Genomic DNA, 144179 nt, shown 5'->3' on the forward strand with positions numbered 1-144179 from the left:
AACATCAAACTATAACGGCAGCCAACTTAAATTACAATAATCCAGTGTAAATAAAGTGGCCATGAGTAATACGTTTGGTGCAGCAGACACTTGTACTCAGTTTGAGAACATCACCATATTATGTTGAGTACAAGGAGATACAGAAAAACAACATTGACATTATAATTCCTTATCTCGTAAGAGGGAGGTCTACTGGCTACAGCCATGAAGGTTGAAGCTCTCTCCCTTTTGTATCTAATAATGGCTTTGTATTTTGCTAGTACTTTCTGAGCATCTACTACAGACTACAGCCCTATCTTGGGCTGCACCTGAATACAGCGCTCATGCTAGGTATCATGGCCATACAGCAGAAACATGGACTCCCTCTAGGTTTACAGATTAACTAGATGATACTCCCAGAGTCCTGGGAGTGTTCAAAGGACTTCCCCACATAATGCAGCCCCTGTCAAATTCCAAGGTCCTTCCCTACAAATTCCCCTGCATAATGCAGCCCCTGTCTGTGTATAGATTAAGCTCTGAATGTAGCTGACCTGCAGTTGTTTGTTGAACCCTATGACAGTAGAGCCTGGTGGGTATAGGCACTGATTCTGATAGGCTGCCTGGGTTCAAATTCCAGCTCCACTGCTTCCCAGATATAGGGCTTTGAGCAAGTTACTTAACTTCAGGTTTCTCACCTGCAAAATGGGGATAGTAATACGTACCTAAGAGACTGAATGTGAGTTAAGTGTAAAGCAGTTAGAATAACACCTAGTACAGAGTAAGTGCTGTGCAAGTATTAGCCACACTCTTATTATTGTTATTATTACTACTACTATTTATCATTTGGGACAAAGGCAGTTTCACTAGCAAGTGAGCTATTCTCTCAGATTACGCAATGCAAAGATGGTCTGGACTTAACAGATTGTTGAGAGAGAACAGGCAAGATTGCAGAGAAGACAGTAAAGGTATGTGGAGTGTTCTGAGTTCCTCAAGGCAAAGAAAAGGAGGAATGAGTTCTTCAAAACAGGGAAAATTTCAACTGAAGCTGACGGGGGCTTCCGTACATGAGAGGATCCTGGTAAGAAAAGGTACATACATAGATGGATAGCAGTGTTTTGCAGTGAAAAGGCATTCAAATAGCTGAATTACCTCAGATAAGTCATTAAAAATGCTATGCTTATTTTCCTTCATGGGCTCAACTTTTTTCCTTCATGGGTTTCCATATATTTGAAGTGTGTTACAGCTGATAAGAGGAGCTTGGGGATCTTTCGCATAAAAAGTACTCGATACAATTTGATGCACGTGTGAATGCATAAATTCATCTATACTCATATTTGAAGAGAAACAACCTTCTGGTGGGTTCTACATCTATTTTTCATTTCATTTTAGCATACACGTGTGATACAAACAGCTATACATTCCAAGATGGTGGCCATACAGAGATGAGTACGACAAAATCCGCACCATTAAGGAATTCACAGTCAAGAGGGAAAGGTAAAACCTTCACTAGTTAAACCCACTCACCAGAGGAAAAGTATAGGCTTGATAGAGAAAGGGTGCGTGTCAAACAAAAAGCTCTCTTCTACTTAATTCTCCTCATGGCAAGATGTGGAGGGCTGGTTGGGACTGAAAGAACAGGATATAGATAAGCCCTATCAAGTCAGCACTTACTGGGCACATGAGGTAAATAAACACTCTCATTTGACTCAGTACATCAACTCAGTGATCACTGGGCTTATCACTGCCTACATTTTATAGTGGAGAAACTGGCACTTCAGAAAGGGTGGATCTGTTGGCCCTCATCAGGTAGCTAGCAATGGGCAGAACCAGTGTCTGCTCCTTTCTGCTCCATCTAGAGCCCTTGGCATCCTCCCCTCTGTCCCCCTACTGTCACATCAGTGCAAGGTATAATCCTTCCCAGCCATGCCAGGTCATCTGGACAGCCTAGATCCAATACATTCAAGCTAAGTAATAAAACTATCACCTGATCAATAATTCTGAAAAAGAAGTTGTGGGGTGTAGGGAAGGACAAGACAACGGAAGGCTGGGAACTGACTATTGAGTCCCAATAAACACTTACTTGTACTCAATGATTTTCTTAAAACACCCGTGAGCAAATAGGTAAAACCCAGCCACCCACTTCTGATACTATCAAATTCTTGGTAAAAAAGTAGATAGGGGCTTCCCTGGTGGCGCAGTGGTTGAGAGCGCGCCTGACGATGCAGGGGACACAGGTTCGTGTCCCGGTCCGGGAGGATCCCACATGCCGTGGAGCAGCTGGGCCTGTGAGCCATGACCGCTGAGCACACGTCCGAAGCCTGTGCTCCACAACGGGAGAGGCCACAACAGTGAGAGGCCCACGTATTGCAAAAAAAAAAAAAAAAAAAAAAAGTAGATAGGACGTTTGGTGTATGGAAATGTCAAGCAGATACCTTAGTATTTTTGTCTTTGACACTCAGAAATTATCCTTGAAGTAAATGTTATATTCACATTCTAGGAGGAGAAGAAATCAATGAATTAGTCGGCAGTTTTCCTGCCAAACAATAGCCTAGTCATTCCAAACAGGAGAGAATTTCTGTTTTCTGGGTCAGACACACTCTCAGTACCAGGATGGTGCAATGTCCTTCCTAATCCTCCTCTCAGGTGCTAGCTCTATTTTTTCCTTAAGTTACATTCATTTGCTTCTTGGTTTTAGTGCATACCAAGCAATTAAGAAAGTCAACCATCCTAATATAGACTGAATTGTATATAGTCTTAATAAAGAAAGAAATGAGTTTATCATTAGAATAGATATTTATTTAATAATAAAAATTATAAGCATACAAAGTCAAGCCATGAAGGAGGTACAGAAGAAAGGGAGGTTATATTTGCGGTACGCGGGCCTCTCACTGTTGAGGCCTCTCCTGTTGCAGAGCACAGGCTCCGGACGCGCAGGCTCAGCGGCCATGGCTCACGGGCCCAGCCGCTCCGCGGCATGTGGGATCTTCCCGCACCGGGGCACGAACCCGTGTCCCGGCAGGCGGACTGTCAACCACTGCGCCACCAGGGAAGCTCTAAACCAATATCTTGATAATGATCACTATTCAGTTGATTGATGTATTAGGCTTTTACAGTGGGTTATTTAGATTTAAAAAATCCTTTCCAGAGTTAGGATTATTTTGACTAGCTCTTTTCATTGATTCAATCAACTGGTTAATCGACCAGACCTTTATTTCACATGGGACAGTTGAAACATAAATTTAAACCCTCCAAAGGCATGCCTTCCAGTCTCCATCCTAGTTGGCTGAAGGCTATTTTCCGACGCAGCCAGGCTGGGAGGAATTAGAAAGAGGTACTTCTATGTTCTGCTCACCATCGCTAGTGCTGCCTGAAACTCAAAGGAGCAAGTGAAGGCCCATAACTCAGATTTCTCTAACACTCTTCTTCTTAGGAGTGCAAACCAATATATGTTAATTAAACTAGATTCTCTCAGTATTTAAGCCATGCTTTTAGAGTACTACAGGCACATTCAGGCTTTTAAAGTACCCAGCAACCAGAACAGTGGCAGACACATCATTGGCACTGGGTAAATATTTGCTGAATAAACAGATAAATGAATGAATGAATTTACAAAAATTTAAAACCACAGTTTTAAACATTTCATTAGAAACACAAAAGCACACTTAGAATGTTTTATTTTCTAAAGCTTTTGTACAAAATGAATATGAATCCATTACACCTGCTGTCTTTAAGGAATCCTAATACGATATACAGAAAATAAATATAACCATTCTTTTCATTTTTCAAACTTCCCACAATGAAGTGAAGTGACTGGTCAGAGTAAATGCAGAGTAAATAGAAACGGAACCTGCCTCTTAGGTCAGAATTTCACAATCCACTTCTCCATGACTCATTAATTTGCAATTTGCTAAACTAGCAATATAAAAGCCTAAAGAAAATACAGAAAGAAAATAAAGGATTCATTTGACCTACCTCTGCGTTCTCTACTGAACATATATCATTGATTCTTGATTAGCTGAACTCAATTAGGCAATAAATAAATAAATCCCAGGTAATATGATTTTCATTTTAGTCAACTAATGAAGCTCTTCATCAACCTTTGACCAGAGTGGATAATTGTTAAATTGACTTCTTTGAGTTTTGTCTCCCAACTCCTAGGGTAATGGGGCAGAAAAAAAGAGAAATGGAGAAGGAAAGCAAAAGCCCAAATAGCCTACACACTGGATAATCATCCCGTTAATAATTATAATATGGGGTCCCTGGGGTTGGTCCTAAGAATGTCTCTGTGTTAGGCTGAAAAGTGGCCCCTGCAAGATATCCATGTCCTAATCAATGGGACCTGTGAATGTTACCTTATATGGGAAAAAAATGTTTTGCAGATGCGATTAAATTAAGGATCTTTAGATGGGGAGATTATCCTGGGTTATCCAGGTAGGCCCTAAATGCAGTCACACATAAGAGGGAGGCAGAAGGAGATTTAACACACAGAGGAGAAGGTGATGTGAAGACAGAGCAGAGAGATTTGAGGATGTTGACCTTGAGGATTGGAGTGAGGCAGCCACAAGCCAAGGAATGCCAGAGCCACTAAAACCTAAAAGAGTCCAGGAAGGCATTTTAGAACCTAGAGCCTCTGGAAGGAGAGAGCCCTGCTGACCCTTGATTTTAGCCCAATGATACTAATTTCAGACTTCTGGCCTCCAAAAGCATGAGAGAATATAGTTCTATTTTTACAAGCCACCAAGATTGTAGTAGTTCGTACAGTAGCCGTAGGAATCTCATACACACTCTATTTAGGATTCTAGTCAGCTTATGTATGTATCTATATTTCTGTGTGTGCCTATGTGAGAGAGAAGGGGATCCTTTAGCTTTGCTTGGTTATAATGGTAATAAAGACATTCAATTTACTAATCCCCCTGGCTCCCAACCACTGCAACCTTTAGAAATGTGGCTTCAAGGGACCATGGTCTTTTTGCAGTATCTGATAACTTTTCTATTGTGTAAGTTTCCTGTGTGAAGGTCACTCAGCAAATTAAAACTTTTTACAGTGATAATAAGTATGAATTTCTCCATCACCTAACACTAAAAGGAAATAGCTTACAAAATAAGAAACTCTTGTGACTTTAAAGTTCTTGTTTATTTCTAGGTCCTTTGAGGTGTGTGTGTGTGTGTGTGTGTTTGTATGTATGCTTACCCTGATCATATAATTCGCCTAAGTGCCACAGAGGATAAACAGATGTAAAACCTATTTATTGGCCTTAAGGTACATACAATATGGTGGGGTTGAAAAATCGATCAAAATAAAGCAAAATACAGCCATATGAGAAAAGCTATAAAATACGTGACTGCTTTCTTTTCTGAGATATTGTTACCTTGAGTTTTATTCTCTGTATTTCCAGTTTTCCACCCCTGTTTCAAACAAGGAGCTGGGCCCTAACTATTCCTTCTGGTACAGAGCCGACAGCAGTCCTGCCATTTGCATGGACCTGAGTTTATTGCACACATTATTGATATGGACTGAACGTTTATATCCACCCCCTCCAGAAATTCATATGTTGAAGTCCAACCCCTAATGTGATGGTGTTCAGAAGTGGGGCCTTGGGAGGTGATTAGATTTAGATATGGTCATGAGGGTGAGACCCTCGTGTTGGGATTAGTGCCCTCATAAGAAAAGGAAGAAACAGGAGACCTCTCTTGCTCGAAGCCCATGCACTGAGGAAAGGCCGCGTGAGGACACAGTGAGAAGGCAGCTGTCTTCCCCAGATCCCATACATTTTTTCAAGATGTGGCTAGAATCCCATCTCCTCTAAGAAGTCTTCCTAGACATTCCCAGTCCAAATTAATCTCCCCTTTCTACACACATTTTATATCTCTATTTTGCACTTACCCCTACTTGCCTGATAGGGTGTGAATGTCCAACAAGTGTCTTCTGCAGACCACGAATTCCTGAGGACTGGGCCAGTGGACGGTTGGCTGTGCCCCTGAGCCCTCTTTCCACCTCAGGTCCTACCACCCTCTCACCCCCTACCTTAGCACCTAGCAAAGTGGTCTTTTCCCTGGAGGGCTTTCAGTAATTGTTGAATTTAATCTAATCACAGAAAAGGCAGAGAGATAACTGAGATGAAGTCATCACAGCAGGCTTTTTGGATAAGACAGACCTTAGTCTGGCTGCTCCAGGAGAGGTGAGTTTGTTTTTCTGAAGCCCCTGGATTACACTTTGCAAACAGGGTAGCCCTCTGGACTCCTGGGAAAGGTAGATGAGTTCCCAATAAGCTTCCTTACTTAGAAGGAGTGATTCACCCCAGGAAAAAGCTGACTGAACAAGTTCTTTTCATACATGAAAAAAGAAAAAAACCTCTCATTAGGTTGAGCTTCAGCAATCCAGATTTTGAAATAGTAATAATACCCAACATTTGAATAGTGCTTTCCTGTTTAAAGAGCAGTTTTAAAAGCTATAGCATACTTAAAAGCTATTTCATCTTAATACAGTCTTTGGAGGTATGGATCAACCTCAAACAGATGAACAAATAAAATCAGAGAGGGTTAATAATTTGTCTCCAACCCAGGTCTTTTCATTTCTTCCTCCACTAAACCACACTTCACTGAAGGGCACCATCAAATCAGAGTTAAAGATCATTTAGCTGCAGACCCCTCTAATGCTTAGATTCCCTCTAAACCTTGAGTACAAAGTGGTATGGTTGAAATCATGCTTTATTAAGCAAATTAACACTGCAAAAAAGATTAAATAGAGATTCTTTTAATTACTTAAGTAAATAAACTTGAGAAGTTTGCACCTACACAAGCAAGACTGTAGTGAAATAAAAGTAAACCAGGAGTATTGGTGAGCTAATCATAAACCAGTGGTATTTAAGAATACTAATCAGTCAATGAGTTGTGATCATTACACTTCATCCTTGTTTATTTGCTAAAGCAAGTCCTCAAAGGACCTTTATCAGACACTACTTGATTAACCTGACTTAAGTTTATCTGTGCTTGAAAGCAAATAAAATTGTATTTCTGTAACTCAAACATCTTATTGACTTAGTTTGCTTTCTCATCCAATTAGTTTTACACAATGTGACACGGTTGTATTTTTTGCTAGACTTTGCTTTGAGACAACAGCGTATAGGTACCTGACTTTATCAGATAAAGTCGAAATCCTCCGCTTTCATAGAAAAATAAAGACCCTCTGCCCCATGCAACAGAACTGAACTGTATAATCACTTTCCTTGTCTAAAGAAAATTCAAGGGCTGAAACGTAACATGCCATGAATTATAAAAGAGCCAAATCTTGGTTTTATAAGATTTCAGGACAAAGCACAAAATGGCAAAGAGCACAGTAAAAGCTGAACTAAAAGCTCTGCTTCTGTGAAAGAGTTTTTTATGGAGGAGGAGATTTTAGTTTTTTAGAAATCTGTCTTTTCTGGAAGTTTTTGTGAAGCATAAAAATGAAACATAATTTGTTGTGTGAATTCACAAAAGGTATTTGAGCAGAAATGATAACTCTCTGTAGCCTTTCGTTCTCTGGTGCACCGTGGCCCCTCCCTGACCACAGATTGCTCTGCCAGCATTACAACAGGGCAATGATTAAAATCCAATTTTCTTGGAAGACTTCATTTCTATGCTGAGTATTAAGCTTTGTACACTTTGCACTCTGGGATAACTTTCGTTTTCTTGAAAAGAGACGTAAGTGTACTCCGCTTGCTTTGGGAAACGGTAAAGTCAGGTCTTAATTGTTATCACTTCTGTGGAAGGAAATACTCTTGCTTCTCCTTTTATATGAGATGAAAGAGAAAATGTAAAAATCTCCTTAGCTGTTGCCTGGAGTTTACCAGGCTGTTTGCCAGGGCTTTTTCCAATCATGGTAACAGACTTTGCATGAGCAAAGGTGAAAACTGGAGTAGCTCTGAGTAAATAACAGGCCAACCTTGAACCAACAAAAATATGTCAAGAGCTATCTCCCATGGATGCTTCATTAGTCTAGACGGCATAGAAATGTCCTGGACACAGAGGTAGATGCCATTATATGAGACCTCAGTCTGGGCCGTGACACTGTCTAATTCCCATCACTGACTACCGGAAAATCATCTTGTTATCCCCTAATCCCCAGGTTTCCCTACACATTATCCTTGCAGTACACTCTACCCCTGGGTCTCCTGCTTCCTGATCTCCAGTAGTTCAATACCCCAGACAAGGTGCCATCCCTTCTAAGCAAGTTCTTCTCATACTTGAATGTGCTTTCAAATCTCCAGGAGACTTGTCTTGGGTTTGAGCTCTTCTACATCTATTGATAAAGTAGAACTTAATTTCTGGATCCCCAGCCATAAAAGCAATAGTAACCAAACTTCAAACCCTGGACTTGTTCATTTGTTGTGTGGCATTGTAAAAATGCAGCATAGACATCTGATATAGCCTTTTTGGTGTTTGTAAAAAGACTAGCACTGATTGGGAAAATGTGACTGCAGCAATCACTTTACTTAGAAATTAATGGTGTATCTAAATCTCTACTGGCACCTGCACCCCTATGGTGGACATTGTGTGTCATTCTCTCAACTCCATCCCAGCCCTCATTCATTGTAGAAGAGCAATGAGGTTTGGAGAATTGATGTCTGTTTCAGAGAAGACCGTGATCAGTTTAAATCAGTTATGGTAATCCCACTCCCCTGGCTATTTACTGATTCAGGAACCCAGGCCCCAGGTGTCAGCTAGTGGTTAAGGGCTGGGTATGTGGCCTGATGAGGCCCAATCCGGCTAAAGGGAAGGACTGACAACACTCTGTAGCTCCAAACACAAACAGAGAATCGTGCAGCCTTATTTCCTCCAGGAAGCCACCCTGCAAACTTGAAGAGAACCAGCATAAAGCCGACACGACGGAGGGCAGAGTGAGAGATAGAAAGGACCCGGGACCTTGATGCTACCATGGAACTGCTGGGAACTCTGATGCCACTTTGAGTTAGGCTTTCTGTTCCTTAGCTGAAAGCATCCTAAGGGACAGATTCCCCACATCCCGTCTTCCTGTTATGGCAATCTACTCATTCAACAAAGATTTTCAGAGCATCTATTGTGTACCTGGCTCAGTTCTAAGTATTAAGGATACAACAACAAATTAGACACAAGTCCTGAGCTCAAGGAATTCCTGAGCTCATATTCTAGCAGAATAGACCAAAGTGTAACTCGATAATTACCATCCATCATGATAAGTGTAAGCAGAGGATTCAGGAAGAGCATGTCAGCTCTGGTTGAACTATTGTGACTGAGCAGATAGGCCTTAAATTGAGAGATGCTGGGTATTTGGGGCTTCAGAAGTATCAGATGAGGAGAAATCGATTCAATAGTGCCTAGGGAAGGTTCACCCACTGTAACACCAATCAATCCCGATTTCCCTCCAGTTATTGGGATGGGGGAGGAGGCCAGAGGCCAGTGGAAAATCTACTGGACTCCAATATATGTAGTCAGTCCCTCAGCCCCTGGGCTGTCCCATCACTCTCTCTCCCGAGTCACATTTTGGTCCTAAATTCAGCAATAGAATCCAAGTACCTATCACTTCTCATGGTCTCATGGGCACACAGATTATTATTTCACTCTGAAGTTCTTTAATTCCTGCTAAGAAATTGTCTTAAGCAGGAAATATATGTCTATGTTTAAGGGGCTGTGTGCAGATAGAAGAAACATGCTTTGAACTTCTAAAATCTTCGTAAACATAAAGAATACTTTTCACAAACACTTATTAATAATTCTTGATCACGGCACACATGAGAGATATTAGAAATCAAAACTACTGAAAAGGGCTTCCCTGGTGGCGCAGTGGTTGAGAGTCTGCCTGCTGATGCAGGGGACATGGGTTCATACCCCGGTCCAGGAAGATCCCACATGCCGCAGAGCGGCTGGGCCCGTGAGCCATGGCCACGGGGCCTGCGCATCCGGAGCCTGTGCTCCGCAACGGGAGAGGCCACAACAGTGAGAGGCCTGCGTACCGCAAAAAACAACAAACAAACAAACAAACAAACAAAACCTACTGAAAAGACACAGACTTAGGCACATGGATACATATACAGTGATTACAATGAGAACATTACATACTCATATTGAATGTTTTTTGAAAAACACTTTATGCATTGTAATAAGGAAAGGCTTAAAATGAAATTATTTCTCCGATGTCATGCAAACATAGAAAATAATTTCTATCTCTCTGGTTATGAGGTGAACCCTTCATGAACTCAGGGGACTTCATTAATTCCTTGGTTGTTCTCAGTATGTGAGTCTCTAGCCGACAAGAGCTTTATTATCAGATCGCTTCTCACCCTACTCGCCGTAACTTCCCAGAGTTTTGGGGCAAGAAGTAAGGATAACAAAGCTTCCTGCAACAAATATTTTTGGTTCTGAAAAGACTTGTTCCAGAATTCCTGTTTTTACTGACTTGAATTCTGACTCCCGAGAGATTTCATAATGATGTGAATTTTATCTGATTCAGAATATTTTCATATTGCATCTTTCCATGTACTCAGGATTTGTGGCAGATGAACAATTTTTAAAAAACACAGTTTTCCCAGTCATACTGTATTGTTCAGCCTGAAACATTTGCCTCATGTAGACACAGCTGGAATTATCTGACATCATTCTTTGCCTTAAGTAAACCAGAATATATATAAGAACATGAATTGTAAAAGTATCTTTGACTCAGAGCTGAATTCACATCATTGTTGATTAGAGCCTGACAATCTAAGATGACTGAGAAAGGAATAAGAATCTGTAATGTTAGTTACTTTTAATGTGACCACGAAACTTTATCCCCTCTAATCTTTATTAATACATCCACATTTTATGTTGTATTTTTCACATCTAATATAGCATCAGGAACACTTACTGTCAGAATGGAGGTTTTAACAGAGGTTTTGTTTTGAAAGCTGAGCTTTTGTCTTTAGGTCATGATTAACTCATTCATCTCTTGAAAATATGGTTAAATTTTTTTTCCCCTTTTTTTGGTTCACTGCATACACAGCTAGAAGATTCTGGGGAGTAATGCCTTTTGTGCTCCTCATACATGCATGGGTTGTTTAAGGTGAAAAGGAAGGAAGACAGAATGTTTTTTTCTTTTGGCCATTGAATTCATCTTCTCCAGCTACAGCTTTCAGAAGCCCTTTGAGCTACATGCGGAGAATCTCTGTGTAGTTTAAAGGTACCAGATGTTCCTTTAAACACGGGGCATGGTGACAGGGAGGCTGGTGTGACAGTACTGGATGTGCTGGTGATGAGCATCAGCCGCCTGGTTCCTGACTCTTCACCTGCTGCCTGGGTGTCCTTGGCTAAGTTACACGCATTCTCTGTGTCTTGGTACTAACTTCTTTGCTTTTACGTTTAAAAGGCACCTTGATATTGTAGGACAAAGCAGACATCAAAGGAGATGTGAACAGGGAGAAAAGATTTTCCTTGCTTATACCCCCTCTTAGAGATAAAGAACCTCTCTCTCGGCAGAAGAGGAGGTGAGTGTTGGGGGAGAAATCAAGAAGCTTAGAGGGGTGTCCACGTCCTGCCAGGAGGAAGTCTGAGAGCATAGGAAAAGGTTCCAGGAGATGCTCCCATGTGAAGTTTGGGGGATATGAGAGTAGAAAAGTCCCCTCCCCCACAGGTCCCCTGAGAAGCCCCAGAGTCTTTTGGCTGTAGGACGGTGAGGGACGGGGTAAGTGATTACGGGCCATCCCAAGATGCTGGCGTCTTCCAAATGAGGGATGGGGCTGCGGCTCATCTCAAAGGTCCCAGGGTCCCCACGTGGGAGGGAAACATTACCTGGTGCAAGAGTGAGAGAAAACAGCAATAAGGGAGCTGCTGCTGCTGAGCCTGCAAGGGCTTTAGAGTGGGAACAAGGATGAGGTGGGGCAGGAGGCTGCCGCCTGAGCAGATCCCCAGCACCAGAACCCAGGGGAACAGTCAGTGTCAGCAGGATGCCTAGGCGTATTAGTCAGGGTTCTCCACAGAAACAGAACCAGGAGGTGCATATTTATATCTGGAAAGAGATTTATTATAAGATATTGGCTCATGTGATTATGGAGGCTGAGAAGCCCCATGGTCTACCATCTGCAAGCTGGAGACCCAGGGAGGCTGGTGGTTTAGTTCAAAGGCCTGAGAACCAGAGAGCTGATAGTGTAGACTCCAGCCAGCGTCGCAAGGCCTGAGAACCAGGAGCGCTGTGGGCAGGAGACAACTGATCTTCCAGCTCCACAGTCAGGCAGAAGGAGAGCAGATCCTCCCTTCCTTCACCTTTTTGTTCTATGCAGGCCCCCAACAGATTGGGATGAGGGCCACTCACATTGGGGCAGAGGGCGGGGTGGTCAACATGCTTTATTCGTTCTACAAATTCAAATGCTAATCTCTCCTGAAACACCTCCATGGGCACATTAAGAAGTAATGTTTCACCAGATATCTGGGCATCCCGTGATCCAGCCAAGTTAACACATCAAATTTACAATCCCTCGAGGTCTTTGTTTAAGGGAGAGCCTCTCAGTCTTGGGGGTCTCTAAGGAGAGACATAAGAGGCATCACTATGTTTTAAAGCTACCCACGTGATTTCAATGTGGAATCAAGGTTGGGAATTGATGACTCAGTTTGCACACTCTTGCTATTTACTCAAAGTGGGGTCCACAGGCCGCAGCACCAGCATCACCTGGACATATGTTAGAAACGTGGAGTCTCAGGCCCTGTCCCAGAGCTTATATGTCAGGGTCAACGATTTCAAAAGAACCTCACGGAGCTCGCACACACATCAAAGTTACAGAAGGCTGCCGTTCACGGTCAGGGCTGAGAGCCGGATGAGCTGACGTTGGCCTGCAGTCCCTCAGGTCATAGAGGGTCCCTATGGGGCTGAGACCAGTGATTTTCAGCCATGTGGAATATTTAAAAATACAGATGCCTGGGCTCCACCCCGACCCTTTGATATCAGAGTATCTATCAATATATGTGGGGTCTGGGCTTTCCCATATTTCAAAAGCGACTTGGTTGATGGTAATGAGCAGCCAGGGTTGAGAACTGCTGACTTAGATCAAGAAGCTGACAGCTCCCTCCCTACAGACAGACGCCTCCAGGAGAGAAGGGCAGGGGAACAGTGAGAAGAGGATTTCAACAAGTCACTGAAACAGACTGAGTTCATGTAGAAGCCACTGGATTAAGTGTCTGCATAAGACAGAACGGGGCTTAGAGATGGAACACAACACTGAGTTTTACAAAGATAAAGATACATTTTTGGAAGCCTGAGTCTGTGACTGTGAAATTACTCCATATATAAAATGCTATTACAGGGCTTCCCTGGTGGCGCAGTGGTTGAGAGTCCGCCTGCCGATGTAGGGGACACGGGTTCGTGCCCCAGTTTGGGAAGATCCCACATGCCACGGAGCAGCTGGGCCCGTGAGCCATGGCCGCTGAGCCTGCGCGTCCGGAGCCTGTGCTCCGCGACGGGAGAGGCCGCAACGAGAGGCCCACATACCGCAAAAAAAAAAAAAAAAAAAATGCTATCACAGTGCCTACACTCAGTAAATGGTTATTATTTTAAAGTCGCTAATACATGACCACTATACCTTCTTTTAGTTTCTGAATATGAAGATTAGTATCTTGCAACAATTGTAGAAATGATATCTCTTTACTATCTCCTCTGCCTCATTCTCTCTTATAAATAAACTGCCATTAGATGTATATCTGATTTTCTCCTTCTATTCTCCATGACTCTCATTAATCTTTCATATTTTTCATCTCCTTGTCTCTCCGTGCTGCATTTTGAGTAATTTCTTCAAATCCATTTTCCTGTTCACTAGATTCTTTCTTAAATTGGGCCTATTCTGTTGTTAGTAAGTCCTTTAAGCTTTCCTTTTTAATTAATATATTTTTACTAATAAAGTGAATAGTTTTCCTTTCCCTACCTCCATTATTTTTATTGTCTCTTATTTATATTTTTAATTTCTCTTTTATAGCTTCAAACCATTAAATAATACTTAATTTTTAGTCTCTGTCCAACATCTAAAATTTTTGCGGCTTTGATTTTGCTGTGTGTTATTTCTAATGGCTCTTGCATTGGTGGCTTATTTCTTTGTAATATGCGTGCGTGTGTGTGTGTGTGTGTGTGTACGTGTGTGTTTGTGCATGTATATGTGACTGTAGGTTCATGCTTCGTTTGTAGAATTTCTTTGAGGATTGATATATAATTCCTTTTAGCTTATCCAGCAAGGATTTGTGTTGGCTTTCTCTAGGCTATTGTGGGCATTACAGACCCATGATACTTTAACTTACTCGCTTGAGGTTTGGACAGCAAATCTTCAGAAGAGTCAGCTTTCGGCTGTAAATGTTTGGAGTCAAATTGTTTTCCCTGCCACCCAGCTACCTTTTTCCTTTCTGTCTCAATCTGTGAAGCAGGATTATTTCTGGTAGACCTTTACAATGAGAGTCTTTGGCATCCCAGCTTTCTGCAGTGTCTCTTATTAGATTCCCACCTTGGGTGGGCCCTTGTCTTTGTCTTTTTGTTCCTGCACCCCACGCAGCTGTCAGAGCAGAAACTTCAGGTGGCCAGGGTCGGCCCCTGTTCCCAGGGTGAAAGCCAGCTTCTGTGCTTGCTTCCATCTCCACTTTCTTGCTCTCACTTGACGTTTGGCCTCTGTGGATGCCTTTCTTTATTGCCAGTTCAATGATGCATTTTCTTTTCTTTTTTGCAATACGCGGGCCTTTCACTGTTGTGGCCTCTCCTGTTGCGGAGCACAGGCTCCGGACGCGCAGGCTCAGCGGCCATGGCTCACAGGCCCAGCCGCTCCGTGGCATGTGGGATCCTCCTGGACCAGGGCACGAACCTGTGCCCCCTGCATCGGCAGGCGGACTCTCAACCACTGCGCCACCAGGGAAGCCTGATGCATTTTCAATGATTGTTAATTGTTAAAAACCTTACCCAGCATTTTTAGTTGTTTCAGAGGAAAGGTTAACCATAGTACCTTATCTATAATATTGCCAGAAACAGAAGAACCTCCTAGTAATTTCTGTCCTAGCAAATTGTTTGCAGGTTTTCAAGGCTCAAGAAGGGAAGATGGAAAATGAAGACACATTTTAGAGCAGTGAGCCTTGTTCAGAGAACTGACATTTAAACTTACATTCCTTGCCACCATTATTTGAAGTGTCACCGAGACTGAAGTGGACAAAATTTTGTGAAGTTCTTGCCTTTTTGAAGAATGTTGGTCATTTAAATTTCTGCAAAAATGGCCGATATCTCCATGAGCTAGAGGGCCAAATGAAAGTATAAGCAATAATCCTATCTTGATGCTGATTTAGATGTTGACAGAAAGCTGAGTGTGAAATTCTGTTGCATATCATGAGGATGAAAAAACCACTTAACTTTGCTGAAGTCTCTAATGAAAATTTGAAAAGCCATCTAATAGAGGACAGTCATAGCACTCACCAAAAATAATTGCTTCAATAGAGATAATCTTATTAGACTACTGTCATGCCAAGGTATTTTTTAAGTTCCTTAGTTTCTTGGGCCCAAATATGACAATTTAAAGGTTTTCCATCTCAATTACTCAAATAGCCATAGAGAGGTCTACGGCAGTGTGTGAAATAGTACATGCATCTGCATGAAGAGATGAGAACTATAGGTTTCTCAAGCAAGGTAAAACACGTTCCAGACCTGCATTAGGTAACAAGCTACAGGTGTCTGCATAAAATAAATGAATCATCCCACTTGAAAGCATACTTTTTTTTGACTCATGCTATGGTGGAGATTTTCAATGACTGGAATTTTTGACAAGAGTTGTTACGCAGGTTTAACTTTTTTTCCCCAGTTTTAAAAATTATCAATCATATTTAGAAAATAAGGGTAAAGGATACATTTGCTTTAAACCTGATTTGACAAACACCAACTGGACTGGCCTCTTCAAAGCAGGCAAAAGGCAAAGAAGCAGGAAGCAACTGGTTAGAAATAACAAACCCATTCCAGGAGTGTTTGCCTGACAAGCCTGGACCGTGGCCCAGGTACACACTGACCCTGCCCTGACTCTATTCCACTCACCTGCTCTTGGCATCCTTGATGTAGTGTTCAATGCTGGCCCATCCTCCTGTGAGGTGCCTCTGCGATGGCTCTACCCAACTTGGTGTATAATGGGGTGCCCCCCCAAAGTGTTCCATTGCTGCACTGTCCTCAGGGGAAACAGTTGATGTGGGCTCTGCCAATAAAACAAAAAAAATTATCTACATTAGCCATGAAATTATGTAATTTCCTTTGATGTTCTGAATTCCTAAACATTCTTATCTGATTTTATGATAAGATTTGATAGCATAAATACTTTCTTTGAAGACTTTTCAGCCAGTGTAAATGAAGGACAAGTTAAGTTTTGACTGTAAGGAACAGGCAAAAGCAATTTCCAGTGTAATTTTCCCCTTTGCAAATGGAATGAATCTTACTGAAGCCCACGCTGCCCCTTTGCTCACATTTGTTCTTTTAAAAAAAATTTTGGTGAAATATACATAACAAAATATATGCTTTTAACCATTTTTAAGTGTACAATTCACTGCATTAAGTACATTAACATGGTTGTGCAAGCATCATGTCTATCCAGCTCCAGAACCCTTTCGTCATCCCAGACTGAAACTCTGTACCCATTAAAACATACCTTCCCATTACCCACTTCCCCAGGCCCTGGTAACCATCATTCTGCCTTCTGTCTCTATGAGTTTGACTACTCTAGGTATCCCATATAAATGCAATCATATAATATTTGTCCTTTAGTGCTTGGCTTCTTTCCCTAAGCATAATGTCTTCAAGGTTCGTCTATGTTGCAGCATGTGTCAGAATTTCATTCCTTTTTAAGACTGAATAATATTCCATTGTATGTATGTATATTTTGTTTACCCATTCATCTGTTGATGGATATTTGGTTAATTCTACCTTTTGAGAAAATAAGAATAACACTGTTACAAACATTGGTCCAAATATCTGAGTCCCTCCTTTCAATTTTTTTGGGTAAATGCCCAGAAGTGGTATTGGATCATAAAGTAGTTGTATGTTTCATTTTTTGAGGAACTACCATATTGTTTTCCACAGCAGCTGCATTCCCATCAGCAATGCATAAGGGTACCAGTTTCTCCAAATCCTCACCATAGTTATGACTCTTTTTTTAATACAATAGTCATTTTAATGGATATAAAGTGATATCTCATTATGGTTTGGATTTGCATTTTCCTGATGATTAGTGATGTTGTGGCCCCATATGTATTTGTTTATGATGTGTCTCTGCGTCTGTCTTTTTTTTTTTTTAGAGTTCCTTCTACAATGATTTTATTATAAATATGTTTTTTTGGAATAAACAAATATTGCATTCAAGACTATTGGTAAACTTGTTCTAAAGTATCAAAAGAGGAAAAAAATGGAACCAGGAACCACTTAGAAGTAGAGATAGATAGCAAAGACACCTGTATACCATGCTAAATGCCTTTCCCCCAAGAAGGGGGAACCATTAACAGGAGGTTAACAGTGAATATCACATCTCCCATTAGCCTACTAATTAAAGTAAGCTTTGGGTTTGGTAATTTGCACTTGTTCTGTGAACTGAACTGCTTCTCTCCATAGTACTAAGAAGTAGAAGACACTCAGTCTTCAGATCCCAGCATGAACAACAAAGATCTTGACTTTTAACTTTTTGTTCTGGGACAAAACTGTTCGCTACTCTCAGAGCAGTCCACTCACCAGGGGGTGCTTTTGACTTGGGGAGCAGGTAGAGCTCAATGCTCTCCTGTTTCTTTCCAGGAGGATTTGATGCACCTCACTTATGCTTTGACAGATTCAAGGAGGCAACTCAGCTTATAGACACACCATTCTATTCCTTTATTTATTTAAATTAAAAACTTTTAAAAATATTGGAGTATAGTTGATTTACAATGCTGTGTTAGTTTCAGATGTACAGCAAGGTGACTCAGTTATACATATACATATATTCATTCTTTTTCAGATTCTTTTCCTATATGGGTTATTACAGAATATTGAGCAGAGTTGCCTATGCTATACAGTAATTCCTAAAGAAAACAATGTACCAGCCATTTCCTGCCCTTTGTTCTTTCTCTTTAAGCAGGGTCATTAGGGTGAGCCTTCACAGGGCTCAGCCAGCAGAAAAGACAGTGAGGAGGGCTGACCAGCTTCTGAGGACAGGCAGACAATCAACCCCAGAGTCCAACGCAAAGATGCACCTGTGTATCACTGTAGAGAAAAGAAGCCCTAATGTGTCCCAGGCAATATCGCACAGAGGAGACCGAACCACACAGCAGATCTGTGACAAGGACAAATGCCTGCATTTAGGCTGTGCTCGGGAAAACTGATGAGTTGCAGTACAACGGTGGAGCTGGAGAAATCACTTATTAGTGGAAGATGTGCAAAGCTGGTTAAAAATAGTTTTAGATGTCCAGGGAACCAGAATTTGGGCGGGAGCTTGACAGTTGCCACATGGCAGCTCTTTAGAAGTTGCTTTCAAAGATTTGCTGCAGAAAAGAGACTTCTTTCCTATGGCAAGTTAGCTCAAGGATAAATTTCTATCCAGAAATATGATTTGTATTTACCCGAAGACAACCCTTACTAAGCAATTAGATTCTCTTTTGTAGGAGTTTCAGCCAGACTAGAAGCTGCCTAACACAATACACAGTTCACAATTTTAAAATAAATTACTATCTGAATTAACACCATGTTTTAAAATAAGTGAAGTTTCAAAATGGATTAAAAACCTAAATGTAAGATGGGATACTATAAAACTCTTAGGGGAAAACATAGGCAGAACACTCTTTGACATAAATTGCAGCAATATCTTTTTGGATCCACCTCCTAAAGTAAGGAAAATAAAAACAATAATAAACAAATGGGACCTAATTAAACTTAAAAGCTTTTGCACAGAAAAGGAAACCATAAACAAAATGAAAAGAACCTATAGAATGGGAGAAAATATTTGCAAATGATGTGACTGACAAGGGATTAATCTCCAAAATATACACACAGCTCATGCAGCTCAATATAAAAAAAAAACAAACCAGTCAAAAAATAGGCAGAAGATCTGAATACATGTTTCTCCAAAGAAGACATACAGATAACCAAAAAGCACATGAAAAGATGCTCAACGCTGCTAACTATTATGGAACTGCAAATCAAAACTACAATGAGGTATCACCTCACACCAGTCAGAATGGCCATCATCAAAAAATGTACGAACAATACATGCTGGAGAGGGTGTGGAAAAGGGAACCCCCCTACCCTGTTGGTGGGAATGTAAATTGGTGCGCCCACTATGGAGAACGGTATGGAGGTTTCCTAAAAAACTAAAAATAGAGCTACCATATGATTTAGCAATCCCACTCCTGGGCATATATCTGGAGAAAACCATAATTCAAAAAGATACATGTACCCCAATGTTCATTGTAGCACTATTTATAAGACATGGAAGCAACCTAAATGTCAATCAACAGAGGAATGGATAAAGAAGATATGGTATATATATACAATGAAATATCACTCAGCCATAAAAAAGAATGAAGTAATGCCATTTGCAGCAACATGGGTGGACCTAGAGATTATCGTGCTAAGTGAAGTCAGACTGAGAAAGACAAATATCATATGATATTACTTATATGTGGAATCTATGATGCAATGAACTTATTTACAAAACAGAAACAGACCCACAGACTTAGAAGACAAACTTACAGTTACCAAAGGGGAAATGTGGTGGGGACGGATAAATTAGGAAGTTGGGATTGACATATACACACTACAACATCTAAAATAATCAACAAGAACCTATGATATAGCACAGGGAACTCTACTCAATACTCTGTAATAACCTATGTGGGAAAAGAATCTGAAAAAGAATAGATATATGTATATGTATAACTGAATCACTTTGCTGTACACCTGAAACCAATACAACATTGTAAATCAACTATACTCCAATATAAAATAAAAATTTTTTAAAGTGAAGTTTAAGCCAGTAATATACACTAACACAAATTTCAATTTTTACTGTAATTAGTATATTGAAGGCAAATAGTGCTGCTAAGGAGTGTTTTGCTGTCTTGATAAGTTAAGTAGCCCATCTAAATCCTTATTCATATTTAATTTGTCTAAGCAATCTATTTCCTCATAGAGGTAAAGTAAAGGTAAAGTTCAGCACAGTTCTTGCGTGCATTAGCAGGATTTAAATTATTGAGATTTTACTGTGGAGACAATCACCACGCTGGGTTGAAATTTCTATTGTGAACATCTAATTATCCCAGTTACAAGGGTACTGCCTTTAGAATGTTAAATAACACTCACTTCATGGTTTCTTTTACATTTGTTCAGCAAAAGATTCAAAATCAACTCCATTATATTTGGGGTTTGAAGTTATATTTTAAACAATTCATGATTGACAATTTGCCCACCAGGCATCTTTTTTATCTTAAAGTTAGAGGTTTCCCTTGGACCACAAAAGCATCAAATGGTGTAAACAGTAATTAATCACTGTATGTGTCCCTCTTTCTTTCTTTTCTTTTTCTTTCTCCCTTTCTTCCTTCCTTCCTTCCCTCCTTCCACTTTCTTTCTTTCATTCCACTTGGCATTCTCAAATAGGAATAGTACCTTGTTTAGGATACTTTCTATAAATGTTGCTTTATTGAACATCCAGCCTAGATACCAGAATTTTGCTGGTAATTGCCAGTTTGGGTCATCTGGCTCAGATCTTAATTACACCTTGATTAGAGCGGATTCCCACTCTAAAACAACACAGAAATTTCTTAATTGTTTACAATGCAAAACCCACCATATAGCACACAGGATGGACATAGGGTGGTCCTGGTCCCTACTAACCATCCTCCACCATCAACAAGGTGAAAGCCTTTCCCAGGTGTGGCTGAAAGCAACGCCTCTGTCCTGGTTCTGGTCTTGGTCCTCTCTCCTTGTCTGCTCTTTCACGATCCATCCTAGCTCAATTATTTGTATATTGAGTTTCCTAGCTCAAACTATTCTCTTGGTTATCTGCAATAATATTTGTAAGAATTTTCTGTCTCTGTCTTTATTCCTCAAAGTTAAACTTTAAGAAAATGAGAGATTTCGCTAACTGGTTGTTATCCGACAAAGGCATGCAAATGCTGGGGTTACAGCCCCCAACCGTGTAAAACGTTTTAGCAATTGCCGATTGCACAGTATTTCCTCACTGCTGTGGAAACGGAGTGCTGGTGGATGGTTCTAGACTTCTCTGCCTTTCGCTGGGAAGGGCATCACTTTAGCAGAGGCTCCGCCTTTAAGCATGCCCACCTCCATCCACCTCCCATTACTTAGGAAATGCCTCCTAGTATATTTTCCCCCCAGATATCCATTTAGTGCATTCTTTTACCTCCTTTAAGTCTTTGTTCAAATCTTGTCTTTTCACTGAAGCTCCCCATTTAATGCTGCAACCCACCCTCCATATCTCCCCTTCCCTGTTTATCCTGCTTTGTTTTTTCTTTTATCCATAGCTCTTCCCTCCTTCTAAACTACTATAGCATCGGTTATATTCATTGTGCTCATTATCAAGTTCTTCTCTTACCCTGAAAAACATAAGCTCTGGGAGGGTGAGAATCCTCTATTTTATTCTTAGACATAGCTCAAGTGCCCAGGAGAGTCTGGCACATAGTAGGTGGTCAATAAATATTTCATTGAATGAATTTAATAAATGAAACGTAGCAAGTCATAATTGCTAATATTTCTGCATACTTTCTTGTATTTTGAGTGCTGCACTAAGTATTTTTTTAATGCATTATCTTGTTGGATTCTTCCAGCTACCCTATGAGGTTGGTGCATCATCATCATCATCGGCATCACTTTACCTGTGGTTAAAATTGAGCTTTAGAGAGAAAGTCATTTGTGAAAATTACTCGGCTAGTAAACAGTAGACCAGGGATCGGGGCCAGACATGCTTACACTGCATCTGTGGATTTTTTTTTTTTTTTTTTTTTTTTTTTTTGTGGTACGCGGACCTCTCACCATTGTGGTTTCTGCTGTTGCGGAGCACAGGCTCCGGGCGCGCAGGCTCCGGACGCGCAGGCTCAGTGGCCCTGGCTCGCGGGTCCAGCCGCTCTGCGGCATGTGGGATCCCCCTGGACCGGGGCACGAACCCGTGTCCCCCACATCGCCAAGCGGACTCTCAACCACTGCGCCACCAGGGAAGCCCTGCATCTGTCTTCTTAATCACTCTTCTATAACGACCTATATAACACGAACAGCTAGGTAATTTGCGGGACTCAGTGCAAAAGGAAACTTTAGGGTCTCTTGTTCAAGAACTGTTAGAATTTCAAGATTGCAGCAGCAGAGCACTGAACCAAGTGTGGGACCCGGTGTGGCTGCACAGGCTGCATGTTCCTGAAACCAGCACAGGCCTGACAAGCGCACATGCCTCACCTTAGCAGCCAAGAGGCAGGCACTACTCTTTTATCCCTCTATGCCCATTGCAGAGCGGGTGACATTCATTCTGTTACTGACCTTCCCGAGTCGGGCCCCAACAAGGGTCCACCTGCCCAGTGTCCTTTTTTTTTTTTTTTTTGCGGTACGCGGGCCTCTCACTCTTGTGGCCTCTCCTGTTGCGGAGCACAGGCTCTGCACGCGCAGGCTCAGCGGCCATGTCTCACGGGCCCAGCCGCTCCGTGGCATGTGGGATCTTCCCGGACTGGGGCACGAACCCGTGTCCCCTGCATCGGCAGGCGGCCTCTCAACCACTGCGCCACCAGGGAAGCCCCTGCCCAGTGTCCTTTGAGCCAAAGAATGAGACCGAGTTTGGTTCCGAAGTAAAGGAAAGCTTCACTCTCTGATCAAAGAATGGAGAGGTGCGTGCGCACGCGCCACAGCGCATGCTCTCCCCACAGGCAGTGGGCGGGGCTGCTTTAAAGGGATCTCGTCCGCAGGGAGGGGGCCGCAGCTGTGCTGCTCACGCTCCAGACGCGAGCGTCACGCGCGCAGCGTCTCTGCACACGGCCCGCCGCCGCCATCTTGAATCGCAGTGTCGTGTGCGGCTGTTGTACACCTTCCGTGAGCTGAGGTGTCCAGTGCAGACGGTCGGCGCTAGGAACTCGGGTGTGACGTGCAGGGTGCGAGGCCTCTGCTCGCGGCACCTTGTGAGCAAATGAAACTAAGCACAAAGGCAAAGAGAAGAATAGAAAAAAAGGTTAGACTTTATTACCCAGATTCTATTTTTACTTCCCAGGGATTGTTAACGGGCTTTGCTGGTGACAATTCCAGTTTTAAATTTAGAAGTGGAAGGAACATCAGAGATTGGTTTATTGCACTCATTTGACAGGTGGGGAAACGGAGTCTCACGGAGGTGCTGTTTATAAAGGAAAAGTCTTTCCTTATAAGCGCTTTAAAGGTAAAGCAGGTGTCACAGGCAGCCCCCTTGGTATTTAAAGAGACCAGAACAACCAAAAGGAGGCATTTTTTACTGTAATCAACAGAGTCAGAGTCATTGGTAAGATTTCAAATACTGATATTTGTCAGTGACATATTAAGAAAAAAAACTAAGGAGTGCCATCATCACAAGGGTATCCTTGTGATGATAGCACTCATTTTTCTGAAGAAAAGAGGTGGAGTATATCACAATTATAAGTATTATTTGTCTAGTGTATTTGGTAGAAAAAAAAAATTGAGCCTACAGATTCAGATGGTTGTCTCAGGTTGAAATATCCTCCCCTATGATCTTCCCTACCTGAGTCCCTCTCAGGTTTCAGGGTCTGGCTGAAATTATACCTCCTCTATCACACCTTCGTTTCAATTCAATCTTTGTTAAATGGTACTTTGCTCAAGGCACAATCTACAGATGTGGTATCTAAACTTTTTGGTCTCAGGACCTTAAAAATTATCGAGGAGCCTAAAAAGCCTTTGTTTATGTGGGTGAAATCAATATTGATTATTTTGGAAATTAAAACTGAGAATATTTTAAACACAGCACAACATAAGCACACACTCCGTTAGCCACCAGAGAGATGATGTCTTCACCCATCCTGTAGCCCCTTGGAAATGCCACTGTGTATGCAGGAGAAAATGAGTGTAAAAGGGGCAAGTGATATCTTAGTATTACTATAAAATATCATTTTTACATTTTTATCATATAAAATACATTAACCAAAATTGCCTTTTAATCATATTTAAGTATACAATTCAGTGGCATTAATTATATTTACAATATTTTACAACCATCAGCATTATCTATTTCCAAAACTTTTTCATCACTCCAAACAGAAATTCCGTAGCCATCAAGCAATAACTACCCATTCCCAACCCCCCAGCCCTTGATAACCTCTAAGCTACTTTCTGTCTCTATTAATTTGCCTACTCTAGGTATTTTATATATGTGGAATCACACAGTATTTGCCCTTTTGTGTCAGGCTTATGCCACTTACCATAATGTTTTCAAAGTGTATCTGTGTATCAGCACTTCATTCCTTTTTATGGCAGAATTATATCCTATTGAACATATAAAGCACATTCACCTGTTGGTGAATACTTGGATTGTTTCTATCTTTTGGCTGTTGTAAATAATGCTGCTGTGAATTTGACATACAAGTATCTATTTGAGTTCCTGTTTCCAATCCTTGGGGGTCTATGCTTAGGAGTGGAATTTCTGGGTCACATAGTAGTTGTATTTTAACCTTTTGAGAAACCACCAAACTGTTTCCACAGAGTCTGCGCCAGTTGCATTCCTACCAGCAGTGCATTAGGATTCCAATTTCTGCACATCCTCACCAACACTTATTTTCTGCTTTTTTTTATAATAGCCATCCTAGTGAGTGTGAAGTGGTATCTTGTGGTTTTGATTTGCATTTCCCTAGTGACAATGATGTTGAACATCTTTTCATGTGGAAAATAGTTTTGACCTTGCAGATTCCTACTCCAGACAGTACCAGGTCTTACAGTATTCCTGCCCTTTCCCAAACTCCCATAGTGTTTATACAATAAGTAATGTGATTGGCTTACACCTTTCTATTTCATGTAACACCTTTAAGACTACCTGCATGTGATGAGTGCATCCCAATATTCTTCATTAATTAATTGCTTACCCAAATTCATTCCTTCTTTTTTACAAAGAGAAATGCAAATTTATTTAGGATGATGATGTGCCCAGCTAAAAATATTCACCTCCTTAGGAGTCTCTTGCAGCTAGGAGTGACCATGTGACCCAGATTTCGTGGCATAATTGCTGTCTACAGGGAGGGACCTCTAGGAAAGTTTTTGTTTATATGATAAGGTATAGTTTCAGCTGGGCTATGCCCTTTCCCTTCTCTTTCGTTTTCTTCCAACTTGGAATGTAGACACCACTTCTGTATGTGGAGTACCCATCCTGCAACCCTTGGGATGAAAGCACACAGTAAGGATAGTGGAGCAAGAAACTAGGAGCCTGGGCCCTTGATGACTTCCTCAAGTGTCTGCTCTAGTCTGCTGACCCTTAGACTTTTGATTCAGTTTATAAAGCCCAATTTGGTTAAGCCTCTGTAGTTGGCTTTTTGTTACGTATAACCCAAAGGGATACTAACTGACGTGTGGAAGCATAAAAAGCCCTGACAGATGGGATTCTAGAACCAAGTGAACCTAAGGAGAGAAAAGGAGGCAGAGAAGAAAAGAAACTGGGTGTGTTGCGGAGTCAGCTGCAGGGCGAAGCATCTCTGTAGGTAAATGCAGGGTGGAGTAACGCTGCTTCTCGCCTCCCGTCTCACTTATTGCCTGGTCCTGATCATGCAACCACCTCCTGCACTGATAGGCTCCTCCAAGCTTCTTCCCTTAGAGGTGTGGGGCATGCTACTTGGATAGTCAGACTTCCTTGGAGAATAGTTTAAAACATCATGAATTTGAGGCTAGTTGACAAAGAAACACAATCCCCGGATCATTAGCTTAAGTGTTTGTCCATGCAGAATGTGGCTGCCCTAGAAGTGAGAAATGACCTTGGCTGCCCTTGAAGAGTAGGGAAGAAGATTGGGAATAAAAAAACACTTCTGATATTTTTTCAAACAATGAGGTTCTCAGAATACCTAGCTCCTTTAAATTTCTTGATTTATTGTGTAATAAAATGAATAGAAAATAAAAGGACTTTACTTTCATGAAAAATCTATTCTTATAATTTCTTAGATCCATGTAGCAAACTTTGGCTGCTTTGCTCATTAATTCTGTGGTGTGGATGAGTGTTGCCATGTATTTGCTTTCTTTTCAGGTCATTTAAGATTATTGATTGCTCCTTTTCTAGTGTAGAACTCAATTCTCTAAGGACTCGTTAGCAAAACATTTCCTACTCACACAGTGCCACTTAAAAATGATTATGCTCAGTGTCTTCAGCTTAAAGTTTCCCTTCTTGGCTTCCATATGCTAGCAGTTTGTACACCTCTCTTTTATGCTTTATTTTTTAGGGCCCATTCCAATATGTTCAGTCCTTTCAGTAACGTTCCCTCTGCCTTCTCTTGGTGGCAGAACAGCAACAGAGACAAGGACTACACCAGACGAGCTGCAGAGAAGTCTCTTCAATAACCAAAAGTTTCTGGGTGACATAAAATCACTGTAAGTAATCATGTATTGTCTTTTGGCTCAAAAGTAAAATGCTAAGTTACGCATTATTTGTTGCATAAATTTGCATATTGATATATACAATCCTAACGACTTTAATAGCATCACAGATTAGCAGAGACAGATGCACACAGACACACACAGGCTGACATTCAGAGACTCCCACCCAGAGACAAACCAAGCCTGAGAAAGAGGTGGGGATGGTTCCATGAGAGCAAGGAGGATTGGGAGGGCTCTAAAGGAAAAACAGGGCCTGGGAGGGCGGAAGTTACACACTGGCTCTCCCTCCCTGGCCAGCAGATCACTTTAAGTTACCAGTCCGAGATCCTCACTCTCATGTCCTCTCCTTTGATCTTTAGACTTGGCCCTGAGCAGAGTGTGGAGGGGGAGGAGAGATGACTTATAAAGACTTGGAGTGAATCAGAAGGTCCAGAAGTAGTCTGAGGCCCAAAGGGGAATTTAGACTTGTTTTAATAAAAGGAGAGGTGGGCTCTTACAGGGTGTTTTTTGTTTTCCTTTTGTTCTTTCTTCTAAGGCCTTGAGTAGCACATCCAAGGGCAGGACCAAACCTTAGCAACCTGCACAGCTAGAACACTTCGGCAATTTGCCAGCAATGATCAGGCCTTGAATTAAGATTCTGCACTGCATTAATTTGCAAACCAATTTTCTATGGAAAATACATATGTCATGAAGATATAGGTATTTACCATTGAGTAGTCTATTCTCTCCTAGGAACCCAGGTGTCTGGGAAACCTCATTAAACAATAGGACAAAGGTCGAAGATTTCCTTAAGGAATATCTTCCATGTGCTTCAAGAGGCTATGTGGCACCACCTCCACAATAATTATATACTTGCCAAGTGGCCTCAGTTCAATGCTGGAAATATATTCTCAAATTCTCACACACCGACTATGTCTCTCACAGTTGGTTATTCCAACCACTATTTGTTTTTTTGTGTGTTTACATTGGTCATTGCAAAATCAACAACTTTTAATTGCAATGCACGTCTTTCATTCCATAAACATTTACTGAGCTCTTGGTATAGGCTTGGCGCTACCACAGAGGTTAGGTATTGCAGTGGAGACAAAGATCAGTAAGACAGAGGGCCAGGCCCTGAAAAAGCTCACAGTAAAAAAAGGAGGATGGAGGTGCATGCCCAGAAACGTGGAGAAGTTGGAGAGGTCAGTAAGGGAGCGTAGGAAGAAATTACAGACAGAACCCCTCCCTGGTCATCTGAGCCCCCGAGCAGTGTTTCTGTAGTGTCCAGGCTGAGTGTGGACATGCTGCATGTGGCCCCACCAGGGCTGAGAGTTTGCAGACCATCTGTGCCACGGCCCGTTTGGTGGCCCACTCAGCAACAGCCCTGCAGTTCTCATGGTTGCCACAGTGGCCCCAGGCGCAATCCAGCCCAGGTAACCGCGCTGCAGACTCGGGGCACCATGACCCCGTGTCCTGCCATGCCTTGGGCCCCCCAGGGACAGCAGCTGGCAGACACTCCTGGCAGCTGCTGCTGCTGCTGCTCAGCAAGGAACAGTGTGGCTGACAGGGTCTTGGTGTTCCGGCTGGGTGTCAGGCCTGAGCCTCTGAGGTGGGAGAGCAGAGTTCAGGACATCGGGCCACCAGAGACCTCCCGGCCCTACATAATATCAATCGGTGAGAGCTCTTCCAGAGATCTCCGTCTCAGTGTTAAGACTCAGCTCCACCCAACGGCCAGCAAGCTCCAGTGCTGGATGCCCCATGCCAAACAACTAGCAAGACAGGAACACAACCCCACCCATCAGCAGAGAGGCTGCCTAAAATCATAATAGGTTCACAGACACCCCAAAACATATGACCACACCCAGCCCTGCCCACCAGAAAGACAAGATGCAGCCCCACCCACCAGAACACAGGCACCAGTCCCCTCCACCAGGAAGCCTACACAAGCCACTGAACCAACCTCAACCACTGGGGGCAAACACCAAAAACAATGGGAACTACAAATCTGCAGCCTGCAAAAAGGAGACCCCAAACACAGTAAGTTAAACAAAATGAGAAGACAGAGAAATATGCAGCAGATGAAGGAGCAAGGTAAAAACCCAGCAGACCAAACAAATGAAGAGGAATTAGGCAGTCTACCTGAAAAAGAATTCGGAGTAATGATAGTAAAGATGATCCAAAATCTTGGAAATAGTATGGAGAAAATACAAAAAAAATTTAACAAGGACCTAGAAGAACTAAAGAGCAAACAAACAATGATGAACAACACAATAAGTGAAACTAAAAATTCTCTAGAAGGAATCAATAGCAGAATAACTGAGGCAGAAGAATGGATAAGTGACCTGGAAGATAAAATAGTGGAAATAACTACCTCAGAGCAGAATAAAAAAAAAAGAATGGAAATAATTGAGGACAGTCTCAGAGACCTCTGGGACAACATTAAATGCACCAACATTCGAATTATAGGGGTCCCAGAAGAAGAAGAGAAAGGGTCTGAAAAAATATTTGAAGAGATTATAGTTGAAAACTTCCCTAACATGGGAAAGGAAATAGTCAATCAAGTCCAGGAAGTGCAGAGAGTCCCCTACAGGATAAATCCAAGGGGAAACATGCCAAGACACACACACACATATATATATATATTTTTTTTTCGAATTACAACGTGCATTTATTAACTTATAAGTAAGAGAAGCAGCAAAAAAAAAAAAAAAAAAGTAACACCTTACTTCCACAAGGCAAACATTTGGTTGCAGAGATCAAATGCCTCCTGAATAAAGATGTTATTAGTTTATTTATATAAAATTGTTATATAAATATGAATATATAAAATATATTCATAAATTAGTTTATTTATATAAAATTCCAAATCCCAAGTCTAGCAGGTGAAAACACAAATGAAAATACATAAATTTTCATCCTTTCATATCTCCAAAGAAAAGAGGGGTACAATTTGTTCTTTACAATATTGATTCTTTATGAAATTACAAATGGGCAAATGAGGCACTGCTTCTTTAAGCGTTATTATAATATATTTTAAAATCTAGCAAAAAAGATGCTTGAAATATATAAACTTTGCTCATTTATAGCTATATATCTATATATACTTAAATATCTAACATATACTTAAACATACAAATATAAATGAGTAATGTTTATAGCAAAAAAAAGGCTGTAAAACTGAAAATCCAGTACTACAGAGGGAACAGGAAAGTATATTTAAAGATATATTCTGACCCAGAGGAGCTAATATGTCCTATTTTATGTAAACTCTTCTAAAGTATTCATTGTAGATAGAAAACTGCTCAATCATTATAAGATACTAGATACCAAAACTACCAACATGCGCATGCACATGCGTGCGCCTGCAACACACACACACAAACACTCTAGATAAAGTCCCATTTTTATACTTACATTCAAAATCTCCTAAATAATGTATTTTTAAAGCCAAGACATATATTAATCAAACTATCAAAAATTAAATACAGAGAAAAAATATTAAATGCAGCAAGGGAAAAGCAACACATAATATACAAGGGAATCCCCATAAGGTTAACAGCTGATCTTTCAGCAGAAACTCTGCAAGCTAGAAGGGAGTGGCAGGACATATTTAAAGTGATGAAAGGGAAAAATCTACAACCAAGATTACTCTACCAAGCAAGGATCTCATTCAGATTCGACAGAGAAATTAAAAGGTTTATAGACAAGCAAAAGTTAAGAGAATTCAGCACCACCAAACCAGCTTTACAACAAATGCTAAAGGAACTTCTCTAGGCAGGAAGCACAAGAGAAGGAAGAGACGTACAACAACAAACCCAAAACAATTAAGAAAATGGTAATAGGAACATACATATCGATAATTACCTTAAATGTAAATGGATTAAATGCTCCCACCAAAAGACATAGACTGGCCGAATGGATACAAAAACAAGACCCGTATATATGCTGTCTACAAGAGACCCAATTCAGACCTAGGGACACATGCAGAATGAAAGTGAGGGGATGCAAAAAAATAGTCCATACAAATGGAAATCAAAAGAAAGCTGGAGTAGCAATTCTCATGTCAAACAAAATAGACTTTAAAATAAAGACTATTACAAGAGACAAAGAAGGACACTACATGACAATCAAAGGGTCAATCCAAGAAGAAGATACAACAATTGTAAATATTTATGCACCCAACATAGGAGAACCTCAATACATAAGGCAAATGCTAACAGCCATAAAAGAGGAAATCAACAGTAATGCAATAATAGTAGGGGACGTTAACACCCTACTTTCACCAATGGACAGATCATCCAAAATGAAAATAAATAAGGAAACACAAGCTTTAAATGACACATTAAACAAGATAGAATTAATTGATATTTATAGGACATTCCATCCAAAACAACAGAATACACTTTCTTCTCAAGTGCTCATGGAACATTCTCCAGGATAGATCATATCTTGGGTCACAAATCAAGCCTTGGTAAATTTAAGAAAATTGAAATTGTATCAAGTATCTTTTCAGACCACAGCACTATGAGACTAGATAACAATTACAGGAAAAAAACTGTAAAAAATACAAACACGTGGAGGCTAAACAATATGCTACTAAATAACCAAGAGATCACTGAAAAAATCAAAGAGGAAATAAAAAAATACCTGGAAACAAAAGACAATAAAAACACGATGACCCAAAACCTATGGGATGCAGCAAAAGCAGTTCTAAGACGGAAGTTTATAGCAATACAATCCTACCTCAAGAAACAAGAAAAATCTCAAATAAACAACCATTACATCGAAAGCAATTAGAGAAATAAGAACAAAAAAACCCCCAAAGTTAGCAGAAGGAAAGAAATCATAAAGATCAGGTCAGAAATAAATGAAAAAGAAATGAAGGAAATGATAGCAAAGACCAAGAAAACTAAAAGCTGGGTCTTTGAGAAGATAAACAAGATTGATAAATCATTAGCCAGACCCATCAAGAAAAAAAGGGAGACGACTCAGGTCAACAGGATTAGAAATGAAAAAGGAGAAGTAACAAGTGACACTGCAGAAATACAAAGGATCATGAGAGATTACTACAAGCAACTATATGCCAGTAAAATGGACAACCTGGAAGAAGTGGACAAATTCTTAGAAAAGCACAACCTTCTGAGACTGAACCAGGAAGAAGTAGAAAATATAAACCAATCAAAAGCACTGAAGTTGAAACTATGATTAAAAATCTTCCAACAAACAAAGCACAGGACCAGATGGCTTCACAGGCGAATTCTATCAAACATTTAGAGAAGAGCTAACACCTCTCCTTCTCAAACTCTTCCAAAATATAGCAGAAGGAGGAACACTCCCAAACTCATTCTACAAGGCCACTATCACCCTGATACCAAAACCAGAGAAAGATATCACAAAAAAAGAAAACTACAGGCCACTGTCACTGATGAATATAGATGCAAAAATCCTCAACAGAATACTAGCAAACAGAATCCAACAGCACATTAAAATGATCATACACCATGGTCAAGTGAGGTATATCCCAGGAATGCAAGGATTCTTTAATATATGCAAATCAGTCAATGTGATACACCATATTACCAAATTTAAGGATAAAAACCATATGATAATCTCAATAGATACAAAAAAAGCTTTCAACAAAATTCAACCCCCATTTATGATAAGAGCTCTCCAGAAAGTAGGCATAGAAGGAACCTACCTCAACACGATAAGGGCCATATATGACAAACCCATAGCCAACATCATTCTCAATGGTGAAAAACTGAAATCATTTCCTCTAAGATCAGGAACAAAACAAGGTTGCCCACTCTCACCACTAGTATTCAACATAGTTTTGGAAGTTTTAGCCACAGCAATCAGAGGAGAAAAAGAAATAAAAGGAATCCAAATTGGAAAAGAAGAAGTAACACTGTCACTCTTTGTAGATGACATGATACTGTACATAGAGAATCCTAAAGATGCTACCAGAAAACTACTAGAGCTAATCAGTGAATTTGATAAAGTAGCAGGATACAAAATTAATGCACAGAAATCTCTTGCGTTCCTATACACTAATGATGAAAAACCTGAAAGAGAAATTAAGGAAACACTCCCATTTACCATTGCAACAAAAAGAATAAAATACCTAGGAATAAACCTACCTAAGGGGACAAAAACCTGTATGCAGAAAACTATAAAACACTGATGAAAGAAATTAAAGATTATACAAACAGATAGAGAGATATACTGTGTTCTTGGATTGGAAGAATCAGCATTGTGAAAATGACTCTACTACCCAAAGCAATCTACAGATTCAGTGCAATCCCTATCAAACTACCAATGGCATTTTTCACAGAACTAGAACAAAAAATTTCACAATCTGTATGGAAACACAAAAGACCCCGAATAGCCAGAGCAATCTTGAGAAAGTAAAATGGAGCTGGAGGAATCAGGCTCCTGGATTTCAAACTATACTACAAATCTACAGTAAACAAGACAGTATGGTACTGGCACAAAAACAGAAATATAGATCAATGGAACAGGATAGAAAACCCAGAGGATAAACCCACACACATACGGTCACCTTATCTTTGTTAAAGGAGGCAAGAATGTACAATGGAGGAAAGACAGCTGCTTCAATAAGTGGTGCTGGGAAAACTGCTATAGCTTCATGTAAAGGAATGAAATTAGAACACTCCCTAACATCATACACAAAAATAAACTCAAAATGAATTAAAGACCTAAATGTAAGGCCAGACACTATAAAACTCTTAGAGGAAAACATAGGCAGACACTCTATGACATAAATCACAGCAAGATCCTTTTTGACCCACCTCCTAGAGAAATGGAAATAAAAACAAAAATAAACAAATGGGACCTAATGAAACTTAAAAGCTTTTGCACAGCAAAGGAAACCATAAATAAGATGCAAAGGCATCCCTCAGAATGGGAGAAAATATTTGCAAACAAAGCAACTGACAAAGGATTAATCTCCAAAATATACAAGCAGCTCATGCAGCTCAATATCAAAAAAACAAACAGCCCAATCCGAAAATTTGCAGAAGACCTAAACAGATATTTCTCCAAAGAAGATATACAGATTGCCAACAAACACATGAAAGGATGCTCAATATCACTAATCATTAGAGAAATGTAAATCAAAACTACAATGAGGTATCACCTCATACCCGTCAGAATGGCCATCATCAAAAAATCTACAAACAATAAATGCTGGAGAGGGTGTGGAGGAAAGGGAACTCTCTTGCACTGTTGGTGGGAATGTAAATTGGTACAGCCACTATGGAGAACAGTATGGAGGTTCCTTAAAAAACTAAAAATAGAACTACCATACGACCCAGCAATCTCACTACTGGGCATATACCCTGAGAAAACCATAATTCAAAAAGAGTCATGTACCACAATGTTCATTGCAGCTCTATTTACAATAGCCAGGACATTGAAGCAACCTAAGTGTCCATCGACAGATGAGTGGATAAAGAAGGTGTGGCACATATATACAATGGAATATTACTCAGCCGTAAAAAGAAATGAAAATGAGTTATTTGTAGTGAGGTGGATGGACCTAGAGTCTGTCATACAGAGTGAAGTAAGTTAGAAAGAGAAAAATAAATACCGTATGCTAACACATATATATGGAATCTAAAAAAAAAAAGTTGTGATAAACCTAGGGGCAGGACTGGAATAAAGACACAGATATAGAGAATGGACTTGAGGACACGGGAGGAGGAAGGGTAAGCTGGGACGAAGTGAGAGTAGCACTGACATATATACACTACCAAATCTTAAATAGACGCTAGTGGGAAGCAGCTGCATTGCACAGGGAGATCAGCTCAGTGTTTCCTGACCACCTAGATCGGTGGGATAGGGAGAGTGGGAGGGAGGCGCAAGAAGGCAGAGATATGGGGATATATGTATACATATAGCTGATTCACTTTGTTATACAGCAGAAACTAACACACCATTGTAAAGCAATTATGCTCCAATAAAGATGTTAAACAAACAAAAAAAGGAATACCCATGACTGTACCATAGTGGGGGAGAAATTACTTTGGAGAAATATTCAGAAAGTGCTATAAGGATTCAAGGATGAGACATTAAATCTGTTTGCTGAGCCGGAGGGAGGCTGGTTCACAGATGAGGTGGCATTTAAGCTCAAACAGAAGGAATGGGTATGATTTTAACAAGCAGAAATGTTCAGATGGGGTGGTAGGGAGGGAGTGGGGGAGAGAGAAGAGAGGGACAGCCAGGATGTAGCCCATGCTGAACACAGGAAGCAGTGTGGGGAACGCCCAGTGTTTTTTTCAGATGTGTGCCTCATGATTAGGCTTGATATTTAGAGGACACTGGGGACAGTAGTGGGGGACAGAGCGGGGAAGCCTGCTGGGGACTGAAGGGTGCACAGCCTTAGTACCAGGTTCTTCATTCTATGGACACAGGGCACTCCCAGCTATTTGCACAGTGGAGGGCTGTGATCTGTGGTTCTCATCATTACTTTGGTCTCGGTGTACACAATGAACCAGAGGTAGAGGGTGAGGAGGCCATTGTGGAGGTTGCTACAGGATTTCAGATCAGAAATAGTGAGGACCTGCCAGCATTAGGAAAGCAGTGGTGGAAATGAAAAACATGGAGGCGATGCAGGAGATATTGTGAAGATAGAATCTATAAGTCTTGGAAATGAGCTGGATGTATTAGGTAGACGAAGGATGAGTCGAAGATGACTAATAGAGGCTAATATTTATGGAGGCTGTGCTAAGCCCTTTACATGTATTAACTCATTTAATCCTTCTAACAACTCCATGAAGTAGATATTATTAGTATCCCCATTTTACAGATGAGAAAACTGAGGCATGGAGATGATATATCTTCTCCATAATTCCAACACATGTCTCACTAGCGTCCTTTCATCCTGCCTTCCATGGTGCTCTGCTCATCCCTACCCCACGCCTTTCACCATGTAGTTCCCCAGCTGGATGGTTTCTCCTCTCTCCTCTGTGCATTCAGTAAACACATGGCTGATTGAATTCCCCTCTTGTCCTGACTCACAGAAGCAAAAGAAAAGTAACCACTGTCCCTGGAAACAAATTTGTTTTTGTCACTGAATCAAAATAGGTAGTGCTTTTAAAAGGTGGCACAAAATTCTGCCATTGTATTCAGAGTCAATTAAAAAAAATTCCATAATGGCTTGGTATCATGTTGGTATCATGATTGGGTTTTCATTTTATTTATCACGTTGTTATGGTAAAACAAAACAAAACACATCCTGCCTGAATTATCTTCCATGTGTCAGTATAAAGGCGTTTTTCATATCAGTATACTTCCTGTTGCATAGATAGTTTTATAATCAATCTGATCTTAACTCAGTGGCATTGGTCTCTTGGACTTAGGGCTAAGTTTGAGCTGTTCTAGAGTAATTAAAGATTATCTTCCTTTCTCTAGAATGGCCCATGGGCTCTCACTAGCTCTATTCAGTTCTCAGGATTAGACTTTTGATTCGTCCTTTCTTTCTGTTTTCTTTTTCATACTGAAACTACAGCCCTGAAAATTGATTAGAATGCAGGTACTCTGAGGATAATCATAGTGTCACGTTCTTGAACAAATAGCATGCCAGCAGCTTTCAAAGTGACAAAATGCAGGTTTACTGTGCAATTACAGTTCTGTCCTCTGCAAGTAAGGAACAAATTTTGCCAAAAAACAAAACACTGACATTTTTTTTTAAATTAAAGAGTCTTTATGGCTTGCAGGCAACCTGTTTCATTGCCCTAAAAATTGGAATAGTCACTGTTATACCAGCTAACTGCTTCCACATATTACGAACAAGAAAAGAATTTGCAGAATCAGCTAAAAGGAATCATATGAGTGTGTGTGTGTGCACGTGTGAGTATGCTTATGAATATATATAAGATATTATGTGTGTATACGCGTATGTGTGTATGTGTGTTTTTATGCTTCTGTATAAATCTGAGCCCCAAATACTTATATTGTGACAGTGCTAAATGTCCCCTGCTACTGTGAGGTGAGTTATGGGAAAGCCTTTAGGCTGTGGAACAAAAGCCTTCATAATTTTACAAGGTGCCAATGAGGAAAGGCTCTCAGCTCTTCTAAAGGTAGTCTTCTTTTTCTTTTACCCCATATCACTATAAACCAGAGTTCCTGTCATTTACCACTCTGAATGATTTTTAATAAGAAACCAATGTTAAAGGGCTAATTATTTAAGCAAAACAAGGGTTGTGTTGGATGTTTTCATTTATCCCAAACATTTTGCTCTTTTTTCATCCAGAGGGTAGTTTCAGTGTTGGGTAAGTTCTTACTATCTTTTTCATTTACTTGGCATAGAAATAAAATGTTGATAAATACCTTCTGAGGGTGAGACACCAAGGGCAGGGAACTAGTTATTTAGTGCCAATAAGAAGCAGTATATATGGCTTCTTAATGGATTCATCCTGCCTTTTAGGCCCTGGTATAATTTTCTTTTAGAGCCATTGGTTCTACAACTTCATGTTGCCTCAGAATCACCTGGGAATTTTTGAAAAAACTCTCATGCCCAGAGATTCAGATTTAATTGGTCTGAGAGCATCCATATTGCTTAAAATTTCACCTGATGATTCTGATGATTGGAATCAGGGAGGATTGAAAACCACTATTCCAGACCCTAGACCATTGGTTTCAAAATCACATTAGGTTACCTGGAGAACTTTTAAAAATACTGATGCTGAGGCCCCATTTGAGACCAAATATTGGGTTGGCTAAAAGGTTCATTTGGTTTTTTCCGTAAGATGGCTCCAGTAGCATTTAGTTATTTTTAACTTCATTCGAAACAATTTTGTTAGATTGTATGCATCAGTTGTCATATCAGTATGCATTTAAAAAAAGACTTAACAAAATTGGTGAATTTTTGTGTAGCCATTTTAATATTGAAGATGGAAGAAAAAAGCAACATTTTTGGCGTATTATGCTTTAGTATTTCAAGAAAGGTAACAACACAACTGAAATGCAAAAAACAATTTGTGCAGTGTATGGAGAAGGTGCTGTGACTGATTGAACATGTCAGAAGTGGTTTGTGAAGTTTCATGCTGGAGATTCCTTGCTGGACGATGATGCTCCATGGTTGGGTAGACCAGCTGAAGTTAATAGCGATCAAATCTAAACATTAATTGAGAACCATCAACGTTATACCATGTGGGAGATAGCCGATACTCAAAATATCCAAATCAAGTGTTGAAAATCATTTGTACCAGCTTGGTTATGTTCATCACTTTGCTGTTTGGGTTCCACGTAAGTTAAGTGAAAAAAAAAACTTCTTGACAGTATTTCCTCATTCAATTCTCTACTTAAACGTGATGAAAATGTTCTGTTTTAAAAACAAATTGTGACGGGTAATGAAAAGTGGATATTGTACAATAATGTGGAATGGAAGAGATCGTGGGGCAAGCGAATGAACCACCGCCAACTACACCAAAGGCCGGTCTTCATCCAAACAAGGTGATGTTGTGTATATGGTGGGATTGGAAAGGAGTCCTCTGTAATGAGCTCCTTCCGGAAGACCAAATGGGTAATTCCAACAAGTACTGCTCCCAGTTAGAACAACTGAAAGCAGCATTCAACGAAAAGCATCCAGAATTAGTCAACAGAAAGCACATAATCTTCCGTCAGGATACCGCAAGACCACATGTTTCTTTGATGACCAGGCAAAAAAATGTTACACCTTGGCTGGGAAGTTCTGATTCATCCACTGTATTCACCAGACGTTGAATCTTTGGATTTCCATTTATTTTGGAAAATTTTTTTACAAAATTCTCTTAATGGAAAATTTCTTTACAAAATTCTCTTAATGGAAAAAATGTCAATTCCCCGGAAGACTGTACAAGGCATCTGGAACAGTTCTTTGCTCAAAAAGATAGAAAGTTTTGGGAAGATGGAATTATGAAGTTGCCTGAAAAATGGCAGAAGGTAGTGGAACAAAAGGGTGAATACGTTGTTCAATAAAGTTCTTGGTGAAAATGAAAAATGTATCTTTTATTTTTACTTAAAAACCAAAGGCACTTTTTGGCCAACCCAGTATATTAGAATATCTGGGATGGGGCCAACACTGTGGGTATTGATTAGAAGTTCCTCAGGTGGTTATAATGTATAGGCAAGATTGAAAACCATTAGTCCAGATTATGGGTTTATGCCAATCTACATGATGTGGACTTTACTAAAGCATCAGTAAGAAAGTACTGTAAAGCATTCTATTGCATGCCACACAGCATAGCTTCTTAAATATTCCTTTTCTTTTAACATCTTTGCTTTTCTCCAAAGTTCCTTTTGCTAAAGATTCATCTCTCTTCTCTCTCTCCCAGAAATCCTTCTCCCCCAGTAGCTTCTCAATCCACTTTTCCCCATAGCTGGGTCTTCTTTTTCTCTATACTGCTTCTCAAATCAAACTCAGCAAAACATTTTCTATTCCTCGCTCATATATCAGGAGCCTCAAGTTATCCTTCCAAAATTAGGGATAAATTATTTATGTATTATGTTTCAGAAAGCTATAAGGCCAGAAGGAAAATGGAACCCGTACATCAGGAGGGATAACTTGTAGATAGAGCTAAAAATACCCAGTGATGGAAGAGGATCGCTCATCCATGAAAACCCATTCATGACAAAGCACACGAGGGTGGAATTGGCTGTCTAAAAGATGCCTTTGTCATTCATTCTTTCCTTTCTGTTTCCACTGTCATCCTCACATCAGGCCCTCCTTATGTTTTCCTGGACAACTCTTAACATCTTTCTAGCTAGATTTCCATTCCCACACACCTTTGGGCCCTATTCCTATCGTTATGTTAATTAAGTAGTAATTCAGTGGGTTTTCCAGGTGCAATTTAACTTTAATAGTAATTCTTAAACTTCTTGTGGTCATAGATCCTTTTGAGGGTTTGATGAAAACTGGAGGTCCTTTTCTTGAACACAGATTCATATAATTTTGCATAGAATTCCAGAGACTTCTTGGAACCTACTATATCCCGTAGCCCATTGATAGACCTTGTTTACATTTTCGTTCCTAAGGATGGAATCTGAAAGTTAACATTTAGTCCAGAGTTTAAAAAACGGGAGCCTGTGGCCCTTTACAAAGTCCGTTGACAGGCTTCAGGAGGTCAGTGAATCTTCTAAAACCATATGTACTATGTTGTGTACTTGTGTATAGATTCCTCTTATTTTTTTCCAAACTGAGAAGTTTCATAGCATCCATCAGCTTCTCAAAAGGATCCATTATCCCAAAAAGGACCACTTAATGGAAGTAGAAGGGCAATTTTGAATTTGTCCAACATAAGAATGGCACAGAGGCCTGCGGGTATGTGTGTTATTCACTGGAACAGACTGTATTGCTAGTCCTACTGAAAAAAAATATTTTTTGGGGGGCAAAAGGGTCACAGAGCAATGGAGAGATCTAGAAATATTAATTCCCTCATTTGATAAATGTTGAAACCAAGGACCCTACTGGATAGTATGTTCCTCAAAATTACCCAGATAGTTCTGGAGCTAAGAAAAGTCCTTACAGAAATATACAGGCCATATCTTCTCTTATATTGACATCATCAACAAATCACATTAACAAAATTATGTCTATAATTGGTTCATTCCCTGTAAAAATGGTCATCAGACTATCAGCCTTATCTTACCCTACTCATAGATGATTGCTGAATGACTTAAAATTTTTTTTTCTTTAGAAATAAACATGCCTGTCTAGCCTGTTTCCAGGTGAAGCAAGGGCTCTGTTCTGCCATTGATATATCCATTATTGGCACATGTAAGGTCTTAGATTTTATAAATTTATTTATTTATTTTTGCTGTGTTGGGTCTTCGTTTCTTGAGGGCTTTCTCTAGTTGCGGCGAGCGGGGGCCACTCCTCATCGTGGTGCGCGGGCCTCTCACTGTCGCAGCCTCTCTTGTTGCGGAGCACGGGCTCCAGACGCGCAGGCTCAGTAGTTGTGGCTCACGGGCCTAGTTGCTCTGCGGCATGTGGGATCTTCCCAGACCAGGGCTCGAACCCGTCTCCCCTGCACTGGCAGGCAGATTCTCAACCACTGCACCACCAGGGAAGCCCGAGGTCTTAGATTTTAAATTAAAAAATTGAAAACATAGTTTCTTCAAGGCTACCTTCAATAGAAAGTACTAATTATTACCAAGGACAAGCAGAGCCTGTTGCCTTGTTTAAGAAGGAGATTTAACAAGAACCAACCTAATTTTACCAAGGAAACCCTAGGCCACCAGGAGCCACTAAATATTACCATAAAAATTCACTAACAAGAACTCTCAGTGAAATAGGGGTTCTAGTTCTTTTTTTTTGATCTTTTAGGGTTAATGAGAAAAAGGTCTCCCCACACCCCCCTCTTTTTTTCCCCACATTGGCCTTCCTTGTAATAAACAACATGCATTGGCAATGTAGCTAACAGGAGTGAGGAAAGGACTACCACCTGGGACCAGTACAAAGCGAACTACTACTCAGGAGCCTTGAACCCCAGGCCTGTCTCATTAACACCTGTTTGCAGCTGACGACCACCCTCACAAGAGGAAAGGAATAAAAAATATCATTGTGGTCAGACTGTGGCTAATATTAAAGCAATTTGAGAAGAGCCAAGTAATGATATGACACAGGGAGAAAAAATTGTTGGACTAAGAGCTGGCAGCAGTTTTTTTCCTGAAGGAGAAACATCTCTGTATTTAAAATCCACTGATGGTTCACTCTAGTTGTGGAGGTTGCTCTCCAGGTGTGACTGGGATGGGCTTGGGTGAGGTAAGGACAGCGCCTCTGCTTTGCAGGAGCTATGCCCACGAAGTGGGAGTGTCAGAGGGTGCACGTGGAGGAGAGGAAGGAAAGGTCAAACGGAGCCAGAGCCACATGGAGGGAGGTGTGGCCTGAATAGAAGAGAAGAAGGTGGGGAGGGGATTGACTGAAGGATTTTTGAGAATAAGGCTGCTCAGTATTCAGTTTTAAGCAATCAGTTGTGTAACAACCCTGCTCACTGCTTTTACTCCCTGTCCCTCAATTAGTCCTGAAGCTTCAATAAAAATTGACTACCAAATTGCCTTTTATAATAGTGTTTTGGGAAACTCACAAGGGCATGGAACTAGTCATATATTTATTCCTGTACTTTCTCCTTCCCTCCATTGAAGCAGGTAGCAGCCATTGCAATGATTGGACTCAGAAATTTGGGGATGACGATCAGTATAAAGTCAGTGGCTCTTCCTGTCTTTGGGTGAGCTTAAGCCATTAGAAATGAGTGAGGGAGAAGAGATAACAAAGGCCAACAGTGGGCTCACAGTTATAGAGGACCTGGGCCCCGCTTGTGGCAGGACCACAGCAAGTGGGGAAAAGACACAGTAGAATTGGGGGTGGGTGGATAAGAGCATGATGAATTTACCGTGAGAGGATTTGTCCAAATTAATCAGGCAGTTGATATTTAAGGCCTTGAGCCCTGGAGAAAGACTGGGCTGGAGACTGAGAATCATGACCGTATTGTTCAGTGTTTCTCAAACTATGATTCAAGGGCCATCTATGTAAAATGGTACCCTCTCCTTCCCCAGGTCCTCTGGAATTGGGACACCACATCATTGTTTTAATCCTGCTTCTCAGATGATTATCAAGCACACCGAAGTTTGATCACCATAGCTAGATGCTAATTGATGCAATGGGAGAGGGCTATAGAGTTCTGAGAAGATGACCAAAGGAAAGCGCTAAGGAGATGCCAAGTAGGAAAATGAATGAAATTATCCACTGGATTGGCAGTACACTGAGTAAAGACTGTTCAAGTTAGGTGGATGTGGGAGCGTGAAGTTTATGAGGATTACTTGCAGGCAGGCGTGTGTGTGTGTGTGTGTGAATTAGCCAGGCCATCTTACTGAGTTGGGACATGTGCTTTTTAGTCCTAAGGGTCATGTGGCCATCAGCAAGCTATTGCAGGTCTGCGCCATTCCAACTCCTTAAATCAACCTGCAATACTTTTGTAAAACATCACGAGAGTCTCAGAAAAGCAGCAGCTGGCCCTTGCATTCTGTTCCTGCCTTCTGATCCTTCAAGGCAACTGCATGGTTTTGACCCTTGACTTTGCCCTCTCACAGTCCTTTGAGACATGATTTCCTTCTGTATCTTTGACTTCATGCCTTGAATGGTGATAAGAGGCACCTGGCCATAGACTCCTGAGTGCATCGTGGGGACATCCTCTTATCTGACCTTTGGTTATAGGGGATTAGCCCCTTCCCTCTGGAGATCCCTTCATCTGGAAAATGATGGGTTGGACTAGGTCAGTGGCTTTCAAGTGGATTTTCATAAAGTTAAGCATCCTGCTAGAGGGTTTGGTTTCAAATGAAGCACTTCACTTACGTTTGTTTTGGATATTAGGAGTTCATCTATGTTTTCATTTAAAAACAATGGGAGGATTTATTGCTACAGTCAAACATGAAATCAGGCTAAGTGTCCAGAGTTTAGTTTTTACTTCCATGATTCTGAGATCAAGCCCAAACTAAAGGTTTTAGAAACACATTTTTCTCTCCCAATCCTGGGCCTAATTTTTAAAGTGTTCTCTTTTTACACTATGTTAGAAAATAAATTTTAGGGTTGTAGAATAATGATGATACTAGTCATTTTTAGACTTTAACCAAAACACATTCACTAGCTATTCCATTTTCTTGTGGTATAATATTTTTTATAAAGTAATTCTAACTTTTAAAATGACATAATTGCCAAAATTTTGGAAAAATATTTAAAAGAAAAATATATTGTCATTTGTGGTTCTACTACCACTTTTAGCAGTTGGAGATGCTTCCTTCCAGTATATGAGTGTGTAACATATGTGTATACAGTACATGCGTGTATACACATACACACCCACACACTAATTTAAAATGTATATATGCTTGGGACTTCCCTGGTGGCACAGTGGTTAAGAATCCGCCTGCCAGTGCAGGGGACACAGGTTCGAGCCCTGGTCGGGGAAGATCCCACATGCTGCAGAGCAGCTAAGCCCGTGCACCACAACTACTGAGCCTGTGCTCTACAGCCCACAAGCCACAGCTACTGAGCCCACGTGCCACAACTACTGAAGCCCGGGCACCTAGAGCCCCTGCTCTGCAACAAGAGAAGCCACTACAATAAGAAGCCAGTGCGCCCCAACAAAGAGTAGCTCCTGCTCGCCGCAATTAGAGAAAGCCCGCATACAGCAACGAAGACGCAGTGCAGCCAAAAATACATAAATAAATAAATTTATTTAAAAAAGATTTAAAAAATGTATATATGCTCTTGTATAACCCCTTTTTTCACTCTGTGATATAATCAGCACTTTCTCACACCATTAAATATTCTTTGCAAACATGATTTTTATTGACTGCAAAAGTTTGTATTTGGTAGGTCTTTGCTTTGTATGTGTCCTCTTATACTTATTTTTGAGGAGATCGAAAGGCCAGTTTTACAAAAGGACATGTTCCCTACTCATTTAGACTCAAGAAGCTTCTTTGTACACCCCGCATACATTCCTAATCCATTCATCTATCTTACTCATGAGCATAAGCTCAACCTTTTCTCCATATGCACAGAAAATGTTCTTTCTTTCGTAAGGTTCTCATCTGTTGGATTCCAAGCCTCTTCCTGTGTCACAGGAGTTAGAAAACTAAAAATGACATTTCCCAGGCTCCCTTGCAGCTAGTGTTCTAGATAGGAAACTGGCTCTGACAGTGAGCCTGGGATGAAGGTGGGAGGTCCTGCCATTGGAATGGGATTCTTGAATGCAGTGAGGATGGTGAGATCCCAGAATGACAGAGGCCTAGTTAACCATGAGAGCTAAGCTGGGTGTGGTCACTGCAACAGGCAGCAGGGCCAGATCAGTGATCAAAATGGTTTTCCCTTCAGAAATCTTTTGTCCTAGATAATGGATCATTCATCTCTAGTACTGAATTGTATGGGCAACCTTCTAAGGCCTGATTTATATAACTGATAAAACTTTAGGCCTGGTGACTGTTCACCAGAGGACACTCAGATCCCCACCACATTTCCCTATCTGAGCCAGTTCACAGACTCTAAACCCCTAAATGCAGGGGAGACTGCATTCCTTTAAAAAAAGGTCGCACAGCATTACCACCTATGTGTATTATAAATTTCTTAGCCTTCCCTAAAGAGTTCTGAATTGACCTACCAAGGTGCCTGTGCAATGGGGAAAGAGGGATACCAGATTTGGGGGCAATTCTGGTTATTGTCTTTGAGTAGAATCCCATGAGTGTGAGCTCATTACTTTTCTTCTTGCAGTAAAAAGAGTTCCTTGGTCAGAAGCAATGTTGTATGGGCACCACAAGCATCTCAGTATCCAGAGTTTCCTGGGGACCCTGACAACAGGTCCACTGGTCAGACTGGGTATTGTGGGATTTTAGTGACATAAGAGAGTTTTGATTAGATTTTGTCTCACACTAGACCCTGAGTTTATTTTTCTAGTTCCTGAATGCATAATCTGGCAATTGAAAAAATTTCCACATTTATTCTCTGACTCCTGGAATGAGGGCTACTATGGAAAGATGGGCTACATGGGAGCCCCGCTTCAAAGCAATACCACATCCTAGGAGGAGTTACAGAATTAATGACCATATCAAGGACCTGGAAAATGTGTGAGAATTGATTGCAATTGTCTCCCTATTTAACCTCCTCTATTTGGCCTGTGCAGGAGTGCTGGAGGTCTGGGAGAAGAGCTGGATTTTAGGAAACTTAACTGGTAGTGGCTCTAACTGCAGATGCTGTTACAGATGTAATCTGTTTTTATGGAGCAAATCAACACAGTCCCTGGAGCCTGATATGCAGATGTCAATCTGGCAAACACGCTTTTCCTAACCAATGAGTAGACACCACTCAATGCAGTTTGCTTTTATCCAGCAGCTACACATCATTACTGACATCCTGTTGGCTGCCTTAATCTATCTGTAGAGACCTTGATCACTTCATCATCCCATAGGGCATGGCTCTATTCCACTATATTGATTAGACCATGCTGATAGAGCAAAAAGTATCAAGTACCCGAGATATCTTGATAAAACACGTATGTGCCATAAGATGGGTGCTAAATCTCATGAGAATTCAGAGACCTCAGTGAATCTCAGTGAAGATTCTGGGGATTTGTGAGACATTCACGATATCCCCTTCAAAGTGAAAGACAATTTGCATCATGTTACATTCTCTGACATTAAGAAAGAGGCACATGCTCCAACCTATTGCCAAGTAACCCTTAAAGATGCTGGTCATGAGCATGGCCCAAAGCTAGAGAGGCTCTGTAACTGGTTCAAGTTGAAATTCAAGCAGCTCTTCTACTTGGGCATCATGGCCTAATGGTCCAAAGGTGGTCTTGCTTCTGAACAAAGAACTCATTTTACTGCAGAAGATAGGCAATAGGCACATACACGTGGGGTTCACTGGTCTTACTGTGAATCCTGTCACCCAGGAAAAGCTGACCTTAAAAATGGTAGGATGGGGCTTCCCTGGTGGCGCAGTGGTTGAGAGTCCACCTGCCGATGCAGGGGACACGGGTTCGTGCCCCGGTCCGGGAAGATCCCACATGCCGTGGAGCGGCTGGGCCTGTGAGCCATGGCCGCTGAGCCTGTGCGTCCGGAGCCTGTGCTCCGCAATGGGAGAGGCCACAGCAGTGAGAGGCCCCCATACCGCAAAAACAAAACAAAACAAAACAAAACAAAAAAGGTAGGATGGCATTTGGAAGATCCAACTATAGTGGTAGCTGCAAGACCAAAGCTTTTAAAATTTGGAGGGCTGTCTTACAAGATGTTCCATATACTTTGAACAAGCAATCGACATTTGGTGCTGATCCTCCCATAACCAGATTTCACGAGTGCAGAACGAAGGCATGGAAGTAGGAGAGTTATCTCTCACTATTTCACCTAACGAATGACCCATAACATTTTTGTTTCCCATATTTATCAGATGCCATTGGTGCCCTCTTATATCCCCTTGGCCTACTGTGGAGGTTCCTTGCAATAGCCACAAGGGCTGGAAATTAATGCTCCCAGAGTTCTGGATAAATAACTTGGCCTCCTCCCTCCTCAGTGGGATAATTCTGAGGTGTGTTCCACAGTCCCTTGACTGGTTTGCAGTGGGACTTGGGTTTTATGTCAGACCTAAAAAAATCTTCCTTCATTTTGCATATGTTTAAAACGTACTCTCATATTTTGTTCACATGCTATTACTGTTTCATTTCACTTTTACATCATTGATAGATGTAAAATTTTTATAGTGTAAGGTATTGTAGAAATATAATAAAAATTTCAGAGGACTATCCAGTTACCACAGCATCATTTATGAAGCAATCCATCATTTCCTCACTGATTTGAATTGCCACCTTTATCAGAGTCTAGATTCCTATATGGATTCTGGCTTACTTCTGTGCTTTATGGTCTGTTTGATTTGTTTGTCAGTTCACATGACAGTACTTTTAAAAATTATTGTAACTTTTTAATGTGTGACAATATCTGGAAAGACAGATGACTTTCAATACTCTGACTTTTCAGAATGTTCTTTGGCATTGTTATTTATTAGTTTTCCATATGTTTTTTTTTTGAATCATTTTGACTGGTTCCCTCCCAGAACACTAGTTGGTATTCTCTTTGGGTGTCAACTCAGATTCTTTTTCTTTTCTTTTGTCTTTTATTTGTATATAACTTACATATAGTAAATCCATTCCTTTTGGAAAAGATTCATGACACAACTGGAATAAGACAACTAGGTTCTTCACTTCTTAATTTTGCCAAATCTCTCTCTCTCTGCTGTAATTTTCTGTATTTTTGGTAAATAATAAAGGTCTAAGAAACTTAGAAATGTGTGGGGACAGATCACATATTAGAGCAGAAGAAGTTAGTAGCTCCGTCCTTTACCAGTTAGTTAGCCTTTCCCTCTCTTATCCTTAGTATTTACACTTATTAAATGGGGATAATAGTAATAACTTCTTAGCGCTATTGTGAAGTTAAAGGAGATGAAATCAATTAAATTAGTACAGAGACTCTGGGGAGATGACATTTATGGCTCTAATTCTTTATTTCTTCACATATTCAGATTCTTTCCTCTGTAAATCTGAGTGCCCTTCCTCCTGCTCTGTCCCTGGGTTCAACCATACAACTTACTTTGGCTAATAGGATGTTAGCAGACATGATGCAAGCAGAGGCTTGTAAAGCACCTGGACATTGGGACTTGCTCTGGTTCCTGCCTTCTGATAATACCATGAAATCATGCCTGGGCTGGCCTGCTAGAGGGTGAGAGACACCTGATCCAATTAACCTTATGACTCCAACTGAAGCTGACAACCAATCAGTCCCCAGACATGTAGGCCAAGCCCAGATGAGAAGAACCACCCAACTGAGCCCAGTCTAAATCACCAAGCTATAGACTGTTGAGCTAATGCTTATTGTTTTAAGCCACTGAGTTTTGGGGTAGTTTGTTTCTCAGCATTACTGTGTCAGTAATTAACTTATATAAAAAACTTGACACACAAGAAGTGCTGAAAAGTTGTTTACATAGTAGCCCTTTGGTGATCAAAATGTATATTTTTTTAAATCACAGAGGTAGTTTCCCATCTATCTACTCTTCCCTTCCTTTGTAGCTTACACTTTGAAGTTGCTGTCAAATTTAATATGCTTATTTAGCAAAGTAACATATTTCAAATTGCTTCTACACTGTATCTCGTCCTTTTAATGGCAAAACATTTTAGTTATATTTAGTCTACAGGGTGTTACATTTCATTTGGACCTCTGGGGGCATGTAAGAAAAATAGGGCACAGAGCCCTCCCTTCAATAACACAAATCCGAAGGATAAGAATGAATTTAATATGTGGTATAGAGAGAGGTGTTGAGAGGAAACTGGGGATTCAGTGAGTTGGAGTCAAGTAGGTTTAGTCTGTGATATTTTAAGCATGCTATTAAGACTTTCTTATGGAAAAAATAGGATAGAATAAATAAGTAACCCATCTATTTGTTTCACTTCTAAGGTGGCCTCACAGATTATGTTTGGGCTGTGAAATGAGAATATGACAAATGAGTGCTGTATCTTGACCCTCTTTTTTTGCCTCTTACTTTGGCAAATAGTTTCATGGGTTCTTACCTTGTGAAGCAGTCAGTGATGTCAGAGGTGAGTTGTAGAGTTTATATCATGTGTCTTGAAAGGATGGGATGGGTAGAAGCAGTGGAGTAACATCTGCTCTAACTTTGCTACGTCTGCTTCCATTTAGAACTCCCTAGAAGTTCTCGATTTTGTTTTTTCACCCAAGTGAAAGAAAAGGCCACCGAATTGTTAAATTTTACCCAACTTACAGGATGAATGGAGCTGACCCTGAACACAGGCCCTATGTTTCATTGGCTTTGAGAGAGAAGATCAGGCCCTGACTCTCCTCCCTTGGCTGCTGATTAAGAGCTGGTTCTGGTTTCTGGTCTGACCTTTAACTGTGAAGCCTGAATTACAGCTCCCTAATGAATGTATTCTCAGGGCTCTCTGCCCACTATTATTTCTTAACAGAGCATGTTCATAAGCAAAAGCAAAACCCTTGTGCCAGGAGCAATGCCAACTGACCCAATGGTTGTTTGAAGGTGGGGGGGAGGAAGAGCTCCCCCTTTTCCCCAGCAGTCCATGTTGCCCCTTGTTTCCTGACACATGTGTGTTGACCTTTCTCATTCATATCCATTACAGCCTGTACACTTCAACTTTATGTTCTGGAAAAATAAAAACGGTCCGTGTTTCTGGCCTGATGCACAGGGAGAAAGGCAGGGGTAATTCCAGGCTGGGGTAATTTAAGGACTGACTAAAAGGTCTGCATTCCTGACCAGAGCCTGGATTTCATAGACTCAAGAAGTATTTGTTCTGGAAGGAGCTTAAAATAATCTCTTCCGGATATTTTCAAATGACTTTTGTTCAGAAATCAGACAAAATCTTAGGTGAATAAATAAATAAATAAACAAACAAAATGGAGACAAACAGAATTGCTTTAGTTCAAAAGCAGGGTGGTGGGTGGTAGATAGGTGTAGATAAGAGCCTGGGGTCAGCGGGGACCAGAGTTAGAGAACAACAAACAAATGGTGCCCAGATTTCGTTTTTCAGAGATTCGGAGACATGAAATGATTGGTCTGCAAAGAGATAACATGTTTCCCCCACCATCTGAAAGTTGAACCTTTTAGAAGCCAAAGTGGTGTAAAGCGAAGAAGCAGTTACCTTAGGACGCATCTGGCTAACAGATGCTGAAAGTAAATGGAGATGAAGCACCGATGCTCATAGACACAGTTCAAAGCTATCGTGGCTTGATGCTGAGATGCTGAGCATGGGGAAGGAGCTTAGTGGTGCTGTTCCTGCTGGGGAGGTGGCAGGGGTGGGGTGGGGGCTGGTGTGCGCTGCCCCTGTAACGACTGCTGCAAAACCAATGCTGAAACTATTTTTGCTTTTCACTTGTTTTCCTAAATGCGAAAATACCCTTTGGATTTCTTTCCCTTAGCAAAAACAGGTGCTAATGTAAGTCTTTCGTAAAAGCGAAGTGGCGTAAAGTGAACTTTTGAAAATTGGGGGATACCTGTAGCAACAAGGGCATGATAGAACAGAAACTAGAACTTGAATATCCTGACTTTCTGTGCAGTGCACGTTCCATAATTCTAAAGAATGGATGGGAAATTTGGGTAAATGTGCATTATCAATGGGAGCATTTAAAGAGATACATAATTCTTCTGGAACATGACAACGCTATTGTGGAATCTGTGTCATTTGGCACACTATTTTATAAGAAAATTCCAGAACTTTTCTTTTTTTTAGTATGTTAATAATGAAAGTAATTTTTAAAAATGCAACTTAGAAATTAATAAAAAATTCCTTTGCCCCAATCCCAAGCTCCTCTCTGGAGATCACTGCCAACAGTTGGATCATCCAGGCATTTTTTTATAAACACACATCCACACTTATACCCACATACATGATTATGGTGTTTGTTGTTATTTACATAGAAATAGAAATTGCCTTGGAACTTTAAAAAACAAAGCAGGTAATATCTTTCCATGTGAGTACTCTCTCTCATTTTTCAGCTGCTTTGCACGTGTGGCTTGGATGTACCTTGATGCATTTATCCATTCCTCTGCTGGTGAACACTGAGATTGTTTCCAAGTCTTCATCGTTAGAATGCTACAATTAAGATTTTTGAACATACATGTTTTCCACTTTTGCACATATTTGTGCCAGATAGATCCTTGGAAGAGTTGCTGTGTCAAAAAGACACATATTTTCGATAAATGTTGTTGAATAACTACAAAGAACTGAGGCCACTTGACTGCCAATTTACATTGACAACCCGGCAGTGCTCTTTGCCAGCAATAACACTAAATATTAATCTTAATAACCTTGCCAATCTGATAAGCAGCAAGTTCGCACATCTTTGATTAGTGAGGTTAAGCTTATTATGTGCTTATTCATCATTTGTGTTTTTCTCTGAGGGTTTTTAATCTTTTTTCCCCATATAAATTAGGTTGTTTGCCGTTTGTTTATTGAGTGCTAGGAGCTTCTTACTGCAGTCTTCATGCTAACCTTTTGATTATGTATGTTGCAAGTATTCATATTTTCTCCAGGTCTGTTGTTTGTCACGTAATTGTGTTTAGGGAGTCTCTTGTCATATAGAGGTTTTAAATTATGAAGTCAAGTGTGCCAATCTTTTCCTTTATAAGGAAGCTCACATTTCTGATAGTCTTTCAATATAAATTATTAGTCCCCTAGTCACTCCTAGACTAACTGCAGCAGTGATACACTTTTCGTTGGAAATAAATCATTCTAAATTTAAAATGCAAATTCAAACTTGCTGCTGATGTCTTTGACTAACAAAAGCAATCTTTGGGCTTCCCTGGTGGCGCAGTGGTTGAGAGTCCGCCTGCCGATGCACGGGACATGGGTTCGTGCCCCGGTCTGGGAGGATCCCACATGCCGCGAAGTGGCTGGGCCCGTGAGCCATGGCTGCTGAGCCTGCGCGTCCGGAGCCTGTGCTTCGTAACAGGAGAGACCACAACAGTGAGAGGCCCGCGTACCGCAAAAAAAAAAAAAAAAAAAAGATAAAAGCAATCTTTACAAAGGAAAATAAAATTCTCCTCTTAAATTACATACAGGTCAGAGAAGTCTCTAGAAGGCCCAGATTAATGGCGAGGATTTCAATTTGGAAACTGTGACATGATTGGAAATCTCATGTTAAAAAGCGCAAGCAGAGTTATACAAATTTCTGTCTCTTAACAGGATGTTCATGTCTCTCAATACCTATTGTTTTTGTGAGCTCAATTCTTGCTCCTAGGAGTCAAGATATTATAGGTGATTGTTAACATATAAATGATCGTTAAGACTTTATAAGCAATTAACAACTTTGGATGAGCCTGTCAACTGTTTGAGGAAGTAGAACTCAAGAAGATTAAATTTGTTATATGATATAAAGCTGGGACAGGTTTATCTTTGCCGCTATGAAAAAGTTGAGGTCTTCACAGGAAATCACAGCCACGAAAGCCAGCACTGACTCTAAAAACACAGGGCACACAAAGGAGATGTGGGGGGAGGGGGGAGAGGTAGTAGGTGGTAGGGGAAAAGAGAAGGAAAAAATAGATTAAGACTGAGAAAAAGTCTAGAGAACTTCTTTTGCACTTACAGATGATGTTACATGGTTATTGTCTTATTTCTCTGCTACATTGTGAGGATCAATATCCCATCTCTAGTGACTGACATAAAATAAGTATTCAGAGACTACTTGCTGCTTATTTTCACATAAATTTTGCTTATGTAACCCCTGTATTACCATTCAGTGACAGTGGTAACCTTGGTTCTTTGTGGCTGGAACAATGATACCCACTGGGGTGATCAAAATTAACAATAAACTTTAGCCATTACTGTGCTCTGGTAGGTACTATACAACTGTTTGGTCTAAAAATGGAGTTGGAAGGAAGATTTGCTGTTTGTGCTTGGACCCCAATGCCCTTTTTAAAGCCTAATTCAGAGGTTTTGAGAAGCCAGTGAGGGCATTCTGTCCCAGTGGAACTTTATCAGTTATGACAGGGATCAGTGGGGACTCTCTCTCTCTCTCCATCTCATTGCCTCAAGACAGATGGAAATGAAGACTGTATCAGGACTAAAAATGTTGTCCAAAATCAGGGGTAATAAATAGGCAAACAAATAAGCAGCACCCATCACCATTCCTTTGCAGTGTATTCTAGAAGGATGCAGAGATACATAAATAAAGATATAAATATATATAATCAGCAAGCCTGGGCATTTAGAGTGCTTATGTGAAAAAGATCCAGAAAGCCGAAAAGGAATTCAGTAGGCAATAACAGCTCAGTGCTAAGCTGAAATTGATGTGGCAACTCCAGTGAGGGCATACTGTTTTGGAGCTTTTACTAGGGGGCCAGACTGCCTGGGTTAAAATTCTAACTCTGCCACTTGCCAGCTATGAGTGTGGGCACATAGTTTAACCTCAGAGGCCCTCATTTGTAGAAAGGAGATAGAGTAACATCCGCCCACAGTGATGCTCAGTGGACTAAGTGAGGGAATGTGGATCACACTCTTAGCACAGTGTTGGCTCATTTGCTGTCATTCCCTGCTTACTTTGAAAAGCTCAAGCTGTGTGAAGTTTGGGTTTGCATTTGGGTGCCCTGTTCCTGGTTTTCTGAAAAGAGTGGATCTGATTATAGATGTGTGCTTTAGAGCCAAAGATGTCTTGACTGTCAAAGAATCCTTTCTCCCCAGTAGAGCTCCCAATGAAGAAAGGTTCTTGGGTCCCTAACCTGCAGCTCTGAAGTAGGCACCTCAAAAGTCAGGTGTCTACAGGACACGAGGAAGGACACAGGAGGAAGAGAGGAGCCAATGATTCGTGCTCAGATGGGTTTCGTTTTGTGCCTCCTCGCTGCATAAGGCACTGCTGTGGTATAATTGAGCCCCATACCATTAGAGCTAAGTATTAAAAAAAATTTCCCTGATTTGTAGTCATTCAGGTCTGTCATCATGGCTTAAATATCCCAGAAAAGCAAGACAAAGGGGCAACAACCACAACCCCCAATTTAATGTCTTTTATCTAACAGTAGCTTGGTATACACAACTTTAAGAAAAATCAAAATTGTACAACAATTTAGAATGCAGAGAGCCTTACAGGAGGTTTTCTTGTATTACAAACATACTCCTTACAGAATTCCTTTAAGTAGCAAGTTATGGTAGCACATCAAAACAGTATTGACTTACCCAAATTTATTATTCATAGCTTTCTGTAGTATTCCTGGGTTTATGTGAAATTTTTCTTCATTTTTATTACTACAGAATAGCTCAAATTTCAAATCTTTTAACCTAGAATGAAATATGGCAAGGTTCATATGTAGTATATACTTACAGTGTTTTATATCCTCCTTTCCATGCCTGTGGACCAATTCCCAAATAAATAATGCGACGTACAGGCAAGGTTTCTGGTTACCTCTGACCCAACCCATTTGTACTCTCTGCGTGACTGACAGATTCATTGCCAAGTATCTCCAGCCCCTTGCAGACATGTCAAGAGAGATGGCTGTGATCACCTAATTAGAGTAGAATCAAGGCAGGGGAACCCACACTGGTCATCCAGGATTCCTGTGATCAGCTATTATCAGAGTCCCCAGGCTTTCTCTTCTGATGAAAATGTCAACCTCAGGAAAAAAACGTCTGCTACAGCTTCTCAAAACACAGAGGACAGAGAAATTTAGAGGAAGCTTTTTAAAAAATTTAAACCAGGATCGTCTGTTATGAGCATCAGTAAGGATCTTGCACAGGACTGTGAACTTTTACATTTGCTCTCCTTCACCTCTCTCACCTCTTCTCTCCCAAAGGTCATCCCAGTCAAACAATCACCAGCTCTGTTTCCACTGTTGCCACAGCCTCCCTATCAAACGTGTGAGCAGAATCCAGAAAATAGTTACGTAGATTTCAAAGTACAGCTACCTTGTCTTTTCCTACTACTAATGACATTAGTCTTCATCAGTAGACACTACTAAACTCATTTCTTTCTATTTTTTTCATTTCTCTCCCTTCTTATCTAAACCATTCTCCATCTGCACATGCAGTAGGTAACCCACATGCTGGCATATATCTGACTTACCTTATGATGGAGGATGTGGCATGAAACTGCAGCATCCTTTTTTCCTGGGTAGGAAAGTGTTCTGGACATACCACACCAGGTGAGATGTAGGTGAGGACCAGATTCTGGATGATTTTGAATATCAAACTAAGGAGTTTAAATTCTGTCATACAGGTCAATAATTCTTAACCCTGCTGCATGTTAAAATAACCTAAGGAGATATGAAAAAATATTGAGATGCTGATTATCATAGTCTGTTTGGGCTGATACAACAAAAATACCAAAACCTGGGTGACTTCAATAACAAACATTTATTTCCCACAGTTCTGAAGGCTGGGAAGTCCAAGGTCAAGGCACCAGTAGATTAGGTGTCTGGTAAGAGTTTCCTGGTTCATAAACAACCATCTTCTTTCTGTGTCCTCACATGGCAGAGGGGCAAGAGGGCTCTCTTAGGTCTCCTTTTTAAGGGCACTAATCCTGATCATTAGGACTTCACCCACATGACCTAATCACCTCCCAAAGGCTCTACCCTTTAATACCATCCCATTGGTGGTTAGGATTTCAACATATGAATTTTTGGGGGTGACACAAGCATTCAGTCTATAGCTCTGATTCAAGTGTCTGGCCACTAGTATTAAAAAATTCTCTCCAGGTGACTCTAATAAGGCAGTTAGAGCTGAGAACCACTATTAGAGGGACTGAGGAGCCATTGGTTGTTTTTGAGTAGTGGAGAAACATGGTAGAACTGATGCTCTAGGGAGCTGATGCCCAAGAGTCAGGGTGGCCTGAAGGAGGAGGCTGTTAGGAGTCTCTCTCAATTGTACAGTCATGAGGATGTGATAAAGGTCTGCACTGACATTTGTGTTCAATTTAAGCCTAAATTGTGGTGAAGAACACAGTTCTCTGAGTTTGTGACCACTATGTGCACCAGGGGAGGTCCTGCACCCTGCTTCCTAAACAGTGACCTACCTTCCTAACCTACATAGCACAGAAAACCAGGAGCCGGGAAACAACAAGCCTTGCAAATGATCCTTTCTCTACTTAGCAATGCTGATGTTATTTTCAGCAACTGCTAGTGATGCTTTGGGAAGAATAACTTGACCAATACCCTTAACTTTTCCAGTACAGACCCAACCTAATCATTAGTTTCCTCCCTCCAAATTCACTCTCAAGCTGAGTGCACAAAAGGAAAATTCCCGGCCAAGTGAAACAGAGTTAATTCCAAAGCCATGTCAGCCACTACCCATTCGTTATTTGTGCTGTTCATCAGATCAGAGGGTGCCCCACGATCCTCCAAGCACTAAGACTCATCCAGCAGCTTTCCAATGACAGCCCCAGAGGACTCCCGTGGGATTGACATGGAACAGTCACCAATTCAGAGAACTCATCCTTAAGATTCTGTTCCTCTGAAGCCAGTTCTAGTACCAGAACTGCACATGCCGAAAAATATCAATGTTTTTCTACCTATTGCACAGATAATCAAATCCAAAGTCTTTATCTCATTGTAAAAGGTCCTTAAAAATCTGGCCCTCCACCTCCTGCATTCTCTCTGGCCTCATCTTGGCATACTGCCCTCTCTCTACCCCTCCCCTGAAATCCACACTCCCAACTGAAGTAACTAATACTCTCTCTTTGGTTCATTTTTTTGGCCTGCCTAATTTCCATTCATTGTTTATGTCCCTGTTTAGCTATCATTTCTTTCAGGCAGCCTTCTCTGTTTCCCTAAAATTCGATCACATAACCCTCCTGGTGTTCCAATAGTATGCTGTGCTTTTGGGACCCTTGGGACATGAGCTTTTCCATGTTAACATGAGCTCGTGTCTCCTATGAGGGCAGGGACCATGTCTGTCTTTTCCATATTGTACCCTTGGTACCTAGCCGCATGCCTGGCTAATGGTAGACAACGATAAATATTTGTAGAATAAATGAATACAATATACTCTTATTAGTTTTGTTACAGCATCCCTAAGCACTCTGCAGGATTCATTGACTGAATTTAGGAGAAAGATACCTAAGTGGCATCATGTAAATTCATCTCAGAACTATTCTTCATTCTAGTGGAGATGGATTGTAGAAGTGATGAAATTGCTGCTTACTGGTGAAATTACTGTTCTCCAAAATAAATGGATTGACTAAGTATTGGGGAGACCTTTTCCTCTTGCATGAATAAGGCCTGTGGTGGTCAACGTGAGAGATGTAGACAGTGCAGAGTTCCTCATTTGAAATTCAAGAGCAAAAGAACATTAAGCAAAATTTCATCATGATTTTTGTGATATTAGCAACAGCCCAGAAATCTTGAGGGGAAAAAAGTCACACATAATAGCATTAAAAGGCAATGGGCTGGGTTTTTTTAAAAAATGGCAGAAAAATAATAGCGATGAAAAATGACCATGTTATACCAAATCCTTGGAGAATGGCCTTTATCATTCTTTACTACTGCTATAGGGCTCGTGCACGTACTTTTTAAACCTGACTAAAATATTTAGCTTTCCAGGGAGAAAGATTCTTTCATTTTCTTCCCTTACTGTACCAGAAGGGTGTGTGTTCACTGAAAACTGGATTAAAATGAAACATCAAACAGTGAGTTATACCTGCCTAGAACACTGTGGTCATTTGTCATTTATTAGAACGTCAACATTAACTATTTCAGAATTTTTAAATACCTATTATGAAATAAGGCATTCTTCCTGTGCAAAGGAAGTGCATTCTGATATGGAAAAATAAAAGGATACCTTTTATATTGATAGGAGAATGCAAAGATTTCTAATAAAATGAACTAAAAACTGATACGCAGTATTTAAGATGATTTATATCTACTTCTTTTTTTTTTTTTTTTTTTTTTTTTGCGGTACGCGGGCTTCTCACTGCCGTGGCCTCTCCCGTTGCAGAGCACAGGCTCCGGACGCGCAGGCTCAGCGGCCATGGCTCACGGGCCCAGCTGCTCCGCGGCATGTGGGATCTTCCCAGACTGGGGCACGAACCCGTGTCCCCTGCATCAGCAGGCGGACTCTCAACCACTGCGCCACCAGGGAAGCCCCTATATCTACTTCTATTATAGCGTGCACATTTTCAGATAAAGTTATTGCTTACACTCCCTCTTCTTGACTCTTTTAGAACATAAATAATAACATTAGACCATATACTTAATAAACACTAAATTATACATTCAGCTGCTGGAAATGGGAATCAATTTCTAAAATGCTCCAGCAATGTGACTTGACTATGAATACTTCCCTTAAGTAAACTATTTTGCTTTTTTTAAGCTTTGTGAGCTAATACTTTTAAAGGACACCTAGTCAAGGCCAAGATGTCTAACCCATTAGACCAGAATACTTGCATCCTATGCATGATTCATATGCCACGTTAGGACCTGCACAGAAAGCACCTCTGCAGTTACAAGATTTCAATTACATTGGACACAACTTCTGTACCCCTCTTTGCTGGGTGGTGTAAACATTCCTATCTGAGCTCGAAAGCAGTAACAGAATTGTGACTTGAGAGAGGAGTCAGGGCCAAAGGCTGGCTAGGCAGTTCAAAACCATCTGTCGAAGGGGCTAGGCAGAAATAAAGTATGAGGCCACCATGGGCAGAGAGAAACCAAGAGAACTGTGGAATGAGGAGCAGAGAGAGAACAAAGACCAGGCCTGGAAGAATTCTGGATTCAGAGTGTGATGGTGGCAGGGCTGTAGTATTAGAAGGATTGTTACATGGTCTGTAATTTTTCTTAAAACACTTCATCACAGAAAGGCTAATAGTTTTCACTATTGTGGTGTTGATATTTACCAAAAGAACCACACACGACCCAATTCACCTACAACATGGCATCGGCACAAGTTCATATGGCCTGGTTGATTCATTAAAGAGGCCGGACAGAACCTTCAACCATGCTTCTTGAAAGAGAAGTCTAGATAGACTCACTTTCTCACTTTATCATTTCCCATTAACTTAGAAAAATGTTTTTGTTGTGAACTAAACACAAAACCAGAGGAGTGTATACAAATATACAGTTCAATGAATTGCCATAAAGCACACACCCATGTAACCAGGAATAGAACTTCTCAGCCTCCCACAAGCCCACCTTATGCCAAACAAAGATGTCCACTACCCTAACCTTTATGGTAACCACTTCCTTCCTTTTCTGTATGGTTTTGCCACTTAAGATGACATCCCTGATAAACTGGAGTTTGGGGTTTTTTATAATAGTTTTATTGAGGTATAATTGATATACAAAGAACTGTACCTATTAAATGTGTACAATTTGATGAGTTTGGACTTATGCAAACACCTGTGATACCATAACTGTCACTGAAGTAATAGACCTATCAACCACCTCCCAGAGTTTCCTTCTGTCCCTTGTTTTTGTTCTTTGGTGGTAAGAACGCAAGATCCACCCTCTTAACAACTTTCGAAGTACATAATACTGTACTGTTAACTATAGATTCTATGTGGTACAGCAGATCTTTAGAACTTATTCGACTTAACGTAACTGAAACTTTATACCCCTTGAATAGCAACTCTCCATTTCCCCCAACCCCGCCCCGCTCTGGCAACCACCATTGTATTCTCTACTTCTATGAGTTTGACTATTTTAGATACCTCACATGAATGGAGTCATGCAGTATTTGTCCTTCTGTGTCTGGCTTATTTCACTTAGCATAACGTCCTCCAGGTTCATCTGTGTTGTCACAAATGGCTGTATTTCCTTCTACTTTAAGGCTGACTAATATTCCATTGTATGTATATACCACATTTTCTTTATCTAGTCATAAAACTAGAATTTAAATTTACCTCTTTTTTTCAACTTCATATAAATGGAAATCTGCAGTGTGCATTAGTTTGTGTCTGGCTTTTTGGATTATTTTGTTCAATGTTTTGTTTCTTAATTATATATATGTTAATTATGTATTTGTTTCTTAATTATATATTCTAGATATGAGTTAATTGTCAGTTATATGTATTTCAAATAATTATCTCACTCTGGCTTTTTTACTCTGTTAATAGTGACTTTTGGTAAGCACATATTCTTAGTTTTAAAGTATTAAAATTTATTTGTACTCTTTTATGTCTCATTTAAAAAAATTGGAGGGATTTTGATTTGACTTTGTAATACAAAGTTAATTCTGTAATACAGAATTTAAAGAGAATTAATGTATTTACAATAATTGTCTTTCAATCCTTCAACAAAATATACCTCTCTACTTATCTACATCTTTAATATCTCCCAATAACATTTTATAGTTTTTTTGAGTAGGGATCTTACACATCTTTTGAGTCCAAGGTAGCAGAAAAATGTAGAGTATTTGACACCTGGATAGCATCTATAACACTTTCTCTATGTGATAAGATTAGTTTTGGAAGCAATTACATAATTATCAGTAACAATAATTTTCCTTATTTGTTATTTCATTTTAAAATATACTAACAATTAAAAATAATAAAGTTAAATTTTAAAAATATTATTCAAACTCAATAAAAGAGTTCATGCATGAGGTAAAATTTTCCATTGCCAAGCAAAATTACACCTTGCAGTCTGCACTCTGTTTTATTGTTTTAAATTTTAAACACAAATAAAAACTCCAAAAGGTCACATGGAAAAACAGATTTGAAGTAACTCAAGTAACGAAGTAACTTCTATTTCTTTGTCTTTACTATCACAGGGCCATCACATTCTTTATTTTGAATCTACTGCTTAAATTGAGGAATAGGTAGTTTTCTAAGGGTAGGAAACACTGTGCCCAAAGTGAGCTCAAAAGATTCTTAGAAGGAATGGACTTGCTCTCAAAATGAAATACGTCTAGCTGAATATTCATGTAGAGTTCTTTATCTTTTTCTCATTGAGTTGTAGAAATTCTGTATGTATGCTGAGTATAGCACAGATCTTCTACTTGTTCCGTTGCCTTTAACTCTCAGTTGTGTCTTTTGAAGGACATACATTCCTATTTTTGATGAAGCCCAACTTAATCTTTTTTTACAATTATAATATTGGCATACAGTTTACTTTAATTAATAATCTACCTGGACTAGATTTTTGTCTATGACAGAGGTCATATTTTTTTCCCCATGTGGACCTCAACTGACCCAGCATTATTTATTTATTTATTTGTTTGTTTATTTATTTTTTTGCAGTACGCGGGCCTCTCACTGCTGTGGCCTCTCCCTTTGTGGAGCACAGGCTCCGGACGTGCAGGCTCAGCGGCCATGGCTCACGGGCCCAGCCGCTCCGTGGCATGTGGGATCTTCCCGGACCAGGGCACGAACCCGTGTCCCCTGCATTGGCAGGCGGACTCTCAACCACTGTGCCACCAGGGAACCCCCCCCCAGCATTATTTATTGAAAAGATCATCCTTTTTCCACTCTTGCACGGTGCCAGCTTTGTCAAAAATCAAATGACCTATACACATGAACTGTTTCAGGACTCTGTTCTGTTTTATTGGGTTGTCTACAATTGTAACAATTCCATGTTGTCTTTCATCATTTTATATTAAGTTTCGATGTCTGGTAGAGCAAGTTGTTCCACTTTGCTCTTCTTTGGGTTTTCCTTGACTGCTTGCAGCCCTCAACATTTATAAATAAATTTTAGAGTCAGTGTGTTAGTTTTTTGTATAAAACAAAAGGAAATCAAACAAGCCCTGTTAGGCTTTTGATTGGAATTGCTTTGAATCTTCTTTCTTTTCACGAATTTTCTTTCATGAAAAGAACAAGTGAAATTTTATCTCTAGATTTGGGAAGAAAGACATATATTTTATTTTTCCAGAATCCTGAGAGCTGTACAGCAATGATAGATAGAAATCAAATGATCTCATTTTATTTTTTTTTTTTATTTTATTTTTTTTTTTTTTTTTTTGCGGTATGCGGGCCTCTCACTGTTGTGGCCTCTCCCGCTGCGGAGCACAGGCTCCGGATGCGCAGGCCCAGCGGCCATGGCTCACGGGCCCAGCCGCTCTGCGGCACATGGGATCCTCCCAGACCGGGGCACGAACCCGTATCCCCTGCATCGGCAGGCGGACTCTCAACCACTGCGCCACCAGGGAGGCCCCTCATTTTAAATATTTATTTTTTAAGCAGAATAGTTTATTCCGCAGATAATATCTCAGTTTTGAAAGGTCTCTGGTAAGCTTCTTAAATAAATTGTTTTCCTAAAACAAAAAAGATTCTTTATTATCTAAACAGCTGGATGTTTCCTATTGCTTTGAACATGAGGGGAAACCAACAATTCAGGATCCATTAGGTCCAGTCTGGCTCCTGGACAGAGGAAAGAGGCTTTGTGTAATAATACACTTCTCAGTTTATATCCTTGTGAAAGATTATAAGGCAAATCATGTAATTTTATAAGTATTAATTATAATGTTTATTTAAACATTTTAAAAATAATGGTTGTATAATCAATCATTATGTGATTTAATTATGGTGCACAAGAATTACTGAATTGTCAGGAGAACTGGATGTGATTCTGGCAAGTCATGAACACTCTCCAGGCCTCCGTTCTCACCTGTAAGATGGGAGGGTTGAGATGATCTCTGAAATCCCTTCTAGAACCAACATGCTATTCTTCTACCTACCTTACATCTCCCTTCATAGTGCTAAAAACAACAGCACCATTATTATACCATGGATATATTTACCATTTGACTTCCAGCCTTTTATTGTTTCAAGAAAATTTTAATGTTTTGTATATTAAAAAATCTTTAAGGGAATTATCAGAAAGATCTTTACCAATATTGGAAAATCCATATACTATTTAAAAAAATCACAAAAAATGTAGCATAGTATAAATTTCCAGTTACAAAAATGAATAAGATCTGGTGATCTAAAAGTACAGCATGATGACTATAGTTAACAATCCTTTATTGTATTTTTGAAATTTGCTAAGAGAGTAGATCTTAAAACTTCTCACCACAAAAAAAAAAAAGGTAACTTGGTGAGGTGATGGATGTGTTAACTAACCTAATTGTGCTAATCATTTCTCTCTATATATAATATATATAGATATATAAATATATCTATATATATATTTATAAAATCTTCACATTGTACACAAACTTACACGATGGTATATGTCAGTTATATCTCAATAAGCCTGGCGGGGGGAAGAACGTAACATAATGTTGAAACTGAACAGATGGCTTTTATATAATAAGACATACATGTATTTAGTCTTGGGGATCACTTGAATAGAAATAAGGATTGGTGAAAATAAGAGGCATCCATGCTTAGACTCTCGTGAAATTAAGTGCACGTCAGTAAGACTGAAGTATCCCTAAAACTTTGACCTCCAACTCACTTTCCCCGCAGCTATTTTCTTCCAACTGGGAAGCATCACATATATTTAATAAGACCCAGTCCATCTCCCCAAATTATTTTTACTTCTCACTTTCTCTAGGTACTTGGACATGGATCCTATATTCTTTTAGCTTTTCATGCCCCCCAAGTCTGCTAATATATTAGTTATAAATATGGCAAAAGGCTATATTCTCAGCTAAATTATACAGGTCCTTGAGTACAAGGTCAAGAACAAGATCACTAACTCGATTGAAATGAAAATGTTAATTGAGTTACAGCTCTACACTTGGCATAGAAAGATGCAAAAAGGCGAACCAACCATCTCTAAATGTAATGAAAACCAGCTTTTTGTTATGGCCAAGACACTCTGACTTCATGTAAATGTCAGCTTGCTCATTAAAAGACCCACCCCACCGACCTTCCAGATATGTGTCCTAGTACAAGGTCATATCAACGAGGCTGATCTCTTAGCTGGCCAGGGACCTGGGGGTGTTTTGCTTCTAGGAAAACCATGGGGACCCCAACAAAGGAGGATGGGGGTGGGGACAGCAAGAATGGAGCCGCTGAGCATCAGTTTTCTCCTTTCCCCTAATTTTAAAGACAAATTACCAATTCTGAGTTGAGATGTTTTCTCCTAGAACTCTAATTAAATTTTTACAGTTGACTCCTGGCTATTGGGGTTCAGTATTTTTAGAACTGAGAAAAGAAACGTATGCCTTCTCTATCGGATTATAACATAAGACCAGAGGCGGCAGAAAGGGTGAACTTTACATCACTTTTTTTTTTTTTTGCTTTATAACAAATTTAATCAGTTATACATATACATATGTTCCCATATCCCCTCCCTTTTGCGTCTCCCTCCCACCCTCCCTATCCCACCCCTCCAGGCGGTCACAAAGCACCGAGCTGATCTCCCTGTGCTATGGGTCTGCTTCCCACTAGCTATCTACCTTACGTTTGGTAGTGTATATATGTCCATGCCGCTCTTTCACTTTGTCACAGCTTACCCTTCCCCCTCCCCATATCCTCAAGTCCATTCTCTAGTAGGTCTGTGTCTTTATTCCTGTCTTACCCTATGTTCTTCATGACTTTTTTTTTCTTAAATTCCATATATATGTGTCAGCATACAGTATTTGTCTTTCTCTTTCTGACTTACTTCACTCTGTATGACAGACTCTAGGTCCATCCACCTCAGTACAAATAACTCAATTTCGTTTCTTTTTATGGCTGAGTAATATTCCATTGTATATATGTGCCACATCTTTACCCATTCATCCGATGATGGACACTTAGGTTGTTTCCATCTCCAGACTATTGTAAATAGGGCTGCTATGAACATTTTGGTACATGTCTCTTTTTGAATTATGGTTTTCTCAGGGTATATGCCCAGTAGTGGGATTGCTGGGTCATATGGTAGTTCTATTTGTAGTTTTTTAAGGAACCTCCATACCGTTCTCCATAGTGGCTGTACCAATTCACATTCCCACCAGCAGTGCAAGAGTGTTCCCTTTTTTCCACACCCTCTCCAGCATTTATTGTTTCTAGATTTTTTGATGATGGCCATTCTGACTGGTGTGAGATGATATCTCATTGTAGTTTTGATTAGCATTTATCTAATGAGTAAAGATGTTGAGCATCCTTTCATGTGTTTGTTGGCAGTCTGTATATCTTCTGTGGAGAAATGTCTATTTAGGTCTTCTGCCCATTTTTGGATTGGGTTGTTTGTTTTTTTGTTATTGAGCTGCATGAGCTGCTTATAAATTTTGGAGATTAATCCTTTGTCAGTTGCTTCATTTGCAAATATTTTCTCCCATTCTGAGGGTTGTCTTTTGGTCTTGTTTATGGTTTCCTTTGCTGTGCAAAAGCTTTGAAGTTTCATTAGGTCCCATGTGTTTATTTTTGTCTTTATTTCCATTTCTCTAGGAGGTGGGTCAAAAAGGATCTTGCTGTGATTTATGTCATAGAGTGTTCTGCCTATGTTTTCCTCTAAGAGTTTGATAGTGTCTGGCCTTACATTTAGGTCTTTAATCCATTTTGAGCTTATTTTTGTGTATGGTGTTAGGGAGTGATCTAATCTCATACTTTTACATGTCCCTATCCAGTTTTCCCAGCACCACTTATTGAAGAGACTGTCCTTTCTCCACTGTACATTCCTGCCTCCTTTATCAAAGATAAGGTGACCATATGTCCATGGGTTTATCTCTGGGCTTTCTATCCTGTTCCATTGATCTATCTTTCTGTTTTTGTGCCAGTACCATACTGTCTTGATTACTGTAGCTTTGTAGTATAGTCTGAAGTCAGGGAGCCTGATTCCTCCAGCTCCATTTTTCGTTCTCAAGATTGCTTTGGCTATTCGGGGTCTTTTGTGTTTCCATACAAATTGTGAAAGTTTTTGCTCTAGTTCTGTGAAAAATGCCAGTGGTAGTTTGATAGGGATTGCATTGAATCTGTAGATTGCTTTGAGTAGTAGAGTCATTTTCACAATGTTGATTCTTCCAATCCAAGAGCATGGTACATCTCTCCATCTATTTGTATCATCTTTAATTTCTTTCATCAGTGTCTTATAATTTTCTGCATACAGGTCTTTTGTCTCCTTAGGTAGGTTTATACCTAGATATTTTATTCTTTTTGTTGCAATGGTAAATGGGAGTCTTTCCTTGATTTCACTTTCAGATTTTTCATCATTAGTATATAGGAATGCCAGAGATTTCTGTGCATTAATTTTGTATCCGGCAACTTTACCAAATTCATTGATTAGCTCTAGTAGTTTTCTGGTAGCATCTTTAGGATTCTCTATGTATAGTATCATGTCATCTGCAAACAGTGACAGCTTTACTTCTTCTTTTCAGATTTGGATTCCTTTTATTTCCTTTTCTTCTCTGATTGCTGTGGCTAAAACTTCCAAAACTATGTTGACTAAGAGTGGTGAGAGTGGGCAACCTTGTTTTGTTCCTGATCTTAGTGGAAATGGTTTCAGTTTTTCACCGTTGAGGACGATGCTGGCTGTGGGTTTGTCATATATGGCCTTTATTATGTTGAGGAAAGTTCCCTCTATGCCTACTTTCTGCAGGGTTTTTATCATAAATGGGTGTTGAATTTTGTCGAAAGCCTTCTCTGCATCTATTGAGATGATCATATGGTTTTTCTCCTTCAATTTGTTAATATGGTGTATCACGTTGATTGATTTGCGTATATTGAAGAATCCTTGCATTCCTGGAATAAACCCCACTTGATCATGGTGTATGATCCTTTTAATGTGCTGTTGGATTCTGTTTGCTAGTATTTTGTTGAGGATTTTTGCATCTATGTTCATCAGTGATATTGGCCTGTAGTTTTCTTTCTTTGTGAAATCCTTGTCTGGTTTTGGTATCAAGGTGATGGTGGCCTCGTAGAATGAGTTTGGGAGTGTTCCTCCCTCTGCTATATTTTGGAAGAGTTTGAGAAGGATAGGTGTTAGCTCTTCTCTAAATGCTTGATAGAATTCGCCTGTGAAGCCATCTGGTCCTGGGCTTTTGTTTGTTGGAAGATTTTTTATCACAGTTTCAATTTCAGTGCTTGTGATTGGTCTGTTCATATTTTCTATTTCTTCCTGATTCAGTCTCGGCAGGTTGTGCATTTCTAAGAATTTTTCCATTTCTTCCAGGTTGTCCATTTTATTGGCATAGAGTTGCTTGTGGTAATCTCTCATGATCTTTTGTATTTCTGCAGTGTCAGTTGTTACTTCTCCTTTTTCATTTCTAATTTTATTGATTTGAGTCTTCTCCCTTTTTTTCTTGATGAGTCTGGCTAATGGTTTATCAATTTTGTTTATCTTCTCAAAGAACCAGCTTTTAGTTTTATTGATCTTTGCTATCGTTTCCTTCATTTCTTTTTCATTTATTTCTGATCTGATTTTTATGATTTCTTTCCTTCTGCTAACTTTGGGATGTTTTTGTTCTTCTTTCTCTAATTGCTTTAGGTGCAAGGTTAGGTTGTTTATTCGAGATGTTTCCTGTTTCTTAAGGTGGGATTGTATTGCTATAAACTTCCCTCTTAGAACTGCTTTTGCTGCATCCCATAGGTTTTGGGTCGTCGTGTCTCCATTGTCATTTGTTTCTAGGTATTTTTTAATTTCCTCTTTGATTTCTTCAGTGATCACTTCGTTATTAAGTAGTGTATTGTTTAGCCTCCATGTGTTTGTATTTTTTACAGCTCTTTTCCTGTAATTGATATCTAGTCTCATAGCATTGTGGTCGGAAAAGATACTTGATACAATTTCAATTTTCTTAAATTTACCAAGGCTTGATTTGTGACCCAAGATATGATCTATCCTGGAGAATGTTCCATGAGCACTTGAGAAAAATGTGTATTCTGTTGTTTTTGGATGGAATGTCCTATAAATATCAATTAAGTCCATCTTGTTTAATGTATCATTTAAAGCTTGTGTTTCCTTATTTATTTTCATTTTGGATGATCTGTCCATTGGTGAAAGTGGGGTGTTAAAGTCCCCTACTATGATTGTGTTACTGTCGATTTCTCCTTTTATGGCTGTTAGTATTTGCCTTATGTATTGAGGTGCTCCTATGTTGGGTGCATAAATATTTACAATTGTTATATCTTCTTCTTGGATCGATCCCTTGATCATTAGGTAGTGTCCTTCTTTGTCTCTTCTAGTAGTCTTTATTTTAAAGTCTATTTTGTCTGATATGAGAATTGCTACTCCAGCTTTCTTTTGGTTTCCATTTGCATGGAATATCTTTTTTCCATCTCCTTACTTTCAATCTGTATGTGTCTCTAGGTCTGAAGTGGGTCTCTTGTAGACAGCATATATATGGGTCTTGTTTTTGTATCCATTCAGCCAATCTGTGTCTTTTGGTGGGAGCATTTAGTCCATTTACATTTAAGGTAATTATCGATATGTATGTTCCTATTCCCATTTTCTTAATTGTTTTGGGTTCGTTATTGTAGGTCTTTTCCTTCTGTTGTGTTTCTTGCCTAGAGAAGTTCCTTTAGCATTTGTTGTAAAGCTGGTTTGGTGGTGCTGAACTCTCTCAGCTTTTGCTTGTCTGTAAACGTTTTAATTTCTCCATCAAATCTGAATGAGATCCTTGCTGGGTAGAATAATCTTGGTTGCAGGTTTTTCTCCTTCATCACTTTAATTATGTCCTGCCACTCCCTTCTGGCTTGTAGAGTTTCTGCTGAGAGATCAGCTGTTATCGTGATGGGGATTCCCTTGTGTGTTAGTTGTTGTTTTTGCCTTGCTGCTTTTAATATGATTTCTTTGTGTTTAATTTTTGACAGTTTGATTAATATGTGTCTTGGCGTATTTCTCCTTGGATTTATTCTGTATGGGACTCTCTGTGCCTCTTGGACTTGATTAACTATTTCCTTTCCCATATTAGGGAAGTTTTCAACTATAATCTCTTCAAATATTTTCTCAGTCCCTTTCTTTTTCTCTTCTTCTTCTGGAACCCCTATAATTCGAATGTTGGTGCGTTTAATGTTGTCCCAGAGGTCTCTGAGACTGTCCTCTGTTCTTTTCATTCTTTTTTCTTTATTTTGCTCTGCAGCAGTTATTTCCACTATTTTATCTTCCACCTCACTTATCCGTTCTTCTGCCTCAGTTATTCTGCTATTGATCCCATCTAGAGTATTTTTTATTTCATTTATTGTGTTTTTAATCGATGCTTGATTCATCTTTAGTTCTTCTAGGTCCTTGTTAACTGTTTCTTGCATTTTGTCTATTCTATTTCCAAGATTTTGGATCTGGGAAATAGAAGCTTGGATCATCTTTACCATCATTATTCTGAATTCTTTTTCAGGTAGACTGCCTATTACCTCTTCATTTGTTAGGTCTGGTGGGTTTTTATCTTGCTCCTTCTCCTGCTGTGTGTTTTTCTGTCTTCTCATTTTGCTTATGTTACTGTGTTTGGGGTCTCCTTTTTGCAGGCTGCAGGTTCGTAGTTCCCGTTGTTTTTGGTGTCTGTCCCCAGTGGCTAAGGTTGGTTTAGTGGGTTGTGTAGGCTTCCTGGTGGAGGGGACTAGTGCCTGTGTTCTGGTGGATGAGGCTGGATCTTGTCTTTCTGGTGGGCAGGTCCACGTCTGGTGGTGTGTTTTGGGGTGTCTGTGGACTTTTTATGATTTTAGACCACCTCTCTGCTAATGGGTGGCGTTGTGTTCCTGTCTTGCTAGTTGTTTGGCATAGGGTGTCCAGCACTGTAGCTTGCTGGTCGTTGAGTGAAGCTGGGTGCTGGTGTTGAGATGGAGATCTCTGGAACATTTTCGCCGTTTGATATTATGTGGAGCTGGGAGGTCTCTTGTGGACCAGTGTCCTGAAGTTGGCTCTCCCACCTCAGAGGCACAGCACTGACTCCTGGCTCCTCAATTTGGGATGATTTGTTGTCTATTCATGTATTCCACAGATGCAGGGTACATCAAGTTGATTGTGGAGCTTTAATCCGCTGCTTCTGAGGCTGCTGGGAGAGGTTTCCCTTTCTCTTCTTTGTTCTCACAGCTCCTGGGTCTCAGCTTTGGATTTGGCCCTGCCTCTGCGTGTAGGTCGCCGGAGGGCGTCTGTTCTTCGCTCAGACAGGACAGGGTTAAAGGAGCAGCCTGGCTCACTCAGGCCAGGCGGGAGGGAGGGACACGGAGTGCGGGGCGAGCCTGCAGCGGCAGAGGTCGGCGTGACGTTGCACCAGCCCGAGGCGCGCCGTGCGTCCTCCCAGGGAAGCCGCCCCTGGATCCCGGGACCCTGGCAGTGGAGGGCTTCACAGGCTCCCGGAAGGGCGGTGTGGACAGTGACCTGCGCTCGCACACAGGCTTCTTGGCGGCGGCAGCAGCAGCCCCAGCGTCCCATGCCCGTCACTGGGCTCCGCGCTTTCAGCCGCGACTCGTGCCCGTCTGTGGAGCTCCTTTAAGCAGCGCTCTTAATCCCCTCTCCTCGCGCACCAGGAAACCAAGAGGGAAGAAAAAGTCCCTTTCCTCTTCGGCAGCTCCAGAGTTTTCCCGGACTCCCTCCCGGCTAGCTGTGGCACATTAGCCCCCTGCAGGCTGTCTTCACGCCGCCAGCCCCAGTCCTCTCCCTGCTCTCTGACCGAAGCCCGAGCCTCAGCTTCCAGCGCCGCCCGCCCTGGCGGGCGAGCAGACAAGCCTCTCGGACTGGTGAGTGCCGCTCGGCACCGATCCTCTGTGCGGGAATCTCTCCGCTTTGCCCTACCCAGGTATGTGGGGAGTTTCTTGCCTTTTGGGAGGTCTGGGGTCTTCTGCCAGCGTTCAGTAGGTGTTCTGTAGGAGTTGTTCCACGTGTAGCTGTATTTCTGGTGTATCCGTGGGGAGGAAGGTGATCTCTGCGTCTTACTCTTCCGCCATCTTACCCGGAATCTTTACATCACTTTGATTTCACTTCCACGGAATACTCAAGAGGAAAAAAACAAAAACCAAAGAAAACAGATATCTGTGCTCACACTTAAATTTGGGAGAAAAAAAATTACTTATGATTAAATGAAATTCAAGTAATAATCTGACTATCAAAACCAAGACAAGAGGTGTGTTGATCTTTTTACAATATTTATTCATATTTCCTCTGTTTTAATATAATCTGTAGGTTGACATGATTAGAAGAGCTTTTAGAAGTACGAATCACTTATAGGAATGAAGTTTTCTTAATCTCGATAGCAATAGAGGTGAACTTCCGGCTTTGAATACGAGTGGCATCCTCTGACCCATAGTATATGTAACCCAGGTTAAAAACGTTTAGGATTCCACTGAAAGCTAAATGTGCACATAATTGCATTATATGTATAGTATTACATTATTTTCTAAGTATTTCTAAATACTTTGAAAAATAATACAAATAGCTTTCAAACCTAAGAAAAGATGTCCATGTTTCTTTTGTTGTTTTTTTTATTAAAAAATTTTTTTATACAGCAGGTTCTTATTAGTCATCCATTTTATACACATCAGTGTATATATGTCAATCCCAATCGCCCAATTCATCACACCACCCCCACCCCCTGCTGCTTTCCCCCTTGGTGTCCATACATTTGTTCTCTACATCTGTGTCTCTATTTCTGCCCTACATACCAGTTCATCTGTACCATTTTTCTAGGTTCCACATATATGCGTTAATAAGATATTTGTTTTTCTCTTTCTGGCTTACTTCACTCTGTATGACAGTCTCTAGATTCATCCACGTCTCTACAAATGACCCAATTTTGTTCCTTTTTATGGCTGAGTAATATTCCATTGTATATATGTACCACATCTTGTTTATCCATTCGTCTGTCAGTGGGCATTTAGGTTGCTTCCATGACCTGGCTATTGTAAATAGTGCAGCAGTGAACATTGGGGTGCATGTATCTTTTTGAATTATGGCTTTCTCTGGGTATATGCCCAGTAGCGGGATTCCTGGGTCATATGGTAATTCTATTTTTAGTTTTTTAAGGAAACTCCATACTCTTCTCCATAGTGGCTGTATCAATTTACATTCCCACCAACAGCGCAAGAGGGTCCCTTTTCTCCACACCCTTTCCAGCATTTGTTGTTTGTAGATTTTCTGATGATGCCCATTCTAACTGGTGTGAGGTGATACCTCATTGTAGTTTTGATTTGCATTTCTCTAATAATTAGTGATGCTGATCAGCTTTTTATGTGCTTCTTGGCCATCTGTATGTCCTCTTTGGAGAAATGTCTATTTAGGTCTTCTGTCCATTTTTTGATTGGGTTGTTAGTTTTTTTAATATTGAGCTGCATGAGCTGTTTATATATTTTGGATTAATCCTTTGTCCATTGATTTGTTTGCAAATATTTTTTCCCATTCTGAGGGTTGTCTTTTCATCTTGTTTGTAGTTTCCTGTGCTTTGCAAAAGCTTTGAAGTTTCATTAGGTCCCATTTGTTTATTTTTGTTTTTATTTCCATTACTCTAGGAGGTGTATCAAAAAGGTCTTGCTGTGATTTATGTCAAAGATGTTCTTCCTATGTTTTCCTCTAAGAGTTTTATAGTGTCTGGTCTTACATTTAGGTCTCTAATCCATTTTGAGTTTATTTTTGTGTATGGTGTTAGGTAGTGTTCTAATTTCATTCTTTTACATGCAGCTGTCCAGTTTTCCCAGCACCACTTATTGAAGAGACTGTCTTTTCTCCATTGTATATCCTTGCCTCCTTTGTCATAGATTAGTTGACCATAGGTGTGTGGGTTTATCCTCTGGGTTTTCTATCCTGTTCCATTGATCTATATTTCTGTTTTTGTGCCAGTACCATATTGTCTTGATTACTGTAGCTTTGTAGTATAGTCTGAAGTCAGGGAGTCTGATTCCTCCAGCTCTGTTTTTTTCCCTCAAGAGTGCTTTGGCTATTTGGGGTCTTTTGTGTCTCCATACAAATTTTAAGATTCTTTGTTCTAGTTCTGTAAAAAATGCCATTGGTAATTTGATAGGGATTGCATTGAATCTGCAGATTGCTTTGGGTGGTATAGTCATTTTCACAATATTGATTCTTCCAATCCAATAACATGGCATATCTCTCCATCTGTTGGTATCATCTTTAATTTCTTTCATCAGTGTCTTATAGTTTTCTGCATACAGTTCTTTTGTCTCCCTAGGTAGGTTTATTCCTAGGTATTTTATTCTTTTTGTTGCAGTGGTAAATGGGAGTGTTTCCTTAATTTCTCTTTCAGATTTTTCATCTTTAGTGTATAAGAATGCAAGAGATTTCTGTGCATTAATTTTGTATCTGGCAACTTTACCAAATTCATTGATTAGCTCTAGTAGTTTTCTGGTGGCATCTTTAGGAGTCTCTCTATATAGTATTATGTCATCTGCAAGCAGTGACAGTTTTACTTCTTCTTTTCCAATTTGTATTCCTTTTATTTCTTTTTCTTCTCTGATTGCCATGGCCAGGACTTCCAAAACTATGTTGAATAATAGTGGTGAGAGTGGACATCCTTGTCTTGTTCCTGATCTTAGAGGACATGCTTTCAGTTTTTCACCATTGAGAATGATGTTTCCTGTGGGTTTGTCATATATGGCCTTTATTATGTTGAGGTAGGTTCCCTCTATGCCCACTTTCTGGAGAGTTTTTATCACAAATGGTGTTGAATTTTGTCAAAAAAAAAAGCTTTTTCTGCATCTATTGAGATGATCATATGGTTTTTCTTCTTCAATTTGTTAATATGGTGTATCACATTGATTGATTTGCTTATATTGAAGAACCCTTGCATCCTTGGGATAAATCCCACATGATACTGGTGTATGATCCTTTTAATGTGTTGTTGGATTCTGTTTGCTAGTATTCTGTTGAGGATTTTTGCATCTATATTCATCAGTGATATTGGTCTGTAATTTTCTTTTTTTGTAGTATCTTTGTCTGGTTTTGGTATCAGGGAGATGGTGGCCTCGTAGAATGAGTTTGGGAGTGTTGCTTCCTCTGCAATTTTTTGGAAGAGTTTGAGAAGGATGGGTGTTAACTCTTCTGTAAATGTTTGATAGAATTCACCTGTGAAGCCATCTGGTCCTGGACTTTTGTTTGTTGGAAGATTTTTAATCACAGTTTCAATTTCAGTGCTTGTGATTGGTCTGTTCATATTTTCTATTTCTTCCTGGTTCAGTCTTGGAAGGTTATACCTTTCTAAGAACTTGTCCATTTCTTCCTGGTTGTCCATTTTATTGGCATAGAGTTGCTTGTAGTATTCTCTTAGGATGCTTTGTATTTCTGCAGTGTCTGTTGTAACTTCTCCTTTTTCATTTCTAATTTTATTGATTTGAGTCGTCTTCCTCTTTTTCTTGAGGAGTCTGGCTAATGTTTTATCAGTTTTGTTTATCTTCTCAAAGAACCAGCTTTTAGTTTTATTGATCTTTGCTATTGTTTTCTTTGTTTCTATTTCATTTATTTCTGTTCTGATCTTGATGATTTCTCTCCTTGTGCTTACTTTGGGTTTTGTTTGTTGTTTCTCTAGTTCCTTTAGGTGTAAAGTTAGATGGTTTATTTGAGATTTTTCTTGTTTCTTGAGGTAGGCTTTTATAGCTATAAACTTCTCTCTTAGAACTGCTTTTGCTGCATCCCATAGGTTTTGGATTGTTGTGTTTTCATTGTCATTTGTCTCTAGGTATTTTTTTATTTCCTCTTTGATTTCTTCAGTGATCTCTTGGTTATTTAATAACGTATTGTTTAGCCTCCATGTGTTTGTGTTTTTTACATTTTTTCCCTGTAATTGATTTCTAATCTCACAGCATTGTGGTCAGAAAAGATGCTTGATATGATTTCAATTTTCTTAAATTTACTGAGGCTTGATTTGTGACCCAAGATGTGATCTATCCTGGAGAATGTTCCATGTGCACTTGAGAAGAAAGTGTAATCTGCTGTTTTTGGATTGAATGTCCTATAAATATCAATTAAATCTACCTGGTCTATTGTGTCATTTAAAGCTTGTGTTGTTTCCTTATTAATTTTCTCCTTGTATGATCTGTCCATTGGTGTAAGTGAGGTGTTAAGGTCCCCCACTATTATCGTGTTACTGTCGATTTCCTCTTTTACAGCTGTTAGCAGTTGCCTTATGTATTGAGGTGCTCCTCTGTTGGGTGCATATATGTTTATAATAGGAATCACTTTTAATTGTACAAGTTTTCTAGTTGCATTAGTTTAAGTTTTTTCTTTTTTTAAGAAGGGTTTTATTATATTTAAGAATTGAATGGTCCTAGCAGCATGTCCCCAAATCTCTCATTTCAGGGCCATTTAGTTTTCAGTTAAGGCAAAATTTTAGTTGAAATAAAATGCTGTTATTTATCTTGTGCCTTACAAAGTATGAAAAATTATGAGACTGTGGACTCAGCTTCAGCTTTGTAGAATCTCTTGGATTAAGAAATATCTGAACATTTAGGATAGATTGGTGGGGAGGACCCATCAGAAGTTCATTTTTGTATGGGGCCAAGGAAAGAATTCATGAACTCAAACTAACTCAATAAGCTTGTTGGGGGAGGACCAGAAAAGGGGCAGGGGGTTGACAGATACAAATTACTCTACATAAAATAGATAGGCAACAGAGAGTTACTGAACAGCACAGGGAATTATACCCAGTATCTTATAATAACCTATAATGGAATATAATCTGCAAAAACCCCCTGAATCACTAGGCTGTACACCTGAAACTAACAAAATATTGTAAATCACCTTTACCTCAAAAGAAAAAATCTCAGTGTAAGAGAGATCTTCACAGGCCAGGTCCAGTGGAAGTTTCAGAGGGATTGGGGGTAAAAACTGAAAATTCTGTCATGTATCAGGGTGAGAGGCTTTGGAAACTCTCCAAGCGTATGCCCTCTTCACCTGGCTGCTGGCCCATAGGGGCTCCAGCTCTCTAGCAACGGTGGTGCAAGGGTCCAGTCAGCATGGGCCACAACCCTCCCGGCCCAGTGGAACCCAACAGAAGTGATACGCACGCTCAACATTGGCAGCTCTCCCTAGTAAAGGTGGGTCTTTCCAGAAAAGGCCAGGAGATCCTACAGGTGCCACATGGTAACAGCTTGGGAGCACATGTGCAATTCCTTTGGGAAGGTCTCCCAAATAGTTGTGGAGCAAACGTTGTGGAGAACTTGGGTCCTGCAGCAACAGGGATCAGTGAAAGCCAGCAAGGTATGTGCTCTAACATTTTTAAACAAGACTAAGTTACCCTCAGAAAACTCGAAAGATAAGTCATCATATCTCATAACATAAAATAGCACACATGTAGGCAATGCGTTTCTACAAGAAGCTGATTACAAATAAAGGAGAGCCCAAAGAATAGAACAAAATGTGACTTACCATGCTGCGTCACCTCCCAGTCCATTCAGAGTCAGCCTCAGGGTGCTCCTGGGAGGCCCTGCACATTCCTCTCCCTTCGTTTTCCCCTTTCTGCTCCACTTCTCCCGGTGTCCTGGATCCATCCAACAGGTGACCCTTGTCATGAAGGTTGTGAAGATTTCATTCCTGGCTTCATGCTTGCAGATGATGGTGGCTTCTTAGAGTCCCACAAGGTGCTTCATATTCTTTAGTGTGGCTCACCCACATCATTGGGGCCACCTGGTTTCTTGTTAAAATACAGATTCTGATTCAGTAGGTCTGGGGTAGGGCCCAAGATTCTGCCGTTTCTAACAAGTACCCAAGTGATACCAGCGTTGCTGGTTTGCAAAAATGATCAAAAGGACCAAAAAAATTTTTTCTTGAGGACGTTGATTACCATTCATAGCATAACTTCAGATCACCGGGGATGGAAAGAAACAAAAGAGATGAAGAAGACTGAGAACACTATCCTTCCATATGCTGGGAGATACACAGCAAACTTGAAATAATGTTCAGATACAGCTCTTGTGTTGTTCTGCTGCTAACAATCCATCCCTCCCTCCTTCCCCTCCAGTAGGAGAGTGACAGAACCCATAACTAGGGGTGGTAGGGGAAAGGCTGTCCTGCTTTTGGCCTGGGCCCTGGGCTTCTGCAGTTCCTCTACGGCTAGTTCATCTGATGATCTGAAGCTTGTCTCATTGTAGCTCCCATCAGCCTAATGAAGCTCATACTAGTCAATATGCAAATTACAAAGATTTCTCTTTCTGTGTTTGCAATTACTGAGGCAGCAATCTTTGATGTAAAGCCTTTGCCAACTCTGTTTCCATTGATTTATTACTTTTGTTCAAAATTGTTATGAACTGCACAGTTTATTCCATTGCTAGAGGTACAACTCCCCTTAGTGTAAAAACACTCACAAAAAGAAGAGAGAAACCCTGATGTAAAATGACAGTAACCAAAGACCTTTTAATGAGCATGTGAGCCCTCTTGTTTTTATGCGTCCAGATGGTCTCTGGCCTTTCCTTAGAAGCCTTTTACTCTGTGGTTCTTTTTATGTCTCACCATAAAAATGCTCCTTCCCAAACTAATTATAGTTTCAAAATCCACTTGCTGCCTTACTGCTGTTTAACCATACAATACTTCACTTGTTTGATTCACTCATACATAACGTTATTTCAACATGGAGGATGTGAAGTGATGGGAAGAACCCCAGATCCTGGGAAATAATATACTGGATTTTTGTCTTTTAACTTGTATATAATCTGCAAGTGAGCTGTGAGCTGAGGAACAGTTGATGACATTTCGTTGATAATAGATATTTAGGAGCTAACAGGGTGAGAAAAGAATATTGGCCTAACTCTGTAAAAGCACTTTTGATTATAGTTATTTAGGCTCAGTTTCCATGCAGCTCAATAGTAAATAGGCCTACACTAACATACATGTGCACATATCATTAAATGTTCGCTTTTAGTGTACATTTCGATTCGCGCAATCAACTATGTGCAAGTCACGAGCCTAAAGTGGTGGGACCCATGCTGCAAACCTCACGAGACATATTTCATATGCCTGGTGTCCTAGTTCTTTTGGCGGTCTTTTCAATTATTTATACCACTTGGATTAATGATTATTGTCCTGTTGCCCTTAGGAATATGGCCTGAATGCCCACATCAACACCCCATTTCACCATGTGACTCCACCACTGTTTTTGTTTCTTCCTGTGTACAGCCATGATCTTGGGGCCTTTGTTTGATGGTGGTTCCTTCCCTGTCTCTGGAATGTTCTTGTCCCTGCTCTTGGCTTCCTGGTAAGTCATCCTTCAGGACTTTGCTTTAGATGCCTTCCTCTTCTCTCCCTTTCTTCCCTAAGACTGGATTAGATGCTCCTCTTACAGGCTCCTTATACTTGATAGTTCATTCATTTAAATTTTTTTCATACTCTGTTGACATTAATTGTTTATGTATCTGTGTTCCCTTCTAGACATGAGCTCCTTGGGAGGAAGGAGTTAGTTTTAGTCATTGCTGTATCTGCTATGCTTAGCACAGTGCATGACACTTAATAAGAGCAAATAAAAATTTGTTGAATAAATAAATGAATGAGTAAGCCCTTCTCTCCTGTTTAGCCCCAAGCACACTGCTTCTTCATGCCTCAGAGGACAATGGCAGGCTGGTTAGAATAAATTATTTTCAAGACTACTGTGATTAATGTCCAAAGCCATGTTAAAATTTGGCCAATCAATTTTTTTCTTTATAAATCAACACCAGTCTGGCTATATCCACAGCTGTCATTTCACTGACATAATGAAATCCTTCATTACTGTTTCATCATGAGTTTTCAAGTATAAGAGCAAAGTAAAATGCCTTTGCTTTATTTTTTTTTTTTTTTTTTTTTTCTTTTTGCGGTATGCGGGCCTCTCACTGTTGTGGCCTCTCCCGTTGCGGAGCACAGGCTCCGGATGCGCAGGCCCAGCGGCCATGGCTCACGGGCCCAGCCGCTCCGCGGCATATGGGATCCTCCCAGACCGGGGCACGAACCCGTATCCCCTGCATCGGCAGGCGGACTCTCAACCACTGCGCCACCAGGGAGGCCCGCCTTTGCTTTATTTTAAAATGCCCAGGTAGATTGGAATACTATGAAGAAATATTAGAAATTAATTTCATAATTAAAGAACAAAGTTAGTTAAAAACTAACGGGTCCAGAGTTTCATTTCATTCCCCTGATGTCCTGGTAAGGCATCATCATAATATTCGGTCTATAGTAAGCTCCCAGTAAATGTGAGCTGTTATCTTTATAACCTCTTCCTTTATCTTCTTCTGCTACCCATTCCTTCCCCTTTAAGCACTGACCATAGGAAAATAGACTTCAAACTCTGAAGAGGATAAAAGAGCATTGAGATTTAATTCATTTCTGAAAAAGGGTTAGCTGCTCCTGCCCTGTTGCATGTACTAAGCCTCAGTCCTTCTTCTCAAGCTTCAGCTCAGTTCACCAAGTGGTTATTGTACGTCTTCTATGCGCCAGAACTACATTAGGCTAATCTAGTGCAGCCACTAGGGTGAGTGTAAAAATCTATAATGCTGCCAGTTCTCAAGCAGCTTCAAAGTCCAGCTGTGATTACTCCCTTAGGGACTGGTACTAAGTATTTCCATAAACTCATTCTTACCACTGGTCTCTGTGCCTTTAAATATGCTCTAACACCCCATCTCTGATCAACTCATTTTTCCTTTTTTTTCCAGAGCAGAAAGCACGTTCCACTGGGAATAGACATTCACAGCCTATACAGTAATCTCCACAGTGGAGTAAAGAAGATCCTACAATGTATGTATAATATACATAAACACTATTAAAGACAGTTTGCAAAATATAACCCAACCTCATGAATCAACAAAATCCACAGCAGACTCCAAGAACCCTGAGACAGGCTGTCACACCTCAATGGAACAGTTACATTCACTGTGTTCTTATGAAGCCTATTTTGAAAATCAAATATACATTGAAAGTTAAGGCTTTCGCTTAAAGTCATGCAGCAAACAAATCATCAGGCATGCCTGGAATTCATTTCTCTAAGATCTCCTGCTGTGGTTAGCTATTGTGGAGGTGGCCAGATGGGAATTAACTTCAAATATTTTGCAATACTTTTCTACAGTGAGGTGAACTAAGGATACAACTTTAATATGGGTGTCAGATTCCTCTGTGGACTTTATAAGCCCTTTAAAGTTATATAAATATCAGCATCCATTTGCATGGGGTACAAAATAGGATCAGCTGTAGAAGGGAAAAGAGCATTAGGTTTCCACTTGGTAGGCTTCTGCAAGCACTGAATTTATGCATGTTGCAATTCCTAGTTTATATGCATTGAAGGAGGTGATGGGGAGTGGGGGGACGGTGTACATACAAATTGGCCATTTGTTTGAGACGTTTGTAAGTCTGGTAGTGCCTCTCTTTTTTTTTTTTAAGTGTATGGGGGTATTTATTGGACTTGCTGTTCACCCAGCAGTTTATTACTTTCTCCTATAGAAACTTTATATAGAAACTTTATTACAAGGAAGATCATGCCTGGTGTCTTAATAACTGTACTTGTGTAAACAGCAAGGTGTACCTGCTGAAGGAAATCAAATTCAATATGTTCAGCCACCCTGTGAGGCACTGTTTTCTGGTACTTTCTCTTAACTTTTTTTTTTTAACATCTTTATTGGAGTATAATTGCTTTACAATGGTGTGTTAGTTTCAGCTTTATAACAAAGTGAATCAGCTATATGTATACATATATCCCCATATCTCCTCCCTCTTGTGTCTCCCTCCCACCCTCCCTATCCCACCCCTCTAGGGGGTCACAAAGCATCGAGCTGATCTCCCTGTGCTATGTGGCTGCTTCCCACTAGCTATCTATTTTACATCTGGTAGTGTATATATGTCCATGCCATTTTGTGTTTGTGGACACAGATTATCTTTTGCATGTTGATAGAAATGCGAGTTTGATGGAGGCTCCCTTATAATAGATAGATGGTGACTGGCAAAAACAGAACAGTGGGGATTATGGGTCTCAGGAGAGGAGACGATTGATGGGGAAAGCAGGAAATGTGAACCTAAGAAAACAAGGTATTAGAGGAAATGATAAATTCAACCAAAAGCAAAACCATAGAGGTGTAACAATAATAGATGTCAAACTAATCTTTAGACTGTTATTTGGTTAAAGATAAAGCAGAGAAGTGTCTTCTGGAACTTGATGCTGGTGGAGAATGGAGACGCTATGACTAAATATGCAGGAGAAAAACAATAGCGCAGGCTTAAGGGGCAGGTGTATGTATAGTCATTAAATTTGGATAAATTCTCCGAAAAATATGTTGTCAAGAACTGGGACCAAGAAAAGGTACCAAATCAGCCTGGGGTGGAACCATTTAGACCAGGATAAGTCAGACTTATGTCTGGGATGCATGACTGGACTGTGTCTCATCATGGTTCCCGTCAAGATAGGCACATGGGTAACTTGGCAAGACAGGAAATGAGTGTCAGCCTGAGCTGCATACTGGGGACACAATGAATAGTAGTCTCCTGACCATAATGGGTGCAAAGGATGGTGGGGGAGACATGCATCCCAATAAAGGGAAACTCATCCAACTCCCACTGTTTTCCAGCCATATTCATATTTTTGTGCTTTTCTTTTGAAATTGCGTATTAAAAGCCCTCTGGACCTTTAAAAGGGTTTTAGTCACCTGCAGATAAGTAGGAAAGCTTGCAGGAAGTAAAAGAGTATCAGGTGGGCCTTTATGATCTCTCTAAAATCCTACTGTCGGTTGTCAGGCAACATCCCATCCACCTGCTGCCTTGTCGGCAGAGCTCCAAATTTGGTTTGGAATCTATTTCTCCCTCACATGAATCAGGGGAGGTTGATCCCAACCCCAGCCCAGCTACAGGGACAAATCCTAACCCATCTAAGCCAGCCTCAGTAGTCCTACTCCTCTTGCCCATGGATTGTTTAGGACTGAGCTGTGGTCCATTGTGACCCATGAGTTAAGAGAGAAGATCTTCTGGGGGGCTTCCGGGAAAGGTTTCCTCACTCTGAAAAGAGACATTTACGAATACATGGTCTCTTCTTCCTCTTGATGTGTCTGTCTGTGTGTGATGCACAAAAAGGCAGCAGCCATCTTCAGCCATGGGGTGAGTGAGCCTAAGGATGAGGATGATACGCCCAGCCTGGCAGAATAGAATCCGGATCCTTGATGACCTTTTTTTGAACCAATGAATTTAGTGACCATGGATGTTTTCTTCTGTAGAACACTACATTTCCTGTTAGTTTAAGCCACTTTTAGTTGGTTTTGTTTCTCTTTCTTGTGAGAAAAAGCATTTTGACTGAGACACACACTATTGTCTAGAAATGTCTGTGAAGATTATTCTGCATTAGTAACATGGGTGCCTGGGGAGGTTGAGTAGGAGGTACGGCTGTTTCCTCCTCTTCCCACTCTAGGTCATTTCTCCAGCCTGTGGAAGTAATCAAAGGCTTATTTGTACAGCTCCTGACCAGTGCCAATGATTGTTGCCCAGGTTTTTGCGGATGAATCCCGGAAACAAGAACCAACTGGTGCGAGCACTGTCTTTTCATCACCTATTTCTCGTTAAGACCAACCCTTCACCTTCCATCCACCTGGACTCCTAGACGCTAAAGCTTCAGTGCTCTTTCCCTCTGTGCTCCCTATCCCCTCCCAAGTAGGATCTCCTTGGTCACCGATCCTTCTCCCCAACCTCCCAAAATATGGTTACAAGGCTGTGGCCCCTTCCCCAGACAGAGCCCATCGGCAGCCAGAACACTCAGGAGAACAAAAGGGGGAATATGTGAGTGTGCTTTAAAACTCCATGGAAAAGTGAGCTCCATGGGTGGGAGCATTTGGGAGAGACCTGCAGAGGGAGAATGAGTGGAATTCGGAGTCAGGAAGGTTGTAAATAAGGGAAGCCCAAACTATACAGGATACACTTCAGGGCCCTCATCCTTGAACACAGGTGGTTGGGATGATTCAACCGTATTAGGGTAAACAGTCACTATCTTGCTAGTTTTAGATACTGGAAGACAGTGTGAGAAGAGCAAAACTTTTATTTGCTTGTATAAAAGTAATACAAATTATAGTAATTTATGCAAATGGCATATTATTTGTGCCTAATTGCCATGCCACCATAACAGCTCTGCATACGCTAAATATGGTGCGAGCTTTATTTGATAGCCTGTCCGCAGCCTCACTAGACTTACTGTGCATCACTGTCATCAGCTGATGTAGTATCGAGTACTAACTCACAGCTTTATAATGTTGGAGCGGCCACTACCTATAATTTACCTACGTGCTTCCCAGCATTCCTCGTGTTCCTTCATGATCCACTGTGGAACTTATTTAAATTTTCAAACAGTATTGCCTTTAGAGATGCATAATTTCAACAAGTTAGTTTTTGTCATGTCTAATATTCTTCCCACTGCTTCAAAGGATGTCCACTCTTCATTTGACAGTCACTTAAGTAATACTTACTAAATGCCAGGCGTTTTGTTCTAAGTGATTCACAAATATTATTTCACATCATCTTTATAATATCCCCATGACATACTGTGCCAGACACTCTTGCCCTGCACACATGTCCCCGGTCCACCCCTAGTACCCCTGCAGTCCCAGTGGACTGTTCCGTGTGGGCTAATAGTGAGGACTGCTTGTCGGTGATGAGCATCCTGGTTGCTCACCCTACACAGAACCCCCGAGGGTCCGCGGCATGGCTACGCCCCATTCCCCTCAGGGATGACCTGCTCTTTGATGGCTCTGCTTGGCATTCTCTCTGTTTCACTTGCCCTCCCTCCTTTACTTATGCTTCCTGGGATCACCTCTCAAGTAATCACCTGCACCTAAGTTCTTTCCTCAGGGTCTGCTTTGGGACTACCCAAGTGCTAAGTTCTATTATTGCCCTCATTGTATAGATGGATAAACTGAGGCATGGAGTGCTTTAGTAACTTGCTCAAGTTTGTCTGGCTAGGAAGTGGTGGAGCTGGGATCTGAATTCATGCTACCCTAGGCTGCCTCTAAAAATCGTATTCTGTCATTGGTGAACCTGTGTGCCTTTCACTCATCCATACTGTTCTCAGTGATATAAACAGGGAGGAGAGGTTTGTCAGACTTCGGCCCTCGGCCAAACCTGGTGCAGGGCCTGCTTTTGTAAATAAAGTTTTATTGGAACATACCCATGACCATTTGTTTACGTATCGTCTGTAGCTGCTTTTGTGCTACAATGGCAAAACTGAGGAGTTGTGATAGAGACCGCATGGTTGGCAAAATCTAAAATCTTTACTATCTGGGCCTTTACCAAAAAGGTTGCCAACTCATACTATTTCTCCTTAAGGCATGATCTTTCCCAATTGGAATCTGTTTAGCAGCTATCAATGGACTCCCAGAACATGGCTTGACTTCGGGCTGGGTAGCTTTGGGGATTCTGAATGTTCTGTCAGTAAGCCTGTTTCTTGCTGTGCTCTTCTGGATGAGCCCAGGGGTCAGCGACATACTCAACTGCTGAGCCTGTGGCTTACTTTTCTCCCAGCTGCCCATCGAACAACTTGTGACTATTTCTTCTTTTCCCAACCTTGTTGTGTTTTTTAAGAGATACAAGATATCCCTTTCCCATTAACCAGTATACAACACTAGCCATGCTTAAATAAGTGGGTTAGGCCCAAAGGAAGCTTCTGCCAGAGATGTAATCATGCAGAAGAGGAGCTTGACTAATTCTGTGCAGGCAAAAGAGATCTCCTCTTATTTTAGATGATTCAATGGGAACATTAGGATTAGTTCTGTAGAGTTGTTATGCTCAATGTTTGTTTGGGAATTTTTATGGGTATGCCAAGCAGTTTCTGCTGGCCTGGCATCTCAATATTTGCTTTATGCATTTACACACAGGTGTCAAAAGCACGTTTACACACGTTCACATCAAAGGCACCCATTTCCTAAGCTAGGCATTCAAAAGGATATCTTTTTATGCACCACTTATGCCGATCTGCCAATTTGGAACTTTTTTTTTTCTTTCTTCAGGAAACCATAGTAACACTGTGAATCACTGAGGGTGTTGATATTTGTTTAACCACACTTTGATAATAATATCTGCCTTTCCAGTCAATGCTTTGAGAACATTCTCAAATATACCTGTCTTAGTTCAGGCTGCTACTAAAAAGTCAATAGGCTGGCTGGCTTATAAACAAGAGGAATTTATTTTTCACAGATCTGGAGCCTGGAAGTCTGCAATCAGGGTGCCAGCCTGGTTGGTCTCTAGTGAGGTTCCTCTTCTGGAGTGGTGACTTATTATATCCTCACGTGGCAGAGAGCAGAGAGAGGAAGCAAGCGCTCTCATGACACTTATAAGGATGCTCATCCCATTCATGACAGTTCCAGCCCCATGACTGCCTCTAATCATAACTGCCTCCCAAAGGCCCCACCTCCTAATACCATCCCATTAGGGGGGTAGGGTTTCAACATACGAATTGGTGGGGGAAATGAACATTCATGTCCATAACAATACCACATTATAAAGCAGGGAAAGATGCCACTTGGCACTGAATGAAAGTATACCAAGAAAGTAGAAAAATCTTCATGCAGATTTTCCCCTTCAGCCAGAGTCATGTAGTAACTGTTTACATATTCTAGACTTAGAGACAAGGTCTTCCGATAGCATGATGAGTACTTCTTAATGTAAACTCCTCTATCTTCTCAAGAAGGTTTTTTTGCAGGTCAAAGAGGTTGAAGTAGGGAACTGCACACACATAACTCTTGCAATACCTGAGAACGAAGTTGATCCGCATGCACAGTTAACTATCTTGCCCCAGCACAGCGATTTCCATTTGTCCCCAAACACCTGGCCATCCCATGTACCTTCTCCACTTTCAACCATAATTAATAGATGATAAAGAATCACCAGTTCAGACAAGTGAATCTTACCTTGGGAAATCCTCTCTTCAGTGCACTGTGTCTAAGAGAGAAAGGATTATTCTGAAACCATAAAGCAAATAAACGATGACCATTTAATAAAATACCTGGAGTTTACAAATCTTCATTCACAGCCTGAGCTTGCTGGGAATGTGTCAGAAGCAAATCTGCTCAGAGAATTTATTGTTTGTTGATCAAAGGACAGTGGCTGATGTTCCTCCCCTTGAGAGGTTTTGACTGAACCACTGCTGAGACTAAAGTTGGTCATCGAGTGACAATGATTTGAAATCATTACCTGCTACCCTTACCAGTTTGGTCATTCAGGGAGCCACCTGGAAAGTTCAAACAATATGCTAATCACAAAGTTCCTGAATATTTGGGGCTTTCAGGGGAACCTTTTCGGGACAGTGATTCTCAGTGGAGGGCTGGAGGACAGAAGAGGAGAGGGGAGGAGTGTGTCCAAACCATCCGAGCCCTTCAAGCTGAACAATACCCCTCTCCCCTCTTTGTCCCCCATGGATTCTGATACACTTTGCCCCACACCCCACCTCTGAGCTGAGCGAAAGCCTGAGACTAGTGTTACTGCATTTCCACTGCTCTTTACAACATCCCTGCTCGGTCCTGGACACGCTGGGCCATGACCATCCTTCCTGGGAGGCTCTAGCTGCTTGTGGTGGGGCTTGTCAGTCATTTGTAAAGGCTGAGCTCCCTCAGGTATCCAAGGTGCTTATTGCTCTGAAGTTTCAAAAAGGCAGGACCAGACTTCCCTGGTGGCGCAGTGATTAAGAATCCACCTGCCAATGCAGGGGACACAGGTTCGATCCCTGGCCCAGGAAGATCCCACATGCTGTGGAGCAACTAAGCCCGTGCACCACAGCTACTGAGCCTGCAGTCTAGAGCCCGCGAGCCACAACTACTAAAGTCTGCGCGCCTAGGGCCTGTGCTCCTCACCAGGAGAAGCCACGGCAATGAGAAGCCCGTGCACCACAACAAAGAGTAACACCTGCTCGCCGCAACTAGAGAAAACCCGTGAACAGCAACGAAGACCCAACACAGCCAATAAATAAATAAATAAATAAATGAAAATTTAAAACAACAAAACAAAGGCAGGGCTCACTCACTAGCTTTCCTTCTTCCATCGGTATTCAGACCCGCAGACCTTCCCCACGTGGCCTCTCTCTCTGTTACATGTTCTTGGCTTTGCTTCCTGCCCTAGTTCTTGCAGCTCTTCCCATTTTTACATTATTTATGGCTTTTATTTCTCCCTTAGTACTTTATTATAAATTTTGTTCCTGCTTTTACACCCCCTTAACCCAGGTTTTTATCTTGAAAAATGACTGCTTTGAATTGACCAGGAAAAGAAGAAGGAGCAAATTATCAGTATTATTTTTTATTTTAGAGAGAGTTTCTAAATTACTGTATTTTTATGTTCAACAGCTGTCCCCAAGCTTGCCATGAGACAGTGCTTCTCAACCTTGGTGGCACATTGGCACCATCTGGGACGCTTTAAAAAATACTGGTGTCTGGACTCAGCCCCAGAAATACTGTTTTATTTGGCCTGGGGTGAGACTTGGGCACCGGGAATTTTAAAAGCTCCCCTGGTGATTGTTCTGTGCAGTCAGGGTGCAGAGTCACTACCATGGGCAAGGCTGTCTTTGGGAGTTTAGGATGCTTCCACCTCCTCTTTCAGCATAACTGTCTGCCTTTAAGATTCCATCCTACATCAGGGAAGCTGGGCTCAGGTTTTTGTCCTACTACTGCATAGCCCTGGTCAAGTCCCTCCCTCGGCCTGAGCCTCACTTTCTTCATCAGTAAAAGCTCCACTCTCCGCCCCAGCGAGGCTGTGATGTGGCACTGCCCACTGATGCTGCAGACCAGACTCCCAGGTTAGAACCCCTGGTCCACACTGCAGTGCATAGAGTCAGGGGTTCAGGGGAAACGGAATGAAAGTGAACCAACTAATGGTGCCTGTAGCCATGCAGGGATCCCCTGCCTATCACACCAATATGCCCCTGCTGTATGCACTGAGAAGGAGTCACCTCTTGGGACCCCAGACCAGCTCTTTCCAGCTTCCAGCTCTCAGAACTTCTGTGCCTCCTACTGGGTACCAGGCAAGGGTCCGAAGTGCCTTCGCAGATCACTACCACACACGTCAGCAAAGCTTTCAACTCTCTGGCACAGACCTTGAGGCGGTCCAGTGGAATTCTTTCCTGCCCTGGTCACTACATTCAGCCATGGAACGAGAGAGGATCCAGAATGTGTGGAGGAAGCCAGCCAGGCAGGGGGCAGAAGCTCACCTTCCTTCCCTCTGAAGAACATTCGTCGGTGCCCCTTCCATCATGAAGCAGAGGCTCGATGCATGTGAACAAGAGACTGGAACATATGGACTCCGACCCCAATTTTGCAGATGAGAAAACAAAGGCAAGTCTTCTAACTAGACATCAGTGGTCTCTTTCCATGATGTCACACTGTTTCTCCCCTGGTAGTAAGAGGGGGCCTTGATTTACGCAGGTCCTTACTAAGAAGTAGAGTGTGTTTAAAAGAAGTGAAGGAAAGAAAGGAAAGAGGAGAGGAGAGGAGAGATACAACAACCCATGAACTTGTGTTCCATGACACTTGAAGCTCAGTCTGTCCCGGGCATTTGCCCTTGCTTTCCTCTCCTCTGGATTACTGTTCACCCATTGGCTCATGGTTCATCCCTTCTCTGTTCAATCATCCCCTCAGTACCCGCTCACTTCTCTCTTTTTTTGGCTGCGTTGGGTCTTTGCTGTGTGTGGGCTTTCTCTAGTTGTGGCGAGTGGGGACTACTCTTCACTGCAGTGTGTGGGCTTCTCATTGCGGTGGCTTCTCTTGTTGTGGAGCTCAGGTTCTAGGTGCGCGGGCTTCAGTAGTTGCAGCATGTGAGCTCATTAGTTGCAGAGCGTGGGCTCAGTAGTTGTGGTGGGCGAGCTCTATGGCATGCGGGCTTCAGTAGTTGTGACACAGGGGCTCAGTAGTTGTGGCTCTCGCGGGCTCTAGAGTGCAGGCTCAGTAGTTGTGGCACAGGGGCTCAGTCGTTGTGGCTTGTGGGCTCTAGAGTGCAGGCTCAGTAGTTGTGGCACAGGAGCTTAGTAGTTGTGGTGCTCGGGCTTAGTTGCTTCTCGGCATGTGGGATCTTCCCAGACCAGGGATTAAACCCATGTCCCCTGCATTGGCAAGCGGATTCTTAACCGCTTAAGAATCCGCTTGCCACCAGGGAATTCCCCCTGTGCCACCAGGGAATTCCCCCTCTCTCCCTGCTATTTTTCTCCATCACAATGATCGGTACTTCCAATTATATTATTTATTTATCTGCTGCATGTTTACTATACCATGAGCTCCCAAAGGGCTGGATTTTACTTGTCTTGTTTATACCTCTGCTCCAGTGCCTAGCACAGTATCTGGCAAAAAAAAAAAGCAGAGTGAATGAATAAATGATGAATGAATGAATGAGTAAGTGAGTCCTTGGGAAGCAGAGTTGTCTGCTTTTGCAGGCATGAGACGAAATGGTCCCTGTGCCACTGACGCTACCTGACACCTCATTCCCTGGCCTGGCTCTGTTCTGCTCCCCACTAGAATGCAAACTCCATGGAGGAAGGGACTTTTGTCTATAATGACCCCTGCTTTCTCCCCAAAGCTAGAAGAGTACCTGGCAACATAGTAGGAATTCAATAAATATCTGTTGGTAAATAAATGAATACCTCACTCGGGAGAGTTAACACCCATCAATCTTTGGAAAAGGTGGTACTTTTCAGGCGTGTCCCCTTTGTCGTCAGCATCTGGTTTTTCACTCTTGTCCTTGCTGACATCGCTCCCACCTCCATGGCGCCCAGCGGCCAGTGGACTTCCTCCTCTCCTCCCAGCCAAATACAGCAAGTCTCCACATCAGCCTCTAGCAGCTGCCCCTGTGTTGCTTCTTCCTTTGCTTCTTCCATGTCTTTGCTCTTGCTGTTTTGGTCTCCCTACCCCAGTGTTTCTCTTTCTCTATCCAGCAAAGGTCTACGGGTCCCTCATGGTCACCTCTTTCCTGTAGCCTTTCTGACCCACAGCTGGAAGTGCATTTTTCCTTCTCTAGATCTTTATGGTACCTGGCACCCCTCAAGTGGTACTTAGGACTTATTAAAAGAGATGGTGATTCTTTGGAGCTTATGTTGGTGAGATTTTAATCCAAGAGTGTGTCCCCAAGACCTGGGGACAGGTCTCAGCAGCAGGGAGTCAGCTTCCCACTTACCCTTATGTTGACACAAGAACCTTTAAGTATTGCCAACATCTTTCTTTCTACACAGTTGAGGCCACAGTGCTTCTCCTATTCTTAAGCCTTGGAGAATTCCAATAGCTTTGCTGCAAACGGGGTTAGAAGCACAGATCCAAGAACTTTCCCAAAGTGCAGCTCCTGTCCTTTCTCTTTAACCCCTGAACTCCACCTGAGCCTCTTAGTCTCTGGGGAAGGGTCTCAGGATGAGAGGACTTTGTTTTCCTCTTTCAAACTCCTCCCATCTTCTCCCCCTCCTCCAGAAGCCCATATTCGCCCACAGCCTGCAGGCAACTCTGGGCTTCTCATAATAAATATCCTCCTTCCTCCACCCATCAAATTAGCATTATATTTGTTTGCTTCATTTCCTAGTAGACAACAGCTTACTGTGTTAGTTTCAGACTTTCACAGATTCAAAAGCATAAGGCTTAAGATAGAAGTTTCTCCCTTAAAACAGACCATGGAATTCGGGTCTAAAAGGAGGCTTTTTAACACCTCTCCAATATACTTTCTCCCCTGCTTGTCCACCCCAATTTTTATGGGAAGCATGAGGCAATCAGGAATGTGGGTGGACATTTCTATTTTCTCAGGAGAAGTCATATCAGGAGTGGGAAACAGTGATGAGTGACAAGATTTTGAGAGATGGAATATTTTCAGACAAAGATTATTCAAGGGCAAACAGACTTTCCTTACACTTCTTCAGAGGCAAATTTAATATCTCCATATCGTTATTCCCACTTTTTTATGTCCTATCCCATTTTCACCCTTATACGTAGTCTATCGATTACTCACAAGTTGCATGCTCAGTGGGGGCATCTTTCAGAGAAACAACACTATAAATGTAAGAAGGCTTATGTGATATCTCATAATACCCCATCTTGTTAAAATAGCTAAATTCAGTGTTATTCATTTATTCACTAATTAATTTACTCATTCATTCATTCACTCACTCAATATATATGGAGTCATGACTCTGTGCTGAGCAGTATGCTGGGCAGTGCAGATACAGTGGTGAACATGACCCAGGCCCTGCAGTCATGGATCTTATGTGGAAATGAAAGGAGTCCGATGGTAAACAAGTGAACATACAAGATAATCACAGATTAGAATAAATGCCTTCACTTGGGGAGATCTAACTTAGATAAGGGAGTCAGGGAAAGCATCTTGATTTTTGAGCTAAGACCTGGGGAATGATGATAATCAGGCTTAAAAAGAGCTGGGGTGGGAGAGTCTTCCAGGCAGAAGGTAGAGCTGGTGCAAAGGCCCTGAGGCATGAGAAGGGTTGTGTGTGGCCTGAAGGAGGCCGGTGTGACTGGAACCCAGTGAGCTGGCTGCCCTGGGAGAAGGAAAGGCAGAGCCCTGCAATTGCTTTCTGGTCTCCAGGCCTCCGAGGAGACTTCCTGTTTTCAACACAACCCTTGAGTTGCTTGAATTTGGAATATTCATTAATCCAGGAGCGCATGTACTTCAGATGTTCCAGACATCTGAACCTTTCCTGGCAAACAGGAACCTTTCCTGGAAAAATCACAAAATTCTGCTCAGGGTGTCTAAAAATCTTTGCCTCGTGAAACCTCCTCACAGCCAAAGTAGCATTTTTCTCAATATGGGAGACCTGAGTTCATTGCTGGTACATTATTGGGTTCCGTAAAGTACAAAGAAGGAATCCAAATGTATAGCAAACACAGCTTCTGTCCTTGGATCATGTGAACTCTTCAAAATATAGCTAGTCTTGGCGGAGGAATGATCATGTTCGCAAAAGTAATCTTGTGCTTCAGCTAATCGCCAAGACAACAGCAATGCCATGTACGTATTGAGATAGCCCATTTTTCTTTCTCTTGTATCCCTTGAATCTTTTCTCATGCAATAAGATGTTTGTGAGAAACAGTAAAGCAATATAAAATATGACTCACCAAAAATGCCCTGTATTTCAGATTAACAAGAGATAATTCATGTAGACAGTTGTCACAGTCCCCAACAAATGCTCAACTAGTGTTAGTTGTCCTTATTATTGGATAGAAGGAATAAACCCCAGCTTCAATCTAAAGAGTTTAGGTATTCAGAGGAACAAAGCCCTCAAATTTTATCTGAACAAAATCTCATATCACTTTGTTTAAGAAGGAAACCACAACCTTCGAATCGTAAGTAAACATACTTCCTTTTTAAAAAAAAATTTTATTTTATTTTTGGTTGCATTGGGTCTTCATTGTGGTGTGTGGGCTTCTCATTGTGGTGGCTTCTCTTGTTGTGGAGCGTGGGCTCTAGGCGCACAGGCTCAGTAGTTGTGGCACACGGGCTTAGTTGCTCCACGGCATGTGGGATCTTCCTGGACCAGAGCTCGAACCCATGTCCCCTGCATTGGCAGGCAGATTCTTAACCACTGCGCCACCAGGGAAGCCCGACATATTTCCTTTTGAAGCTGAGAATCTCCCTGGATTTGTAAAACAAGGCACTTAGGATGCTATCCTTGGACGGGCTTTGTTTACTTGTTTGGTTTCCTCCTATTCTTGTAGGCCAAAACTTATTATCCTAATGGTTGACTAAGATTTTTTTTAAGTCCAGTTGGGTCAATCTGACAAATTCCAAACTGTTCTCAACAAAAATCTCAACTTAATTCAGAGTGCTGTTTTTAGGCTTAACAAACTGTTTGCAAGGCTGTTTGGCTCAGAGGAAAACTGCTGTACTGTGTCTGCTTCCTCGCTGACTTCATGTCTGCATCTGCAGTGTGGCAGGAAGCGACATGAAACCTGTTCTCCTGCTCTGTGGTTAAACGTGTTGGATGCCCTGGGGGGCCTCCAGAGACTGGGACTAGAGGCCTGCAGGTAGAATGGCAGGATTACCAGCTTCACGAACCCATGATTCTTCAATCATATAATAAGCAGTTATACCACCCAGGAGTTCAAACGTGCCATGGGGTGTTGTTGCCACACTATGTTCATCTCTTGTTTGGGTTGGGGGATAAAGGAAGGACAGGCGTCCCCTTATGAAGGCCACAACTGTGTGGGGATTTCCTCCATCACATCATCACACACCTACCTCCCTCTCAAGTTCATCGGGTAGGGGTCCTATGTCCCCCACGTTTGCGTCTCCAGAGTTTATCACAGTGTCTGTGCTCAATAAGCACACGTTGAATGAGCTTAATTTTTTTTCAATATTTATTTTTATTTATTTATTTGATTGCAACGGATCTTAGTTGCCATTTGTGGGCTCCTTAGTTGTGGCTTGCCAGCTCCTTGGTTTTGGCATGTGAACTCTTAGTTCTGGCATGCATGTAGGATCTAGTCCCCTGACGAGGGATCGAACCCAGACCCCCTGCATTGGGAGCATGGAGTCTTAACCACTGCGCCACCAGGGAAGTCCCAAATGAGCTTAATTTTAAACAATTCCCACATATTAGGACCAGCTTGGTTGTCTCACAGAGGACTGGGTCAGCAGCTTGGTGACAGTGACCTCTTGGACCACTCAATCACATAGATGTCCCTGTTACTGTGACAAGAACAAAGCATTGCTAGGAGATAGCAGGTCTGGGAAAGCATGAGCCATCCATACCCCTGAACCTGGCCCCTAGGAATCCAGCATAGCTACCTAACACCAGCCCTTCTCAGCACATTTTCACACCAGGACACACAGAGAAAGTGAGAATATTTGTACAGCAAACTGAGATAAACCACTAAGTCTGCTCGAGGCAAAAAGAGGCTGGCCTGAGGCTTCCAGGTGCCCCAGGTCCCACCACCTCCAGGGATCACAGAGATGTGCCCAGAAGCATATCTGAACCACTTGGCAGGACCGATACCCAGCCTGCGACAGCGTGGTGGCTAAGATGCCCTGCTGTGCTTGTTGCACCAAGTAGTTGTTAGCTAACTAGGGGACCTAAATATAAAATCCATGATCCAGGGCCCTAAATATAAAATCCACTCCCAGCACCATCTTTCTGTATTTGCTCAGTCACATAATAATAACTTGTCCACCAGTATGTAGACAAGCGTGATCAGTTCAGGGCCTAAAACAGCTGGGCATGCCTATGGGTCGGGAATGATGCAGGTTATACAAAAGTCTCTAAAGATATCCACAGTACCTTATATTTGTACAGCACTTCACAGTTTATGAAAAGTTTTAGTGTATTACACATCAACTGATAACCAGGTATAGTTGAGAACCAGCAGAGTATAAATAAATAAATGAATAAATAAATCTCTGAATGAAATGTATCTTAAAGTTCAGTCACTAAGACTCATACCCCTTCCTCACAAACCCTCAAATGTTCATTCAGAATCAATTTATTCCTAGTTTACAAATAGCTTTAACACACTTGGATTGGATTTACCAATCACTAAAAGCAATAAGGAGGGAGGAAGTGTCATATGTCCACTTAAGATGGACATGACAGCAGTGAGAAGTGGCAGCAGGTAGCAAGAGAAAATACTGATAAACACAGAAATCTGGGACTAATACAGAGGCAAACAGTCCCATGGACTTAAAACTGATTTTGAGGGCGTCATTGTCTTAACACAAGACCGTATAGTAATTGATATTAAAAAGAATTAATTGAAACCCCAAGTCAGGAAGAGGTTAAACTATGTTCTTTATACTCTGTTAAAGAATGTATAAAAGAGTGTGATCTATTTTAGAGAGATTTCCATTTAAAGTCTTAAAAATTCATTGCTTGAAAATATAAATCCTGAGCTATATAGAAAAAGTCAGCTATCAGCTGCTTTCCAAAGGGCTCCAGATAATCAAAATCTTACAGTATATGGTTTTATATTTTGCTGTTTGTTGGATAGAGTTTTATGTTCAGTGTCCTTTATTTTAATAGCCAATATAGAAAATGATTTCTATTTTTTCTCTTTCTTTGTTTAAGCCCACTACATTTAGTTGCTATTTATTGAAACAGACCTTGATTGACTTTGAGTGGCCCTCAGCTAGACTTCTTTTAAAAATTTTTTTAAGTCTCCTCACCCCTGTTCCAGATAATGAAACTGCAGTATCCCAGCTATTTTTAGCATCCATTGGGAAGTTAGAAGCAGTGTTCTGATCTTTGTCTAACATAATTCAATACTTAACATTGAAACAATGGGCTCCTGTATGTCAAGTAGCTTGGACACATTTATCTGACTGAAAAATCATTCTTCCCTTTGAGAAATATCAAGGCTTCCCAGTATTCCTACTAAAGAACAGTCAAATATTCAGATCTCTTAAAAATAAAAAATGAAGTATGAATATACAAGTTTGTGGATGGCCTCAAAATATGGTTATAGCAGAACTTCAGCAAATTCTATCCAGAAATTCCAATAGGATTTGGGGGTGGAGGAAACTCTCAGCCATTCTTCTCCACTCCAGAAGAGATTTCAAGAAAGGGAGGAAACATGATGAGCACCTACTATGTGCCGGCTGTTGAGGGTTATGTTAATTCCTACAACATTTCCATGCAGAAGGTGTGAGTATCCCAAGAAAATAGAGGTTAAGGGAGGTGACATAACAAGTCCGAGTGTCACAGCCAATGGGTGAAGAGAATCGTCCCTAATATAGTGACCAGAACAGGAGCCCACAGGCCCAGGGAAGACCCTCCACTAAGGCATTTACAGATAGGTTACTTTTTCCAGGATGAGAGAATGAAATGCACTGAGGGCATGAGGTGCCATAACACATGTAAGAGAAACACTACGACTCCCCATTGGGTACCATGCCCATAATTATCCTAGAGCCCTGCTATCTAACTTTTCCCGAGGATGCTGTGAAGAGGAGGCAGGATACGATTGTGTGAAGCTGCAGGAACCACTAAGCAGAGCAGCAGGGCCCATCTTGCAGATTAACCAGGAAGATTTCAGGGATAATTGGAAGATTGTGAAGATCCAGGGCCGGGTCTCTGCTGGGGACCCTTGATAAGCTGATTACGGAATATCCTTATTTGATTAGATTTCTATCCAATTGCTTATCCACAAATCTGAATAATGCCTGATTAAACAGTATTTGAATAAATGCGTTTACTAGCAAAAAAAATTATTCATAAAGAATTGTGAGAAACCCTCCAGTAACTCTTATTTACTCACATGAGGCCCTCCCAGAAATAACATCCTTCTCTTACGGTTTCATTCAGGTAATATGAAATAAAGTCCAGTTTTTAAAATAAGCTGGATGATATACAATTTTGTAGCAACTTCAAATTTCTCAGGCCACAAACTCAGAAGTGCCAAATATGGAGAGTTCTTTGTTTTATCATAACTGTACTTATTTTTTGTCTTGAGCTGGATGTTCCCTGATGGCAGAAATGACTTGACATGGCAAGTCAGAGTCCTCTGAGTCATTTCACAACTTGCTGCTCTCTCTCCCTGGGGTGCCTTATAAGTTCTGAGAAGGTTATGGAAAGGCGAAGCATTGAGGGGGTCAGCTGACCCTATCAGCTGGGCTGGGTACACGCGGCATCATCTCCTTGTCCTTAGTGCACTGCCCTCAAGTCCTCTGTCACTGGACCGCATCCTTTCCTCTAGGACCCTTGAGAAAACATCACAGCCCCTGTGCTCCATAGGTCTGCAGGGGGCTTATATGAAAGCACCTCAGGCCCATCTCCCCAGGTGTCCCCTGCTGTCATCTCTCCTCCCCTGTGTCACAGTGAAAGAGCAGACACCATGGGTACCTACCATCACTCAAGACCCCAGGGAAAATTCAAGGCACAAAATGCCCAAACTGATGTAGAGGATCCATGGCACCCTGCCTTTCAGACTAGGCCAAAGGCAGCAGGGTACAGACCCCCATCATTTCTTCTCTATTATTCTCCTCCCTGACTCTCCTTGTCTCCTTGTCCCCAGATGGAATCAAAACTTAAGAGCTGAGCACATTGGCTCTTATGTCATAGGATCAAGCACTTTCTCTAAATCTGTTGCTTATGGCAGAAACATTTGCTTTTAATACCCAGGAGCCAGGCACTGGGACACAAAGGCCCTTTCTGACAACCTATTATATCTGCTGGGAGTTCGAAAGTCTATTTTGAATCTCAAAGGCTGAGAGGTCTTATTTTAAGTTGTTCTGTTGTGGCCTTTCCTCCTTGAAGCTGTAAACCCTGAAAATATGACCCTCTCTAATTCCAGGGAGAGGCAAGCAGGGTTATCCCATAAATAACCTAGCAAAAGATGCTGTACCTGAATCCAGTCTCCATGCACCTGGGCCTCCAGGCCCTTGAGTCCCCAGGTTTCCCAGCCTCCCCTCAGCAGCTGACCCCCAAATGCATATTCTGGCTTCAGCAGTCAATGAGTGGGTCCACAGGAGTGGGGTGGCATCCCTCTGTTTCATTGTGTCCAGGTGTGCCCCAGCCCGAGCATGCTGCTGAGAGAACAGGAGCACACAACCACCTGGAGACACATCTGCCCATGAATTCTAGTCATGCATGGAGGCCCCCAGAGACCCCTGCCTGGTAACTTCATTATATCACTACTTCTACACTAAGAGGTAACCCCTCCAACCAACATCGTCACCTGGGGATCACTAGCCCATGATTATATGAAGACCATTTTAACCACTGGGCTTGTGGACTGGAGTTAGGGGCCAAAATTGAGTTGCAGTTTGTACGGAGAGGCATTAAACAGTTCAGGTAGCTCTTCAGAGGACCTAGATTACATGTTATACCAGGGACTGCCTGCTGGCTCCCTTCCATCCTTATAAGAGAACCTTTGTCTTTTAAAAGGGCACAAAGCTCTCAGGAATCAAGACTATATTGCCCTACCTCTGTTGCAACCAGGTGTAACCACATAATTAAGTGCTGGTCAATGAGATATTTGTACAAATGTTTTTCGGCAATTGCAGTAGAACCTCCTAGAAAGATAGCTGGCACACATACATTACATCACCCCTTCCTTCATCTGCCAGCAGAATGAGGTTTGATAGCTTTTGCACCACGAGGAAGAGAGTCATACCCTAGGGATGGATGGTGGGGCAGTTTATTGGAGGGAGCCTTGTTTACTGAAGGCTTTGCTGAGTAGCTGTAAATGCATCAGGTTGCTTATCTCCAGACTTTTTAAGTGAAAGAGTAAAACCTTGAGTGTTTAAGTCACTGCTCATTTGGATGGTCTATCTTATGCACCCGAACCAACTTCTGATAGATCTAAATTATAACTAGGTCCAATTCTCTTTGGGCTTGGGGTAAGGGTGATGGAGGAGAGTGTCAGACAGCCATCTGAAATTGTCAGCTTACAAGTAGTGACATTCATGAATGACTCTTGAACTCAGCAGCAGCTTCAAGAATCAGGCTGGGTGCAGAGAGGTTTTTATTCTGCAGCTGTGGAATGTGTGTTTGATGGTGTCTCCTTCCTTTCTAGCAGTGAGAGGAATGGCTATGATGTAAAGGGTCTGTCTATTGTGCTTCAAGATGTCAAGTGCCCCTTTCCGGTGACTTGTGGGGATTTGCTGTTGTTGCCATGGAGACCAAGTGACTCCGAGTTCAACCACGATAGCTAGGCCTTTTTATTCAAAGGGACGTATTTTAAAGAGGAAGCCAATATGTAAGATAGTAAGGTGACTGACTCATCTTTCACTAATGCAGCGAAGCACACTGAGGCCTTCCTTCAGGATCTTAATGGATATTATCCCAAGAAGCCCATATTTGTGAGTGAATCCTGAAACGATTAATTACATTTTCCCTACCCACCCAGCACCAGTCTTCAAGGAATTCTCTTCCTCCAGAATTTTAAGGAGGAAAATTAAGCCATCAACTCACCTTTCTTCATCGTATCAAATAAATACATATTTTCCAGCTCTCTTTTTTTTTCTCTCTCCGACGCACTTGAGAATTTTTCTCTGAACCAGCAAGTTGCAATGGAAATAGCACTGGACTTGGAGTTAGGAGCCCCAAGCCTGTTCTCGGCTCTGCCCTTAATCAGCTGTATCGCTTTGGGCAGGACTGCTCTGGGCTTCAGTTGCTAGATCTGATCTTGAGGAGGAATGTGAGATGACCTCTAAGATTCCTTCCAAACCTAAGAACCTGAAATCCCTCCTGATTTGAATTCTTCTCTCATGGCAAGTACCTTAATCAGGTTTCTCTGTTTCTATCTTCCCCAACTAGCATGCAGGCGGGTGTAACAGGTACTCAATACATGTTTATTTGATGAGTAAAATGAATGAATGAATAAATGATCAATCAGTCAATCAGTGTGTCTTCAAGACTGATTTACCTAAACATTATAGTTTTCAGGTTCTTTTTTCTTCTTCCTTAATCAGCCAGACTCAGAAATTGATTCCATACCTGGAATCAGTATCTACTGAAAGCGACTTGACTTTGGAGCCAAGACCAGGGGCCCCTTGCTTTCTGTCGACATCCCCGGCCAACGTTTGTCCCTCAGTTGCACAAACCTTGACAGTTTGTGCAGGAGGTGCACAAAGTGTGCTTCTGCCTTTTCCTGAGACAAAATTATATGAATAAAAAACTAATCCCAGGGCTTCCCTGGTGGCGCAGTGGTTGAGAGTCTGCCTGCTAGTACAGGGGACACGGGTTCAAGCCCTGGTCTGGGAAGATCCCACATGGCTGCGGAGCAACTAGGCCCTTGAGCCACAACGACTGAGCCTGCGTGTCTGCAGCCTGTGCTCCGCAGCAAGAGAGGCCGCGATAGTGAGAGGCCCGCGCACCGCGATGAAGAGTGGACCCCGCTCGCCGCAACTGGAGAAAGCCCTCGCACAGAAACGAAGACCCACAGCCAAAAATAAATAAATAATTATAAAAAACAAACAGAACAAACAAAAAAACAAAACTAATCCCACGTCCGGTCCTTGGTAACATCCAAACTGAGCTCAAAGATTTTCAGATCTCCTGCAGGTACTTTTCAAAGCTCATTTCTTGCCCTGTAGCAGACTTTGTTTTTTTGTTTTTTTTTTTTTTTTTCTTTTTGCGGTATGCGGGCCTCTCACTGCTGTGGACTCTCCCGTTGCGGAGCACAGGCTCCGGACGCGCAGGCCCAGCGGCCACGGCTCACGGGCCCAGCCGCTCCGCGGCATATGGGATCCCCCCAGACCGGGGCACGAACCCGCATCCCCTGCATCGGCAGGCGGACTCCCAACCACTGCGCCACCAGGGAGGCCCCCCCCTGTAGCAGACTTTGAATCACTTTTCTTAGTCAAAGGTCAAAAGAGAACAAAGGAATCTAAACTCTTTCACAACCATTTCTGGAGAATTCCAGAGAGGAAGGGAAACTGCTGTAGGGGAAAAACGAAGCAGGCAGTGGAGGCCAGAAGTGACTGGGTTTAAATTCTGGGTCCCTGGACAGGTATTCTTGGTGCCCTGCACTCTTCAGGCTCTCCAGGGGAACTTTCTGTTTCCAGTGTTTGCCAGGTCTGGGAGACCAGCACCTGAGCTGCCATTTGTACCATAAAGCAAAGTGCACTTCCTTCCTGAGTCCCTCTCCTCCCTAGGCTATGGGTCTCCTGATATCATGGCTGTTGCTGAGATTCGGCCTCTGTACATCGGTGCCAGATTAAATCTCGGAGACAGAGTTTTGGGTGAAGTAGAAAGAAATAGGTTTATTGCTTTGCCAGGCAAAGGGGGGCCACAGTCGGCTAATGCCCTCAAGACTGTGTGTCCCGCCTAAGAAGGCTTAGTGAGGAGTCTTACAGTGTTCAGGGAGCAGGGCGTGATCAGCTCGTGGGCATTCTTCTGATTGGTTGGTGGTGAGGTAAGTGGGAGTCGGCATCATCAACCTGCTGGTTCCAACTGGTCTGGGATCTGCGTGCTTCTGGGCAGCAGACAGTTCACTTCTCCCACCTGGTGGGGTTTCAGTAGCTGCAAAACAGCTCAAAGGACATGGCTCAGAATAGTACCTATGGGCCTTGAGGAAGAACTAAAGGTCCTTGACTTTGTTTAATGGCTAAAGTATTATTATTTTGTCTTGTTTGACTGTTTTTTCCTTTCTTTCTCCATTTTCTCACTTCTCTGATTAAATTTATTCTTTGACTAAAGTTTTCCTACAGACAAAAGGCCGGCAGAGAACATGGGTGGCATCTATTCTGGGGAGGCCTCATAGGGTCCTGCTTGCTTACACGGTCACCTCTTGTCCCTGGGATTTGTAGACCTTCCACAAAGAGGGGGGTTGGGGCTCATTTTGTGTGAACCAGGGACAACGTTGTGCAATATTTCCGTTAATCCGTATGGTACCCGTGTTACAGGTGATGAAACAGGATCAGAGATTGAAGTTTCAAGGTGTACACTGTGCTGATTTTGAAAACTTATATATTACCATATGATTACTTCAGTAGCATCACCTTAAACTTCTATCATGTCACATACTTATCATTTCTTTCTTTGTGGGAATCAATTAAGACCTTAGCAACTTTGACGTTTATAACACAGTGTTTTTGACTATAATCCCTATGCCATGCCTTAGACCTTTAGGACTCATCCATCTACTGGTTATGAGTTCGTACCTTCAACAACATCTCCCCCAACTCCCCCACCTCCAGCCCACTGTACTCTCTGTTCTTATAAGTTTGGCTTTTTTGTCTTTCTCTGTCTGACTTGTCTCACTTAGCATAATGCCCTCAAAGTTCATCCGTGTTATTGCGAATGGCAGGATTTCCTTCTTTCTCAAGGCTGAATAATGTTCTGTTGTATATATATCCCACAACTTCTGCATCCATTCATCTGTTGACGGACACTTTTAAGTTACTTCCTTAAACTCACCTTCCAGGCAGTGGCAGGTGGCAGATTCAGCCCCAGTTTCCCGTGTCTCCAGAGCCAGCAGTCTTTACCATTGTTCCTTCCAGGCACTTCCTGTTACGCCTGTTATGGGGCACCTGGGCTGAGTGCTCATCCTCCATATTTATTAATATTTCCAGAGGTTGCTGAGTGCCAGAGGGGTTGGATAGTAATTATCATTTTATGGAGAAAATTTCAACCCAGGAATCTCCCTGATTTCTGATGGTTGTTTAATGATCTAGTTAATATGTTCATGTTTTTTTTCCTTTTTGCCTGATTTTATTTTTCACTGTGTAACATGTTTTCATGGTTCAAAATCAAAATGATATAAAAAGTCTTTCTCACAGATGTCTCATTTTCATTCCTATTCCCCCTTCCCTGGCCCCCTACTCACATCTGTTATAGGTGACCATAGTTTCCGGTTTATTCTTCCAGTATTTCTTTCTACAAAAGAACCAGAACACGTAGACACACATACATGCATGAATGTATAATATATTTGTATATGTATATTTATATTCTTATTTCCTCTGATTTCATACACAAATATAGCATAGCACATTACTGTTTTGCACCCTTTTTCACTTAGCAATGTATCCTGTAGAACAATCTGTGTCTACAGAACTCTCTCATTCTTTTTATATGGCTGCCAAGCACTCCATTGTGTACTAGGCCCTTAGTACTAGTTTATTAACCTCATTGGTTTTCATTCTTGGACATTTCTATTTCTAATCCTTTGCTATTACAAAATAATTCTGCAATTAATGGCTTTATACAAATATGTTTTATATTGGTGGAGGTAGATGTATTTTAGGGGATTTCCAAGGAGCTGGGTCAAAAGGTAAATGCATATGTAACTTGGTGAGCTGTTGCTGAACTCCTCTCCATAGAGGTTGTACCATTTTGCACTCCCACCTGCAATATGTGAAGTGCCAGATGCTCTAAGCCCAGCTAGCAGAAAGTATTGTTCAACTCTTGGAGTTTTCACCAATCTGATAGGTGAGAAACATCTCAATATAATTTTAATATAAATTTCTCTTATTATAAGTCTGGTTGAACATTTTTTTTCATATTTTTAAAGGCCATCTCCTTCCTTTTCTCATGGATTGTTTGTACATTTTACCCATTTTTCTGTTAATTTTTCTTTTATTGTTGATGATATTTTATTTAAAGAGTGCTTTAACTATTTGGGAGCTTAGTCCCTTATTGATATAAGTTGCAAATATTTCTCCCAGTTTGTCATTTGTCTTTTGACTTTTGCCACACAAAAGATAGTATTAATGCTTGGACAAGTTTATCGACCTGTTCCTTTATTTCTTCTGAACAGTGAGTCACAGTAAGGCTTTCCAACTACTACGTTGGAAATTTACCCAAGTTTTCTTAGAAAAATAAATGGGTTCACTTTTCACATTGAGATCTCTAACCCATTTGGAGTTTTTCCTGGTATTCTGTATGATGTATGGATCCAATTTCATATTTTTCCAAATGGCTTTTCAGTTGTTGCAACATCTTTTATTAAAAAATCCAACTTTCCCCATTTATTTGAGATAGCACCTTTCTCATACCTTAAATGTGTCCTTCTGTCTCTTTCCGGACTTTTAATTTTGTTCTATTTGTCTTTCTATTCATTCTTATACATTCTGAATGAGAGGGCAATAGTTATCTACATTTGTAGGTAAAATGCCACCCTTTGCTGATTTTTTTTCTTTGTTGTTGCCTTTCTGTTCACACCCTGCTTTATTTTTATTGAAGTCAGGTTTTGTGTATTTGGCAAGCAATGAGGACCTACCACACTCCAAATACCGATGGTGGGGGGACAAGGGTGGGAGCAAAGACTCCTTGTCTAAGAGGGGAGACGCTCACACATCCGTCTCAGGCTTGTCTCTGCATAGTGATTGTGGGACCTTCCCCCAAAGCCCCTGTGATTATTCCAAAAGCTCTTAGGATGTGTCTTAAGGGAGATGAGGTTCAGACTTCTGGCCTCCAGAGCAGTGAGAGGGAAAATTTCTGTTGTTTTAAGCCATCCAGTTTATGGTACTATTTAAATGGCAGCCTTAGGAAATGAATACAATCCCAAAGTTTTGTTTTAGGAGGAATTTGACCCACACAATTCCTTCCCTGAAGGAGAGACACAAGGAAAAATATTGTAAGTGCAAGTGCCCTTTTCTCTTTTTTTGTGAAACACTAATTTTTATTTCTCCACAGACTCAAGATCAGCTCATAGGAATGAGGTGCTGTTTCTGGGCCTACATTCCCATAGTGAAATGGGGTCAGCATTAAGCACCTTCACTCTTGCCAATAGGCAGTGGTTCTGACAGACACATGCCCTCTTCTCCAACCAGGTGGTCCTACTGGTTGCCTGTTTCCCACCTGGAATTATCCTCACCTCCCCCTCTCCTTTCACTCAAAGCCCCATCTATCCCGGAGGCTCAGTTCAAGCTCCTTTTCCTACAGAAAGCCTGTCTTGACTGGACCAGGCACAATGATGTCTCCCACCTCTGCATTCCTATCATAATCTCTGTGCATATGTAGTGTGTGTTCCTTGCTATCTCACACAGGTATGGCTCTCTCATTCCAACCTGTTGATAAGTGCCTGAAGCCCAGGGATTATGACTCTGGACACTTAAGGCACTGCCTTGCACATTATCAGAGCCCAGAAAATTCAGTAAAGAAATGAATAGGTCTGAAAGTAGATCATCAACCATACACAAATAGAACCCCAATGGCCATGAGCCGGAAAGTACGTGACAAGGGATTCTATTGAAAAAAGAGGAAACCAAGCAAAGATACTTGGGAAGGAAACATCAAAAATGACATTTCTCACTACAATAAATTTAGGAAAAGCCAATGACTAGAGAAAGCTGGCCAAATAGTTAAAACTGATTTCTCTGTCTCCACTCAAATGTTCTGTTTCGTTTGTACTTATTATTCCTTCTCTGTCTGATTTTGGCTCAGGGTTTATTGTTTTGATCAATGTTTTGTACTCTGCTCATTAAAGGTATCTCGAAAATACGAAATTTTATTGCTAGAAAAGAATTTAGAGATTTCCTTATTCATTTTGAGGCAGGAGAAAGACAGAATTTGGAACCAATCATGAGTAAAAAGCCAAATCCTCTGTTTGTTAACTGGGGGATGTTGTGTAAGTTACTCACCTCTTTGGACTTTGATTTCTTTACTATAATAATGAGATAGTAAATGCCTTCCAGGAGTGGTTAATTGGGAGGATTAAAACTATTGTGGACATTGGCTGGGCACAACAAAAAGGCACTCAAAAATGGTAGCTTTTTCATAGAAACAGGAAAACTTGTCCTTGGAGTAAGTCAGATCAATGGTTTTCAAACTCTGTTTCTTAGAGCCCAAGAAGTCACCACTCAGCCACACTGTAGCCACCATGTTGGCAGTAGCTGAAGGCAGAGGGGCTGCCTAGTGGGCAGAGTTCTGGTCCACAAACCCTCCTCAACAAGGGAAGCTCTACTTTCCTCTATTTTATGTATTGGAGCTCTGTGTAGGATTGATTCATGTAAAAAAAAAAGAGTTCAAAAAGTTTAAACTATTAGAGTAGGACAGTGCTTTTTTTTTTTTTTTTCTTTGCGGTACGCGGGCCTCTCACTGTTGTGGCCTCTCCTGTTACGGAGCACAGGCTCCGGACGCACAGGCTCAGCGGCCATGGCTCACTGGCCCAGCCGCTCTGCGGCATGTGGGATCTTCCCGGACCGGGGCACGAACCCGTGTCCCCTGCATTGGCAGGCGGACTCTCAACCACTGCGCCACCAGGGAAGCCCGGACAGTGCTTTTTATTCCAGGTTTACGAAGGCATTCCTGTCTTAGTTCTTAAAACTAAGTATTTCTATCATTTAGAACAAAGGCCCCAGTATCAGGAGGAATACATTTGATATCAGTGGGTCTTTTGAAAATCCTCTGTTACTTGGGAAAACTATTACTGTTTTCCACAACAGACACCCAGAAAGTTAACTTGCTCCAAAAAAGAAAAAAAAAAAAGTATATTGGATAAATCCAATACATACCTAAACTACATACATCAAAATGTTTTGAAAGAATAAATGAGATAAATGCTGGAAAATCTTTGCTATAAAAACATTGGGTGCTATGATTATGTTCGTGCTGTTCCATCATCAGTATTTAATTTGTACTCTCTTATCTTCGCCATGCTCCCCACAATCTGGAGATTAAACCAGAGGCAGGGATTGAAGGTCAGCCAACCAAAACTCAGACCCATAAAGGTCTCATAGCTCTGGTTAATTAAAACAACAATGTCTAGGAGAAGACAGAATAACAGGGAAGATGTCTCCTGACTGGGATGATGGTGATATTACTGCAGCTGCTGCTACTGGCTACCACCAATAGATTACCACACTCCAGGCATTATGCTGAATACTTGAATCATCACAAAACCCACCAAAAAAAGCATCATTATCCCCATTTTTTACGGACAGGAAAACTGAGGCCCAGAGACTTTAAGTACGTGCACATTGTCACCTAGCTAGTAAGTGGAGTAACCTAGAGTCTGCCCTAAGTTTTCTGACTCAAAGACCAGGCTTTTAACAGCTATGCTACTCTAATTGTTAGGAAGGTGATAATGGACAAGATAATTCTTCTGACATTTTAGACCTGCTGTTTTTCCATTAGAAATTTCAATACAGTTATACCCTCTCTTTCTGTTTTAGGGAAATGTAGAAATGCTTTAATGACTGAATAAAATGTTTTAGGTCCAGTTCAAAAAGACAGAGCATGTGCGTTTGCCTACCCTTTCTCCCAAGATCCTATTGAAATGTCAATAAAGATATATAAAGACTAAGTCTATTAGAATCCTGAAAACAAATAGAATGTCCACAGCAGAAACTTCAATGACTTGGATAAATTTCTGGGAGTCAGAGAGCAGATGGGACCATATTGATGTAGCAAAGCAGAGTAATGCACAAGCCAAAACATGCGAGTGAGACGTCTTCAGCCAGGATCCTCACCTAGGGAGGCTCCAAGCTTGGGGCCCGTGGGCAAAGAGAACAAACAAGGGCCTGGGGCAGTGATCAGGGGAGTTGACCACAGAACAGACAAACCACAGAACAGCTGGGCCACTCAGGCCCTCCCTTTCCACTCCACGTACAGAGCAGCTCTTTATCCTTAGCTGAAGCACCAATGACTGCATTGTGAAGAGAGTAAGATCTTCCTGAAGGGAATGGGAGCTTGCGTGGAGGCAGAAAGAAGCATTTTCTAGCCTCAGCTTTAGAGCCTCCACAATGGACATAAATCCATCTCCACTCTGAAGTGGAATTCTACCCCCAGGTAAAGCTCTTCTGCCTTGGGCAGTTGTGATGGTCCTGAACTTGCTGGCTAAGTGGAGGCTTGACTGGCAAAGCCATCCACTTACACAGGGCTGTAATCAGCCTTCCCATTCAGAAAATGGCCTTCTGAGTATACACACCTATTAGTGAAATCCACTCAATCAACCTATATTTATCAATATAGTTCTTAGTACATATGAATAGTCAACAAAGGATCACCAAACATTTGAGGAAAATCAACAAGATGCAAGATAAAGACTGAGGTGAACACAGACTGGCTTCTGAGGAAACAGAGGAAAAATAATGGGAGATATCTTATAAAATATCTCATTATCTTCACAGAGATTCAAGAGGTTACTGCATCCTTTAAAAAAGTACTGGCTGCTAAGGGGGCAAAGTGAATCAGAGAACAAGAAAGGATTATTGGAAATTTGAAATGATTATCAGAATTTTTAAGAATTCAGTGAAAGATCTAAATAGTGGAATGGAAATAGTTGAAGCCCCAATTACGGACATGATTTTTAAAGTGAAGACATCTCCCAGAAAGCTAGATAAAAAAGAAAAAGACATGGATAATATAAGAGAAGAATTGTCAGTAAAAATAGATTTTTAAAAAGGCTCAGTGTTTATTTACAAGCAGTTCTAAAAACAATGGAAGGAAGGATGTAATCAAATACATAATATAGAAAAGTACTTTGATCTGAAAAAAGACTCAGGTCTGAAAAACTGAAAAAAATCCAACAAATACCAAGATTTTGAATAAAATTACCCTCAGTTGTACATAGACCCATCTGAAGAAACTGTAGAACACTAGGGCTAAAGAGACAATCCAGAAGCTTCCCAGGAAGAAAAGTAGATTACCGCCAAAGAACAAGTGTAAGATGAACAGCAAACCTCCAGCAACCCTGAAAGCTAAAAGACAATGCCATAACGTCTAAAACACAGAGAGATTTGGAGTCCAGACAATCAAGTGTAAAGGCAAAACTGAGAAGATTACAGATACACAATGACACAAACTGTATGTTTCATGCATCCTTAACAAATTACTTAAGCATGTGTTCTAACAGAACATACAAGGAACCCAAGAGAAAGGATGGCATGAGATTCAAAAGCATAAGGCACTAATCCAGAGAATACTGAAATGAAATCCCAGTTTGACAATTGTGCAGCAAATCTAGGAAGCAGTGAGCCCAAAAAAGTCAGAGGACTCTGTGAAGAATGTCTTCAAGAAGAAAGTAGATTTCAATAGGAAATACAAAGCAATCATCTTTTCTGTTAACAAGAAAAAGGAATGCCAGATAAAAACTCTGAAAAAAATTTAAAAATCTTTACAGAAAACCTTTTCTCAGATATGAGGGAAACTAAAATATACATCATTTCAAGTAGCTGTACAGAATAAGAAGAGAACATTGATTTGATTTTAATGTTTGGAATATTTTTCTTTGAGTGAGACAAGTCACCTCTCTTCATTTTTTCTATGGGTCTAACCACCCTCACTGGTTTTACAGTACGTTATTATTCTGGTTCTTATTGCTGCATAACAAATCATCCCAGAATTTATGACTTAAAACAACAACAGTCACCTCTCATAATTTCTGGGGGTGAGGAATTTAGGAGTGGCTCAGCTAGGTGGTTTGGCTCAAGGCATGCTGGCTGGGCCTGGGGTCACCCTGAAGGCTCCCTCACTCACATGTCTGGTCCCTGAGCTGTAAAGACTAGAGGGCTAGACAGATGAGGACTGGGAATTCTTTGGCATCTCTATGTCCATGTAGCCTGCCCAGGTGGTTTCTCCAGGATGGCAGCTTCAGGGTAGCCAGACTCCTTTCATAATTGTTCAGGGTTCCCAAAACATGTGTTCCAAGAAAGAACCAGGCAGCAGCTACGTTGCCTTTATGACTTAGACTAAAATTTGAGAGGCTATTGCATCCTTTAAAAATGTACCAACTGCTACAGAGCATTGCTTCCCCTGGACTCTATTAGGCAAGGCAGTCAACAGAAGCCCCCTGAGGTTCCAGAGACGTGGAGATAGATTCCACCTCTTGATGGGAGAGTGGCAAAGCTCTAGAAGAACCTGTGGGACTGGAAATATCATAGCAGTCATCTTGGGGACATCATCTTTCTACACTAAAGTCAGTGTAAAAACTTTATCATACATATCAAGGGAAAGACAACCAACTAGAAAAATAGACGAGAGATTTGAACAGACACTTCACAAAAGGAAGTAGTTAAATGTCCAATAAATACATGAAAAGCTGCTCAATTGCATTAGTCATCAAAGAAAAGCAAATTAAAATCAAAATGCAATACCTGTACACATCCAACAGAATTGCTAAAATTTGGAAGACTGACAGACAACCCCAAGACCAACACCAAAGTTGTCTTTGGTAATAATATATATGAGATATATATTATATATATATATATATAAGATATATAAGATAATAGAAGAATTGTCAGTAAAGAAGAAGAATTGTCAGTAATTGTCAGTAATATAAGAGAAGGATTGTCAGTAAAAGAAGAATTGTCAGTCTTGGGTGTGGAACAAGGGGAACACTCATGCCCTGCTGGTGGACAGGGTGGAGATGGTAGAAAGCAAGCATAATTACTCTGGAAAACTGTTGGCCAGTATCTGCTAAAGGTGAACATATGCTTACCTTTCAACTTAGCAATTCCCCTCCCAGATATGTAGCTAAGAGAAACACATGCACGTCTATACCAAAAGACATATTCAAAAATGTGCAGTGATATTATTAATAAGAGCCCTTTGTTAGTCAGGGTTCATCAGAGGATCAATACCTATGTCAGATATATATATATATATATATAGAGAGAGAGAGAGAGAGAGAGATCAATAGGTCATAGATAGATAGATAGATAAATAGATAGATAAAAAGAGATTTTACTATGAAGAATTGGCTCATGCAATTAGGAAGTTGGCAAGTCCCAAGGTCTGCAGGGTGAGTTAGCAGGCTGGAGACTCAGGAGAGTCGATGGTATAATTCCAGTCCAAAGGCCAACAAGCTTGAGACCCAGGAAGAGCTGACATTTCAGTTTGAGTCTGAAGGCAGGAAAAAGCTGATGTCCCAGTTTGAAGGCAGTCAGGCAGGAGGAATTCTCCCTTACTCAGGGGAGGGTCAGCCTTTTTGTTCTATTCAGGCCTTCAACTGTTTGGATAGGGCCCACACACATTAGGAGGGCAATCTCCTTTACTCAGTCTACAGATTTAAATGTTAATCTCCTCCAAAAACACCCTTGCAGAAATATCCAAAATGTTTAACCAAATATCTGGGCATCTCATGGCCCAGTCAAATGACATAAAATTAACCATCCCAAGCCCCAAACTAGAAGCAACCAAACTATGTATTGGTAGTAGGAGAGCTTACTCGTGTATGGTCACACAAGGAAATGAAAGCAGTGATAGTGGATGTCATTAGCTGCATACAATAATAAAAATGCATCTCATAAACATTATGTTGAATGAAGATATCAGAAAGGAATTCATATAGTGTGATTCCATTTATATAAAGTACAACACAGAAAAAATCATCTCTAGTGTTAGAAATCAAGATATGGTTGTGTTTGAGGAGGGAAAGGGGCACTTTTGAGGTGCTTGTAATGTTTTTTACCTTGATCTTCATGGTTGTTCGTTGGGGTGTTTGCTTTGTTATAAATCACTGAGTTGTACACTTGTGATTTGTAAATTTTTCTATATGGGTTATACTTTAAAAAATTTGTTTTAAACTTTAACAAAAGAGAGTGATTGGGGAGCTGTTTAAACCTCCTAAGAAACATGAGCAAATATTACTTTCCTAATTTAAAAAATAATTAGAAAACAAATTTTCATCAAGTCAGTATCATAGCAATTTTGCAACATGCAACTCAAAATAAGCAAAACTGTTCTTCAGTTGAATTTGTTTTCAATAAAATACTTATTTAAATGATTCATTATGATAAACACTCAGAAGGCAGAAAATTTTTCAAGTGAATAATGAATCATTTACAAAAGTATTACTGCTTTCCATAAACTCATTAACAAGCGATAGTAAAAAGATTACAAGTATCTGGGAATTGGCTGAAACATTTATTTTAAAATAAAGTGGCATATATACAAGTTTTACTATAATATGATATTTCATTGTCATTCTATCTATGGCGAATGTTCTTTCTCCAAATTAAACCAAATTAGAAACTACAAAAGGAAAACTTTGGAAAAATAACATTTAACAGAATTAACTTTAGTCAGCAGATACATTCAGACTGCAAAAATATTGGAAAATGCAGTTAAACCCCTGATGCAGATCACAACGAAAACCACTTTAATTTTTAACAGTAGTATGTGTCTATTTGGACTAAACATTGCCTTTTTTTACTGTTATCATATTTTGTTTTGGCCTTTAAAGTTTTAAAGATATTTAGTGTTGGAAACATGTTTTTAGTTTATCAAAACAGTTTTTAAAGACTGGAAATAAAAAGAAAGTGAGCAAAACAAGCCTGTGCATGTATGTGATTCATTTTAAAAAATCATTTGAAATCATGAAAGACATTATGCAGACAAAATTAATATTTATTTGTGTTATTTATTGTAAATATTTTATAGCAAAATTAATGGACAGTAAAAGAGCTTCTTAAGCATGTAGCCAGGAAACTGAAAAACAGGAATAGGGTATTAGAACCTTCCTTCTAAAACAAAGACTTATCTTTTCTCCACTCCTAGCTTATAAAAGTGGCAACACGCAGATTGATTCTCATGGAAGGGTAATATTGCAATTTTCTATAAATACTCTTTGAACAACAAACAATAAACAAAAACAAAGTTCTCCCTCTTTTAACAACTTAGTTTCTGATGGAATAGATTTCATAATAGTGTCAGGAGACCCAAAAGGTTAGATCAACATTTGCTGGATGGGGCAAACCTAGAGCTGCCCATGGATTCTTGGCCAGATGCAAGGTCAAGAGGTCAAAACAATTGACCAGTAATGGACGAAGATAAACCTGGGCAGGATTGTCCTTTGGCTCCCAGAGTCCAGGTTAAAAAAATAAAAGACCTAGACTCTGGACCCCTTTATTCTCATGTCATACTGGAGAAGGGAACAGATTGAATCTTCTCTGGATTCAGCACTGATTCTGTTACAGAGTAAAGGTGAGCCTTGGACATGTTTCCCAGTGGCAACAACTTCATGAAACCATCAGAGGGGTACAAATCGTAATCTAAGGGAATAAAACCTGGAGCAAATTAATTCAAGGTGGAGTAGCTCCCCTCTTGCTTTCTTCTCAAAGTTCTGGGGTCACACCTGTTTTCCCCTCTGTTGAGGGGGCAGAACAGCTGCTAGAACCTCTAGTTTTGTGTCTTGGGGGCTTCAGTCCTGCCATTACTCTAAGCAAGCCAAGAGCACTAAGAATCATATTTCTTCCTTTTCCCTCCATAGCTTCTCCTTTTAGTTCTCTGGTTACATAGAGATGAGGGTGGAGTAAACAGGGCTAATATTCGACCAATGAGCCCCTGACTGATTGTTTAGCTCCACCAATGGTCTGATTGATCAGTGTCCCTGCTTGCTTTTAAATATTTCTCCTGAGAATAAACAACCTTTTACCTACCTTCTGTTCTTGAGTAGCTGTGAGACAAAACTGTTTGCTAAGAAAAAAGGAGAAAAGAAAACCTTTATTAACGTTTTTGAAATGCAAACTTCCCTCGTTTTTAAAGTAGGAATAGGTGGAATTGTAGTTAGTGGGACAGGTAAGCTACCTATAACACAGATGGCATCCAAGGGAGAGTAGCACCCGGCGGTGGTTCTCGACCCGGGCTACCTATTGGATCACCTGGGGAGCAGGGTGGGGCCTGGGCAACAGGATTTGCAAAACCTGCCCAGGTGACTCCATATGTAGCCAAGGTGGATAATTATTCTACAGAAATATTTGGAAAAGGGAAAGTTGAGGATGACTGGATTAGAATAGACGTACAAAGACATGTCTCATGAGAGAATCTCAAACGTGTAGGCAGCACTAACTCAGAGACATAGACTAGTGACAGAGACATGGGTACCTTTTCAACAATTATCCTTTAGTATATGATTAAGGATATACTCAAAAGAGACAAAAGAAAGCCCAGTGAAAGCAAAGGTAAATTCTTTCAACACAGGATTGACCTATCAGTGCTCAGAGAGTGTAATCAAAGGATGGTACTTTTCACTCCAGTTTTATTGAGAGCTAATTAACATACATCACTGTATAAGTTTAAGGTGTAAAGCATAATGATTTGACTTACATATAATGTGAAATGATTACCACAATACATTTAGCTAGCATCCATCATCTCATACAGATACAATAAAAAGGAAAAAAAGAAAAAAAATTTTTTTTCCTTGTGATGAGAACTCAGGATTTACTCTCTTAACTTTCATTCGGAATGGATAACAGTATTATCTACAGTCATTATGTTGTACACTATATTCCTTGTACTTATTTATCTTCTGACTGGAAGTTTAGGGTGGTACTTTTTAAATTCGGTTTCTAAAAGGTTTTTATTTTAGGAGATTAAGATGTTTTATTTAGAAGTTTTACAGAAAAATTGTGAAAATAGAGTTTGCATATACCCCTCACCCAGTTTCCCCTATTATGAACCTCTTACATTAGTATGGTACATTTGTTGTAATTAATGAACCAATATTGATACATTAATAATAAATAAAGTCCATAATTTCCTCATATTTCTCTAGTTTTTAACCTAATGTTTTTTTCTTTTCCAGGACCCTGTCCAGGACACCACATCACACTTAATCATCTTTCACCTTCAGCTTCTTTTGGCTGTGAGTTACCCAGGCTTTTCATATTTTGTATTATCTTGAGTTTTTAGGAGTACCAGTCAGGTATTCTGTAGCTTGTCCCTCAGTTGGGGTACATCTGATGGCTTTCTCATTATTAGACTGGGGCTATGTGTTTGGGGGAGAAAGATCACAGAGGTGAAGTTCCGTTGTCATCACGTCATGTCCTGGTATGTACGAGCAACATCACTTAGCACTGTTGATGTTGACCTGGATCACCTGACTGAGGTGGTGTTTGTCACGTTTCTCTACTGAAACGTTCCTCTTTCTCCTTTGTCCACACAGTACAAGTTAGAAGGAAATCACTACGTGCAGCTCACACTTAAGGAGTGAGGAGTTATACTCCTTTCCTTGAGGGTGAAGTATCTGCATCAGTTAAAGGATGGTACCTCTTTCATGTGCTTGCATCCACCAACTAAACGCATGAAATCTGTTCCCAATCCAGTCAGGCCTCAGTGGCAAAGGTGAGGCTTTTCAGTATTCCACTCCTCTGCTAACTAGAGCCCAGCTCCCTCTGACTAAGACCCCACTGCTGCAGGTCACACTTTCTTTCCCTTGGCCCTTCTGCAGCCCCAGTATTTCTAACACAGGGCATGGTGGAAATTCTGGGATCCCAGAACCAGAAATAGAACCCCCATAGAAAATGGTTGAATTGTATCCCTCCCCAGATTCATATACTGAAGTGCTAATGCCCAGTACCTCAGAATTTGACCTTATTTGGAAATAGCGTCATTGAAGATATAATTAGTTAAGGTTAGGTTGTACTGGGGTAGGATAGGCCCCTAATTCAATATCTGGTGTCCTTATAAATGGGAAATTTGGACATGTTGACACACACATAGGGGGAACATTATGGGAACATGAAGGCAGAGATTAGGGTTATGTGCCTATCAGTCGAGGAATGCCAAGGATTGCCAGCAAAACCACCAGAACCTAAAGGAGAGGCATGGAACACATCCTTTCCCAACGCCTGCAGAGGAATCAGGGCTCTGCTGACACTCTGATTTCAGACTTCTGACCTTCAGAATTGGAGGACAATAAATTGCCATTGTTTAAGCCACTCAGTTTGTGTTACTGTTACAACAGCCCTAGGGAACTAATACACCCTCCAAAGATGACTCTTCTCATCACAAAGAGAAAAAAAAAACTCTTTGAAAGACCTATTTAGCTCATCCCAGGACCAAGCTGAATTCCATGAACACTCACCCATTACCCTATTCTGTGAATATTTACTAAGCAGGTTCACTGTGCTCAGAACCTATAAGCCCCTGGGGAGCAGTAGAACCTTAAAGATCCAGCCATTAGGCTGAGGACAGAGACAATGCTGAGACACGGTAGCATTCTATTTTCCTGCCTATGGCTATTCACATTCCAGATTCCATATCAATACCAGTAAGTGTGGTCAATATATTTCTCCTCTCTCTCTCTCTCTTTCTCTCTCTCTATGTATTATATATATGTGTGTGTGTGTGTGTGTGTGTGTGTGTGTGTGTGTGTATGTATGTATGTATAAAAGGTTGACATATCTTAGATCAGGTTCCCTGGAAAAAACACTGACATTTGTATGCTGGGGTATTCAGGGGGGAGTGCTCTCAGGAACAAGACCAGCATGAAGATGAGGGAAGCAGACCTGGACAGAAGTCAAATAGTGATGTAGCTGCATTAAAGGCCTCAGCCAATCCTATGGGGAGCTCTGGAGCTGGGATGACCCTTCAGAGATGTCCTGACTCGAGGCAGGGGTGGTGAGTCTTTGTACTCCTGCAGTGACCACTCATTAAATAACTTGAGCAAGGCACTTTGCTTCAGGCAAAGGCAGTCCCTGGAGAGGGATTCTCCTGTGAGCTCTCAGCAGCCAACATTCCCAGCAGCCAGAAGAATAACTGCCTCAGTCCTGAGGGGGGATTCCAGAGAATGCACTATAGAATTCACTTCAAAGGACATCTGTTTCTGGATGAAAAATAAAAATCTCTTAACCAACATTTATTGGGTATCTAGTAGAATTAGTAGACAAAAGGCACCTAAATTGGCTTCCTGGACCATCTTCCTGGAAGGCCATAAACACAGAGATAGGCAACGTTGGAGATGGACAAATCAGAATGGAGAATGTAAGTTAACCCTAAGGAGAGTGGTGCAAGATCAAATAGGGATCAGGTGCTGGGTCAATTAACTCTGAGATTTTGCAGAAAGAAGAGCTGACCTGTTCTGTCTCCTGTTAGCGAAATGGCCTGGGCTGAATTGTGCAGTAGACAAAGTTGGGGGCTTCCCTGGTGGTGCAGTGGTTGAGAGTCCGCCTGCCGATGCAGGGGACACGGGTTCGTGCCCTGGTCCAGGAGGATCCCACGTGCCGCGGAGTGGCTGAGCCCGTGAGCCATGGCCGCTGAGCCTGTGCATCTGGAGCCTGTGCTCCGCAACGGGAGAGGCCACAGCAGTGAGAGGCCCGCGTACAGCGAAAAAAAAAAAAAAGACAAAGTTGGGCTATCTTCTCTTTCTTTAGGCACCCGTCCAAGCACCTGTTCTTTTGTAAACTGTGTGGCTCTGCTCAGGGATCTCAGGCTCCTCCTGAAGGTGACGCCCAGAGCCTTAGCAGAACTCTGGTTGGCTTGCAGGAGTGTCTCCCTGGAGGAATGAACCCCAGGCCTGCAACTTTACCCACACAGAGCTGTTGGTGGCTCCTGCCTCTGATCTACAGCCATGAAGGGAGACGGCTCCCTGCATTCTAGTTCCGTGGAAACTCACTACCCCTACATCAAGGCCAGCCTCTCCTTCCTATCTGTATTTGTTTCCTAGGATTACCTTAAATTACTATAACCTGGTGGATTCACACAACAGAAATTGATTCTTTCACAGTTCTGGAGGCCAGAAATCTGAAATCAAAGTATTGGCAGGGCCTTGTGCCCTCTGAAGTCTCTAGAAGATCTGTTCCATGCCTTTCTCTCAGCTACTGGTGTTTCCAGCAACCCTTGGCATTCCTTGGTTTATAGACAAATCACTGCAGTCTCTGCCTCTGTCCTCACATGGTATTCTCTCTGTGTGTCTGTGTCTCCTCTCCTCTTCTTATAAGGACACCGGTCATATTAGATTAGGACCCACCTACTCCAGTATGACCTCATCTTACCTTAATTACATCGGCAATGACCCTATTCACAAATAAGGTCACAGTCACAGGTACCAGGGATTACGACTTCAACATAATTTCCAGGGAGGGGGATACAATTCAAATCACAACACTGTCTAAAGTTATGATGCCTAATTTAATGACCTAACATGTACTAATAGAAGAAACCTTGACAATTTCCTCAAGGTCTCTCAGCATAATGTCTGCATCTTTGTATTTTGAGAAAAATTGCAATCCTGCAGCTGACCTTCTGAGATCTAGTGTAAAAATAGGTAATTGGGATAATTTCAGTCCACATAAGATGGGCAATATGAGCCAATATGTATCCAAAGTGATACAAAGGAAAGGTAGTTTGAGGCCTCTGGGGCCTTAGTGGGAGTCTATGAAATAGTAAGTACCAACCTCACCTACTCTTGGTCAGACTCCACTAACTACTTCCATTCGTAGAACAGATTATATTGCTGATGAGGCCAAGATTTTTTTTTTTTTTTTTTTTGTGGTACACGGGCCTCTCACTGTTGTGGCCTCTCCCACTGCGGAGCACAGGCTCCGGATGCGCAGACTCAGCGGCCATGGCTCACAGGCCCAGCCGCTCCGCAGCATGTGGGATCTTCCCAGACCGGGGCACAAACCCGTGTCCCCTGCATCGGCAGGCAGGCTCTCAACCACTGCGCCACCAGGGAAGCCCCGAGGCCAAGATTTGATCTTAATCCAGAACTACTTTATCCAAACCACAACCCTAACCCTCACCAACCTTGTCACAGAGATAACAAGAACAATGATCCAGAGAAGACCTGTCAGAGAGGCCAGTGCAAAACCCACCCAGTCACTGGATAAACCTAGCTAAGATCCTCCAATGAACTGGGTCACAGAGGCTTCCATATTGGTAAAGGATCCCATCCTATTCTAAGCTGTGTAACTTTAAGACAGCTGCATTTTCATTATGTTCTTAAATAGAAATGATGATGAGATACTGTAGAACTCTGGCCATCCAAGTGTTAAGACGAATCACTGTGAAGCTGGCACCAGAAGTTGTTGAGAGGGTGCTGTAAATCTCAGAAAAGGGCAAAGTGCTCACGTTTATATTTTGTTGCTAAAAGAGAAAGAGAAAAAACACAGCTTTTAAAAAAATTTGTCATCTGATTTCACATGTAATTTCAGGCCTGCTTAACTCCTTCCTGAAAAGATCTTTGAAGGGATAAAAGAAAAGAAGTCTCTATCCTAAAGCCCAATAATGACTAGAAATTCCAGAAGCCAACCCATCAGCCCTATCAGATCCCATACATGGTGAGATGGAGATGGAGATCATTTCCAACAATGATGAGGCTCATGACTGTCTTGAGGAAAAAAAAAAAGGCAATGGAAAGATGTATGGCAGCTGAGCAAACTGTAAACTTCCTGTTTGGAAACGTCCTGCAGGTTATCTAGACTCAGAGCCTAACTCCTTCCCCCATAAAATGGGGACAGTCAGACTTTTCCTAGGAGCAGTGGAATGTACTGGCCAGACCATAAATCCCAGTTCTAATAGTGCCAAGACCTTGGGCAAAGAAACTACTGAATGTCCTAGAATCTCAGTTCCCTCATCTATAAAATGAAATTATAATAATATCTGTTCTCATAGGGTTGCTGTAAGAATTAAAAGGGGTACAATATGTTCAATGTTTTCTCTATACCAGGTATGGGATATGCAATTTTTTATTCCCACCACATACAAGATAAAGCACCTCTAAATTAGAGACGTTTGCATCTATTAAATCTTTAATCTAGCTCCTAGACATGCCTACTACCTGGATGTACTGCTTCATCCAGCACAACACACCCAGGCACTGTGCATCTGAGATTGTCAAGTAGGATCATTTAAATCCACAAGTAGATGGGGATTGAATCACCAGTGGGTGTTGGAATTATCCTCAGGTTATGGATAAAAATGCAGCCCAGCTACAGAGCAGTTAACTTCATTCCAGAAATCAGTGAAGTGCAGTGTGACATGGTAGGAGCAATACAGTGAAACACTGGTAAATGTAAACACAAATTAAACAAATAAATGAAGGAAGAAGAGATCATACCATTTGCTTTTGTTTTCCTTTTAGTATCTCAGTTTAAAATTGCTCTTTGAGGGCCATCTGACTCTGATGACTCAGGGTAGGAGAGGGAACTCAGAGAGCTCCAAGGAGAAGTAGAATAGAAGCCTCATCCCTTGTGAGGCCCTGTCTACTAAAATAGTAAGTGCAACTCTGCGCTTCTAGGGGAAATTGGAGCTCCTGCCACAAGAAAGCAGAAGAGGAGATTTTTATTGATCAGGAGGCTGGCACTGACATTTGGGGAGCCTTCTTGAATGAATAAGGTTTGGAATTACCCATCAGGGACTTACTTCTCACCTAACTAAATTCCACAGCCTGGTTCTGAAGTTCCTTTAACCTTTCATCACAGAGGGGGCAGACCTCTGTAGCAGATCAGAACTTTTGCAGGAAATTAGACTGATCAGTTCCTGTTCCCTTTGCAACTCTGGAGTGAAGGCTTTTGTTCCCAAACCCTTTCCTGCTGTTGCCAATCCCTTCACACACCCACACCCACATAGAGAGAGCTATATTCTTTCCCTCAACAGAGTTAAGGCTTATATTAACCCCTTTCTTGGCCCTAAACTGTTTACTTGAAGCCATGCCTCTCAACCTTAGAATGAATCAGTTGGGGAGTTTTTAAAAATCCTGATGCCCAGGCCATACACCAAACCAATTAGATCAGCATCCTGGGGGGTGGGACCCAGGCAGGGGTAGTTTTTTAAAGCTCTTAGATTATTCCAATGTGCAGCTGAGGTTGATATACACTGACTAATGAAATTGTGAATTGAAGCATTAGGGTGGTGTAAAATATAGTACAGGGAGCAGTCAGCCTGCCTGGGCTTTGAGATTGTCCCTTGTCATGTCCTAGAGTACAGGAGTCTCTGATTCTCCAGAACTCCTAAATGTCATGGGGCCAGAATATCTGGAGCAGACATCACAGTGGCTGTATCTGTCTACTTGGACTGCCATAAAAACATACCACAGACTGAGGGGCTGAAACAACACACATTCATTTCCTCACAGTTCTGGAGGCGGGGAGTTCAAGATCAAGGTGCTGGCATGGTTGGTTTTTGGTGAGAACACTCTTCCTGGCTTGTAGATGGCTGCCTTCTTGTCGTGTTCTCATGTGGCCTTTCCTCTGGGATTGAGTGGAGGGAGAGGGGGTGGGAGGGAGAGAGAGGAAAAGAGGGCAAAAGAGAGAGAGAGAACTCTGATATCTCTTCTCAAAAGGACACTAATCCTATTGGATCAGGGCCCCCTTCTGACTCATCTTTTTTTTTCTTTAATTTTTAGTTTCTATTGGAGTATAGCTGATTTACAATGTTGTGTTAGTTTCAGGTGTACAGCAAAATGATTCAGTTATTCATTTCATCTTAATTACTTCCTTAGCAGCCCCATCTCCAAATACAGCCACACCTGTGGTTAAGACTTCAACAGATGAATTTGGGCGGGCGAGGTACACAGACATTTAGTCCACAACAGTGGCCATGACCCTAATGGAGGCTCCAGCAATTACAGCTTATTCTGATATCATACGTCCCTGCTACTCATAGTGTGGTTCATGAACCAGCAGCAACAGTGTCCCCTGGAAGCTTGTTGGAAATGCAAAATGTTGGGTCTCAACCCAGCCAGACCCCCTGAACCAGAATCTGCATTTTAACAAGATCCCCTGTGATCAGTGTGTACATTGATGCATGAGAAGTGTTGTAATAGACTTGCCTCAATTCTGACGACTCTTCCAATCCTCAGAAATTTTAGCAGATTAGTTTGCAAAACAGCTAGCCATACCTTCTGCACACCCGGTTCCTCGATCTCAGAGAAGGGCCCATACTTTCTCACCCTGTGGGTGATGGGGGGTGAACCTCCTGGCTGTTGAGTTTGAGGAGTTAAGATGAAAAGTCCAGAGTAACTGTATCCCCACCAACTCCACCCTCTTCTTCCTGTAGTGTGCTCCTCCCCTCCTCCCCTTTGCCTTTGCCTCCAAGGATTTTTCCTAAGAAAAACAGTCAAGATCAATTTTGAGCCAGTTGCAGTGAGCATCTGTGAGAAATCTTACTTAACCATCCAGTCCAGTCCCACTGGTTGAGCAAGAGTCTGTTTCTCAGGGGCTCCCTCAGGGCCCAAGAAGACCTGAAAAGGGCAGAGGTGAGAGGAGGGTGGGGCTGGTGCAGCCACAGCCCTACAAGCTCCAGTGACTAAACTCTGCTCCTGGGGGTGGCGTGGGGTGGAGTGAGGCTTTTAAAGTCAGAGTGTGTATGAGGAATAGAACCGGGCTAAAGAGCCCTCCATCTGTCTTGTCACAGCTGTTGCCCCAATAAGCGTGCCACCAGATTACATCTCTTTAGGAATTCATCTTTTATCAGTAATGAAAGCTGCAAGGAATTTAACACAATTTCTCTCATGTCCTTCTGGAGAAATGTAGTCTACATTCCAGTTAAGTGAAATTTGTCACCTGACATGGGAATACTGTCAATTGCCCAACCCAATGTCTGTTATCGCCTTCTGCCTCAGCAACAGAAACCCAATGTACTCAAGACTCCTTCAAAGGAAGGGATACCTTTTGCCTCTATCCTTTGTCCTCCCTGTTGTCTGGATTAGTGATGTAATGGCTGGAGCTCCAGCAGTTATCTTGAACCATTAAGTGGTCTTTTGGTGTTCTGAGACCAATTTCAATGTGTTGGAGGGGGCATTTTCCACACCACCAACAAGTCATTCTCAAACATCAGCAGGGTGTCCAAGAATTCAACTCAGTTCTGACACTATCTACTTGGGGATAGCATCAGATTCCACAGGCGGAGGGCTCAGTCCTACAAGACTGCCCTCCCCCACTTCAGACACCAGTAGCAAGCCCAGGTTTCTACCTGTGCTTCTGATCGACTAGCTATAAATCAGAGGTTCCCAAGACCCCCTCCTCAGGTTCAATTAATTTGCTAGACTTGCTCACAGAACTTAAACATTTTACTTAACAGATCACCAGTTTATGGCAAAAGGATATAACTCAGAAATAGCTAGACGGACGAGATGCATAGGGCAAGATATGTAGGAAGGGACACAGAGCTTCCATGTCCTCTCGAGGCCCACCACTCTCCCCAAATGTCCATGTGTTCACCAACCCAGAAGCTCTCTGAACTCTTTACTCTTAAGTTTTTATAAAAGCTTCATTACAGGGCCTCCCTGGTGGCGCAGTGGTTGAGAGTCCGCCTGCCGATGCAGGGGATACGGGTTCGTGCCCCGGTCTGGGAGGATCCCATATGCCGCAGAGCGGCTGGGCCCGTGAGCCATGGCCGCTGGGCCTGCGCGTCCGGAGCCTGTGCTCCGCAACGGGAGAGGCCACAACAGTGAGAGGCCCGCATACCGCAAAAAGAAAAAAAAAAAAAAAAAAAAAAAAAGCTTCATTACAAAGGCATGAAAGACTAACTCATTGGCCATTAGCAATTGATTCAACCTCCATGTCCTCTCCCATCCCCTGATGGGCAGGAGGGTAGGGGGTAGACCTCTAATCACATGGTTGGCTCTCCACACGCTTAGAGGATTAGAACTTTCCCATCCTTAGACAGGGTCCAAGACTCGTCACATTAACATACCAAGAGACACTTCTGTCACCCTCAACACTTAGGAGATTCAGAGGGTCTGAGAAGTTGTGAGCCAAGAACTGTGGACAAAGACTAGATATATATGAAAAATATATTTTGGTCATCTGAATGACCAAATATATATTTCTTAATAAATCACAATATCACAGGTGGCCTTAAGGATAGAAGCCACACGTAAGGGAGATGAAAGAAAGAAAACCCCTGGTCCTTGATATCTTTCAGAGTTGCCATACCAGCTCTGCACTATTTTCGGTTTACTTTAAGTGAGAAAGAGCTAAACTATCTTGTTTACTTATTTATTTTTCTGTTTCATGTAACTGAACTTAATCTTAACTGATATGGAGGTAAAGAGTGTTATTGGGCTTCCCTGGTGGTGTAGTGGTTGAGAGTCTGCCTGCCGATGCAGGGGACGCAGGTTCGTGCCCCGGTCCGGGAGGATCCCACATGCCGCGGAGCGGCTGGGCCTGTGAGCCATGGCCTCTGAGCCTGTGCGTCCGGAGCCTGTGCTCCGCAACAGGAGAGGCCACAGCGGTGAGAGGCCCACATATCGCCAAAAAAAAAAAAAAAAAAAAAAAAAAGAGTGTTATTATTTTAAAAAGTGAATGTATGTCAACCTAGAGGAGGATTTCTATTGGCTTTGAATTCGGTCAATATTTTCAGTAGTTCACTTAAACTTATGGGTGATCTTATATTTATAGATGAAAAATCTTGGAGGGCCAGTTATGTATTGGATAATAGGTAAGTATCAGATTTCAAGAGAGGGAAACAATAGGTCAAAACTAAAAGGATAAAATTTAGTGAGAATAAACATAAAGTCTGGCTTTGGGTTTAAAAATATCTACTATTTACATGCAAAATGAGAGAACTTGAAACTGATTGAGAACTAGGGATATTAATACAGAGTTCTTCTATCCTCCACACTAGTATTATGTTAATACAGTCCTGCATAGTACATTTTCCAAAAGGCCATTGTTGATACAAAGTTTTAACATGAACACACATGTTTATCATTTCTCCTCTCTGGGCCTTGCTGCAGTAAATAGAGCTGTAAGCAGAATGCATATTTTTTGTTTGTCTTTCTTGTGATCTTTTGTCAGTCTGGACATACCTACTAATTTGTTGAGCTTACCCATCCATTTACTCATAAATTCATTACTACCTGTTGAGTGCTTACTAGGTACTCTGCTTTGAGACTACATAGATGCATAGCCAGTGGTCACAGAGGTATCAAAGACCAATCAGGACAGCACTCATGGAGCAAGACTCTGCCCTTCCCCTCTAATCGCCCCTGCACCCCTGACCCTAGAGGAGCCAGAAGCAGCAGAGAGAGGAGATGGATGCACAGTGCAGCCACAAACCATGTCCCACTCCCCCGCTGCTGGTCCCTGGTCTGAAGGTCCCGTCTGAGCTGGAAGGAAGAGAGAAGCATTGTGTTGAATGTAAGATTGGAGCTTCAGTCTCGTACTAGAATAGGCCTTTTAATGCCTAAAGAGTTTCAGCGGATAGGCTAGAAAGAAGTAAGAAGACAAACTTCTGCTCACTGTTTAAAGGTAGTAATGAAAAAAAAGTAAAGCTGTCTTCTGGTTGTACCCTATGTGTTCAGCCTATTCAGTGAATATCGACTCTGTAGAGGATATCTTTAGAAGAAAGAACAAGAGACTAATAATAGGGGTTGGAGGAGAGAAGTGGGTGGCTGGGGGTTGAGTGGGAAGGAAACATATTCATATCTTTTGAATTCTGTACTGTATGCAGGCATCACCTATTCAAAGACCAAATAACTTTTCTGTAAGGACTTAGACAAAGAGATGGATAAAATGGAGCATATTCAGAGGAGAATGACTTGAATCATAAAGGGTCTGATCACTATGCTTAAGGAGAAGTGGTTGATGGACCAGAAAATATTTAATCCAGAATGAGAAGGTTTGGGGTCTGTAGGCATGGGGGTAGTATCTTAGTCTGTGTGTTTTCAGAGGACAGGGCTGGGATTAAAGAGAAGAAATTACAGGTAGGTGAATATTACTTCACTTTACTTACTTTCACTTTCCTTTTTAAGTATGAGCTTCCATCTTGTTAATGACAAGAGGTTCCAAAAACGTTTGCCACATTGAGTGAAAAGTGGCCTAAACAACTAACGTCACTTTCAAGCTGTGGTTCCAGGACACTGGTGTTTTGGTTTGGTGCACATGTGAGAGTCTCAGGTCTTTTTGAAGTTGACATCTGCCAAGGCTATCTTCCTAATTCCCACCTGTCAATTCTAGTCACTGCTTAGATTCAGTAATCACAGCAAGATGGATGGGGAAGCAGCAGAATGGTGGGAAGGTTCCAACAGGTGAGCTCCAGGGAGCTGGCTGCATCCACTCAGCACTGAGGGGCGGGAAGGAGCACAATATGCTGGTATGTGTAATACTCAGGTGTAGGAGTCAATGTCAGGAACTGCCAAGGCTCTGAGACTTTCCCCTGCTTGCAAGCTAGGTTAGCCTGCCATGGTTTCGTAGAAGTTGGAAGAAGATACAAGACTCCTGGGTCAGACACAAAAAACTTCATTAGTCATGACAATACTGGTTCTCCTTGGCTCCTAAGTCCCATGGGGGCAATTCAGAGGCAGGCCCAGGTGAACGGATGCTGTGCACCCAGTGGGCCTGTCACAGCTGAGGAACCTTAAGCTGTACCCGCTAATCTTCTTTTTTTTAACTGAAGTATAGTTGATTAACAATGTTGATTTATTTTCTAGGATACAGCAAAGAGATTCAGTTATACATATATATTCTTTTTCATATTCTTTTCCATTATGGTTTATTACAATATATTAAATATACTTCCCTGGGTTATATAGTAGGACCTTTTTGTGTATTCTATATATAGTAGTTTATATGTGCTAATCCCAAACTCCTAATTTATCCCTCCCCTGCCTTTTCCCTTTGGTAACCATAGGTTTGTTTTCCATGTCTGTGAGTCTGTTTCTGTTTCGTAAATAAGTTCATTTGTATCTTATTTTAGATTCCACATATAACTGATATCATATGGTACTTGTCTCTGTATGACTTATTTCACTAGTATGATAATCTCTAGGTCCATCCATGTTGCTGCAAATGGCATTATTTCATTCTTTTTTATGGCTGGTATTATATATATTGTATATATATACAATATTCTATTGTATATATATACACCACATCTTTATTCATTCATCTGTCAATGGACATTTATGTTGCTTCCATGTCTTGACTATTGTGAAGAGTGCTGCTATGAACCTAGGGGTGCATGTATCTTTTCAAATTAGAGCTTTCTCCAGATATATGCCCAGGAGTGGGATTGCTAGGTCATATGGTAGTTCTATTTTTAGTTTTTTAAGGAACCTCCATACTGTTTTCCATAGTGGCCGCACCAACTTACATTCCCACTAACAGTGTAGGAGGGTTCCCTTTTCTCCACACCCTCTCCAGCATTTATTATTTGTAGGCTTTTTAATCATGGCCATTCTAACCGGTGTGAGGTGATACCTCATTGTAGTTTTGATTTGCATTTCTCTAAATTGGCAAAGTTGAGCATCTGTTCGTGTGCCTATGGACCATCTGTATGTCTTCTTTGGAGAAATGTCTATTTAGGTCCTATGGCCATTTTTTGATTGGGTTGTTTTTTTGTTATTGAGTTGTTGAAACCCCTAATCTTATAACCCCAAACTTGCCCAACCTTTACCCTTGAAGGAGATAGGACCTTTTTTTTACCCTAGTCAGGAAACAAATCTGCCTTTTGCCCTGGAGAGACCTCTATCTTTGCTAAACCACATCCTTCTGGGATAGAAAATGTCACAAGATATATAGAAACACCATAGAAAATTGCCCTCAATAATGTCCACCTGTAGGAATGAAGTTCTGGGCTCATCTTTTTGTTTGTAGTTGGATGTAGACCTGTCAGCTGGCTACACAGCCCTTGGCTCCAATTAATACCTTTCTGGACCAAGGAAGCAAACAAAGGTCTTAGAGTTGGATGGACCTGGATTAGAATCTTAGCTCTGTCATTTAATGACCAAATTACTTGCCTAGTATCTCTGACTCTCAGTTTTCTAATTTGGAAAAATGGGCCAATGATACTCACCTGAGTGTTGTTATGAGGATTCAACTACATAATAGATATAATTGTCTGGATAAGTGTTAACTGATGACCTAATATTCTTTGAATTTTACTGAAAAAAAATAGCATTCTGGTTATCCAAACTGTAGGAACTTATAAATGCTTTTTCTGTGATTTAGTTCTATAAATTAGAGGGGGTGAGTAAGGAGTAGGAGAAGGTCTTTGAAATTCCCCAATGCAAAATCACTTATTTGTGCCCCTCAGTAACTCCTGGGGCAGCTCTCAGATCCTAACATTTCAGTAACTCTCCAGATTGGAGAACAAGTCATCTCAGCTTTTACGTCTCTTGACTCAACTTACTGATGACCACCCACTTCTCCCTCCTGCGGTGCCTGCCTCAGCCCTTCTCTCTTAGCGAATTTAGGTTCTCTACCCTCAATTCTGCATCATAATCACCCCTTCCTATAATATCATAGATTTCCCTGGGGAACTCCAACCAAGTATCTCTCTAAACCTGTTTGGGGCATAATTTTTTCTGGCTGCTCCAAGCTTGATAGATAAAGAAACACTAAGTAAAGACTAGAAAACTGTACTTTATAAAACAATACTAAAACAGATGCCTTAATTATAGGAGACCAAATAATTTGTCGCCATTCCTTCATAAGATTATTTTTGCTTTGTTGGTTCCCAGACCAGAAATAGCAGCAGGGCCTCAGGTGTATCTTTTGTGTTTTTTCATCCTAGATGAGCCAAGATTTATCACTTTATTAGTGAGAATCATCAGGAAGAGGGAATTGGGTTTTGCTGCAGACAAGGAAATTAGAGGCAACAGTTAACAGTTGAAGTATCACAGCAGATTTTGCAAAAATACTATCTTGCCATCTAAACTGGTTCTCAAACTTTATCGTGCAGGAGAATCACCTAAAAGTCTTGTTAAAACTGACTGCTGGGGCCCATCCCCACAGTTTCTGATTCAGTAGGTCCAGGGTGGGACCTGAGAATTTACATTTCTTATAAGTTCCCAGGTGATGCTGACAGCAGCTGGTTCAGGTCCCACACTTTGAGAACCAGGCTCCAAAGCAGTGATTCTCACCCCTGGCTTTACATTACAATCACCTGGGGAGCTTTCAGTAAGTACTGCCTGGTTCCCAAGCCCCTGAGATTTTGACTTAATTGGCCTGGGGATGGGCTCTGGGTTTTGAACAGCCTCCCAGGTGATTGAATACAATACCAGGATTGAGAATCACTGCACCTCTAGAAATTGCCCAGAAATACATGCTCTTCTCTCACTCCCAGCTCAGCAACTCAGGAGAAAGATGGATGGATATAAACAAGTGATTATTACAAGCCTTGTTGGATGTAAGCAGGTCATTTGAAAGCCAACTGGAAAGTGAAGGAAGAGCGTCTGAGCTGCTGTGTGTTTCTGCCAGTCAGGTCTGCAGATGGCATCAGCTCATGGGACCCAGTGTAGAATGCACTGGGTCTTCTTCAACTGTAAAATAATCGACTCCGTGGTCCCTCCCCACTTCAACAGAGGGGCCCAGTGTTTGGATTTCAGTCCAATGAGAGTAGAAAATAGGCAAGCTGCTCCCTGGGTGTGGTGACTCTCCTGGGACCCTGACGGGGTGGGAAGGGTGCCATTTGGTCACAAAGTCTCATTTACAAAGGGCCTCATTATTATTATTGTCGTTGTTGTCATTTTAAAAGAATCCTCTACAAAAGAATAATATTTTCTCAAATCTTGTTACCTGTCCTCAGCGTGTGAGTTTAGACTAGTTGTTCTCGACGCTGACTGCACATTAGAATCACTAGGAACACTTACAAAGAGAACCTATCTCCACGCATGGTGACCAACTAGTCCCAGATTCTCAGGACACTCTTCATTTTAGCAACGTCCTGCATCCTGGGAACGTCTCAGTCCCGGACAAACAGGGGCAGTTGGCCACCCTGCCCCACCCCAGAACCATTAAGTCAGAACTTCTGGGAGTGGGCCCTGGGCATCAGGATTTCAAAATCCCCCAGGGATTGTAATGTGCAACCAGGGTTGAGAACTGGAGGGTTTTAGATTAAATGAAGTTGTGCGCAGTGTGGTGTTTTGGTGCTTTCTGGAGCCCCGATAGCCTCAGGGTATATTAGTGGTGTGTGTGTGTGTGTGTGTGTGTGCATGCGTGCATGTGTGCGCGTGCACGCGCGCATGTGTGTGTACATACTGGGAGATTTTCAAGTGGAGAGGAAATGGACTTCCTCTCCGTACCTGTGATTTCAGGGTCATTTTCTCAGGACTGTTTAAACAATTGTGACATTTCAAGTCTCACAGAAGCTGTGTCTTTAGCAACCACATCATGTTTGATCGTCTGAAAATGCTCAGCATTTGTGGAGTGTGGCACCAAGGGGTTCCTACGGCTCGATTTACTAAGCCCTTCAAAAGTGCTCAGAAGTGGGTGTGGCCAGCTGTTTCAGTTCTGTTTGCAGGAACAGTGGAGGTCACCCTTGGCGATGCTGGCAGTCTCTTATAAGGAAAAGCCCCTTTCCACTTCTAGGCACATTGTAAAACTGGTGATAAGCTGTGACTTAAATTAAAACAACAACAACAACAAAAAAAGCAACTCAGAACAAATAAAGCTACAGAGACAGTCAAGTGGGCAAGACGAAATATGTAGCCCGTAAGACGGTGAGTGATGCCCTTTCAGGGATGATTTCGGGAATGTTCTGCGTTTACAAACCACTAATTCCATTTTCATGGGAGCAAACCAGGAGGCCTCAGGCTGAGCACCCTTTCTGCAGTGTAAGAACTGTCTCATGCTCTTCTGGCAAAGGGAAAACATTCACCTAGTTGTTCGTGTACTACATGTGTGATAGTGTGTTTCATTCTATTGTCTAGAATGAAAGGGGCCCCGCCCTTCCCGCTGAAAGATGCCGGTGTAAGGAGGGCACCCAGGTGAAGGACCAGGATCAGGTGCCTGACCTAACTTCCCGGTCCACCCACCCCCCGAGACCAGCTCCCTTGGGAAGCCCAAGCAGGTGGGGCTGTGGGGCAGCCAAAGTGCAGGCAGTCAGCACCCAGAAAGCAGAGCATGGGAAACAGGGCTCTGGCCCCAGCAGTCAGGACATTCTCGTCCACAGAACAGCTGGCCAACGGGTAGGGCAGGAGGGCCAGGCAAATTATTGCTTCTGGTGGTTTCTTCCCTCCGGATGAGAGAAATAATCATTTCTTTGGAGGAAAGTGAAAAAAATGAGTTTTAATTGGTGACCATCCAACCCCCAAAAGCCTAATTTTTGAAAAAAGCAGCTGACCCGTGCCTCCTGCAACACGTTTTGGTATTCCGGTTTCAGATGCTGAGACCTGGAGTGACAACATGGTACAATGAAAACAGCAATGAACTTGGACATTGAAGACTAAGAAGTAGCTTCCTCAGGGGGTCACCTGACCTCTCTCTAGAGCAAATAGGTTTCATCTTGGCTCACCAACCCATGTTCCTCAAGTTGGGGCCAAGCTTGACTGAAAGGAATGCCCTGGTCCACGAGGCACGCAGCCCAACGTGGTGACCGAGAGTGTGGGTGCTGGAGCCAGACCACCTGGATCAGGTTCCCAGCCTGCCACTTACCTGCCGAGTGACCTTGGGCATGTCACTTAACCTCTTTATGCTTCAGTTTTCTAATCTGAAAACAGGGATCATCATTCTACCCACCTCATGGGATAGTTGTGAGGATTAAATGGGAGGATGCCTAGAAACTGCTCACAGCAGAGCCTGGTACAGAGACGTGTCCCGTGTTAGCTGTTCTTATTCATTAGAGCGAGTAGGCTTGTTCAGAATAATATGGAGAAGGACCCACGGCGTGGAACATCTTGAGAGCCATGGAAAGAATGATGAGAAATATTGAGATTAGTTGCAGGAAGCAAGCTTTTTCCTAGCAAGGAACTGTACGAACATGCGTGCCACCATCGGGTGCCCCTGGCTAACATGCAACATGTCATCTGTGCACAGCAAACCCGTAATCTTTTTCCTTCGTTTGGCTTCCCTGTTGCCACTGATCACGCTACTTGTAGTACACATGACACAGTGCCCGGTGCGGAGAAAGTTGTTGGTAAAAGTCAGCGGCTATTGTGGTGGTGGTAGTAGTGATTGCTTGTAATAGTAATACTAACCCTAATCTGGATAAGAAAGAACACCTGACAGCGCAGAGGGGCTGAGATGATAGGGGGGAAGTACTTTGCACACCTGAGAGCATTTTACAAGACTAAGGTATTATCCCCATGCCCCAGTGAAAGTGGTTAATTACACAAATATTTGTGAAGTGCAAACCACACAGCTCTATTTTGTGGAGAAGGAATTAATGGTGTTACCTTATCTGAACTTTGATTCTAACAGACTCTCCTGCTGGCTAGTGAAGAATGGCTGGCAGCAGCCTTCCTCGAGGCTGAGAGAATTTTTTTTTTTTACATCGTTATTGGAGTACAATTGCTTTACAATGGTGTGTTAGTTTCTGCTTTGTAACAAAGTGGATCAGTTATACATATACATCTGTTCCCATATCTCTTCCCTCTTGCATCTCCCTCCCTCCCACCCTCCCTATCCCACCCCTCTAGGTGGTCACAAAGCACCGAGCTGACCTCCCTGTGCCATGTGGCTGCTTCCCACTAGCTATCTATTTTACATTTGGTAGTGTATATATGTCCATGCCACTCTCTCGCTTTGTCACAGCTTACCCTTCCCCCTCCCCATGTCCTCAAGTCCATTCTCTAGTAGGTCTGTCTTTTTTTTTTTAATTTTATTTTATTGAAGTATAATTGATTTACAATGTTGTGTTAATTTCTACTGTACGGCAAAATGATTCAGTTATACATATATATTCTTTTTCATATTCATTTCCATTATGTTTTTTTTATTAGTTTCTGCTTTATAACAAATTGAATCAGTTATACATATACATCTGTTCCCATATCCCTTCCCTCTTGCGTCTCCCTCCCTCCCACCCTCCCTATCCCACCCCTCCAGTCGGTCACAAAGCACAGAGCTGATCTCCCTGTGCTATGCGGCTGCTTCCCACTAGCTATCTACCTTACGTTTGGTAGCGTATATATGTCCATACCTCTCTCTCGCTTTGTCACAGCTTACCCTTCCCCCTCCCCATATCCTCAAGTCCATTCTCAAGTAGGTCTGTGTCTTTATTCCTGTTTTACCCCTAGGTTCTTCATGACATTTTTTCCCCCTAAATTCCATATATATGTGTTATCATACGGTATTTGTCTTTCTCTTTCTGACTTACTTCACTCTGTATGACAGACTGTAGGTCCATCCACCTCATTACAAATAGCTCAATTTCATTTCTTTTATGGCTGAATAATATTCCATTGTATATATGTGCCACATCTTCTTTATCCATTCATCCAATGATGGACAGTTAGGTTGTTTCCATCTCCGGGCTATTGTAAATAGAGCTGCAATGAACATTTTGGTACATGACTCTTTTTGAATTATGGTTTTCTCAGGGTATATGCCCAGTAGCGGGATTGCTGGGTCATATGGTAGTTCTATTTGTAGTTTTTTAAGGAACCTACATACTGTTCTCCATAGTGGCTGTACCAATTCACATTCCCACCAACAGTGCAAGAGGGTTCGCTTTTTTCAACACCCTCTCCAGCATTTATTGTTTATAATTTTTTGATGATGGCCATTCTGACTGGTGTGAAATGATATCTCATTGTAGTTTTGATTTGCATTTCTCTAATGATTAATGATGTTGAGCATTCTTTCATGTGTTTGTTGGCAGTCTGTATATCTTCTTTGGAGAAAATGTCTGTTTAGGTCTTCTGCCCATTTTTGGATTGGGTTGTTTGTTATTGAGCTGCATGAGCTGCTTATAAATTTTGGAGATTAATCCTTTGTCAGTTGCTTCATTTGCAAATATTTTCTCCCATTCTGAGGGTTGTCTTTTGGTCTTGTTTATGGTCTCCTTTGCTGTGCAGAAGCGAGGCTGAGAGAATTTAACCTGCATGGGGTTCCCTACAACAGCTGAGATCCCAGCAATTCATCATTGTAATGTTTACTGAATTAGGCAGTTGACATGGCCCTGTTCTTTACAGCTTGTTTAAATACCTGGAAAAGAGAACAATGAAGCCTGAGCAGTGTGAGGACCTGCTTGTTTCCCATCAGTGCAGCCTGGTGCAAGGGAAGGGGTGCAGATGGGGAGATGACAGGCAGGTCTCAGTGAGCCCCCAGCCTGTGCCCTTTTCCCGGGTATGGGCCACCTCCAGCTCGGCTTTGTGCCGAGCAGACACTTGACACTGTGCCAGACGCTATCTTGGCAGCTCCTTAAGCTGAGTAATGAGACTTGGTTTGTTAGGAGCCTTTAATTACCAGCCTAATGTACAAAAACATTTCTCTCTAGAGACGTTCACGCAAGCTAAGCCTTTGTTCACCATGAAAGCAAGCTGCTTCCTCTTCTGGCAAAGAAGATATGACTCCAGGGTGAGATTTCTCTCTGGTGAAATCTATCCTGCTCCAGCCATGATCCACCCACATTCTTGCTCCCCTACCCAACAACCCATGTAGCAGAGTGTCTGACTGTGTCTGCTGGGTGACTGTCCCCTTGCTTCCCCCTTATTCTGTCTCTATCATGGACAGAATGACTGTATTTGGAACCAGTCTCTCTAGGATGGATTGATCCCTCTATCAATTCCTCATTATTAAACCCAAGCAGGCTCCTGACAGTGATGGGAAGCTAATGAGCTTGCTCTTTCATTCTACAGGATGACCATTAAGACATTATTCACTCTCCTGAAATCTCCAGTCCTCAGCACCCCACAAACCCCCCAAAAGAGAACTTTGTCTATTATGGTACAAAGAGAATAAATACCATCAGACTGCATGTCCTGGATTTCCTGCTCACAATGTCTCATTCCTGATGCAACTGCTCCCTTTGCCCCATCCTTCCTCTGTCTAAAGCCATCTCCCCATCTACAACCCTTCCCCTGCCTAAAACTATCCCAGCATCAGGATCACACCCCCTCCTATGTTTTCACAGCTATTAAAATACATAAATGTCTCCTCTCCTTTATCTCCCCCCCACCACAACTCTGTCCTGACTTCATTTCATCACCATCAAACACGTGCTTCTTTCTCCAACGTGAAAGATCCATTATTTAGATGAAATACGTATCACAATTTTACATACTATCTCATTGATGCTTCACGGTGGGGAGGGGTGACTTAGCTTGACTAAGCATTAAAACAAGCCAAAGAAACCTCCCTCCCTTGGTCTTGATCCTACATCACCTCTAGAGATGGTCAACCTTCTTTAAAAAGACTGCCTACTCCCACAGTATCAATTTCCTTCTCTCTCCGTCAATCCGAAGTCCTTTTAATTTGAACCCTATTCCCAACACTGTAATCAAACTCTTGCCAAGGTTACCAAAGACCAGATTCAATAGGCATGTCCAGCCCTCACCTTGCCTGACCTCCTCCAGCATCTGCCACGTTGATCCATTCTTATGGACTCACTTTCTACCTCTGGCTTCTGTGATATTAACACCTCCTGGTTTTCTTCCTACCTTTTAGCCCTTCTTCCTCCAATGACCAACTAACATTTCTAACCATCTCTCAAAAACTGGTATTTCCAAAGTTTCTGTCCTAGGCCCTCCTTTCTTCTCACCTTTCAATTCTTTCTTGGCAATATCTCTCCGGCTGATCTCACCCATTACAATCTGTATGCCAGCAACTCACAAATTACCAGTCCAGTCCTCTCTCCTAAACTGCAGACCCATGTATCTGAGTGTCATCCATGTATTAATATCTGCATATCTTGCAGGTTCTACAAACTCACTGCTTCTAGTATATCTGTTAAGTTTTAGTTGCTGATAGCAAGAACATTCTAGATATTTTAAGCAGAAACATTCTAGATATTTTAAGGGCTTCTACAGGGAATTGCATGCTTAAGCATTGTTGGAAAGACTAGAGAAAGTTCCAGGCGAGGTGTCCAGGAATGACACCCAGAATAATGCTGCAGACTTAACCCTCTAGGGGAAGTGCTATCTTTGCCACAGCAAGAAGCTGAGGAATTAGAAGCCTGTTGTCCCAAATGCAAGCTTAGCTCTGATGCATCTGGCAGGCAGCTGTGGTCAAAATCACTTGATTCAGAGGCTCTTACAGCTGCTAGATTTGAATCAGCCAGATGGATGCTTTGGACTCTGTCACCTCTGCTCTGAATTCAAGATTCATGTGAGTGTAGCCGATTGATGGACTTAAACCATGTAGCTTTTGGCTGTCTAGACTCTGGAGTACAGGATGGGCCACCAGAAGGAGTGTAGAATAGAGGTCAAGTGACTCAATCTACTGTATCCCTGACAACAAAGAGCTCATCGTTTCCCAGCAGACGCTTCTCTCCTAAGGTCCTGTATTTCTGTAAATTTCACTCCCTCTACCCACTTGGTCAAGTCTGAAACTGGGAGTAATGCCCCTACCCCATTCTCCTCTGATCCATATCCAATTCATGCCAGTTCTACCCCAAATATCTTTTAACTCCATTTACTACTCTCTGTCCCAGGCATCCATCATCTCTCAACTGACCTACTATTAACAGCCTCCTAACCCCCTGACCAGTCTCTCTGCCTCCAACTCTGCCATTTTCTAATGCATTCTCCACAACATAGCCAGAGAAATCTTAGTAATATATAAATATGAACATGACACTTTTCTCTTTAAAAACCTCAGTGGCTCATTTAACGTGTGTCATCTGCTCTAGCTGGTAATTGCCATGAAGGCAGGTACTGGGTCTCACTCACAGCCATATGCGTCCCCAGAACCTTGCACAGTGCCAGCACAGAATAAATATTATCGTTTCTATGGCAAAAGGTGTTGATCTTCCTCCAGGCACACAATCCCATCCTCATGTGGTAATTAGCCAGGTTTCTTTCTGCCTGGTCTTAAGCAATAACTTAGCAAGGGAAGCACAGTGTTGAACAATATAAGTCAATTAGCAATGTTAGCAATATGAGCATCCTTGCTGTTTGAAATCAGTCTTTCAAGATAAAGTTGCCTCTTAGAGATGAATATACTGTGATAAAAAAAGTTTGAGGAAAGTGAAGGATCAAATACTCCTTCTTCTCACCCACTCTATTTTCTTGTGCTCTAACACTCCCTCTCTTTTATCCTTCTCTACTTGCTCTTTTTTTGTTTGCTTGTTTTCATTCCACATGGTTTCTTTTCTCTCCCCTACACCTCCCTTCTCATTTAATATCCACTTTCCTGCAGCCTAGTGGAAACCTTCTCACCCACTCTATTTTCTTGTGCTCTAACACTCCCTCTCTTTTATCCTTCTCTACTTGCTCTTTTTTTGTTTGCTTGTTTTCATTCCACATGGTTTCTTTTCTCTCCCCTACACCTCCCTTCTCATTTAATATCCACTTTCCTGCAGCCTAGTGGAAACCTACAGGGCCTTCCTTTTGGCCCCAATCCCCTATAAACACGGACTTCCATGTCAAAACTTGCACTGCATGAGTGAGGATTTACTTAGTGCTTCCTCTGTAAAACACTCTCCTCCCAGAATTGTTTTCCTCTGGAATCTTTGCCCCACGCTGCAAGATTTCACTGAGAGCCAGGATTCTGCCAGCCCCATACCGTTGTCTGCTACTGTGGAAGTTCCTCTTTGCCAGTGTTTTTTGGAAAATCTTTTATTAACTTTCCAAAGTTATTCTTGGAATCAGATTCAGAATGTCCCTGGAGGAATAAACAGGCTGCAAACAGACTTCAGAAGAAAACAGCAACTTTATTCAAGGTAGTCTTACTTTTAGATACATCAAAACAGTACCACACCAGCGCCATGACAGGAAGCACACAGACATGTGGACCATAGCGTGCCTGAAGGGGAGGGTGGGTCCTGAGATGTATTCACATTGCCCTCCCCTCGGGAAATCGTGTTCCTCGATCTCCTGGGTTGGATCACTGTCTCTGGCTTCTTAATGTTGTTTCTTGGGCTTTGGGTTGGATGCCGCTCCAGGAGGAGGTGAGCGCAGGCACAGAAGCTAAGGAATGCCAAACGCTGAAGCTTGAGCTGCTTCCCTTAATGGCTGGAACGATATCTTGAATCCTATCTCTCAGGTTCCCACCTGCAGATCCCTGTGATTCCCTTTTTCCTCACCCTTCTCAGGCCTTGTGTTGTTATTGGCCATCTTAGCAGTGTGTCAGCCCAGACATTTGAATGCTGCTGAGTTTTACCCAAGCTCATCTAGAGGAAGACACTCTATATCTGCGTCTGATAGTGGCTTCTTTTTCTCCATTTCTCTGGACTGTTTTTCTAGAGAATAATAGCTCACATCTATTGGGGGCTTTCTAGGAGACTCAGTGTCTCAGCTGCCCAAAGTGCTCTGTATGAATTAATTTGTTTAAGCCTCACACCTATGAGGGAGGGGGCTCTGATCTGTCCTGTTTTACAGACAGGAGAGCTGAGTAGGGAGAAAAACTAATCTGCCCACAGTCGCATAGCCGGGAAGGGTGAGAGCTCAGATCAGAACCCAGGTGGCCTTGTGCCAGAGCCCCCAACTTATCAATTTACTCCTTCCTTTTCCTCAGGCAGGGGCCTGGAGAGACCATCTCCCGTCTACCAAGGAGGCTTTCTCTCTCCAGCCAGACCACAGGCCCGTTTCCCATGCATTCTGATTGATAGGGCTTTTAAGTGGATTATTTATTCTCCTCTCTTCAGTACCCCTGTTCAGAACCATCAGATAGATGGAGATCAAAATGTAAGCTTTCTCCTGCAGAAATCCAAGTTGGCCTTTGTGGCTGTGGTAAGTGACCAATGGGCCTGTGAATGCTCTCAGCCATGCCTCTCCCTCCCTACTCCCCCATGTAGACTTTGGGACAGTCCACATGAGAGAAAAGGCTGTTCTGCAGAGCAAGCACTTTTACCCACAATTGCTGGCCCACCCCGGACAGGGGCAGAGAGAGAAGAAATCAAGACGGTAAATAACCAGGACTAGACTTTACCTCCAACAAACTCAACAGCCATCGAATCAGCCAAATAACGTTTTTGAGCCTGCTACTTGGCATTGCACCACTGACAGTGAGCAAATAGACAAGGTCCCCAGCCTGTGGCAGCCAGAAGCCTAAGGCAGACACTATTGATCTGCATAGGCAAAGCGAGAACAGGGCAACAGCTGTCACGCATGACAAAGGTAGCAAGATCCATGCATGGGTTAAACGAAACCGGCATGAAGTAGGTTGCTGGGAGGCTTATATATTGCATGAGGAGCGAGTTTGTTTCTGGAGCCAGGACTGAAATCAGGGGTGGAATCAATTGTTATTTCTGTCCAAGCACTTAGTATCCTTTCTCTCACTCCTTCTTCTAAAATAGCCTCTACAGGACTGGTGGGAATTCTCTAGTTCTTGGAGAATTGAGTAAACCATATTTTTGAGCATCTGCCATGAGCAAAGCATTATGCAAGCTAGAAGGTCCCCAATTCTGTGTCACTGGGGCCCAGGGCCCATCCACTTGCCATGCAGCCGACACCAAAGGCAACAAACCAGGCATCTCAGCCCCAGGCGCACAGCTTAGTGCTTTATCTGTGTCCTCTCCTCCCATGAATTAGGTGGCATCCTCCCCAACTTAAAGATGAGACTGAAACTGGGAATGATCGTTACTAACAACTAACATTTCTTGAGCATCTACGTGCTAAGCAGCTTAGGCTCATCAGGACAGGGAGCTGCGTGGTGACAAATTGGTTGCGGGAACAGGCCCAGGGAGCCCGACTGGCCGGTTCAAGTGCTAGCCATGACCCCTGGCAGCGTGTGACTGTGGGCATGTTAACCCCTGTCTGTGCTTCAGTTGCACCATTGGTAAATGGGTAGTAACACTACCTGGTCAGTAGGGCTGTTACGAGGAGGAAAGGAGTGAATACGTGTGAAGCACTTAGAACAGTGCCTGTCTCACGGAGGGCACTCCATGGAGTCTGGTGAGCTCAGGAAGGGGTGTTTTACAGACAAGGCAGTGGAGGCCTATTTCATGAACACCCAAGGTCCCAGGCAACAGAGGAGGAGCTAGGACACAAACCCAGGTAGTCCGGCTTTAGGGACCAAACATTTACCCAGTACACCAGCTGCCTCTCTCACAGCTGTTACACAGGAGAGGCAAGAGTGACACTGTGGCTCCACTGCGCCCCGTAGAAATGCTGTGCCAGGGCCCCACAGATCGTCAGTGACGGACCTGTGATTCAGACCCAGATCAGCTCTACATTGCACTCCCCACACCCCCTCTCCAGTCTCCGTACCGCACCCGCTGTGGCTCCTGTGTGCAGCTGATACCCTCCCCTAAATGAGACTTTCCTAAGCATGGGGAGCTCACGAGGCCCCGCGTTCCAGAGGCCTTGGGGACCTGGTCTAACTTTCTGCAGCTCAGTTTTGATGTTTTTAAACCACCAACCGTTTTGAGCATTATCATATGCAAAACAGAGTATTAAATATTTTCTAATATAAAGAGAAATGAGCAGTTTGTTAGCTAGTGGAGGAGACAGGCAGGGACACAAATAGCACAGAGGCATGAACGAGGTCAGAAGGACAACCGGAAGGGCCGGTGCTGTGGCAGGAGCCCACCCGCCTTCACTGGGTCTCTCATGCTGGAGTGGAGAGTGTCACAGAGCCTCCCAGGTCCGGGGGTGGGGAAACAGGCTGCTTCTCAGTCCATCCCTGTGCGCGGAGGAGCCAGAGCATTCTGGGATCACTGGGACCTCCCTCTACGGCTGCTGAGCTGCTTCAAGGACACCAGGGTCGCAGAACAATGCCATTTGGCAGATGGCAGAAGCTGCCTCAGGGAAGGAGAAAGGCTGGCTCTGCTGTCAAACCAGAGACAGAAAACATTTTCGCTGAGTTAGAGAAAGGGAGGAGTGTCCTTTTCTGTATAGAAGCAGCAGATGGATTCAGTATTCCAGTACTTTGTGATCGTTTTGTAGGTCATACACCCTCTCGAACACAGAATGAGCTCTGTGGACCCATGCCTCAGAACAAAAGAACTTGAGCTCATGCAATACGTTGCATAGCTTCTGGGATTTCTTAGACCCTTTGGAAGCCATCTGTGGATTCCCAATGGGTCCATAAATCCTGGGTTAAAAACCCCTCCTTGTAGTGGGTTTTAAAAATGGCTGCAGATTCCTTGCTGTTCCTGTCACCTGGAGGTGAGGTCTCTGTCCCTCCTATTGAATCTGGGAAATCTTTGACTGCTTCCACCAATAAAGTATGGTTTCCAAAGTTAGTTCATGAAAGGCCATGCGGTGTCTACCTAGTTCACCTAGATGGTCAGTTTGGGGATGCTCCCTCTCAGAACCCAGCTCCAGGCCATGTGGTCAGGCCATGTGTAGGAGCTATGAACAGTTGAGCTCAGCTATTATGGGTTGAATTGTATCCCTCAAGGGATGTTGAAGTCTTAACCCCCGGTACTGGTGATATTTGGAAATAGGGCCTTTGTGGGTGATCCAGTTAAGACGAAGTCAGTAGGGTGGAGCCTAGTACAGTATGTCCCCTGTTCATATAAACAGTAGGAATTTGGACACAGAGATAGACAGGTGCGTGGGAGAACACCATGTGAATATGAAAACAGAGATCAGTGTGATGCACCTTCAGTCCAAGGAATGCCAAAGATGGCCAGGGAACCACCAGAAATGAGGAGAGAGACATGAAACAGATTCTGCCTCACAACCTCAGAAGGAACCAGCCCTGCCAACACCCTGGTCTTGGACTTCCAGCCTCCAGGACTGTGAGTCAATAAATTTCTATTGTTGAAGCCACCCTATTTGTGGAACTTTTAAATGGCAGCCTCAGGAAACTAATATAGCATCCTTGGGGTCATCCCTCCCCACGGTCCAGGTGGGAAGTAAAGAAGCCACCTCAGAAGAGGGATCTTCCAGATCCCCCAGACATTCAAGTCACCTGGAGCTACTCTGGTCTTCCCAACTGAGGTCACAGACATTGGAGGGTAGAGACGTGTCATTGCTACTGTGTCCTGATTGAGTTTCTGACCCACGGGATCCATGAGCACAATATAAAACGGTTGTTGTTTTAGGCCACTAAGTGTGGGGCTGTTTGTAATGAAGCAGTGATTAACTGGAACGCTGTCTAAAATTCTCCTGACCTCGGACCACTCGAAATTATGTCCTCTTCCTTTCATGTCTGCAAAGAGAGCTCGTTTAATGAACTAATTTGAGCTGAATGTCCATGGTAATGGCATCATAGAACCTGAGAATTGGAAGGAAGCTTGATACTCACATTTAGGGAAAAACAAATTATCCATAGTCCCAACTTCATACAAATCAAACAGCCTTCATTTTCCCTTTCAATCCTTGTGCATACATAATTTGCAGATAGTTTATTCAAGATTCATTCAACATAGTTATAATCAAACATAATTTTCGAGGCTGCTTTATTCAACTTGCAGTTTATCATAGCATTTTCCATGTTGCTACATAGTTTTTATTATTTTAATTGGCTGCAAAGAATTTCCTAAGTGATTGTACTATAATTTACTCAATCACTGTCCTTTTGACCAACATAAAAACCTTGATGTGAATCTTCTTTAATTGTAATATTTTAATCATTGTTCTAAATCGAGGTCGGCAAACTGTGGCCTGAGGGTCAAATCCACTCACCCCATTTTTGTCCTGCCTGCAGGCTGACGATAGCCTTTAAAGGTTTAAATGGCTGGGGAAAGAAATTTAAAGGATAGTGTTTTGTGACGCTTGAAAATTATATGAAGTTCAAAATTCAGTGTCCATAAATAAAGTTCATTGGAACAAAACACACCCGTTCATTCATTGACATATTGCCTACGGCTGCTTTCCTAGTACAACGGCAGAGTTGAATAGTTGAGACAGACTGCATGGACCACAAAGCCTAAAATATTTACTCTCTGGCCCTTTACAGAAAACATCTGGGGAACCCTGTTCTAAGTGTACATCGTCATCCCCTCACTCCACTCGGCATTCATATCTCTGATAATTTTTTTCCTCTGTCCAGAACCTTTTTTGCTCGTCTTACTAGCTATCATTATTCATTTATTCAACAGTGATTTGTTAAACACCTGCTCTTTGTCTTGTCAGACGTTGTGGGGTATAAAGTTAAATAAGGCAAAATCCTTGCTTTCAAGGAGTTTACAGTTTAAAGAGACATTCAAGACAGAGACACACATCACAAAATTACAGGTTTGAAAGTCCTGTGAGGCACAAAGAAATGCTATGGGGTCCAGATGTGGGATAATTCCTAACAGCTGGGAACGTGACATTTGAGCTTCAGAGAAGCAAAGGGAATGGCAACCTGGGTAGAAAAACAACTACAGCCTGGGAGACTATTAGCATGTGTGTGTGGGGAACAACGTGACTGCAGGGGAGATGATTATAGAAGCTACAGTGGGGGATCAGGCGGAAGGAGGGAGATGTAGAAGAGGAGAAAGGGTGGAGACGGTGGGGGAGAGAGAGGAGGTTGGGGTCAAGCTAAGACACTTGTGAGGGGACAGGACAGCATATCATCTGACAAAAAAGAAAACCTTCAAGTTTAGAATCACTAATACTTTTATTTCCCTTTGGCCAAAGGCAGAGTAGACAGATACATTTTTTAAGTTCTTCTACGAAGCAAAAGAATCCATGCTCTATAAAGCTTCAGAAATTAGAGATGCCAGTTAGTTACCCAGGAGAGGCACTTCTCATGCAGGTCTTTAAGATGAACTGTTACATCCCATAAGAAATAAAATTAAATATAAGAAGTCTGGATGTTTCCAGGAGGGCTTCTTATACACATCCTAGCAAGAATTCTTTTGGGCTTAACGAATGCCGAGCAGGATGGTTACAAATATACATTTTTTCACAAGGGTCTACATTCAGAAGAACAAGTAGCGTTTCATTCATGTATTTCCAGTCTTCATATCTAGATAATTAGTTGTTCCAAATGACCTTGCTTTTTGGAATTCCATCTTCTTTCTGCCTGAATATCCCCTCCTCACCTTTATCCCGGCTTCATTTTACTAATCAGAAGGGCTTTCAATATCAAGGCTACAGAGAGGGTTCCTTATACTAAGCCCTAAAGAAATCTAACACCAATAAATATATTAAACTTCTACAAATCTTACCCATTCTTTAAAGCTCGGCTCATGAATCAACTCTCCCAGAGCAGTGCTTCTCAAACTTTAAAGTGTGTACAGTGGACTGAGGATCTTGTTAAAATGTAGATTCTGGGGCTTCCCTGGTGGCGCAGTGGTTGAGAGTCCACCTGCCGATGCAGGGGACGCGGGTTCCTGCCCCGGTCCGGGAAGATCCCACATGCCGCAGAGCGGCTGGGCCCGTGAGCCATGGCCGCTGAGCCTGCGCGTCCGGAGCCTGTGCTCTGCAACGGGAGAGGCCACAACAGTGAGAGGCCTGCAAACCACACACACACAAAAAAATGTAGATTCTGATCCACCAGGTCTGGAGTAGTGCCTGAGACTTTGCATTTCTCATAATTTCCCAGTCATACTGATGCTGCTGGTCCGTGGATACTAGCAAGGGTCGGGATTATTCCAGCCCCCACTTCATCATCATCTTGTAAATGCCAGTGGAACTCTGTTCTCTCGTATTTCAGTCTTGTATTGTTTCCCACTTCATGAAAGTTAGTCTTAACTCCCCAGACTGGGAACTCCTGAAGGAAAGAAGAGGATCTGATACGCATCTGTCCCCTCAATTTGCTACGCCTGTCGCTAAGCAGACTAGGCCCTCAAAGAGCATTCTGAGAATCAGTGAACAAGTCATCTGAGACAGCTCAGGGCAACCTGCAGTAAGAGAACTTAGCACTTGGGCAAAAGTACTAATTCGAGACATTATCCCCACCACCACCCAGCAGTGGTGCCTGTGGGGAGTGGGCATTGTTTCGATACACAGAGCAGGTACAAATTTGCAAGCCTTATGCATGGATGAACAAGAAATGGAGCCTGTTTTTCTTTCCCATAACTGAATTTAATCATAATTAAATGATTCACCTTCTGCTTGATTGCAGAAAATGTTATCTTGACCAAATTTGGGTAAACCCAATTACTTCTGGTTTCTCTGCCTTTTTAGAATTTCCCCTCCCCCTCTGTCTCCCCTATCAACCATCCCCATTGGCATTCACTGCCACTGTCACCACTGCCATTGGTCTTCAGTTGTCAGCTCTACCCTGCTTCCTCCTTTTGTCCCCCCTAGGCCCAGGGGTCCTTTTTTTTTTTTTTTAACATCTTTATTGGAGTATAATTGCTTTACAATGGTGTGTTAGTTTCTGCTTTATAACAAAGTGAATCAGTTATACATATACATATGTTCCCATATCTCTTCCCTCTTGCATCTCCCTCCCTCCCACCCTCCCTATCCCACCCCTCTAGGTGGTCACAAAGCACCGAGCTGACCTCCCTGTGCCATGTGGCTGCTTCCCACTAGCTATCTATTTTACATTTGGTAGTGTATATATGTCCATGCCACTCTCTCGCTTTGTCACAGCTTACCCTTCCCCCTCCCCATATCCTCAAGTCCATTCTCTAGTAGGTCTGTCTTTTTTTTTTAAATTTTATTTTATTGAAGTATAATTGATTTACAATGTTGTGTTAATTTCTACTGTACGGCAAAATGATTCAGTTATACATATATATTCTTTTTCATATTCATTTCCATTATGTTTTTTTTATTAGTTTCTGCTTTATAACAAATTGAATCAGTTATACATATACATCTGTTCCCATATCCCTTCCCTCTTGCGTCTCCCTCCCTCCCACCCTCCCTATCCCACCCCTCCAGTCGGTCACAAAGCACAGAGCTGATCTCCCTGTGCTATGCGGCTGCTTCCCACTAGCTATCTATTTTATGTTTGGTAGTGTATACATGTCCATGCCACTCTCTCACTTTGTCACAGTTTACCCTTCCCCCTCCCCATATCCTCAAGTCCATTCTCTAGTAGGTCTGTTTTATAGCCATTTCATAGCCCCCCTTATAAGGCTCAAGGACTTTTAAGTTCTGAAAGCCTGCACCAAGGTCTAGTTTCAAGCAGGGAACTCCATAGGTGATTAGATCAAGATATTAGCCATGAACCTGCCACATAGCACAGGGAGGCGGCATCCTCCTTGTTTTTCAGGAGCTTCTCGTTAAGAAAAAAACAGAGAGTTCGCCAAATAAACGTGAGATGAGGTGAGTGAATGTATTTAGCAGTTGACTTGGTGTTTAAAGG

Source organism: Mesoplodon mirus (assembly GCF_964341445.2).
Source record: "Mesoplodon mirus genome assembly, chromosome: 12".
In the NCBI taxonomy this organism is placed as follows: domain Eukaryota; kingdom Metazoa; phylum Chordata; class Mammalia; order Artiodactyla; family Ziphiidae; genus Mesoplodon; species Mesoplodon mirus.